This window comes from Lontra canadensis, unplaced genomic scaffold (genome assembly GCF_010015895.1).
Source record: "Lontra canadensis isolate GAN:19392208 unplaced genomic scaffold, GSC_riverotter_1.0 scaffold158, whole genome shotgun sequence".
Classification (NCBI taxonomy): domain Eukaryota; kingdom Metazoa; phylum Chordata; class Mammalia; order Carnivora; family Mustelidae; genus Lontra; species Lontra canadensis.
The window spans coordinates 1021084-1165262 of NW_022631152.1; the positions used below are offsets into that span (position 1 = coordinate 1021084).

A 144179-nucleotide genomic window follows, 5' to 3' on the forward strand; every position below is an offset into this window, starting at 1 on the left:
TGATGGATAAAGTTCCAGAGATAGATTGTGGTTATAGTTGCACAACAATGTATATGTACTTAGTGCTACTGAATTTACACTTAGAAATGGTTATAGTGGTAATTTTTATGTTGTATATATTTTACCACAATTAAAACAAACAAAAAAACCCTTTGGTTGCTCATTGGAGTCATGCTAAAGACTGCGATGCTTGACACCATCTAGAAACCTGATAGGAGTAGGCCTTTCACTCTACTCCTCCGTTACTACGCTCTTGTTATACTTGCTGCCTTTTAAACCTTCAGTGATGATACAATTCCTTCTTACTTTAAAATCTTCTCCCTTAATGTTCTCTCCCCTGGAATGAAGTGGTTTTTCTCCCTTCTCACCTGGCCAACTACTACTTAACCCTTACAAGTCTTTAGTTTATACATCACTCTCTCTTGGACATCTTCCCTGTCTCCCTCCAATGCTAGTTCCTCCTGTCCACATTCTGACAGCACCTATACTTTTTTGTAGGACTTCTCACAATCATGATTGGCATTCAATATCTGTCTCCTCCAACATATTGCAAGTTCTATGAGACCAAGGACCATCCTGACTTGTTCACCTAACACCTTTCAAAGAGCTGGTGCTTAGCAGACATATAATACATATTTGTGAATTGAATGAGTCAGTGAATGAATGAATGCATGCATCCATCTAAATGATAAAGGATAACTTACCAGTGAAAAAACATGAGAATTACCACTTAAAGGTGGTACTAAAAAGAAAACAAATAGTGGAATCTTTTTCCCCACATAGTGTAGTTTTTTCCCCCCGTCCCAAGTTTTCATTTAGATTCCAGCTAGTTAACATAGTGCAATATTAATTTAGGTGTAGCAATTATTTATAGAAATAATATAGATTCTCCATAGAAAACATGAAAAATCTATAAAGTATAAAGGGGAATATAAAAATACCCTCTCTCATAATCCAGAGGTAATCCTGTTATATATTTTGATTTTCTTCTACTTCTTTGCATGTGTGTTTCTTCTTTTTTCTTCAAAGGTTTTATTTTTAAGTAATCTCTCTATCTTTTGTGGGGCTTGAACATACAACCCTGAGATCAAGAGTTGCATGCTCTACTGACTGAGCTAGCGAGGCAACCCTTTAAAAAAAAAAACAAAACACAAAAAACTTTTTTTTTTAAAAGATTTTATTTATTTATTTGACAGAGAGAGAGAGAGCATGCACAGGGGGAGCAGCAGAGAGAGAGGGAGAAGGAGGCTCCCTGCCCAGCAGCAAGCCTGATGTGGGACTCGATCCCAGGACCCTGAGATTATGACCTAAGCCGAAGGCAGAGGCTTAATCCACTGAGCCACCCAGGCACCCCGAGTAGTATTCTTTTTATATGGATGTACCACAATTTGTTTATTGATTCATTTGCTAGGCCATTTCCAGCTTTTGGCAATATTAATTGAGCTGCGATAAACATTCATGCACAGATTACAGATTCTTTTGTGTGAACATAGGTTTTCATTTTTCTAGGATAGATAGGCAGAGATGAGATTGCTGGGTCATAAGTAAGTGTATGTTTGACTTTTTAAGAAACTACCAAAGTGCCAAAGCATTTCCCAGAGTGGCTGTACCATTTTGCATTTCCATCAGCAAGGTATGAGAGTTTCAGTTTCTCTGCATCCTCCTTAACACTTCATATTGTCAGTATTTTTTATTTTAGCCAAATTTGAACCCACCATTTTATAAAAATGAATTATCACTGAGTACTTATTAGTACTATGCTAGGAACTCTATATTCAGTATCTAAATGAATCCATACAACTGCAAAGTAGGATTTCTGACTGTGATTCTACCCTCGTTTTCACTTTGTGGAGTTAGGGAACTTTGATAACATTCATCATTCGACCCTCAGTTCTCTAGTTTATAAAATGGGATTGATTACAGTCCTTAATTCACAAGATGATCCTACTCTGTGAAGCTTTGTGCACTTCTGTGTAAATATTAGAAATCATTAACAGCAGTCCAGCATTCAGTTTTCACATGTTATTTGCCCCTGAAACTGACAACCGGGTGCCTGGCTGGCTCTCAGTTGCCAGAGCATGTGACTCTTGATCTTGAGTTCACGAGTTCAAGCCCCACATTGGGTGTGTAGCCTACTTCAAAAAACAAAACAAAACTCATACCTGTATCTACATAACACCTATATTAACACTTGAAGTCAGAGAATCAACAGCTGTATGCATCTGTCAGCCTCTCTGCTTGATCAAGATCATCAATTAACCACTGAAGGGGCATGAACAGAATATAAATTCACAGGCTAATGGTTCAGTTCTAGTTTTGGAATTAGGGAAGGGGAGCTGATTTTTTTTGAGGGCCGTTATGTTTCAGGCACCATGCTAGGTGATTTACTTACATCAGCTGATTATGATTTAATCTGTTTGGACTGGAGCCTGGGTAGTTTCAAAAGTGTCTCAGGTGATTCTACTGTGTACCCATGATTGAGAAACAGACATACACATCCCCATTAATTCTTGGCAGAAACTCTTTAAGGTAGGTTTTATGCTCATTTTATAGTAAAGAGATGGACGCCCATAGTTACTAACTTTCTCCAGGTCACACATCTTGTAAGCAGGGGAAAAAAGCCGTGGCTTTTCTACAAATGACACATTTCCTGAGCATAGCAATCACTCTCACCAAATCCAGGGGGATGCCAAACCAAAAGGAAAGAATCAATATTCCTACTCAATAATCAAGACTCTTTTGTTGACTCTCTATCCTCTATGAACTCTTTCAGTCCTTCATCTCTTCACCAAATTTCTATTACGTGAATAACTAACTGGCTTATTTTGATGATGAATTATATTACACTCAGCCTTACCTTGTATTTGTGCATATATTTATCAAGGCCTCCCTGTACATTTATTTCCTAGTTATCAAACCTGGTGACACAGGCAGGCAAATCATGGTGAAAGCCCTGGTTTTGGAGCCACACCCACCTGAGTTGGCCTCCTGTGTATACTTATCTCTCTGGCCCTGATAAGCCATTTAATTTTTTGAATCTCAGTTTTGTAAGCCTGAAATAGGGAAAAATAAATCTTGTACTTTAGCAAGGATTAGAAACATATTCAATAAGCCCTAGTTATCAGTATACCCACCCCAAGCGTGCAAGAAAAGGGTTTAGTCCATAAGTAATCACACGGAAGGTAGCAGGTCGAATTAGACCTTTGGAGTTGACTCCTTTTTCTGATACAAATACTCCAGTATTTGGAGAATATAAAGAATAAAGAGTCATGAATCTACCTAAGGCTGGCACTTCAATCCCTCACAACAGGTTTCCAGAAAGTTATTTACACATGATACTCTAGCCAAACCACAGGAAATCATTATACTCCCCAATTTTCCCACTCCTCCAATTCTTGCCCTAGGACAGAGCCCCTACCCCAGGTTCTGCCCTTCCAGTTAGGGGAGGAGCGGCGGATTTCGTTTTATAGTGGATTGGCTTACGGGGGTGGGGTGGGATGGGGAAATGAGAGAGGCTCCACCCACTGCTCTAGAGGACTGGAGGTGGGCGCTCCCTCTCCCCGGGACCTGAAAAGTGGGGCCAGCGGCGGAGGGAGGGCCCTGTCCCCTGTCCCTTTAAGGAGGAGGGCCGAGCGCAGGCGAGAGAGCTGGCGTTGCCCCTACCCCGTCCGAACCCTCGCCCCAGAGCAGCAGCAGCCACAGCTCCGGCCGCCCCACGGTTAGCAGAGTCAGCTCCGGCCCCAGGAAGCGAGTCGCCACCATGGTGAAGATTGTGACGGTTAAGACCCAGGCGTACCCGGACCAGAAGCCGGGCACGAGCGGGCTGCGGAAGCGGGTGAAGGTGTTTCAGAGCAGCACCAACTACGCGGAGAATTTCATCCAGAGTATCCTCTCCACGGTGGAGCCGGCGCAGCGGCAGGAGGCCACCCTGGTGGTGGGCGGGGACGGCAGGTTCTACATGAAGGAGGCCATCCAGCTCATCGTCCGCATCGCCGCCGCCAACGGGGTAAGGGACGCGCCGACTGCTCCGTGGCGTGCACCCGGCGCGGGGCCGTGCGCGACGTGCGGCGCGTGGCGCCCGACCGCCCCCTGCCGCGCTCGGCCCGGCCACTTCCGCGCGCGGCCGCCCCAGTCTCCACCCCCCGCCCCTCTGCGCTCGCGCTTCCCTACTGGCAGGCCCCGCGGAGGTCGCTGTGTGCAGGAAGGCGGCCACCGGGCTCCGCCGAGCTGCTAGGTCGACTCCCCGGGGGGCGGGCGAGTGGAACTTGACCTTGGGAGGACCGACCCTCCGCCACCTGCCCCGCCCTTCTTTCTCCTCCTCCCTCCTTTCTTCCCCTCCCCTTCCCTCCCCTCTCCTGCAGAGGCCTCTGACATTTACATTAACCTTTCCGGTGACTGACGATTTGGTTTCAGCTCTCGGTGCAGTCACCTTAACCGGGAAAGGTTAGAGGGCCTCTGCCCTGCTCAGAACCCCTCGCATCCCGCTCATTTGCCTGCTGTTTGCCTGCTATTCTCGTCTGGGACTGGCGCTTCCCACTGGCAGGGAACCCGACGCCTTGGGGTAGGGCTGGCGGGAGCGCCGGCCCAGTTGGTGCGTGAGGCCCTCGGGGCTGAGGAGGTTGCAGTCTCGCTCCCCACACCCTAGTTTGCTTCGAGACAGCTCCTGCCTTTGCACGGCCTGGTTGCTGGGGCAAAGGCTTTTGAAACGACTAGTATTTGCACCGGTGGTGCTTCTAGATCTGTTGCATCGAGGAGCTGGAGCCGAATTTTCAATAGAACAGAAACTGCATACCCAAGGGTACTCTTGTGCAAGCCCTAGAGGCTGGCCAGGAAATTAATGCAACACCTTGGCGCGTCCCCTCCCCACTTTCCCCACCAGCTAAGGACCGTTAACTGACTTTATGGGCAGGTCAACTCCGATAGGTGAAACTCTGAAATAGATTTTTAAGTAAACCTGATCAACGAAAAGGTGAATTTATAAAATAAGTTGGGGCTGATCATTCATTCACTTTTTAAAAAACGCTTTCTAACGAGTTTTTCTCTCTGTATTTAAAATAAGTTTTGGGGTGCCTGGGTGGCTTAGTTGTTGGGCATCTGCCTTCCGCTAGGGTCATGGTCCCAGCGTCCTGGGATCGAGCCCTGCATCGGGCTCCCAGCTCAGCGGGAAGCCTGCTTCTCCCTCTCCCACTCTCCCTGCTTGTGTTCCCTCTCTAGCTGTGTCTCTCTCTAATAAATAAATAAAATCTTAAAAAAAAATAAAAAATAAGCTTTGACTTCTACCCAACTCTTCTGTAACTCATACCCTTTAGTAATATTTTTATTCATTTTAGTAGTACTTTATCTTTAACATAAAAGCATCATTCTGCCAAGCACTATGAAAAGCTCTAAACATGCGGTGTCTGATTTATGCTTGGGCCTGAAGAGGTCGATGCTATAATGGGCATCTTCAAGTTGCCAGTGAGAAAACTGAAGCCCAGGCAGCTTAAAGAGGAACTGCCGTGGCAGTACCCTGAGTCTAACATTCACCTGCCAGTTCCAGCTTCTGGGAATAAAGGGATGCTTGAATCTTTATAGATCTATTTTTCTGGTCATCTGTAAATTCTATTCTGGGCCCGATCTACGTCTGCCTCCCCGGGTCAGAAATTTAAAAGCATCAAGGAGACAAGGCCCTCTGGGTAGAAGGTGCTCTTGAGTTTTCAGACAACCACAAATTCCCTTGAAAGAAAGTGAACTGTATTCCAGTAGAGCCCTTCAATTCCTTATCACCCGTGTGGAATATATAGTTCATTCATTCATTCCACAGAGATTGAACTTATACCATGTGCAGGGAACTGTGTGGAATAAAGAGAGGCTTCAGACACAAGACTCATCCTTAAGGAGCTTGCTGACAGCACAGTGGGGATTTTAGAGGTCTAAATGGAAAGTTGTCCATTTGGGAGGAATGTGGGGTGGAAAGGAAAAAATTAGGCTAGGACTAAAAAAATATGTTCTTAAAACCCCATCTCCCTTCAGCTACTGCCCTATTGCTTTTCCCCTCTTTGGCCAGTGGCCACACTGATTTTTTACTCATTCACTTACCACTTCACTGCAGTCTGGCTTCTGCTTCCTCCACCAGTCCGTTAAAATTGCTCTTGCCAAGGTTACGAAGGACTTTCTGGTTGCTAAATCCATTGTATACTTTTTTAGGCTTCATTTGGCCTTTTGTTGCCTTTGGCACTACTGGTTTTGCAGTTTTAAAGTCCTCCTTCCCTTGTCTTGATCACTCTCCTGATTCTACTCATACTTTTCGAGAGTTCCTTCATGGACTGCTTGCCCTGTGCACACCCTAGCTGTTCCCTAGGTTTCTGTCCTGAGCTTTCTGCTCGCAGATTTTGTTTCCTGTCTCTATATCTCTCTCTCTCCATACCAGGGATTTAAGTATGCTACTCCTCTCTTCTTTTCTTTCTTTCTTTCTTTTTTTTTTTTTAAAGATTTTACTTATTTATTTGACAGAGATCACAAGTAGGCAGAGAGGCAGGCATGGGGGGGGAGCAGGCTCCCCGCTGAGCAGAGAGCCCAACTTGGGGCTCAATCCCAGGACCCTGGGATCACGACCCGAGCTGAAGGCAGAGGCTTAACCCGCTGAGCCACCCAAGCACCCCCTACTCCTCTCTTCTGGTGTGAATCAATTCACATAGCATCTTCTGAAAATTTCCTCCCAAAACTTTTCTCTGCCATTTTCATTCCCCTATGAATTCTTCCTTTCTCATAGATACCTCTAGAATAGTTAATCAAATCCCAGTAAAACTACATTTACATGTGACACTACCCCTTAGAAAGTAAACTTCTTTAAGACAGGGTCTGGTGTTATCTGTATTTGTAGTACCTAGGATAGTGTAGCTTTCAGTGAGTCCTTGTTTAATTGCCCTGAATTGTGAAAGATGAGGAATACACTTTAAGTTAAGCAGATTCCGGGACACATGGGTGGCTCAGTCAGTTAAGAATCTGCCTTTGCTGCTTGGGTCATGATCCCAGGGTCCTGGGATTGAGTCCAGAATCAGGCTCCCTGCTTGGTGGGGATCCTGCTTCTCCCTCAGCCACTGCTCCCCCTGCTTGTGCTCTCTCTGACAAATAAATAAACAAAATCTTAAAAAATGAAATAAGCAAATTCCAGCCCTCAAAGCCAAGGTATAGTTGGTGACCAATGCTGGTATTCTCTTCAAACATTTACTATGTTGTCCTGAGTAATTGGGATACAAAATATTCCTGCCCTCGGCAAAAAGCACTGTAGAGGGAAGTAGACGAGAATAAACAGAGAAGCACAGTGCATTAGGTGTTACTGTTGGAGGTATGTGCCAGGTACTGAAAGGGGGAAGAGCATGGAGGGCTATAGAGGTATCCCCTGCTTTCTGGAAGTTTGTCTTATGCCACTTGACTTTTATGAATGACCTACGTTAAATGCCTGTTTTTGCAAATGGCAAACCAAAAGAAATCTGAAAAGGACTTTTGCTCTTATGAAAAAAAGGTGAAAGTGAAAGCAGAGGTCAGACTTCGGTGTGCAGGGAGCCATTGGAGAGGCCGCAAGGACCCACTCCCAGCAGCAAGAGTGGCCCCACCAAGCACCTTCCCAGAGCTGTACTCAGCATCTCAGCATGAAGCCGCCAGAGCTTTGAACAGTGCCTGTGAGCTTCTGTGCTGTGTCTTGACTTATTCTGTGCTGTGTCTTGACTTGTGTCCATTAGCAAGAGGTTTCCTAAGATATCAGAAAACCTTAAGAGGTTTATTTTTGGGATCTGAGAACACTGAAAGTGGTAGCTGAGCTGAGGCTTAAAGGGCTAGTTGGAATTGCAGGTGGACTTGTCAAGGGGAAGAATTCTATGCACAAAAGAATAAAAATAGAGGAGTTGGAGACTGGGGGGCAAGTTAGTTGATTTCTGATCCTTCCCCTGCCCACCTCCCCATTCCCAGTCTGTAAAGGTTGGAAATGATGAGACACCCGGAGAGGTTTTTGTGAGGATTAAGTGAAACAACATGTTTAAAAGTACCTGCAGTCTCGACTTACCTGGAAACTGACTGAATGACCCTTGTGGGGGAACCTCATGATGGACCTGGGGCAGGACTTTTGTGTTATTAGTGTTCTGCTGATAGGGGGACACCAAGTTCATCAGGCCCAACCTGATGCAGTTATTAACACTGCTTCGTAGGTATCGGCACTGTCCCCACCTTCCTCTATCCCCAGTGGCCCCAGCCAATATAGAGGGATTCCATGTTACTCAGAAGCCAATTGGGTTCAAGGCCAAAAACCTAGCTTAGATTAGCACAGTGAGAAAGGAATTTATGGGCCTCAGTTACTGAGAAGTCTAACAGATACCAGTGCGGGCAACTTAGTTCAAACCATTCCTGATCTCTAAAAATTGTTCTTGGGCCCAGTGATCTGCATGTGACCAGTCTTAGGAATTGGGAAGAGTTTGAACTCACAAGTAAATGAATGTCTGGATATTTTGAAGGATGGTTCATCATTGTCTTCGGCAAAATAAAATAAATGTTTTCATGAGAACTTGTGAGTAAACAGGTTTTCTTTCATCAATTCACAGAGATTCTTGTGCCCTGGATTCCTTTGATTAATCTATGGACCCCATCTCAGAATAATTTTATTTTAAAATAAATAAAACATAAAGGATTGCAGAGGGAATAAGAATTGTATTGGAAATAAAATTATCAAAATGTTAACCAAGTTTGTGATATAGCAAGATGTATATGCTTCTTTATTGACACATTAACAAAATTTAGTAGAAAGTCTAATACCATCTTACTTTAGAATAGTGGTAAGTATAAATGATATTTTGATATATATGCAATCTTAATATTTGAGATAACTATAACATGCTATGAAAATATCTGTGATTTTTTGAAGATTAGAGAGAGAGAGCACGAGTGGGGGGGAGGGGCAGAGGGAGAAGGAAAGGGAATCTCAAGCGGACTCCCTGCTGAGTCTGATATGAGGCTGGATCCCACGACCCTGAGATCATGACCTGGTCTGAAATCGAGAGTCGGACGCTTAATGGAGTGAGCCACCCAAGGTACCTCTGAAAAATATCTGTGATTTCTATTGATGATAAAGTCCTAGGTGGTATTAGTAATGATAATAATAATAATTCTGTGGTTTACTGCCTAGGTTCAAAATTCAAGGGAGTGTTAAATTTCATTTAGAGGTTAGTTTAAATAAAGATTTTGTTTGCTTTGCCATTCAGACTTGCAGACCCCATTGAATTCTACCCAGGGACCTCTTGCCAGTAGGGTCTAAGGATCCTGGGTTAAGGACCCCTGCATTAAACAGATGATCCCCTTTTAGTGTCAGATACTGCTTGCACTGAAATGGGCATCAAATACATGACACAGGGATTAATGGTCTCAGGTTCTCAGACTAAAGCAGTGGGGCTTGGAGAACTTAGTCTTATTCACTATCTCCCATTTGGGATGGATCACTCTTTCCTGAACGAGGCCAGCTGCAAACACAGGTGAAGGGACATATTTCTAGATAAGAGTTCTAAGAAGGGAATGAAAGAATATTGGGTAGGACGGAGAATGTTTTGGGGACTCTGAGGTCACTCGTGTTAGGTAGAGGCTCCTTGCTACCCTTACTTGAAACCTGATATCCTTGGGGCAAGCATGACTTGCCACAGGATCATCTCTGGGTTACTTTTTAATATGGTATAACTCCTATTTTTTAAAAAAAGTCCTTTAGTTATGAAGGGTTTATGAATGATTGTTCTCCCCCCCGTTTACACTTTCTGATTGGGAGTTGGTATTAAATACCAGGGTAAATAAGATACTGTCCTTTTCCATCCTGAAGTGTGCAGTCTTTGGGGGAGATAAGACACAAGAGGTACATACACGTGCAAAGAACAGAATTAGAAAAAGTGCTGAGTGCAGATAAGGGAGACAACATTCTGTTGCGGAAGGAAGGAAGCGACGGAACTTGAATTGTGTCTTGAAGCACGGAGAGCGTGGGAACAGAAAAGAGGCCCCTTTATTGGAGTGGGTACATAGCAGAAAGAGGTTAGTTGAAGGAATGGACAGGACTGTTTAGAGCCAAGCACTTAGCCACTAAGCGGCCTTTGTTATGTAAAATATTTTAACAGAATTGTAGGGGGGAGGGTGTGTGTGTGTCTCTCTCTTTCTCTCTCTCAGCTACACTGATCTAAATCTGACTCTTTTCCCCTCTCACTCCTCACAGCACTGCACAGTCCCGCTGCTACTCAGAGTTGCACCTACCAGAAGGAGAGCAATTATAAGTCAGCCAGTGTACTATGCAGCACTGGGCCCTGTGGCTTTCTCCTTGGCTCGTATCTGAAATCTCTGTTAGAGCTCCCCGGCAAGGCCCGGCATCCCACCGTAGCTCAGATTTGGAGGCTCTAGAAGATGACATTTTAAACTACCTCCCCCAAGTGAATTTGATGTACACCATGTAGCCTATATTTTAAGTCATAAGATTGTACAATTACATAAGTTCAAGACGTTGTCACTCAAAACAGCAGTGGATTAAACAAAATAGAAGTTTTTCTCTGTCTCATGCCGTCGTCTAGGTGTCGCAGGCTAGCACTAGTGCGATAGGTCCTTGGGACCCTCCTTTCCTTCAGGTCTGTGGCTCTGCTGTCTTAAAGGTGTTGCCTTTGCCCATCTGGCTGCGGTGGGGCGGGGCGGGGCGGGGCGGGGGCGGCCATAACCTCAACCTCATTGCTGCTAGTGGGCACAGGAAAAAGATGGAGCAGAGCGTTTTTTCCCCCTTTAAACAGTCTGGAAATTGCACGCCTCACTCCTCCTCACAACCCACTGATTAGATTTTCCATACTTAACCTGCAAGAAGGGCCAAAAAATGTAGACTTTATATTGGGAGGCACGTGGCCGGCTAAAAATGGGTGGTTCTGTTACCTTAAGAAAAGGAGTTGCAAAGAGAAAAATCTCTGCCACGGGCGTCTCTTTGGGTGTGCAGGTAACCGTGTCCACTCTTCTTCTCACCCATGAAATACATCACTCTGCCCCCTGGGGCAGCAGCTTAGGTTCCTTCCAATAAATATATGTACTTACATAGTTACAGAAATAGAGCAGTCAGCAGCCATAGTGTTCACACTGTGCTGCTGGTGGGGAGTGCAGACTCCTTGCCCTGACCATGGAGTAGGTCCACAGGGAGCCCTGCCCTCGGGGAGGGACTCTCTTACTCTCTGTCCTCAGGGCTCACTTAGTCCTGGGCACTGCAGAGTAGATTCTGAGACTTTTTGGGATCTGCACAGCTTTTATATCCTGCTTCCTGCTCATGAAAGTTGGTGGATGTATGAAGGCAGGGGTTACTTTTGCAGACCAAGTTTTTGGTTTGTTTCACTATGTAATTACTTTGAAAGTTTATTAGGCTTCTTCCAGCCTATTCTGATCAATTCTGCATACTGATAACCCAGGGAAAATTCTCACATAGATAAGGTTTTAAGCCTGAAAACTTTATTTTTTAAAAATATTTTATTTATTTATTTATTTTGAGACAGAGCGAGCAAGAGAGAGAGAGTGAGAGAGTGAGAGAGTGCGAGAGTCAGGGGAGGGGTAGAGGCTGAGAGAGAGAAAGAGTCCCAAGCAGACTCCATGCTGGGTGCAGAGCCCAACGAGGGGCTTGATCTCATGACCCTGATATCATGACCAGTGCCGAAATCAAGAGTCAGATGCTTAACCAACTGGGCCACCCAGGCGCCCCAAGCCTTAAAACTTTAGCTTTGGCCTCTGTGCTCTGTCCCTCCTCGGACGTCTCCATCACTGATGCCTGCCTTGAGATAGGAAAAGCTAGGCTGAGTAAGAAAGCAGTATCCTTAATCAGATCTTTGCTGATGGGTCAGTTTTCATTGTCTAGAAAAGAATCCTGGGAAAGAGTTGAGGCCACAGCCCTTTCTTCTACACCTGCTGCTTAATGGAGAGCTGCCTTAGCTTGGGGACATACAGTGGTCATCTCAACTCTACAAGGCCACAAATTACTGAACTCAGGCAACATAGTTTGCAGGCCACAGTCAAAGATACTTCCCTTAGTGGAGCTTTAACTTCATTTTTGCCTGTGGATTGGCAAGTCCTTGCCTGAGCTCCTCTCTATTGTGGCAAGAAGCAGCCAACAACTGCTCCTGTTTTGAATTTCTCCCATTTGCCCAGGTTTGGTTGACCAGTGGTCTGCCTTCCAGGGTAGCAGTGGTGACAGTTTTGCCATGGCATAAAAGGTATGCTGATGCTGCATATTTTAGGTTCTCTTCTGGTGCAGAAGATCAGATTGTATCATTAGTTAACATATACCTTTGGCTATGAAAAAAAGTCTCAAAATAAGTTACTTAAACAAAATATAAGTTCATAGTAATAGAACTCTTTCTGTAATAGACTGGGTGTGGGCAGTCCTGGGCTGGTGTGGTGGGTCTATTGTATAAGGGGTTCTGTATTTCTTTTCTTTTTTGCTTGGCCTTCCCTAGTGAGTTGCCCGTATCTGTATGAGCTAAGATGGCTGCCTACCACATAGGGTCATTCCAGGTAACAGGAAGGAAGTGGAATGAAGGCACACCTTTCTCAGAAACTGTACATCATTTATTTTACTCACATCTTCTGTGCCAAAACATAGTCTAAGGCCTCCTCTAGCAGCAAGGGAGGCTAGGTTATATCCATGTTATTCTGGGAGCTGTGTATCAGGCTAAACATTGGGGGTGTCAATGGAAAGGAATGGGATAACTGGTGTTGGGGGACACTCAGCAGTCCTCACTATCCAAACATGCTTTCCAAATCTGCTGAAAACCCCAAAGTCATTTTCAAGTGATAGAGTTACAGAAGAAGACAGAAACAATTTTATATAGGGAACTAGATTTTTGGAAGAGAACCTGACTATCATTTATTCCAACTGCCATCTTAGAAAGGAACCAAGGCACAAACATTCCTATTGTGGAGGGCTTTTTAAATAAACTACTTTATTGAGATATGATTCACATATCACACAATTCACCTATTCAAAGTGGACAATTTAGTATCTTTTAATGTGTTCACAGACTTGTGCAACTATCACCACAATCTAATTTTAGAATATTTCCATGACCCGAAGGGAAGCCTGTGTATTAGCAGTCAATCCCTCTTATTTCCTTATGCTTTTGGCGCTAAGCAACCACTTGTATACCTTAGGTCTCTGTAAATTTGTGTGGGTGGGTTTTACATGGCCCAGTTTCGGTTGCTAGGCAGAAGTTACATTTAGCAAGGGAAGTCCCAAGAGGACAAGAAGCAGAGTCAAAGCATTTGTGTCCAGAACAGTGGAATTAATGTCCCATGTGTGTGTGCTGTGCTGAGCACTGGAGACACAGAGATGAAGATGACCCCTTTCTCAAGGAGCCTTTGGTTGGTTGGGGGAGAACTGACACAAAAAATGAAAAATCACAACTAGGTTTTTCTCAGCAGATTCCCTTGTCCAAAGCAGACCAGGCTGTCAAAAAAAAGAAGGAGAAATTTCTCCAGGAGAATAGCTTCTTCATTTTCATGAGTGTAAGCAATCAGATTTCTTTTTTTACAAACATATTTGAACTTATATATCCAAATTAGTTTTGTACCCTGCCAAATCACCACTCTGGGAACCGTACACTTATTCCAGTGATGCGTCTAGTGCTCAAAGCATTCTGAAACTCCCCTATGGGAATTATTTTTCAGCCAGTCGGTTTATGGGTCACCTAGGAAAACCAGTCACATTATTTTATAGTCATGCCTCATTTTTCACCTAAAACGATGTAACAAGATTTGATCACCCACTTTATTCATTAGACATGGCTCCAACCAATTTTTGTCTCTTTCCAAAGTTCAAATCTATTCTCAGAGGATGAAATTTGTTATGACTGAAGACTTTCAAAGGAAGTGCCACAGACTGTTAAGACAGTTGCTGAGAAAGAGTTCCAGAAATGTTAGTACAGTGTGAGCACTGTTTGAATAAATATGTTGCTTCCCAAGATGATTGTTTTGAAGGAGATAGCATTAATTTAAATGAAAATACTCCAGCATAACTGTTTAAAACAAGTTGCCATATTTTGTGCTGCCCTGCCGAGAAAACGTCTTAGAAGGCGGTTCATGCTGAGGGAGGTTCTGGCATTCTGCTTTCCTTCTGCAGATGCCCATGTTGGCCTGGGGATATGGTTCTCTTCCACTCTGGTAGACATCTAAACATGCTTTGGCTAGGCATTTAGAAATCGTGCATCATGAGAAGGTTTGTTAAAACGCAAGACAAAATGGCTCCGACCTGGGATGAGAGTCTTGTCAGCGCTAAGCCACAGAAACCTAGATGTTAAACTTGTGCCCGCCTGACTCCAAGGGCTTGTTCAGGGTTGCACAGAGGCCAGAAGATGGAGCTGGGATGGCATACCTGGTTGGAGCTGGGGAAGGATCTTTTGCTTTAGTCGTAAAGCTATTATGTTACACTGCCTCATGGGGACTCTGAGAAATGCATTCTGTGGAGCAGAATGAAATGAAGTATGTTTAAAAATGAAGCAAAAGGGAAATAAATGTAGGAAACTCAAATGGAATTGGGAGTAAGGTTGGCACCTGTTCCAAAAGCCAGACTGCCTCTCTGAGCTGGGCCATGAGTTGGCACCAAGCCCTGTATAGTCAAATCCACGAGACAAACATGATCACACAGTTCCCCATATAGCCAGTTCCCCCATGTGTAGATTTGGTATAAAAAGAGTAATAATAATACCTGCCTTGAAATGTCCACGTGAGGATGGAGCAGAATTCATGAAGTGCTTACATAGTGGCTGACATTGTCTTTAGTAAATGGAAGATTTGGGTAGTTCTGATGATCATTATGTTTCTTCCAAATGCCAAGGTTATTGGAGGGTGGAGAGCGGGTCTTCTGTGTGTTGCCACCATAGCCTCCACACAGAAGTTTTACTCTATCTCTAGCCATACATTATCCCTTGAATTCTATCTGTGAGGCAGAGTTGCTGTGACTGTCGGTCACAGGCTCATTGAGTTGAGACCTTTACCTTGTTGGAGTTCTGAGGCAGTCCTTCCTTTCTCTTTGAGCGTTTGGTGGCTCCGTGTGTCCTACGTGTGTATGGCTGCATCACCCCAGTCTCAGCCCCTGCCTTCACATGTGTCTGTCTTCTCTTCCGTCTATTTTAAGGATACTTGTTACTGGATTTAGGGCCCACCCATATAATTCATGATGGTTTCAGCTCGAGATCCTTCATTAATCTCCAAGGTCGCATTCACAGGTTCCAGGTGGACATATCTTTGCGAGGAAAGGGTGGCAATGGCTACCATTCAGTCCACTTTCAGCTGTCTGAAGAGAAGTTCAGGGAATCGTTAAACACACAGGTGAGCAACCAGCTCCACCTTGAGCAGGGAGGGGAGAACAAGGATGCCTTCTCCCATGAGGGAGACCTCAGCTGAGAGTGAAGTAAGGAAGAAGTCAGGGAGCAGTCCCTGGTTTAATGTATATGGCTAATACCTTCATTGTTCGATTTAAAAGTCTGCTGCTGGGAATAATTGCTGAGAAGATTCCAGAACCCCATAATCCAAAGTGCTTCTGTAGACCTCTGACCTAATGTCAAGATGGAAGACAGGTAACATGGTGGCTCCCTGAATCTTACCAAACGACTTCAGTGCCCAGTGATGGGTTGGAATAGAAGATTTCAGTGCAAATGTCAGTTGTACAACTAACTTACAATACAATATCATGGAGTCCTGCTTAACCGATGCAAAGCTCAATTTTCTAGATTTTCTAGATTCTAGATTTTCTAGATTTTCTAGATTAATTCTAATACCTGTCCCATCAGTGAGTTTTATGAGGATTAAATAATGGGCACACAAAGGTTTTGGGAACTCTAAGATGCAACCCAGACGTGTGTTATGATGGTTGTTTTGAAATTCCACTCTTGCTTCAGGAAAGTCACCCTACTGGTCTGATGTATGCCTCCTGCCAAAACAAATCTCCACATGCAGTTTTATCCAGCATCTCTCAAAGTCCAAACCCCAGATGTGCTAACGAATAACCAGAAAGTACAGCTATCAGGCCATTTTGAGGATCTTAGTGGGATATCAAAATGACCTCTTTTGCATTTGAATTTGGTGGCAGCATAGCTTTTGATGTCAGACAGACTTTGATTCCTGGATATGCTGGTTATTAGCAGTTTAATCTGGGGCACAATTAAACTCTTTTTAAAAACTCATTTATAAAATTAATACAATATATCATAGAGGTATGTTTAGGAAATAATAAGGTACGTGTTGGAAGTCACCTGGCGTAATGCCTCACATATAGTCGTAAGCTTGTTGCTGGTGGGGATTTTGATGGGAAATACAGACACCTTAAACTTCTCTTTGCTAAGGGTCCCCCAGCTGCCTCCCACCTTCTCAGTTTTACTTCTCAGCTTTGTCAATGACCAACAATGACCAACACCCGTTGGTCTATAAATTTCAGAACAGAAATGTCTTTCTTACAGAGAGTAAGTGTTTCCTGCGCAGGGCCTGAGGGGTGGAGGGGATGGGGGACCAGTTTTACAGAACTTGAGGCTTTTGGTAATATATTACCAGTCTGATACTTAGTTATCTCATCTCAAAAGAACACAGCCACCAGCCCAAGTAACCCAAAGAACCCAGAATAACCCAAATAACCCCAGATAAGCAAAACTGTCCCCGAGTAGCTCAAGTGCCCATCACAGCGTTGGGTGTCTGCACACCACGTCTCCCCCTCAGGCATTCCGTGTAGCCGTTCTGGTGAACGGTTGGATCTGCTGGCTCCGGCAGCTTCTCCCAAATAGTACTTGAGGGGCTGCTTCCGTCCCTGAGACATTTGCTGAGCTTCCCGTCGTTGCTCAGTATTGTGCTGTGCACGGGGTGTCCACGAGCGCATCGGGACAGTCTCAGCACCCCATGGAGCTCACTGTCCAGTGGGCCTTACAACAGGTGACAGGCGCCTCCTTTAGGGTGCCATTGGGAGCCCTAGGGAGGGGGGCTTGGAGAAGCAGTCAGGGGAAGCTTCCAGGGGAGATGCATTCGAGTCACGTCTTGAAGGATGAAGAAAAGGAAGCCAGGAAATGGCGGGGATGTTCTACGTAATGGAGTATGGGGAAAACAAGGAGGCCATTGTGGAAAGGAAGCCCACAGGCTTAGACATTAAAATAGAAGTCTTCCTAACTCCTGTTGTGCAGGAAGTGAGGAGGCGGCCAGGTAGCCAGTGGTGAGTTATCACCACGTGGGTCCTTAACGCCCAATGCTTGCTTTTACACACAGGCTGGCCTAAAACGCCGCCTAAGAATTGTCTTGTGACTCTGGTAGGAAGGGAGAATCATGGATGGAGACTTAGGTTAGCAAAGCTAAAACGCTATTTATAAGGAGGACTGGGCCACAGGATTTGTCCAGTAATGCATCAAAGCTCTTGACTGACTTGTTTTTAACCAGGATATATGGCCTACAACGGTCTGTATGTGACCGGCTGTTTTCATCACGGCAAGTCTTTTCCCTTGGCTTGGTTGATCTAAATCCATATTGTAGAATGTGTGATGCACAGTCCACTCAGTTAAAGCACACACCAAAATTTATTAAAAAAAGTTAGACATGCAATGGAGCTGTGCTTCTTCCTACAGATACTAGTGGAAGGAATATTAGCGGAAGGACCATTAGTGGAAGGGCTGAGATGCTGGGTGAGCCTCTTTTTCTCTTGTTAGCTTTAGTTTCTCTCTCTCCCTGACTGTCTCTCACCTCTTTTCCCCGACCACACTGAAGTTGGCTTCTGGGAACGAGCTCCTCTCTGTCGCTTGCAGTGATACGGGGCTCCTCTTGGAAGCAGTCCAGGTGTTGGGCCTCACCCTCACAGACTAACCAGCTCTGCTCCTTTCACTACTGCAATTTCTAGCTCTGTTCCTGATTGCTTTTGCACAAGTCTGTGTGCTATAGAAATTACCTAAAATGCTAGTACTCAGCAGAGTGTGCTCTAGTGTGGATGCCTTATGGTTTGGGAAGTTGTCTGATGCTGGGAGTAATGTTATAGTTGAGGTCAATCTCAGGACAGGAGACCTACTGGGCAACTGCCTGGAAAAGCTCAACTTTGTGATCAGAAACCTTAGCCGCAGAGGTCGTAGACCGCTCTTACTTCAACAGTGCAACCATCAAATATTTAGCGACTGTCCCTTCTTCATTCCAGGTACCAAGGTTACAAAATGTGTTGTCCCCTCTTCGCTGAGCGAGGGCGGAGGCTTGTTTGTATATACCAAGCTGTGGTGCATCCTGTGTTATTTAGTGGTAAGAACCAAGCACCCTGAGGCAAAGAATAGGGGTACCTGTTCTAGGCCAAGGACCTCTCACTCAGACCAGCCACCATGCTGCGGGGGGATCAGCTGTCCCTGGAGCTGGACTTGCCTTTAAAAAAAATTATATTTATTTATATTAAAAATTTTCTAATATTAGTTTCACAGGGCTGCTACAACCAAATACAACAAACGGTGTGGCTTAAAACAACAGAAATTTATTTTCTCACAGTCCTGGAGGCTTATAGAGGGGCCATGTTCCCTCTGAAGGTTCCAGGGAATCCTCCCCTGCCTTTTCCAGCTGTGGGGGTGGCCATAGTCACCGGTGAGCAGGGCTCCTGTCTCTGCTTCTGGCCTCGCTTGCTTTTCTTCCCCCTGTGCCTCTGTCCCTGGATCTCTACACCCTATATGAAGACACCAGTCATTGGATTTAGGACCTACTCTAATCTAGTATAACCTCTTATTTTGATCACATCTGCAGAGACTCTTTTTTTCAAATAAGGTCATATTCACAGTCATCGGGGGTTAGGAATTCAACATAACTTTTTTTGGGCAGGGGGAGGCATTTTCAACCCACAATCTGTGCTCTGTCCACCAAGTGCAGGGGGTTGTGCAGACCACCAAAGCTCTTTTACTTTACACGTGGGCTGTATCCCTTTGACAGGCACCTCGTATCCATTTCCTCTTCATTTTCTTTAAATTCAAATATGCTTGGTCACCCAAAGGAGCCAGACAGCTTAAGTGGGAGCTTTGGCATTAAAACTGATGTTGAAACCTGTCTTTCCAATTGATGAGTTGCAAGTCGTGGAACAAGTCGTTCACTTCTCTCAGCCTCAGTGTCCCCTTCTGTAAATGGCAACGGAGAGATTACCTGCATCTCTAGGCTGTTATTAAGCCTGCATGAGGGGCGCCTGGGTGGCTTAGTCAGTTAAGCATCTGCCTTTGGCTCAGGTCATGATCCCAGGGTCCTGGGACTGAGACCAGCATCGGGCTCCCTGTGCAGCACGGGAGCCTGCCTCACCCTCTCCCACTCCCCCTGTTTGCGTGCTCACTCTCTCTCTTCTCTCTATCAAGTAAATAATAAAATCTTAAAACACACACACACACACACACACACACACACACACACACACAGAAAAAGCCTGCATGAGAACCTGTGTACTGCCCTGCACTGGGCTGTATTGCTTTTTATACCATTTCATTTCCTCTTTTCAACAACTCTGAAAATACTGGTATTTATACTCCTATTTCACAGTTGAGGAAAAAGAAGGTAAGTGATTTGCCCAAGATCCCTAAGATAGTAAAAATTATCCAGAGTTGGGATCAAACCCAGATTTCCACCGTGCTTCATTCCTAGAGGTAGGCTTGAGGGAGAAAGAGAGCATGCACAAGTGGGGTGAGGGGGGAGAGGTAGAGGGAGGGGGGGAGAGAGAATTTCAAGGAGACTCCCCACTGAGCGTGGAGCCAGATCCCATGACCCTGAGATCGTGACCTGAGCTGAAATCAAGAGTTGGGTACCTAACTGACTGAGCCACCCAGGTGCCCCAGGCTAGACAATTTTTTTTTTAGATTTTATTTATTTATTTGAGATAGAGAGCAAGAGAACACAACCAGGGGTGGGGGGAGAGGGAAAGGGAGAAGCAGGCTCTCTACTGATCAGGGAGCCAGCTGGATGTGGAGCTTGATCCCAGGACTCTGGATCATGACCCAAGGCGAAGGCAGGTGCTTAACCAACTGAGCCACCCAGACGCCCCATAGATTGCTGTTTTTAAAAAAGCTATTGTTGATTATTTGCCATTTACATGGCTACATACTATAGTAAGAAGCAGCACAGCATGAAGGCTGAGTGGGCTCTGGAACCAGATCGCCTGTGTTCAAACCCAGCTCCACAGTTTCCCAGCTAATTGGCCTTGGGCAGATGATAAATCAGTATCATCAGTATCCCTAGGTGTCCTTGTCCTTAAGATGGTGCTGAGAATGATAGCATTGATTTTACACTGCTGTTGTGGAGATCTAATGAGTTGATGCTTATAAAGCCCTTGGAACATTGCCCAACATACAGACCTACTGTGGTTATTTTCTGCATGCAGCAACCTTAAAAGCAGGGGTCATTGTCTCTATTTTACAAATAAGAAAACTGAGGCCAGGAAGGCCATACACAGCCAGAGGTGGCAAAGGCAGGATTCAGACCCAGGCCTATCTGACTCCAAAGCCCTCTGGTTAGAGCAGGGGCCGTAGTTCCCTTTCCCCCACCTTTCCCTTGCCCGTTGTACATTCCATGACCCAGTCCTACCTAGATAGCATCGGTTGTTTCCTGCCTGGTCTAACCTGCTCTAGAGACCAGAGGCTGGGTTAGAAGGATGTGATCAGTCCTTATCCACATGTCTTTCTGATTTTGGTAGTTTGGGTAACATTTATTGACTGCCACACTCTGGTTAGGAATTCTGATAAGCACTTTACATCCCTTTGCTCATATACTGTCAGAATTTTTATAGGAAGCTTTACTACCCTTATTTCGCAGAAACTTAGGCTCACAAAGATTCCACAGAAAAAGATAGCCCCTGTTTGTGGCCACCTTCATTCACTTCCTTTATACCTGGACATCCTAGTTTGGTCAGGCCTTGCAGTTGAAAAAATCCTTAATAATGAGACAGAGAACGACCTCATCATATCTTTCCTCTTAAAAATCCAGAAATCCCTTTGTATTTTAATTATGTGATAGAGGGCCAACCACAGTCTGCAACAAAACTCTAGGGGGCATGATTCCCATTGTATTTGGGGTGAGTGGAGCCCCCTGGTCCCTGGGTTGTGTAATGCCGCTAGCCCGCCCCCTTGTGAGGTCATGAGAAATCTTGACTGTTTTTCCATTTCCTACCACAAGAGGGAAACATACAACCACAAGTGATTTGAACATCAAATTTTTAGATCCATTTTTTAGATTATTTAATTAATTCCTTTTTCCTTTTTTTTTTTTTTTTAACCCAAGGGGTTTTCATACATATTTCTGGTGATAGCCAGAATATGGGAAAATACTCTGTTAGCACCAAATGAATATTCTTAAGGGAGTTAAATGAAAATTTTTTTGAAGATGTTCCAAAAAGGAAACGGAAGATACCTATAAAAATTCTTTGTGAACCATGTAAGTTTCTGTTTTTATAGGTCAAAATGATCGAATATTGGTAATTCCTGATAAAACAGGAGCCCTTCTCACAAGTGCGGTATGTAGGAAAAGGCCTCCTAAGCCCCTTGCATCTTCAAAGATTTCTTTTTGGTTTTAACCACATGAATTAAGAATGCATTTGTGGAGGTGAGGAATGCCTTCCTTACCTTCTCTCTCACCTCTAGGAGCTCATATCTCCCTCTTGAGTTCCCAGATTAGCACTTCTTACTCCACTTTTTCTCTTTTAAATATGTTGACTTACCTCTCTCTCTCTTTAGACCAAAAGTTCCATGACAACTTGAGTCTGTCCTCTTCCCGTGGTCCATAGCGTTTGGTGAAATGAATGCAGCAAGTCAGTCTTTGTAGTAACTGCTGGCTGCATGGGTGGATAAACAGATGGACAGCAGACGGGACAGATGCTAAAGGACGTGCACGCTCTGATGCAACTATTTTATTTTTAATTTCAAAATATGCTCCAGGAGTCTTTTTGAGCCTGAGACTCTGCACAGCTCTAAGCCTTCCAGCCCTTGGAATTCTTCAGACCTTGTACCTTCTTTATAGTTTAATGCAATTTCTCTTTTTCTTTGAGGGACATTTCCTAACTCTGTTAAAACATATACCCGTAGATAGGTATGAAACACAGCTGCATAGTTTCAGATTGATTCAGGGTAGTAATAAAAGCTAAGGCTTACGTAGGACTCACAAGGCAACAGAACCTGCAATGCTGAGTTCTTTAAATTTATTAACTCATTGTGTCTTTATAAGATAAATCATGCTGTATGTACTATTTTCTTTCTTTAACTCTCCTTAAAGGATGCATTGTTTAAATTGACGTATAATTGACATGTAACATCATATTACTTTCAGGTGAACAGCATAATGATTTGATATTTGTGTTATATATTTGTGCAAAATGATCACCATAGGTCTCAACAGGTATTATTTTCAGTCTCCATTTTAAAGATGAGAGAGTGAGGGCCCCAAGAAGTTGGGTATTTTGCCTAGGGTCACCCAACTAGTAAGTGGTACTTACTAGTGTACTAAGTGGCATTCTATACCAGCTCTGGTTTTAGAACTTTTGTGTATCACCTCATTCAACTACGACTGCAAACAGTGAGTGAGCTAGGGGGTCTGTTATTCTCCCTGTTTTTTACAGATGAGGCCACGGGTGCACAAAGAGTGAATGATTTTTCCGAGGTCATACAGCTAGTGGCCGGCAGAGCTGGGTTACCAGCCTGTCAGTAGGGCCTCACAGCCCATACCCTGAGACGTTACAGCAAACTGTCTGCATCTGATTATTTAAACTTCAAACTAAATATGGTACAAGGTTTTTATGAATGTTCCATTGTTCTCTTACCTCAGACTTAAAAGCATAAGTCCAAATAGGTTGCTCAACTACACATTAGAAATTGGAAATATAAGATTAATCTGTTAGATAAACTAATATCCCAGATTCTCCTAACATACTTAAAATATCAAATATGCTTAGATTTTCTCCTAAACTTACTGCAAAAATATTAATGCTACAAGTTTGATTTATTTTGTTATCTGTACACTATATGACTATGATTTACTTCATATCCATACTTAATTCTAAATTTTCCTATGTTTCAAAATGCCCTCTTCAGGGGGCACCTGAGTAGTGTATTGGGTTGAGCTTCCAAATCTTGGTTTCAACTCAGGTCATGATCTCATAGTCATGATCTCACGGTTGTGAGATCGAGCCCAGTGTCAGGCTCCACGCTCCACTTGGAGTCTGCTTAAGACTCTCCCTCTCTCCCGCCTCCCCCCGCCCCCACTCCCCCCATGCATGCATGTGTATGCTTTCTCTCTCACTTGTGCGCTCTCTCAGATAAATAAATAAATCCTTTAAAAAAAAATGCCCTCTTTAAAAACGAGTCTCTCACCCCAGCAGTTAGGAGTGATCTTTCCCATTGAATTGGGGTGACGGTGTCGGCTGGCCGAAGTGCATGTTGACCAGAGATCTGAACAGGAAACCACCCCAGTCCAGAACACAAGGTCAATAGGGCGTCTCATGCAGCGTGCGTCCACAGACCACATTCCCTAATTCTCACGTCTGCTGAATCTGCAGCCCCCGCCCTCTTGAGAAGATTCATGTAACCTATTTAATGCTTGATTCCATTCTGAAGTGTTTTCCAGTTCTCCCTACACTGGGCCTGCAAACCTTAGAGATGTCTAAATGAGCCACAGGTGTCTCCTGAATAGCGTTCAGGTGTTCTCACATATTGTGTGGCCGTCGGTCACCATTTATGGATATTCTCGTGACACGACTATCCCTGCCCCACAGCTCCTGAATTTACCGATCTTCCCAGTTCAGAGACTAACTAAATCGAATCTATACTTTTTTGAGTCCTAATTCTAGATTCCTGGGAGGGAAAATATGAGTGTTCTAGCTTGGGACAGACATCCACCTCTGGCGATCCTGGCCTGGCACCAGGGTCCTGTAGTAGAACATGGCTCTAGGAGTCTACTCTTATCGGGTAGCTAGAGCACAGTTCTCCAAGAAGAGAGGGGATGGGTGGAAGGCACAGTGTGGAGAAGGGGTCTGAGGAAAGAGGTTATTTGGGTGGTGTCTTCATGTTGGAGGAAAAAAAATCCCAGTAGGGCTCGAAGTAGCCCCAGGACTTAAAGTAGAAGTCTTGTGCAGGAGGCCGGCAGACGAGCAGCTTTGGTCAAGACCCCACTGACAGGATCCTCAGAGCCACTGCAGCCAAAGAAGGAATCCTTTTTTGCAACCCTGTTCATCTTTTTCCAGTCTCTCCTTCTCAGAGGTGTTTGATGCACCGCTAGCATCCAGTTAACTTTCCAAAAACCTATCAGTTTAGATTCCTTTTGCTTAAAAGCTTCCTTAGCTTCTGGTGCCTACAAAATCAACTGCCATGTGTTTCAGGAGACTCTGTAGTCTTGCCCCAGCTCTTTCTCTGGTCTCACCCCATTCCTATAATGTCTCAGGAGTTGTAGGTCTATGCATGGCACCTCTGGGACGGGGTTGAGGCCACCACACAGTGGTGGCTCCTTCGACGTGAACTTCTTCTTCTTCTTCTTTTTTTTTTTTCTTTTAACTTTATTTATTTATTTGATAGAGAGAAACACAGTGAGAAAGGGAACACAAGCAGGGGGAGTGGGAGAGGGAGAAGCAGGCTTCCTGCAGAGCAGCGAGTCCAATGCCGCCTGGATCCCAGGACTCTGAGATCATGACCTGAGCCGAAGGCAGATGCTTAATGCATGAGCCACCCAGGCGCCCCTGACGTGAACTTCTTAAGAACAAAGGTCCATGCACTTTTTTCTCACCTCTTCCACCTCCTGAAAATGAAAAAAGAATTTCACATCTTTAAATTTTTTTCTAGTTCACAAAGCCTTTCAGAGATACTTGGTAAGGTCATCCTCATAAAAACCTTGTGAGGCAGGTATGATCCCATTGTAGAGATGAGGAGACTGAGGATGGGGAGGGGGCTACCATTTACTGATCTTCTGCTAGATGCCAAGACACAGCACTACATGTTTTCACACAGGTTACCTGATTCAATTCCCAGGACAACCTTGAGAGCTTTCCCCGTTTTATAGACTCAGTGCAGTTAAGGAACTTGCTCAAGATGAAATTTCTCATGCAGTTCAAAGTCAAAGCTTTGAGCTCTGGTTGTGTCTGGCTCCTAAACGTATGGTCTTTCCATTATCCTGTGATGCCTAGCCTGGGGCTGGCATTCATGACATCATTACCTACTGTTGGTGGGAGAAATGAATAAGTGTCTTCCCGTCACTTGGGTCACACACCCCAACCACTCAGGCAGGCACCCTCAGCTGTCACAAGTGCTGGGTGTCAGACTGGGGGTCTGATAATCCCCATTGTTTTTAGCCCAATTACTAGCTTTCTTCCTAGTGCTTCCATCTAGAGACAGGGTTAGCCGTCCCACCCCCATGTCCACTACCGTGGCATAAGCTAAAGAACATGGTAGTCAGCTGTCCAGTAAGTATTTACTGATGGAAAGAAAGATAAATGATTAAAGAGTGGGCAAGTCTACAGTTTCTGTTGTGTTCTATCTACTAGGAAGGTATCCGCAGATCAGAACGGGAGCTGGAGTCTTTGTGAGGCCAGGAATGAAGGGGTTCATAACTCTGCCATCGTGAAATTGATTGGACCCAAGACCAGTATGAAAGTTCCTTGTCTGAAGGGAGTAATCCTTAAATCCCCCATATGGTTTAAATGTAATTTGTGTCATTGTGAAGGAGTACTGGCAACGCAGGCGAATTCATTAGGCCAAATTGGGTTCGCTATGCTCGACAGTAACGTTTCCGAAGATGAAGTTCAACCTTTGCTGGAGAGCTGAAACAAATGAGTTTCTTAATAGCCACCCCACTTAGTCTACACGTCGTAGGAAGCTTCATGTTCTTAATGCCCCTTCTTTTTTAACCACACTTCACAGTTCATCTAACATTGCTGCTTCTGGTAATATTTTTATATGGGGTTGACTTCTACGGTGTCCATAAAATTACGACTCAGGCCAGTTTTTAGAACAGAAGCTTTTCTAGGGCAAGGGTTATGTCTTTTTGCTTTAGTTTTGCATCCTGACCAACACCGTCCCAGACATGTCTAGTTGCTGACAATGTTACTGTCCATCCTGGGGTGTAGAACTCTTTCCTCTGGAGGTTTAGATTCAGCATGTAGTTAAATTGCTGGGTATTCGTTGACATGTGTGAGAGCCATGAGAGGGAATTTTCCCCAATCCATGCCTCGCTGGAGGGCTGGCTCACACACAGGGAGGAAAAGAGGCCATGTGTCCACCTAGATATTTCCATGCAAGAGGGATGTGCACTGGGTTCACTTAGTGACCTGATTCCACGGGTTAGACATGTCTCATCTCTTAGTGCTCAGTCACGGCCCGGTCACCCAGAAGTTTCCTTTTGTGTTAAATAATTTTTAAAATATAAAGATGGTCTACAGGGAAGGTATATATAAAAAATCTTGAAATTAAGAGGCAAATAATAATCAACCCCTAGTGGCATATCAGGTTATTGGAAGAGTACCAACATTACCAAGTTTGCAATATTTCTTTCTAAGCTTTGGAAAGTTATTATTATTTTTTTAAAATAGGATAATTTTTTTTTTAAGGTTGTTTATTTATTTAAGAGAGAGAGCACATGAGCACAAGCAGGTGCAGGGGCAGAGAGGGAGGGAGAAACAGACTCACTGTTGAGCAGGGAGCCTCATGCAGAATGCGATCTCTGTACTCCAGGATCATGACCTAAGCTGAAGGCAGATGCTTAACAGACTGAGCCACCCAGGGGCCCAGAAAGGGTTTTTTTCAACTTTTAAAAATCAGAATAGTTATATTTGGAATACTTCCTGTATCAGTTAGTTTTCAGATAGTTAGAAACTGGTGCTGTGTCCAGGAGAAGGTTTAATTAAGGAGAAGTGCTGCTTTTACAACACGGTGTAAAAAAAATTTTTTTAGAAACAAGTTATGGTTCCCATGAAAACACACTGGTAAGCTGAGGTGTTCTAGCATGTGATGTGGCCATGGTCTTCAAGGAAAAAAAAGTATTTCCTGTCCTTTGAAGCAAGAACCGTTGGATCTCATGCTGTGAAGAAAACCACTCTTATGATTGTATTTTTTTGTATTGAACATCTACTTTGAATTTGCATAATTATGCCTTGATTCTTCGTGACTTCTCGTTTAATGAAATTGATTTGCATTAATCAAACTGTAAATAAAATCAGTGCATGTGGGAAAAAAAATCAACAATATGTTAACTCTCTTGGTTCCAGCCTTAGGAACTGAGCTTCAGCAAGAGATGGCAGACCATCAGCAGAGAACATGCTGGACCGTGTGGGCAAAGACATTCCAGCTGGGGATGTTGGAGTGCCCTTTTGACCAAGTGCCCCTAGGTCTAGCCTGGGATTTCAAGAACTTGGTTTTTTGTTTTGTTTTGTTTTGTTTTGTTTTCAAGAAGTTGTTAAGAAAACTACCAAATATGTGGCCGGTTGCTCTGTTATTCCCAATGAAAAGATTATTGGGTTGATATTTCATAAATCTTGACCTATTATTAAATATGTCAAGACACATATGCTTGGCCTAATTTGCAAACTTATCTAGAACCAGAGAAAACTTGGCACCAGACTTAAAAAAAAATGCCTTTATTGTCATTGCCAGCAGTAGGCATGTAAACTATGGTTAGCATAGCAAGCTGACTTCATAAATTAATTTCTAAAGAATTTTAACTTTAAGAAGTAAATAAAAGCCCCAAATAAACTATAAAACCTGTCCTTTGGCCAACTGCTTTTCGACTTAGTAGACGTGGTCTTGCTAATTGTTTTAATGTTATGTCTCGAGGTCTTCCCTGCACTTGGACCAGCACCGTTTGTCATTTGAAGGAGACCAGGCTTCTCTGCCAGCAGCTGCTTTCAGCTCTGGGGCCCGTCCCCTCAGCTGGTCCTGCAGAGAGGGCAGTCTGCTGCTTGCAGTCCTGTTTGCTTTCGGACCTTGCTTGACAAGTTAGTAGAAAAATACTCAGATTTTGTTTATCAAGTGATTATTCATGTTTTGCTTGAAAACCTGGACTCCAGTGCATGTCGGACTCTCCAAACATGTGGTGTAACTAGCCTTGGTTTACTTTTTAAGCATCCTTGACAAGTTCACCAAAACCTTGACAATGGAGTTTCTTAATTGTCAACTTCTGCTGAACTAGATAAGGAAACATGCATTTAAATAGATCATTAATAAAATCTTAGGGACCAAATGGGGGTTGGATATTAAATTTATTCAGGTAGAATGTTTTAAAACATCTTAGGTTCTTCAAATGCAAAGGACTTAACCTGCTTCACTAAAAATGTTTTCTTAAAAGCCAAGTCTATGTAAAACTGAGAAAATGGGAGACACTTGGGTGGCTCAGTCAGTTAAGCATCTGATTTGGCTCAGGTCATAATCTCAGGGTGCTGAGATCGAGCCCCGGTGTCAGGCTTCCTGCTCAGCGGGGAGTCTGCTTCTCCCTCTCCCTCCGCCTGCCGCTCCCCCTCCTTGTGTCCTCTATTTCTCTGTCAAATAAATAAATAAAATATTTTTTAAAAACCTGAGAAAATGAAAACACAAAGTTTAATCTTACGTTCATATTATTTGTCCAGGTAATAACTTGATCAAACCTCATGCACTTAGAAAAACATACTTTTTCCCCCTCCCTGTTTCTCTTGCATTTTCAAGGATTTGGTGCATCTCCATTCCCACATTTCCCTAAGATCAAGGGAATGACCAAGGTATTGATCATTCAGGGCATATTTGTAGGTATCTACTCTTCTGGAGCTGAATACTGTCTTGTTAAATCCTTGGTGGGCAATGAATAAATTTTTTCTGTTCGGTGACTTTCTTCCTTCCAACTGGAATTGCATGTGGGAAGTAAAAAATTACTTGGGTATCAAAATGATGGTGGTGTAAGGAAACCAGAGGTAACAGATCCCTCACTTCCATTTTAAGATTGACCTTTAGCTTGCTAGGATGGCATGGGACAACTGTAGCAGCAGATGGCCTTCTCAGTGATGAGTGCCCAGAGAGGCTCTGCATTAAGAGGTGTCAGGAGCAGCGGGAGCCACACCAGGGTGTCCTGTTCAAAAGTCCCTGCTTTTTGGGACTGCACTTGCTCCATCGTTGCCTGGGCTCTGCGAGTGGAGGCTGGCAGCCATCCGGTGTTTGTGACGGAAGGCTGCCACAGGCAGTATCCTTGGACTATCTAATGGGGGAGATGCGGCAAAAATAATTGAAGGGTATTTGGTGTCGTTATGTGGGCAGAAGTATCCTCACCAAAACAACTTGGAAAATGTGTTTTTTGTGTGGGTGTGGATGGGTGTGTGGCCCTTAACTTTTCACCATGGGTGACGACAGCAAGGACTTAACAGAGCTTCCTGGTTGAGAGAGATCAACCTTTCCTTTAGTTACTCAGATGACACTGTTGCAGCTTCGGGTCGGACAGACTATTTTGAGGACCCTTGCCTGCTCCCTGAACACCCTCACTGAGCCAAGTGGTGAAAATGAAAGATGAGTAATTTTGGTGAATGGATTTCTGAGAAATACAAGAAAATGGAAGAAGGTCCTCTCCCTCTGTTGACCTTTGCTACCGCACCCTACCATGACCAAAAACCAGGAACTAGTGGATTACGGAAGAAAACCTATTGTTTTGAGGCGAAGCCATGTTATCTGGAGAATTTCATCCAGAGTCTGTTCTTTTCCATAGACCTCAAAGATCGCCAGGGATCCTCACTGGTGGTTGGTGGAGATGGGCGGTATTTTAATAAGTCGGCGATAGAAACAATAGTGCAGATGGCGGCCGCCAATGGGGTTGGTATACGATAATTATTATTATGTTTCTGGCTCTCCACATATGCTTCTTTCTTCGTTTTGCAGAAATATACAAGAGTACAAGGATTTGTATGTTGTGTACACTTCAGTTCTACTAGCATCCCTATAGCGTTTCATTGTGACTGCAGAAAACGTGTATTGTGATATTACTCCTGAAATTACAGTAGTCATGTTGGGATCTAGGAATGTAAGTTTGGCTCCTTTTGTGTTGTACTCCATGCCTTTTGCTTGAAAAAGTACCTGCTGCTTTTTAAACATTAAAGCACACCCCCCAGCCTTAAGCTGTCTTATCTACATTCTAACCTAGTTCTGAGGGGTACCCTCGCCTATGTAAGACGGCTCTAATGAGTAGAGGAGAGAGGAGGATTTTGTTTTCTTTCAATGGCTTCCTTGTTGAAGTTCAGTCACTTGTCAAACAGGAAAACAAAAGCCACGGCGTGCTGTTGTTTGTGGATCCTGGTAGTCATGCAGAAATGCCAGGAGGGGATTGGAAAATGTTAGGTATAAGCCTACCAAGAGGACCTGTTACAGAGGAGCCTGCTTATAATGACCTTGGACACAAAGAAGCCCTGTGTGCGGCGAATTTGTGCAACAGGGGAGAGTTCATAACTCCTGTAAGACTATAATATAAGGAGGCTCGGCTGAGAGCTCAGCATTGTGAAAAACTGCATTGGCCAAATTAACCAAATCAGAAGGAATCTTGTGCCAGAAGGCATTGATCTTGATAATCTAACAATTCGCACAGTCCCGATGATTTGCAGGAAGGTGGGCAGCAGGACATTGCTGTTTTTGCTCTGCAGATTCCTCTGTGGGACCAAAAATATATTTTCAGTGTTTTATATTATACTTAGCAATAATTTGGAGCACACGGTCCCTCAGAACTCACAAATTTTAAAAATCTGTTGTATTTCCTTTCCGAGAGTGATTCTGGTCCTGAGAACATAAAAATTTAGCATGGCAACCAAATGTGTTGGGCTTTGGCCGTCGGTCTCTTTTAAATAATATGCCAAGCAGGTGTGATTGCAAAACCCAAATTAAAAGCAAAAATAAAAACACACCACCAAATTAAATTTTAAAATGTTTGTAGATCCTATTGTTTATAATGCGAAGTTTCCTTCCTACCCAGTTTCAGAATCTGAATGCCTCTCATGTAAAAATTGCTGATAAAGCACTCAAATATGAAATTATTATGAAGCATACAGATTTTTAAGATAAAATGTGACATGTTGTAAATTTCACCTTTGAGGAGAGCTGCAAAGGGAAAGGTATTAAGATGCTTTTAATCTTTAGAGAAAGAACGAAAGGAACATTATTTCTCGGCATATATCTAGATCGTTGAGTGGATGTGGTACATTGTCCCCTTTGCTGTGATATATTTGGCTTCATTTCATTTTTGTGTGGAGCTGAAGGATGTTGGAAGAGGTGATAGGAATGTGTAATTCAGGCAGACCCTGTAGACTTGGTCAGATTTACGATCTGAAGGTTTGCTAAATAATACATTTAAGTGATAATAATTGACTAAATATGGTAAGTGCCTATTTGTTAGAGCTGTGGCAGCCCAAGCAGTATTTTCAAATCTTCTCAAGGGCATTCTTGATTTAAAATAGTGTTGCATTTAAAGCAGTCATGCAACCAAATTGAATTACGTAAAACATTTAGTGGACCTGTAAAGCACTTTAATCTGATAGATGGTTTGATTCCTTCCTTTTCTAACATATCCTCAGTTCTGACTCCTGTAACATCCCTTTGACTGTGGACAGAGCTCTAGGGAGGAAATGTAGAGGAAAGATGATTTATTGCCACAGGTTTGTTTCCTCCCCACCTCTATCAATATCCATTTCACCCTTAAGCTGATTCTTGGAAGCCTCTTCAGCCTAGTGAGCTAAATGAAGATCATTTCATTTTTTCCCTCTTTATTACACTTTTATCTGGTGCATTTGTGGACTGTAGAATATAATTTGCCTTTGTTAGAAGTTTCCCTTTGTTTTTATTTGCATAGAACTATCTGCATTTACAAGAAGTTTTTTTTTTTTTTTTACATGATGCTTCTGTGAGCTAAGAAGTACAGGAAATTTTAATGTACAAAATAAGACATTAGTGGGCCCCTGTTTATAATACCGATATCTCATTTGGTCTCCAGAGCTTTTAATGTAGAGATATGTTTAGAAATAAGAATATGTGTGTATGACTAGTAGGGCAAAGAACATGGAACTTGTTTCTTTGTGAAACATAAGAAAACATGAGGCCCTTTTTTTTGTTTTTAATTTTTTAATTAGCATATAATGAATGTATTATTTGCCCCAGGGGTACAGGTCTGTGAATCACCAGGTTTACACACTTCACAGCGCTCACCATAGCGCATACCCTCCCCTATGTCCATAACCCAGCCACCCTCAGTTTGTTTCCTGAGATTAAGAGTCTCTTATGGTTTGTCTCCCTACTGATCCTATCTTGTTTCATTTTTTTTTCCTTCCTTACCCCCCACAATTCCCCCCGCCTCTCAAATTCCTCATAATCAGAGAGATCATATGATAATTGTCTTTCTCTGATTGACTTATTTCGCTCAGCATAATATCCTCTAGTTCTATCCACGTTGTTGCAAATGCCAAGATTTTGGTTTTTTGATGGCTAGATAGTATTCCATTTGTGTATACATATATATACACACACCCACCACATCTTCTTTACCCATTCATCTGTTGATGGACATCTAGGTTCTTTTCATAGTTTGAGGCCCTGTTTTTTAAAAGGAAAACTAAGTTTGCTCCCTGTCATGTTGGATGATAAAATGGCACATAAACCGTGAGGTATCCTTCCTGGTAGTGTGTCATGTGGGAAGGAGTAGCGGGAGGGAGAAGGAAGGACAGGAAAGGCTGTTTGATGGGGGAACTTTCAGTACCAGGTAGAGGGAATTATCTGAAAGTTGGTAGACACTTGGGGGCCAGGGAAGGATTTTTCTTTTTAAAAAATACATTTTTTTTTTAAATAGTAAAGTACATGTAACATAAAACTTAGTGTGTCAGCCATTTTTAAGTGCATACTTCGGTGTTATTAATTATACTCACAGTATTCTACAACCATCACCATTATCCATTTCCAGAACTTTTTTCTCATCCCATCTGAAACTCTGTACCCACTAAACGATAACTTCCCATTGCTCCTCCCTCACCCCCAGCAATCTCTGTTCTACTTTCTGCCTATGAATTTGCCTTCTTCTGTGTATGTCATTTAAATGGAATCATTCAATACTTGTCCTTATGTGTCTGGCTTATTTTAACCTAGTGCAATGTTTTCAAGGTTCATCCACATTGTAGCATGTATCAGAATTTCATTCCCTTTTATGGCTGAATAACATTCCACGGTGTATATATGCCATATTTTGTTTACGCATTCATCTGCTGATGGACCTCTGGCTATTGTGAATAATTCTGCTATGAATATGGGTGTACAAGTGATCTGTTTGAGTCCCTGCTTTCTTTTGTGTCTACAGCTCGAATTAGAATTTCTGGATCGTATAGTACAGGGAAGGTATGCATAGAGGAGAGGCACAGAACTATGATTTAAAAAGATGAACGAGGTGGTCCTGAGTCGGAAGGATGAATCAGCCAGGGTAGAATAAGGGTGGTACAGGTGGGAGAGAGAAAGGGGAGATTGAGTCAGGAACTGTTGCAATTCTCCAGATATTGTCAAGGGAAGGAGGGTAATAGAGTAATATCTCCTCAATATCAGGTTGAGGATTAATATTCCCAAGGTGATTCATAGGATAGAGTCCTCTGGAAGGAGAGACTTTGATCTGCTGTTACCTCTTATTGGGCTGAAGAGGAAGAAGGAACCATGGACTTTCTTTGCTTCTGTCTCTTGACTTTCTTATTCTTACCCCCAGTATAATCCCCTCATTCTTGGACCATTGCTGACTGGTTGACCATTGCAGATCTCACCCTAAAGAATGGTAGAATAAGGGATGACTTGGGTGATGCAGCTTAATATTCATTCACCAGTCTCCCTCACCAGACCAAATACATATAAGATCTGAGTATAGGTCAGTATAACTGATGTGCAAGTATGTGCAAGTATAATTTCCAGATAACTCCATCACTACTCTGGCTGGTTAAATTGCCATCTCTAATTAAGCCACTCCTATCGAAATTATGGAACTGCTCAACCATAGACTTTCACTCTTACAAGAACCCAGAAACTGCTAGAAGGGTGAGATGTTACTGTTCTCACTGTATTGAGTTAGCTGTTAGTGGCCAGCTATGGTTACTAATTTGCCATGTAACCTTGCCCTGTCATCTCTCCCAGTGCCTCCTATACCATCTTTTCATAAACACTTTATTATTGCTTTTAGATGAATGCAAGAATGGATGAATGAGCAGCGTCATAACTTTGGACCTCAGCTTCTTCGTCTACACAGCAGTCCTAGGGAGCAGTTATGAGAATGAATCGAACATGTGATGGGTTTTAGAAAGCACTCTATGGCTCGGTGATAATCATTAATGTTGATTTTGCACCGCCTTCTGGTCCCTCTAGTTTACAGAGGAGCCTCGTTATACCGCCTACCGTGGTCATCACCACTTCCTGAGGGAGGCAAGGCAGAGCAAATGTATTGGTCTAACGAACATTGTTCTGAGATGGACAAGTGAGAGCCAAGAGGTCACTGAAATGAACCAGCTGCTTCCTGGGAGATGGTTGGCAGCCGAGGGGTTGATGACGAGGCAGGCAAGCTTTCGGTGACTTGTAGGGGGGCAGAGGTAACAGTCCCAGAAAAGTTTTCCCAGAGAATCCAGGTATCATCAGACACATCTTCTACCACAAGTCATTTCTTCAAGCATGTTTATCTTGGGTGGGGCAGAAGGAAATAACAAATGGAAACGTTTAAAACACCCCTGTCCCTTTCTTCTATCAGAAGGGAGAATGGAATGAGGGCACAAACTCCTCATTTTATAAATCTTTTGATGCAGTCATCAGGTCTTCTCCAAGTATGTTCAAGGAACTGATGGGACTTCTTCCTTCTTTTCCAACTTGGGTCATGGTGAAGCAAACATAAATTACGTTTTAGTGAAAGAAGATTTAGGAGCTGTGCTGATAGCATCTATGAGAGATATGGGAAGGTAAGTTGAGAACACAGCAAAATACCACCTGGAGTCCTTTCCTGTTGGTGGTTCTGATTGGATTAACCAATAATAAGCCCCAGCATCTTCTGCTTTAGGCCTAGCAGGTAACCCAGGTACACCCCGATATGGGTAGGTCTGTCCTGCTCGGAGGGGACCACCCGATCAGAATCCAGGCTTGACTGGAAAGATAAGTTTATGAGTCGCAGATTCTAAACTCTTCATATAAAGTTTGCCCTTTTCACTTTAAAAAAATTTTTAATTTGCAAAAAGCCTTCTCTCTGGGTAGAATTTCTCTAACCAGCTAAACTTACATCTTCTCCTGTCAGTGTGGTTTGAAAGTATGATTGAACTGGATAAAAATGTGGGTTTTCTAACAACTTTTCAGTGGAAAATTATGAACCTGGTCTGGAAAGACTATGTTTCAAATACTCTGTGTTTTCTTGCCAGAGTCTGAGCACTTCCCCAGGCCACACACTATTTTAAAACTACAAAGTCCCCAAAAACTATCTGAAGGGATGGCTTTGTGAAGGAATGGCTTTGTTCTGCAATGCGAATTCTACTTCAATAATAATATTATTCAACAGTAACATTCTACTTCATAATAAAATAATAATAACCCAAGCCGTAGGTGTTGATTAAAGAACATCTTTTCTGGTTCAGCACTATTTCTTTGTCCATCTGCCTGTTGTTTTGATGTTTCTGGGCAGTAGCTCTGGATTTATTGATATTAAGGTGCACGTTGTGGATTTCTTCTCTTAGATTGGTCGCTTGGTTATCGGGCAGAATGGAATCCTTTCCACCCCTGCCGTATCCTGCATCATTCGAAAGATCAAAGCCATTGGTGGGATCATTTTGACAGCCAGCCACAACCCAGGAGGACCCAATGGAGATTTTGGAATCAAATTTAATATTTCCAATGGAGGTGAGTTTGCTGTCATTTTGAGGGTAGTCAGTTTCTGTTCATTAGGGTAAACTAATAACCGAGGCCTTGGAAGGCCAGGGTTCTGCTTCTGATCCTTCGCAAGGGAACTCTTTCTTTCCTTTTGGTGACAGAATCAGAATGATTCTCATTCTGCTGTACCTGAATATGAGAGGCTATGCATGAATGACCATTAACGTGATATTTTCTTTTAGGAAATTTTGGTACTTTGCTTCCTAAATGATGGAATGGCACATGTGCTCATGAAGGGGAATGGATGAGCTCTGTGTTCTTTGTATTTTCATGTCAGTACCACGAAATGACCCACAGTTCATTTTCTGATTTCCAGGTCCTGCTCCAGAAGCAATAACGGATAAAATCTTCCAAATTAGCAAGACAATTGAAGAATATGCAATTTGCCCTGACCTGAAAGTAGACCTTGGAGTTCTGGGAAAGCAGCAGTTTGACCTGGAAAACAAGTTCAAACCATTCACAGGCACGTTGACTCTCCTCCTCTCCTGCCCTCTTTAGTTCCAACTTGAACAGTTTGCCTTTCAAGGTTTTAAGACAATGAGTCTTCAGTTTTGGAAAGATCGTGGTCACTAACCTTTGTATGCCTTAATTAGCAGGTCTGGAGTTGGGTCTGGGAATCCAGAGACCTGGACTCTCGGGGCCCTGCCAGGAGTCAGCCCTGTGACTTTGGATAAATCATTTCCAATTTTCTAGGCCTTGGCTTCCATGCCTATAAAATGAATAGCCTTGACTAGAAGACCTGTAGGATTACATTCAAAGCTAACTTTTATTGAGCGTTCATTATATGCCAAGCTCATAACATGGATTATCCCACTTTATTCTGACAGAGCCCTGTGAGGGCAGCACTATCTGTATTCCGTTTTTCCAGATGAGGAAACAAAGGTTGAGAGAGATTACATGACAAGCTCAAGATCCCACAGTCAGTGAGTGGTGAACCAGATTTAGACTCAGGTGTGAATGATCCCGAAGCCTGGGCTTGGATTCTTTATTTTTCCTGCCCTGATATTTAGTAAAATCCAAGTCAGCCATTTTGGGGGCTAAATGAAACTCCCCACACAGGCAGCTGTGGTAGATTTTGTGGTTGAATGCCAAGATATTAGCAGTAATTGATGGAGTCAGTGTTTATAACATTGTTCATATTAGCATAAAAAGAATGAGGTAGTTAGTAAGGTGACTTGCATTTTGGCTGTTCTAATGTGCACACTTTCCTCTGGATTGCAATTTGATGGAACGCATTTTTGTTGGAACCTACCCATTGAGAGGTCGCGGTTTCATCCTAACGAAGATAACCTGGCACCTTGGCACATCTTGAAGACATGCTTAGGGTTTAGAAAATACCAGTAGAGAATTTCTTAAACTCTTAATGTTTCAAAAATGTTCAGAACCCCGCACATCCAACAAGAACAATACTAAGTTCTTATATTTGTTTTATTTCTTTAGTGGTACATGTGGGAAGTGGTTTATTAAAAATGTTTTTCGCTGCTTTTTACCATTAAGTTCCATGGTAGTAGACCTAGAAAAAGGAAAGGAAAGTGGGCATTGCATTTCCTGTTACTTATATCATCAAAATGTGCTTCTTATGATGCTAGGCAAGGAGGGAGTGTGGCCATGTAGCTGAATTTACAGTCAGGCAACCCTGTGTCAAAAGTCCCATGTGTGGGGCACCTGGGTGGCTCAGTGGGTTAAAGCCTCTGCCTTCAGCTCAGGTCATCATCCCAGGGTCCTGGGATCAAGCCCCGCATCGGGCTCTCTGCTCAGCGGGGAGCCTGCTTCCCTTCCTCTCTCTCTGCCTGCCTCTCTGCCTACTTGTGATCTCTGTCTGTCAAATAAATAAATAAAAATCTTGGGAGAAAAAAAAAAATCCCACATGTGCCCCATCCCAGCTGTGTGGGCAAGTTACTTACCCTTTCAGGCTTGAAGCTTTCTTATCTACAGAATAGGACTAAGAACATTTCCTGTCAGGAATATTGTTAGTATTGAATAAGAGATTGTGTAACAGCCTGGGCATGCTGGAGGGGCTTGATAATTATCCTTTTAAAGTAGCTGTTGTGGGTTTACAGCAATGTAATCATTTCAGAAGATAATATTTCTTTAAAAAAATTTTTTTTGAAGGAGGTGGGAGTGGCAGAAGGAGAGAGAAAAAGAATCCTAAGCAGGCTCCATGCTCAGCTCAGCACAGGGCCTGACATGTGGCTGGATCTCACGACCCTTGAGATCATGACCTGAGCCGAACTCAGGAGTCAGATGCTTAACTGACTGAGCCACCCAGGCGGCCTGAGGGTAATATTTCTTAATGTGTTTAGTTCCCCCATCTTTTAACGTTGCTTGTTCTCACAGTGGAAATTGTGGATTCCGTGGAAGCTTATGCTGCCATGCTGAGGAACATCTTTGATTTCAGTGCACTGAAAGAACTGCTTTCTGGTCCAAACCGACTGAAGATCCGTATCGATGCCATGCATGGAGGTATGGAGCCATGTCTCTTCCCTTGCCTCCTCTTAGAGACAGCAAGCTGCTCTCTACCTTGGGTACCATGATGCTTTAACAAGCCTTTTCTCAAGACTCTTTGCTTCACGGTTTTTAAATAGTGAGTTTGCCATCATATCAGAGCGTCATTCACATAGATAAAGATCTAATTGTATATAGCCGAAAAATGGTAGAGACATTCCTTGTGGCAAGGTAGTGCAAAGGTCAGAGTTTCCACATTAAGCAACTTTTTGTGGGTGCTTCCTCCCCCTCAGAAGATACCTTACATTCTTCCCAAACGCCCCCATCTATTCCAAGGTGGGGGGAGTCATTTGCTAGAAGAGGTCAACATGTTCTGAGTCCCATACCCCACTCAGCTGCCCCCATATGTGCCATTTCTTAGAAGAGCAGAGCTTACAAGAGCAAGCGGAGGATTAAATTCAGGAACAGCAGTTGGGTGTCTCTCCCTCTTCTTCCTCTGTGGGTGTGTGGCTCGGTCAGCAGAGATAGCAGCCACCATCGTGGACTAGAACCGTGAGGCTTTCTCACATGGAGAAATACGGGAATTCCTGAGCACGGAGGTTATTTATTTGTTTTGAAATAACTTTAGAATTTTCGAATCTTTGAGCAGGAAAGAGTCTCCCTGGTTTTAGAGTCCAGCTGTGCGCCTTGTTGGGAACACTTTCTGTCTGGGATTGAACCTTTTCCATGTGCCGTTAGGGCCTCCTGTTACACTGTGAAACCACAGTTAGAAAACCTTCTGGTGGGCTGATATCTTCCATCCCTGAACCTCACCTTTGAGTCCTAAGTTGCCTCTGGAGTCCCGCAGAATGCGTCTACTTCCTTACTAAGATAATAGCCATTCTGTCATTTCACACCATTCACCTGGTATGTATTGAGTACCTGCTACATGTGTGATTGGGGGTAGGCAGGGACTTGGGGAGTTGGGATGGGTCAAAAACTGCTAACAAAATGAGGGGTAGATAGAATTTCTAGTATTCTTTTTGGCGTATGGAAGAAGGCATAGCTTGACTAGCAGTATCAAGAGAGGTTTCCTGGAAGAAGTTGGCAACCCACTTAGTTATTATGAGAGAAAGATCTAGGCTGGTCATTTCCAGCTGATGCAATGGCTGGAGCAAAGCCACGAAGGCTTAAGAGATGTTATGTTCGGGACGTGAGGAGAATGGCTTAAGAATGGGCTTTATAGGGGCGCCTGGGTGGCTCAGTGGGTTAAAGCCTCTGCCTTCGGCTCAGGTCATGATCCCAGGGTCCTGGGATCGAGCCCCGCATCGGGCTCTCTGCTCAGCAGGAAGCCTGCTTCCCTTCCTCTCTCTCTGCCTGCCTCTCTGCCTACTGTGATCTCTCTCTGTCAAATAAATAAATAAAATCTTTAAAAAAAAAAAAAAAGAATGGGCTTTATATGTTAATTAACTAGATTTTAAATAAAAACTAGAAATAAAAAAATATAAAGAATGGGTTTGTGTTGGGGTGTGGGGTAGAGGAAGCTGGTCATGAAGTACACTTTGTTCTCCAGGTCTTTCAGGGGTTCCTCTAATGCTTCAGTTTCTATTTCCTTCACAGCCCTGGCTGCCTTGACCTTATTCTGTGGTGTGTCCATAGCCTCCTTAATGTGACCCCTAACTGGAGAAACATCTTCTATCCTCTTCCAACCTCTGTGGCCTACATTGGTGTCTGTAGCTTCCTTGATGAAAACACATTCTCAGCATTTTAGAGATGAATGTTCTTGGTAGTTGTACAAAATGTCACCATAAAAGTATGTGGCTGGTTTTTCCTCTTGCTGGTAGTTCTTACTTTTTGTTTGTTTCTATTTTTAACCAGTTTGTCTGATAACCGGATATAGTAGGAGGATTAGGGCTCTGAATCCCAGCTCCCTCTCCCACTAGATATGTAAATTTGGGCAAGTGGCTTTATCTCAGACCAGTGTTCTGATCTATAAAGTAGAGGTGATCATAATGCAGATATTTATAACATATGTGCCAGGTGCTGTCATCAGGGCTTCCTATCTATTAACTTGTCAAATCCTCACACCAGCCCTATTAGGTAGCCACCATTATTATCCTCATTTTGCAGATAGGGTAGCTGGAGGCACGGAGAAATGAAATAACTTTTCCACAGTTGTACAGCCCATGGTTAATCAAGCTGGGATTTGAACCCAAACACTGATTCCAGAGTCCAAGCTCTTAAGCACTAAGCTCTACTATGTTGTGAGCTCTTTTTTTTTTTTTTTTTTTTTTTTTTTTGGAGGAGTGAGAAAATGGTTGTGAAGCCCCTGGCAAGGTGTGTAGTAGGGCCTTCATAGACACTAACTCCCCTGCTTTCCCCCATTTTCCTTCATCAACTAGCCCCACCTTTTCTAGTCGAACCCCTTATTATTCCTTTTGGCAAAACCTTCCATCCTAGTCAGACTTATCACTGCTGGCCCCTGAACGTAGGCTTTATGTTCTCATTGCCCTTCCTGCCATTCTCCTTAGAATGCCTCCACCTCCTCCCCTGATCCTGACATGCTTTAACAAATCATAGTTTCTGATTCTTCATTTCACATTTTACGTAGTTGTGGGACCATACGTGAAGAAGATCCTCTGCGAAGAACTGGGCGCCCCCGCCAACTCAGCGGTTAACTGTGTCCCTCTGGAGGACTTCGGAGGTCACCATCCTGACCCCAACCTCACCTACGCCGCTGACCTGGTAGAGACCATGAAAACAGGAGAGCACGACTTCGGGGCTGCCTTTGATGGAGATGGGGTGGGTACAAGGGCATTTCCATGAACTCTGATGCGGGCCAAGCCTGGTCCTACAAAGCGGGGAGAAGCAGGTTGCTTCTGTCAGGCCCTGTGGGCTTTGTGAGTGAGTTACTGTCGAGGAGTCCTCACTGCATATGGGGTCAGGGCTAAGTTATTAGAGGACCCTCTTGAACAGGAATGAGTCCTTGAAATGGGACCCATGTGTTTGGTTTTAGATATTCCTGTTTCCTAAGAGTGGCAGGGTGATCAGGGCGCAGTTATGGTATAACAGCTGGTGCTTCATGAGCTGGTCAGGTTCTAGAAATCCATCCTAGGTTTATTCAACCCTTTAAAAGATTTTGGCCTTATAATATACCCATTTGTCATTTGCATTAGCTGAATAATAAAACTATAATGAGAGAATTAACCTTTTATTCCTTCTCTACACTTAGTATCTTTAATAAACAGGCTGTTTTATTTACATTGGTGACTATATAACAGACAGGGAAGAAATGTATTTTCGTTGGTACTACACGTTGTGACTACACGTTTTACTTAGACAAAAATATATTTTTATTGCTCTTCTTCTTAAATTCAGCCAGAATCCATTATTTCCGAAAAAACATAAAATTTCCCATATCAAAATTTTGGACAATTAAAAGGTCCCGCAAGACATTATTTTGCAGTGCCCCTTTCTGAAGCAGGGCATGATGGGAGTTTTTTCCTCCATACACAGTGTTACTCGAGTACTTCCTTACACCAGGCACCGAGGAAGCAGTGAAGGTGGCAGTGTGTTTTGCTGAGGCCTGCATCAGATGGAGGGGCCGTGATTTAGGAGCCCTTTCTTGAAGAAATCTGCTTTATTCCTCGAAAGATGCCTAGTAGACCCACCAAACTATGCGAACAGTCATTGTTTCCTTTTCTTATGTCGATGTCTTCTCTCCTTTGGGAGAGAGGTGATTGATTCCAGAGTTTGGAAAAGGTCTGGGAAGTTCAAGTCAGCCGGCCTCTGGAGGAGGGAGCAGAGATTCTGGTTCAGAAGGAGTTTGTGCTTGCACTTTAATTGAAAACAGCTTCTGTTTTTTTGGCATGGGGGTGCCTTTGGTGTAGCAGTGTACTATGCAGAGCCATTAGAAACAAAGTTCAGTGCTTAGAACCCAGTATGAATAAAGGTACCAGTTTTAAATTTGAGAATTTAAAATTTTGATACCCCCCCACGTAAGATAGTTTTATGTTGGTGGTGGTGTTTGTTTGTTTGTTTAACAGTTTGATTAAAAGCTCTTCCTTTGAATCCCCCTTCTCCCAAAGGATCGAAACATGATTCTGGGCAAGCGTGGGTTCTTTGTGAACCCTTCGGACTCCGTGGCTGTCATTGCTGCCAACATCTTCAGCATTCCGTATTTCCAGCAAACCAGGGTCCGAGGCTTTGCCCGCAGCATGCCCACCAGTGGGGCCCTGGACCGGTAGGTCTTCATTCCCGTGGCCCTCACCGGGCTCTTCTCTGTATCCAGAACACTCTTGCTCCCCCCCGCAGCTTGGGCATCTGAGGCATAATGTGTGCTGTTTATTTAGTCAAACATTGTTTATTGAAGTACATTTAATATATAGTGTTTTATTAGTGTCAGGCCCACACCATATTGATTTGGCAATTCTGTGTATTAGTGCTCACTGCAGTAAGCGGGGTCCCCACCGGTCCCCGTATGATGTTATTGCAGTATTACTGACTGTAGTCCCTATGCTGTGCTCTGCCTTTCTGGGACTTGTATCTCTTAATCCCTGTCACCTGTTTCAACATTCCCCCACCCACCTCCCCTCTGGCAACCGCCAGTTTGTTCTCTCTATGTAAGAGTCTGTCTGTTTGTTTGTTTGTTTTGTTTTTTCTATTCCACATATAAGTTTATGAGGGAAGGGGTGGGTTTTTTTCTGGATTAGATGTCCCCTCTCTGAGCTTCCTCACGACCCTGTGCTTCTTCCATTCCAGCACTTACCACACTGTTTCCATAGCTTGTTTGCTTACCTGTCTGTCCTGCTACACTGTAAACTTCTACAGCGAAAAGACTGTCTTATTCACTAAAGTGTATGCCATGGTGTGCCTGGCATACAGTAGGACACACACACACACACACACACACACACCCTTTTTAAAAAAGAACAGTTGAATGTTACTGAAGAAATGAGTGGATGGCAGCCCCACTGTACTGAAGACATCACTCTGGAGAACCACCCCCCTCCTTTAGCAGGTGTGCACAGAGTTTGAATGAAAGAGCAGTTCGAAGGAGGGTCAGTATGTCAGAACACTTCTGAAGAAGCATTCCACGTCCATCCCTCGCTGGGTGCCCGTCCATACACAAACACAGTAAATGTTCATTTCTCCAAAATCCAAATAAACAAAAAGCTCAAATAGTTAAGGAAAATTATGTTCAGTTTTTATGAGAAAGGACCCAGTGTAATAAACATTTAGTATCTCAGATTTGCTTATTTATTTATTTGTTATATAACCCCTCATTTACAAAGGCTTTAAGGTGATTTGTGAGACCACATCTAAAACAATTAAAAAAATACAAGTAATACATAGTAAATGAGGACCAAGGAGAATGCTAATTAGAACATATTAGGTGCCCAGTAAATATTTGGTGAATGAATGGATAAGGAATGAGTGAATGAATAAAAGGTCAAGGTCAGAGAAGAAAGCAGAATCAAGGTTCTTCTAGGAATAACTGATATTTATTGAGCATTGCCTTGTGTTTTAAGTCATTTAATTCTCAAACCAATCTTTGGAGGTCAATGCTATCTATAACCCCACTTTAGAGGTGGGAAAACAAAAGGCCAAAGAAGTTAAGTAATTTGCCCAAGGTCAACCCAGCTAGTAAATGGCTGAGTCAGAATTTGAACCCAGAACCTTTGCTCCTCATTGGCCCAAGTGGGCCATGTAGTAGTTTCCTACTGTGGGGGAGAGGAGGGATATGTGTTAACACAATCAGTGCTAACTTCCCTTCTGCTAAGAAGAAGTTGATGATAATATTCATAGAGTGGTTTATAGTCTTAATTGATTGTCACAGCAATCCTCATCCTAAAGAAGAGGACCCCAAGGGTCAGAGAGGCTAGTCGTCTTGTTGAAGACCCCACAGCTAAGTCAAAGCGAGAATTAGAACCCTGTGCTTCTGGGTCCACATCCTGCAGCTGAAGTTGTGAGCTGGTTTTGGCCAAACTGTTGTAATTAGACCTAGCAGGCCCAGAAATAACTTCCGTGTCATCCAAGAGCAGTTTAATTCTAGTTTTTGGAAAAATTGATAATGCACATATAGAATCACAATGGAAATAACTCATTACCCAGGTAAAAGTTTATTGTATTTTCAGCTTTCAAGCGTATAGATTTAATTTTCTTCAGATGTTAAGAGTCTAAACGTGACATTGCTGTGCTAGCAATAAGGTCAGCTTTCTGGAAGGCATTACGTTAAAAACAGCGAATGAAATGTAGATTCGTCTTCCTTTTCAGAGGGAAAGGGACCTTAAAAAAAAAAAGAAAGGCCTGTAAGGTTCTAAATAGTCTACAGATACATAGGAAGGAGTAGATTTGTGTTGGAGAGGATAGGGGACCAAGGAGCAGCGTGGGGGAGTTGGTACAAATGGGAGATCCACAGGACACTGTCCTTTCTGGGCTTCTGGTGAAATGAAAAGAGCATTGACTGGGCGGCTAGATAGCAGGCTTTTGCTCATCCTGGCTCTGCGGACCTTAGGCTGGTCACCTACCATCCTAGACCCTGTGCCCTCTTCTGTAAAATGGTGCCCTCCTAAACCCAATAATCCATGAGTCTGTGACGTGAAGTGCATCAAAACATCCTTCCTTTGTTCTTCATGGAATGCTGATAGCCAGTCTGTGTCCAAAACACGTTGGGTGGAAAGAGCCTCAAAAACAGCCTTGCACATTTTGCTACTGTCGCTCCTTCTAAGATATTAACCTCAGTGACCTGAATTAATTCTTCTTTCTTCCTCTTTTACCCCCTCCTCCGAATCCACGTATAATAGCCCATTGTGCACAAGTTTTCTCCTACGATTTTCCATCCATCTTAGAATTATGTGTACCTCCGAGCCGTGCTAAATGGGACCCTTGATTACAATAACGGTTGCCAGTGCCCCCCCCCCCTCACGTGACTAAGCTAACAGTCCTGCTGTGATGTAACTTTGATTTCATGCCTTTGAAGGGTGGCTAATGCTACAAAGATCGCTTTGTATGAGACCCCAACGGGCTGGAAGTTTTTCGGGAATTTGATGGATGCGAGCAAACTGTCCCTCTGTGGGGAGGAGAGCTTCGGGACTGGTGAGTGCATGGCCCTGTGCTACCGTGCCCTTTCCTGTAAACACGACTCTCGGGGACGCTCTGACTGCTAAGGCGGGACCGAAATAGCACCAGTGGCTGATGTGTCCTAAATCAAGATGCAGTCTATTTATAACAACCCTGGTGAAGTGTACACATTTGAAAAGCCGTGAGCGTGCTTAGCCGAGGAGGGCTAATTTTACTTCCAGAGGATCAGATCCACTGAGACAGGAAGTTTGGGGGGCCCCCTCGACGGCATCGTCCCTGAGACTGTAGAGTTTAAACAGAGTGATAAACATGTGTTTCTTCCCTCCGTGGCCAAGGAAACCTTTATAAATGTTTTCCTTTCTGGGGAAGAAATATGGTGGAACAAGTCAGTTTTTCGTTTTTATTTAAAAGGAAGTTGCTGCATAGCATTAAATCTTTCTCTTGAACCAGCCCAAGTTTGCTGTAGCAACAAGTTTTGATTCATTAAGGTTAAATGGAAGGCGGCCATTAGGGTGGAAGGAAGTTGCTAGGTGATCAAGAGATGAGAACCATGTCCTTGTCCATGAGGAGGTCTGCAAAAATGGTTAGCGTGATGAGGGAGGGGAACGTGGTAGGCTGGGGGACCTTTCAGGACCCTTAGACCCTACTTACTGTGCTCTTCCTCCTCCTCTCTTCCTGTCCAAATGCTGACCGGAAGTCCTACTTCCATGACCTTCTCTACTGCCTCATCCTACCCATGTCAGTTTCTCACCTTTCTAACCCTCCATTCAGGCATGTGGCCCTTATCCATGTGTTGGTCTCCAGCCAGGTTGCAAGGTACATCACTGGCCATATTTCTTCTCCTCTTAGTATTTTTACCCAATACTTTGAAATAAAAGGATTGATCTTGGTCCTTTAGTACCAAAGCAAAGCAAAGATTGAAATCTAGCCTTCTGTAAGCCTTGCAACTGAGTTGCAGTTCATACCAGGTTAAATACTGATTTGAATACTGTTTTGAATAGCAGTTTGAATACTGATTTTATTTCATTTCCTGCAAGTCCTGGGGTAGGGTGGGTAGAATGAGCTGGTAAATTTAAAACACCTATATACAAAGCTCTAAGAAATGGAACGTCCTAGAGGGAGTGGTAGTGCTCCTTGGTAATGAATTGACTTGATAGAACTGGAGGATGTAAGAAAGATGGATGAGTCTTGGGACTGAACAGTGTCCACAAAGAAGACTCAATGGTTTCCCAGCGTTCTGTGTCTTCGGTCAGAGAATACAAGGCCACTGCTTAGCCTTGTCCTACTTCATAGGATGATGCCATGTTACTTTGTGGGATACCAGATGAATGCACATGAACCTGTGAGGTGGTCGTATTCCATGAAATACTCCCCCCCCACCATGTTATTAAGTGCAGGCTTGCTTTCAAGCATTCTTTTTTATGGATGAAGCTATCTTTGAAGGCAGGGACCATGTCTTAATCTTTGGTTTCCTAACCCCCTGCACCTGTATCAGTGCTGAACAGAGTGAAAGGGAGAAAAGCTTAGAACAAGGTTTCCCAGGGTGCTTGGGTGTGTGGAAGGATACTAATTCCAGGAAAGGGTTCTGAATTCAACAGAGATCGGGAAACTTGGAACACAGCTCTCTGTCTTAGATATTCATAATGATAGTAGCATTAGAAGATTCCGAAACATTCTACTGTAAGGGATCCTGTTTGTACAGTTTTACCTAAATAGTTAGCTGCATCTGTGTGTGTGTGTGTGTGTGTGTGTGTGATATAGTGACATCTTGCCCTACAGATCCATGTGGGAAGCACTGGGCAAGGTGGATGCCAAGCCTGGAGCCATTAGGAGTCCCTGAGTGGACAGGCTGGGAAACACCTGGAGAGATAGCAGAAGGGGCTCCTCTCACATGACAGGGCTTGACCTACTGGAAAGCAGCTTGCAGGTCCTCTCCTGACTAGGCTACCCATCTTTAGTCCTCCCGCTCATTCGTCATTTTTTTGTATACCCAGCACCAGCTTCTCAATGCTTCCAAGTTCTCCAGTGCCTCTCCTAGATCAGGTCCAGAGCTGAGCCCAAATCCATGTGTGATCTAAGAAGTAAAGACTAGAGTGCGATGATTATTTCTAGAGAACCGGGCCCTGTACTTTTTTGGAAATAACTTTCACTTATGTTAGCTTTTAGGACATTTCATAATACTGCTTAGCCCATATAATGTGGCTAATGAAGCCCCTTTAAGTTTTTACTCAGGAGAATTTGCCAAGAAAATTTGTCATTCATGTTGCATTTGAGGGATTGTTTTTTTTTTTTAACCCAGACATTAGACTTTAAATTATTTCTTGTTAAAGTTTGTTCCTCTTTATTTATTAACTCATTCAAATACTAAGTGCCAACTGTGATTTTATCTTCCCTTTGATATCTCTTTTATCCAAAGAGAGAATGCATCATGAGAATAATCCACAAACTCTCTTTCTCTTTGAAAAAAAGAAAATCGTTCTGTAATGTTTCTGCAACAAACGTTCAAAAACCAAGCTGCGTAGCTATGGGCCTCTACTGCTGTGAATGAGTAGCAGCTGAAGTCATTTAAGTGAACTTCTGATCTCCTTGTTTATAGAGGAGTTAATTTCCACCTTCTAGTCCCTTGCTGGTGAGTGCTTCCCGCAGTTTCTTTACAGAGTTTCTCAGGGTGGACACTAGTGACTAAACAAGCTTTGTGGTATTTCAGTTCCGTAGTTTCATTGAGTACAGAGTCATTTATTTCTGTATTTTTCCAGATGAGAGCAGGAGCAGTTTCTCAGGAAAGCCTCCCTAACCTTCCACTGTGGGTCCACTCCCCTTCTTATTGGCTCTCATGGCACACACACTTCTCCTTTGTTGCATATATTACAGCTGTAATTTAAAAATTACTTATGATTACTTGATTAACATCTAGTTAATCTAGCCAGTGCTCCACTAGACTGTGTTATGTGAAGACAGGAATCACAGCTGTCTTACTCTCCATCATATCCCCAGAGCCGCCTATAAAGGCCGGCGTGGAGTAGGAGCTCAGCAAACACTTGTTGAATAAATGAGTGAGTGACCACAGTATTCACCTGACACCCTCCAGTTAGACAAACAGAATCCTGGTGTTGGAAATGAAAAGACTTTCAAAGTCACTCGGTGTGATTTCCTGTGTGTTGTTGGAATCGTAGTTGTCAGGCAGTGCTTTTGGACTTAAACACCCACCTCTGTGGAGAATCCTTACCTTACCTCTTGTGGGGACTCAACACTGTTCCCACTCTGTAGTCCAGAGTCGGGTACCTAAGGTGTTCGTGAGAACAGATGAGCTTTTATAAAGGAAGAGGAGTTGACTTGCAAAGAGGTGCAAAGGAGACAGACTTCAGAAGAACCGGCTCAGCAAACAAACCACTAGCAAGCATTTCAGAGCACAAGCCAGAATATTACTCATGTTCCCAAGCATACATTAGTCTGTCCATGATGCAGGGACAGCCACGGCCTCTCAGGATCATCACAGCCACAAAGGCTGGGACACTTCCTCACACATCAGCATTACAAATGTCGGGGTAAAGGGACTCAGAAATGGGCTCCAGAACGAGACAGGCTAAACCTATTATTTTTGGCTGATCTCACGGTGCAGAGTTATTGCTCCCCCCTGACTGTGGATGATGATATCCATGTTTACACACAATGGCAGAGGGCGGAAGTGGTGTTCTGTCCCATCTTGAATTTGTTGGGAAATTGGGAAGGAAATAGAACATGAAGTTGCAGATAGAATAGAATGTCACTGCTTTTGAAACTTCCTCAGGAAAATGGGGGGCTTGGGAAAGGGATAGAAAACCGTTGAAGATGAACCTGGTATGTAGAAATATGCTAGTAAATTATGATCTGGCCAGGTCTAGAGGTTAGTAACAGTTTTTCCTGCTGCATCTTTAAAAGGTTTTAGCAATGATGCGTGCTATAGGAGTGATGACTTGAAGAAGTACAGCATTGTTGCTTTGCAAATTTCTCTTAATTATAATTTCTTAGGAAAAGTTTTTCATGTTTGTACATCTTTGCATTGACTCGTTCCTCAAATGTTTATTGAACTTTAACCGCATCCCAGATACTGAGTGAGGCTCTGGGGGCAGATGGGTATGGTTTCGTGCAGGGCCCTGTAGAATCCACATTTGGGGCAAGAAGTCATCAGACCCTGGCCAGGTAATTACAAGTATGCAGAGTGATCGATGGTGACTTGCAGGGAGCCCTGGGAGTTTTCCTGGCAGGGCACCTAACCTGGTTCTGTCATGTCGGGAATCCCATTTTCTGTCTGGTTCTCTGCACATTCTGATTTGTACAGCTTTTGAGTGTATTTTCCTGTAGGTGAGGTCCCCATGGGAAAGTTAGAACAACCCATCTCTGGAGATTTCCCAGACAGAATACCACACTAAAACTAGGCTGAGAACCTAATTATAACTAACTCAGTTAAAGTATTACCTGCATGTCTGTCTCCCTCCCCTGTATGTCTGTGCTGATCTGTGAGGGCAAGTAACATGTCTTACACATCTTGGTATTTTCTCATGTACTTGGAACATGGTGGACACTGATTCATAGTTGTTTAGCACATGATGGAGTTTGGGTTATGATGCGGCTTCTGCCCGTCAGGCACTTGCAATATTCCTCCAAGGACCCAGTTCCAGGGGAGTCACAAGGCAATACAGGGTTCATTGCTAAAGGGAAAGTCTGGTGGTGGCTGGGGGAGAGGCCCTGAAGGCTGGAGTGATCTGGAAGAGGCTTCCTGAGGAGCTTGCCTCTCCTTTCAGAGTAAATTCATTTGTGCCATAAAAGCCAAAGAGGACAAGACTGCAGACAGCAGGTCTGCTGGACCTCCCAGCCAGTCAGCTGGGGTCTGACCACTCCTGGGGCAATCCCTTATTGATGTTTGATGTGCAGACATCAGCCCGGGATACACCTCAGAGTCGAGGTCGAGGAAGAACAGACAGGTAGGATAGAGTAGGGGTGAGCGTGGAGGGCAACAAGAAAGCCATCCTGGATTGGGGTGAAGTGGAAAGTAATTGCAGGAGATGTTAGCCAGGCTAATAGGTGATATATGGAGTGGAAATTTTCAGGCAGAGAGAATAGCATGTTTAGAAGATCAAAAGGGAGGGGCGCCTGGGTGGTGCAGTTGGTTTGAGCATTTGACTCTTACTTTTGGCGCAGGTCTGATCTCGGGGTCATGGGATCAAGCCCTGGGTTGGGCTCCACACTCAGCACAGAGTCTGCTTGTGTTTCTCTCTCTTCCTCACCCTCTGCCTCTCCCCCTGCCCCCTTTCTCTTAAATGGGTAAAATAAATCTTTAAAAAAAAAAAAGAAGAAGACCAAAAGGGAGCTAAAGATGGGGAGAGAGAGAAAGATAGAGAGACGTGACAGCCAGATGCAAGTGTTTTCAGACAACTCCGTGTAGCTCTACTTCAGTTTCCACTGCCCCATCCTCAGACCTGTCACCTGGCAGAGGCAGGTGCCCGGCACTCCCAAGATGCCTAGACTGGTAAATGGAAACCAATCCCCAAACTGTTAGCTTTTGGCTCCCTCAGCAAGGGTTGACATTTTTCTTGGCCGAGGCCTGGAATGTGCCCTGACCGAGCTGAGGGTTTGCTTACCACAAGGTGCTGATCAGGCCCAAGTAAAGTGACAGGTGTTTGAAGACGCTGAAGGGGCAGAATTCCCAGGCGCTCAGTTAGTCCCTGAGCTGAACCGAGTATGAAGAGACCCAGTGCAAGGCCCACCACTGCCTTTGGGCTAGCTAGGGCTAGGGCTGCCTGCTGGAGGTGTTTCCCTTTCCTCACAATTATGGGAGCCTGGCTTCTTTTCCCTTTTTTAAATTAAAAGAAATGATAGCAGTAATTCACATTCATAATGGGAAAATTAGATGAGGAAGAAGAGGAAAACACTGTAATGCCGCTGCCCAGAGAAAAGAACGTACTGGGTTATATTCCATTTTTATCACCAATGTGTACAGTTAAGAGCCATTATTTTTGAAAGCTTAATAAAATAGTGGAAAGCACTCATTCCCCCCCCAAAATTTCTTGTATTTCCCTTATCCATAATGGTAATTTGCATTTATATAGTACTTAGCAGTTAATAAATATTTCTACCCTCTATCACGGTAAAGTCTTACAGTTGTGTGAGAAGGGTAACATTATTCCCATTTTACAGTCAAGGAAACGGAGGCTTGGAAAAGTTAAGCTAGTAAATAACAGAGTTTTAGATTCTGGTTTCATGACTCTTTTTTTTTTTTTAAGATTTTATTTATTTATTTGACAGAGAGAGTGAGCGAGCGAGCGAGAGAGCACAAGCCGGGGGAGTAGCAGAGGGAGAAGAAGAAGCAGGCTCCCTGCTAAGCAGGGAGCCTGATACAGGACTCCATCCCAGGACCCCGCAATCATGACCTGAGCTGAAGGCAGACGCTTAACTGACTGAGCCACCTAGGCACCCTGAGGTTTCATGACTTAAATACAAGCAACTTCCAATGAAACACAATTGCCATGACTACAATAGCAGCATCTTTAGAAACATACACACATACACCATTGCTTTTTTTTTTTTACTTGTAACTTGTCCTCATTCATCAGAATCCTAAAGAAAATGAAATGTACCCGGACTTTGGGGGCACCTGGGTGGCTCGGTCAGTTGAGCATGACTCGTGATTTCAGCTCAGGTCATGATCTCAGGGTCCTAGGATCGAGCCCCATGTTGGGCCCCACACTCAGCGAGAAGTCTGCTTGAGATTCGCTCCGCTCCCCAACTTGTTCTAGCTGTTGCTCTCTCTCTAAAATAAAAGAAGTAAATCCTAAAAAAAAAAAAAGGAAAAGAAATGTACCCAGACTTTCTGAGTAGTAGAGTTACCTAGAGTTTTGATTACATGAAGGTGGTTAGTGAGAGTAGTAAGAAGTTCCAGAGACTAGGGATCTTGCAGATGGAATAGAATATTTGTGTATGTTATCCAACACAGATATTTGGTTGATGGTATTAGATGTGTGATTCAGTTATCTCTGAGTAACTCCGTCAGAACTGGTTAAGATCTTTAGATTTTATTTTCTTTTCTGCATAAAAGAAAAAGCAGAATTCTTTACTTAGAACAGGAAAGCACAAAGGACATTGCCCCTTATGCTTTCAGTCTAGCCTAAATAAATAAATAAATACAAAATAAGAAAAAGAAAAGAAAAAGGAAGGAAGGAAGAAAAATACCCATGGGAGCACAGACAAATAATTCCAAGCTGTGTACTTCTGTCATGAATTCTCAGTATTTCAGGGAAGCTGCCAGAATCTCGCTGCTTAGGCTGAACTATCGCCAAAACATCCTTTGCAAATGCTGTAAGGGCCAGAGAGCTCATTGCTGTTCCTTGAGATAGCAATATGGGCAAACAAAAGTCCGTAGATCATGAAATTCGGTAAACCAAGAATTTGTTACATAAAGTGATATGTAAAAGTATTGCCCAACATCTCCAGGTCTGTCAGCTTCCAGGTTCTAAGAACTGTGGTTTCTGAAAGTGGTATCTTATTGAAGAGAAGGTCTTTTGGGGGGAAAAATGTGTGTTTTTTGAGCCAAAAAGAGAAAGAGAAAATGTTGTAGTAGATTAATTAACCGATAAACTCATTCATTGTACTCCTTACAGTTGTTTATGTACTCAGTGTGCTATTCTAGTCACCAGACTTTGTTATAAGGATAAGTAAAAGATGTCTCTAAGAAATAGGTGAGAGGGGCCCCTGGGTGGCTCAGTGGGTTAAAGCCTCTGCCTTCAGCTCAGGTCATGATCCCAGGGTCCTGGGATTGAGCCCCACAACGGGCTCTCTGCTTAGCGGGGAGCCTGCCTCCCCCTCATACCCCCTGCCTGCCTCTCTGCCTACTTGTGATCTCTGTCAAATAAATAAATAAAAATCTTAAAAAAAAAAAAAAAAAGAAATAGGAGAGAAACGGGGTGAAAGGCTCATAAATCGGTAGAGGGTTTGAGTGGGTCGCTGTGAGGGAAGGAAGAGAACATAGCTCGTAACTGCCTAGGGGAGCTGGGTACTAGTCCCAGACTGAAGAGGACATTTCAATTGAGTCGAAAAGGATGAAAAGAGGAAGAAAACAAACTTCACTCATGCCTACTACGTAGCCAGCATTGTGAGACACTGATGTTCTAAGAAGAATAAGACCCAGTGGGAACTCAAGAAGGGTGCACAGGCACTTGAAGAGTTCAAGGCATGATGAATGTGCAGAGCATTAGTGGGAGAGGGTTTGTACTGAGTCCTATTCAGGAGTCAGAAAGTAGTGCTCAGTACGATCCATGTGTGGAGATTTTGTTCCGTTTTGTTTGGCTTTTAGAACAAGGAAGTTAAGGGCTGAAAAGGAGAGTTGTGTCCTGTATCAGGTTCTTGGAAGAGGGTCTCCATGCACATAAGCACATCCAGATGAGCCAGTGTGGTAGCTCTGGTAAAGATTTTGGCAGGTACCTTGGAAGGGGACAGATGTGCCATAGTTGACTTAACCAAACCCCTCTTGGTTAAAGAAAGATGCCCGGGATTGGAGTTGCTGGATCCACAAGTAGGTCCGTTTTTTAAGGCTTTGATACTTTTTGCCAAATTGGTCTCTGGAAGGTTGTACCTCTCCCCGCAGTGGCATACTGGAACCCCATTTCCCTTCTACCTCTCCTGATCCTAGGTGTTCTCATTTTAAAATCTCTGGCCATTTGTCAAGCAAGTAGCAGTTTCTTATTGGGGTTTTAACTTCAGTTTGTTTTTTAAAAAATAATGCTACCTTCTTATGTAATTGGGTACCTATATGTATTCTTCAGTGATTGTTTATATCCTTGGGCTATTTTTCTATTGAAGTTTTGCTTTTTCCTTATTAACATGTAAATTTTTTCTGTATTGAGGTACATTAAACATCTACTTTATGTTGCAAATCTTTTTTTTTTTTTTAAGGTTTGCCAATGGCCTTTTACTTTTACCTATAGTAATTTTGCAGATAGAAATGATAATTTTTTTAAAAGATTTTATTTATTTATTTGACAGACAGAGATCACAATTAGGCAGAATGGTAGGCAGACAGAGAGAAAGAAGCAGGCTCCCCGCTGAGCAGAGAGCCCAAAGCGGGGCTCAATCCCAGGACCCTGGGATCATGACCTGAGCCGAAGGCAGAGGCTTTAACCCACTGAGCCACCCAGGCGCCGCAATTATTTTTTTTAGTAGGCAAATACATAGATTTTTTTTCTCTTATGAATTCTGAATTTACCTGTATTTGCCATTCCCAAGACTTAAAAAATATATTTTTATATATTTTCTATTATATTTATATTGTATGTATTATATTTATATCTATATATATATATCTTATATCTTTATATATCTTCAAGGACTTAAAGCTTTTCAAATTTTATATTTGAATGTGTAATTTACCTGGAAATCTTTTTGGTGTGGTGTTTTATAGGGGAAAAAACTGAATTTTTTTCCAACTGTCTAGCTAGATAGCTAAATACTACTTAAAAAGTAATTCCTTCTTTTCCTACAGCCTTGAAGTAACACCCTTATCATATATTCAAGTCATACACATGTTTAGGTCTCTTTCTGGTTGCCCTCTTTTGTTCCATTAGGCTGTCAAGCTTTTAATTATTGAATATTTATAATGGTCATGTTCTTCCATTGTTTTTTTTTTCTGCTCACATTTATACTTTGTAATTGATATATCCAGTTCCACCAGATTATCCCTCTGATATTTTTATTGGCATTTGCTGTAACTATCTAGATCACTTTGGGAAGCATCAGCTTCTTTCCAATATTATATTTATAGTTGCTTTGTTCCCTATGTGGTTCCTTCCATGTATTCAAGTTCCTCAATCAAGTTTTATGACTTTTTTGATTGGGTCTCCATGTTTACTGTTGAGTTTATTCCCAAATGTTTTGGAGAAATCCTGTTTCTCAAAGCTGCTTGCTGCCCCCTGGCCAGGTTCTGATCACATCCGTGAGAAAGATGGACTCTGGGCTGTCCTCGCTTGGCTCTCCATTCTAGCCACCCGCAAACAGAGTGTAGAGGACATTCTCAAAGATCACTGGCAGAAGTATGGCCGGAATTTCTTCACTAGGTAAGTCCCAGCCTGGCTGGGGTACAGAGGTAGGGTGGGGAAGTGTGCTGAGAGAGTTCTCATGTGTATAGATTTTTTTCCTGTTTCTCAAGTGATAATAAAACCCTAGTTCATTTAGCCTCTACAAATTGAGGAATTTTAAAATAATTCAATCAGGGTCGCCTTTTATGTTTGCCGTAAAGAACAAGGCTTAAAAAATTTAGTTAATGTATTCAAAAGAATAAATGTTTTGTAAGCCTTTTAAATGTATGGAGGTGGACATGATGATTGTGCTGGATTTGGACTCAGAAGAATGGATTAGAATTTTTTTTCTGCCCCTTAGTGAGTTGGGAAGTCATTTAACCTCTCTCTAACAGAAAACTGTCCTCATTTTCCTCATTTGTAGAAACGGTAATAACAGTCTGCCATTGAGTGAATTAAATGAAATATGAGTCTGAAAGTGTTTTATAAACTCTGGGACACTCAAAGTATGGAAACTTTTTTTTTTTTTCCTGAAATTATGGAAACAATTATGCTTAGTCTAAATCAACTTTTCTGACTCATTAAAATAGGTCCCCAAGGGCTGCATACTTGTCAATACTTCATTCATTGATTCAATAAATCTTGACTGTGTGCCTACTTTCTGCCAGGCACTGGGGATTGGGCAGTGAACAAAATACTTAGAGTACATAGTAATTCTTCTTTGCCATGCATACTTCTGTTTTTAAAAGGCACTAATATTTTTTTTTGAGAAGTGCTTTTCACTAATTCCAACTTGCCTTTCCCCCAGTAAGTGTAAAAATCTAACAAAATTTTTTCTAGACCTCACTATTCTAATTATTGAAAGGAACTATGAGGAAAAGGGGGTAGATGAATTGCTAATCGGTAAGAAATGCATAGATGTAATTTCTTTGGGCCTCATTTGCCTTTTCTATAAAATAGGTGAGTTAAATTAGAGAATTTAAAGACCGTGTCACAGATTGAATAGTCAGTCCACAGTCTCTGGATAGTCACGTAAGAATTAAACCTTAAGCAACTCAGCCTCCTTACTCAGAATCCTTTTATCAACTTGAGAGAAGGCCGTTGCTGTCTTCTTCTTCATTGCAAGTCATTCTTCTGAGGAAGGTCTAAGTAATAAGGTTCACGTGGTACCGCAGCAGTAGCCCTGGGAGCCATAGCAAGAATCTCTACTTCCTAAGAACCGGGAAAACCTGGTAATTCAGGACAGCAGTCATGGGCTCACTAGATTCTAGAGTGTCATGAAGGCAGGACCATGTCTGGTTCTGTGCTTCTGCTATCAGTGAACATCTCACTCCTAATGACGCCGTAAATATGCTTTGAGTGAATAAATGAACGAGTTAACAAGAGAATAGTAACTAGAATGGAATAAGGTTAGAAGGTTTGTTTAGAAAAGGGGTCACTCTTGAATCAGTTAAGAGTCTCCATTTAAAAACCATTTTAGGGGCGTCTCAGTGGCTCAGTGCATTAAGCCTCTGCCTTTGGCCCAGGTCATGGTCCCAGGGTCCTGGGATCGAGCCCCGCATCGGGCTCTCTGCTCATCAGGGAGCTTGCATCCTCCTCTCTCCCTGCCTGCCCCTCTGTCTGCTTGTGATCTCTGTCTGTCAAATAAATAAAATCTTAAAAATAAATAAAAAATAAAAACCATTTTAACGTATTTGTATTAATTTCAGATAACTGCTAACTATTGCAAATCAAGTCCCTAGAACCTGCATTTCTAGTTAGTTAAAACACCATTGTACCCTTCATCTACTTAACAGGAGTGCTAGGCATTGTTTTGTGTCAGCCTCAAAACAGTTAGTGGTGAGGCAGCTGAGATTCTGCGAGATGAAGCAACTTGCTCCTAGTTGCCCAGTTAGTAAGCGATAGAGGCTAGATTCATAGCTCGTTCCAATGCTAAAGTCCAGATTCTTTCCATCACACCCCTCTGTGCCTAGGATTCGTAGAACACTTCCCCCAAACACCCAAAGGTCACAGGCGGAAAGCACAGACACCTGGTTGTGATTTCTTGCTGTTTATCATGTTAACTAGGGGAAAGAGCTGACTTCAAGATTAAGAGGACTGCTGTCCTTGATCCGTAGAATCCTGGAGCCTGAACAGGTTGGCCTTAACTCCCCAGTATTTCTCAGGTCTCAGAGGGTGTCATCTTGCACATATCATGTTTGTTTTGCTATCGCAAATAAATACGGACTCTGCCGTCTTGAGCCTCTAAAAAATAACTCTCAAGAGGGTGTGTGCCACAAGGGTCAAGAAAAGCCACCTGTCAGAGTCTTTAACCTCATAAGAAAGAAGTCAGGAACAATTCTGGGAGTAATAATAATAATAGTCATAGAATTTCTTTTGTGATGATTTTTATTTATTTATTTATTTTTCTGCTTTGATCCTTCTGTATCTACATCAAGCCTCCTCCGACAGGGTGAACCCATAGCACTTTGGACCAGAATCCACCCTCACTGAAAGGACAGAGCTGTTTTCAGATGTACAGAGTTAGGGTTTGGCCCCTTCTCTCTGGTCAGTGAAAACTTGGCCTCACTTTAGGAAGCTCCCGTGGAGACCGGAATGCTCTTGTGCTAAAAATCTCAGCAGCCGCGGGCAGGTCCCAGACTGGGAACTGTCCCAGCTTTTATCCCGAAGAAGCTCCAGAAGTTTGAAAGAGAAGTGTTTGACTCATGTTCTTGATGCAGAGTCTTTGGGAGATAACCCTGCATTTAATTCTGCCTCCTCAGGATGCGGTGATTAGATGTTAGAATCTTTCACAAGCCTTCTAGAATTTATTCTGTAGAAAAGCCAAGATGGGAGTTTTCTGCTTACTCAGAAGTTCCTGACCCTTCCCTGAAACCCCGCAAAGCCTTCCTCCCATCCCTGATCTGCTCCCTCCCCAGAGACGGACAGGCACAGCCTTTTGCCAGCTGCTTCAGCAGCTAGGGGGTTTGGGGTGGGGGGGGAGGTCCAAACAGATGGTGAAGGAAGTGGTGCTCTATCTCGGGGTGATCCAAAGGGAATGTGTGGGCCCACCTCTGTGACTTCTTGCAGGTACGATTATGAGGAGGTGGAGGCTGAGGGTGCCAACAAAATGATGAAGGACTTGGAGGCCCTGATATCTGACCGCTCCTTCGTGGGGAAGCAGTTCTCAGTGGGTGACAAAGTTTACACTGTGGAGAAAATTGATAACTTTGAATACAGTGATCCAGTGGATGGAAGCGTTTCAAGGAATCAGGTAGGAACAGATTTATGTGTATGGGAGAGAGGCCTGAAATCTCAAGAGAAAAAAGAAAAAGGCTGCTTGAGCCTTTTTCTTATCCCTATTTTCTATTTCTATTCGCAGCCCCTCCCTTTTTTCCCCCACAGTTGCCAGCTTTCTGCTGGGTCACACATAACTTGCAAATATACTCATAGGGGAAATAGGTTTTGCCCTGGTTCTGTGTACTCCCCTGTGTTCTCATTCTGGAACTCTTAGCCCCTGCTCCAGAGGGATTTTTAACATCCTCCAGAATTCCGTGCAAGACATTGTGCTGAATGCGTGTGCAGAAAGGAACCCTAGAATCTGAAGCTGAAAAGGTGAACTACTGCCTTGCTATCAGTCCCCTCTTTTTCTCTCAGGAGATGATAGCAGAATGCCAGCGGTGAGAGTGGCATTATCATAGACCTTTCTCTGGTATGTTCTGATTTCTAAAAAAAAAAAAAGAAGAAGAAAAATTGATGAGGCATTCCGGACTTAGAAATGTTAGCTGTTACCATCTGCAGCACATGACACGCAGCCAGTCCAGCACGGTGGTGCGTATGTAGCAAGACATCACAGTTGAGAACCTGCATCATGTCTGGATGGAGACAGCTGTTAGGGTTTCCCTTGCTGGGTGCCAGGGAGCCAAGGCTGCAGCCTGGGTCAGCCTTCATCCAGGCTTCTCACAGACACCCAGGGCCCGGGGTCTTCTCTCCTCTGGTTCAGCTGTTGTCACAGGATGGACTCACCACTAATAATTTAGAAGCAGAGATAATAAAGAAGGAGATGAAAATTACTTTACAGCTTTCCAGTTTGCTTTTTCTTGATGGACACAGATTTTTGGCCCGGTCCTTCTCAAGGTAGCCGACAGCTTTGAAGGAGGGCGACCGCAGGCTTGATAAGAGTGTCTGTCTGGAGAGCAGGCAGTGGACGGGTGGTTGGAGCATGGCCACAGCGACCTGAGCACCAGGAATCTCCCATCCTCAAAATGCTGGCCCAGTGGGCTTTCTTCTCTCTGCCTGTTCACCCTCTGTGAGAACTCTGGGTCTGGTACAGATGATTGTAAGCAACGTTTGAGATAAAGAGAGACTGGGGGTAGAGTAGGAGGTGGGTATGGAAGAGGGCAGGGTGGGGTCCACAGGATGGCAGGGCAGAAGTGTTTGTAGAGAAGCCTTCAGAGAGAAAATGGGCAATTAGGGAAAGTAACCCCCAATTCTGCACTACACCCAGCATCTGTGAGGAGGGAGGGGGAGCCGAGGCATGTGTGTGAAGGGTGTTGGCATGAGCACGGGTGCTGTTTGCTGCACTCTGTGAGGAAGAACCCAACAGCTTCATGTTCTATAATCAGAAAGTCTGAAGATTTGGATGGAAGGGCAGGGAGGAGGGGGATTCCTCTGAAGGAGACATAGCCTCTGCCATCAAGTGAAAAGAATTTAGAAGCTTCAAGTTGAAGCTGTGGGAGAGGTAGACCAACCTGGTATGTTTCTAGAAGCAAGATATGGTAGATGGGAGTTAACGGTATCCTCCCCATGATGATGGAATCAGGAAGGTGCTGTGTGCATTTCCTTTCCTGTCTTCACTGCCGAATGGCATGATTAGACACGGGATGGGATTTGGTGACAAACAGCAGCTGAGGAGCAGTGTCTCTCCTGGTTGGTGTCCGACTTCGAAGTTCTTTGTATAGAAGAATGACGGGCTCACGAGGACTAGGTCTCAGACTGCTGTCTTGCTGACTCTTCCTACCTCAGGTGACAGAATATGTACCTGAGAATCTTTAGCCTCAATTCTCCTGAAGCAAGAAGATTATTGAGGATGAGAGATGCTTCCAGGGAGGAAAGGAGAAGGCAGCAGGGGGTTGGGGGCACGGGTTGGCATGGCACCCACATGGACCCCGCTTTGAGTCCTCAGGCGTCGAGAGGAGAGTGATCGCTGGCTCCTGCTTGCTGGGTTGGCAGTAGCTGGCTTCACCTGCGGTGTGTGGCCTGCTGTTCTCTGTTTGAGCCTCTCTGTTGGTATTGTGAGAGTTCTTCCTCTCCTCTGTCCGGAATCTCTTCTGCTCTGGTTTCAGCCCATTCTGTCCATGTTTTCCTCCTGATCTGGGGATCAAATTTCTGTATCTAGCGACTTATTTGTTTACTTATTTATTAGGCTTCAAACTGGAATGTTCAGGCCATAAATTACAGGGGAGTGGGGAGAGGAGGGGAGGGCCGGCCCGTGTCCTCCAGGTCCCTTGCGCCCCAGATCAGATCTCCCACCTGACGCTGGGCATGCTTCTCCCCCCGTAAGCTCAGCCCCCTTTGGCCGGATGCAGTGACGGGCTGACCACAGCCGATTCCTGGGGCTTGACTGCTGTCCTTTATCAAGGACCTGATCTTCCAGTTGATCACGTGCGGAGGAAATTCCATCTGCACACGAACCCCTTGTACTTGCCAGCCTTCAGTCTCTCTTCCAGCAGGTGGGGGACACATCTCTGCTTCACTTCTCCAGGGCCTGCGGCTCATTTTTGCAGATGGTTCCCGCATCATCTTTCGGTTGAGTGGCACGGGGAGCGCGGGGGCCACGATTCGGCTGTACATCGACAGCTACGAGAAGGACATCGCCAAGATCTACCAGGACCCTCAGGTAATGCCCAGGCCCTGTGTCCTGATGAGTTAGTGCTTTCCATTAGAGGGAACAGTAGTGGTTTCCCTGAGTCTGTGTTACCACAGCCTGTTTCTCCGGTGGTCAAACACGTGGGTTCAGTTTTCTCTGTGTCTCCTTCAGTATGTCGTAACAACAGTGACAGCTAACCATTATCTCAGTGTTTTCTCTGTGCCAAGCTCTGTTCTAAACCCATTACCCAAGTGGATATACTCATTGAAGTCTCAAATGAGGTAGCCCCCATTCTTGTCCCTACCACAGATGAAGAAACAGGCAGAGAAAGGTTAAGCAGCAGCTCATAGGGTCACATGCCTGGTGAGCAACAGAGTCAGGAAAACTAATCTTTAAATCAGCCCCTCTTCTGGCCTTCTGGTCTGTCACTGGTCATTTGCTACCCTGCTTGGTCTGACCGCCTGTTCTGGAAGCGCACACGCTGGTTCCAGATTTGGTGGTGGAGCAGACAGTCTCATGACCCAGCAACAAAGGTCGATATGGAAGAGTCTGCAGACTGGCAGCCCGGTGGTTTGGGCTCCCAGACCTACCCAGAGGGTCTCCAGAAGTATGTCAGAGTGAGGAGGGACCCCGGAGGCAGGGGTGGGGTGGAGAACTTCGAGGACAGCCACCCCAGGGGAGGAGCTGAGGGGAGACAGTGACACACAGGGGACTTTCACCTTGTTTGTTCCTCAGTGGGTTTGACAGATGTTCCCCCACCAGAGTTGCACAGCCAAAAAAGTGTAGGAGCTGTTGTGGTCCATTAACCCCTTCTTCAGGATTCATAACACACATGGCACCTTACGGACTCTGAGAAGACTCGCGGTGGAGACGCCTGTTCGAGTGGCATTTCACCATGCTTATTCTACTAAGCCTTTTTCCTTCTAACACCTAATTAAAATCCGAGGAAACTCATTCGGAAAGCCTTGGCATAGTGGTTTTGAGAATAAAGTTTAGATGTAGAAAGTTCTTGCTTTCAATTCAGTTTCTGCCACCTGAGTAGTAGCCGTGTGTCTGCGGGCAAGTAGTTTCCGTGCTCTGAGCTGTGGTTTTCTGGTAGAGTACTTCCTACCACTCCGAGGTATTATATGGATTTAAGGAGACAAGGGACGCGAAATTCCAAATGCTGCGCCTGGCACATAGGATTAGCTTTTTTTTTTTTTTTTTTTTAAAGATTTTATTTATTTATTTGACAGAGATCACAAGTAGGCAGAGAGGCAGGCAGAGAGAGAGGAAGGGAAGCAGGCTCCCTGTTGAGCAGAGAGCCCGATGCGGAACTCGATCCCAGGACCCTGAGATCATGACCTGAGCCGAAGGCAGCGGCTTAACCCACTGAGCCACCCAGGCGCCCAGGATTAGCTTTTAAGAACATGTGGCTCTTAGAGTCAAAGGAGGCTTCACTTTTACATTTTTTTTTTATCGTGTCCAGACTCTAGGTTCAATTGTTGCAAGATCTCTGTCGTACTGTAGGTGTCCCTAAAACTTAAACCAAAGGCAATGGTGTCTGCGTTGTAGACCCATAGAATAATAGAGCGGGAGAAAAAGAAGGGAATTGTGTTCTTTTGTCCTAATACCAGGCATGTTGTAGACATTTATGAATGAATGAAAGATAAGTTTCTTTGAACCATAGTTGTCAGGAGGTGGGGGGGACGTGGGGAGGGCGGTACGAGGGGTCTGAAGGGTATGAGGGACCCACAGTGCCTAGATGTATCACCATTCCAGCCACGAGATGCCTTCCCTTACTCTGGAGCTGCTGGACCTTTGCCTCAGGACTTTCTGGGACTGTTGGAACCCCCAGGGGAATGGCAAGTGCTGTGCTCAGCACGTGGAGTTGCTTTCCTGCTTTCAGCCAGGAATCCTGAGTTGGTGGAGATTAAGATGAGGGAAAGCAACAGTGGGCAGTAGGAAATGAACTGCTCTTGGCTCTGCCCTTGGGTCATTTGGTTAAATCACTTCATCTTTTTGGATCTCAGTTTTCTCATCTGTAACATGGGCAGTTTAGCTAGATAAGTAAGTGGTTTTAAAAAATGTTTTCATTTAAAAAAATTAAAAATTATTTATATTTATAAATATATCCTGCAACAGCAGAATTCTTTTCTTTTTCCCCCTGAGTGAAAAGTAGTTGGAAGGTAGTGTTGCATCTTGCACAGATCTCTTTGGGGACAATGTGGGCGGCAAATTAGAGGATGCGGAAGTAGAAGGACCATTGTTCCAGATGAGAAAGAGAAAGTTGATTTAGCGAGATTGATGGCCCAGGTTGGAGAGAAATGGTGCCCGTTGAGAGATGTATAGAAGGTAAAAACTACTTACGTTTGCTAATAAATTGGACAAGGGCAATGTGGGAGAAGAAGGGGTCAAGAGTAATTCGTAGTTGTTCATTAAGTTTAGATGTTAGGCTGTGTTGTTGAGTCACCAAGATGGGGAATGCTGGAAGCAGATTTTAGGGAAGGAACACTTCTCTGTGCTTAGACTTGAAGAGTTTGAGGAGCCTTTGGGATGTGGGAAGAGGCAGTCAGACATGTGGGTCTTGGAGGCTGTCTGAGGGCTGGAGCTCTGGATCTGTGTCCAGAGAAAGTAATGGAAAAGGTTCTCTTTGTGTCTCCCTCAGGTCATGTTGGCCCCCCTTATTTCCATCGCTCTGAAGGTGTCCCAACTCCAGGAGAGGACGGGACGCACTGCGCCCACCGTTATCACCTAAGAAGACAGCCCAGTTGCAGTACGTCCCTCTGCCTCAGGACCCTCCAAGTCATCTGATTGAAGAGCATGGACAAACAAAATGTATCCACCTAGGCTTCTTAAGATTTTTTTTCCCACTAACCAGTTGTTGATGACTGGCCCATTAGTGTGACAGTGCCAGCTGAGATGCCGTGTGGGCAAGAGGACCTAGGGGCTTTTGCTAACGTCACTCCGTGTTGTGCCCTTAAGCCCTGCTGCTGTGCAGGTGTTTGTCTCCTGAGCACCTGCTTCTGTTCACTACAATGTGGGATGGAGGCTGAGCGGGAGCCAGTGAGGCCATTTCTCACGCTTAGGTTGTCCCAGTGAAATGACAGTGCAAGCTCATTTTTCTTTGGTGAATTCCTCCCCCGTTCACTGTTTACATGTGTTCCAGCAAAATCCAGTTTCTGGTGCCTTCTCTCCAATCAGTTCTTTCCTCAGAGTGAGACGTACTTGTCTACAGATGTCTGCCTTGTTTTTGCAACATAGTCCCACACAAATATTGTGGGATATTAAAGCAAAATAAGCCACTATTTCTTGATGTCTTTTTTTTTCCTTAACTGCAAAATGCTCTTTCACTTTCAGAAAGAAAACATTTTTTTTTTTAAAGAAGATATTGTATTCTGTTTGGATGTCCTAGCTAGAAGACAAAATGTTCTCTGCACTAGGTTTAAAATCCTTGTACTCAAGAACTGTGATTTCAGATCTTAGCAGAGTCAACTGAGCCCTGGATTCATCCGAGGTAGCTTACTTTATGTAAGCTCGACTTGGTTAATTTGGAATGAGGGAAAGCTAGATGATTTTCAGGAGATTTTTTTCCCCCAGGAAATATTAAATAGCAAAGTGCGGCCATGTGCCTTGTGGTGTTGAGATACCGTAATGCATATTGAGGGGACAGAGGCAGAACTCTCAGAAGCTGAGAGCAAGATGACCAGTATTTGGCTGGATATCTTGAGTGCATTGACATTTTACTCGTCTTAGAACAATTTTATTTTATTTTAAAGATTTTTGGTTTTTTGACAGAGAGAGAGAGCATGAGCATGGGCAAAGGGAGAAGCTCCCTCTGAGCAGGGAGCCTGATGTGGGGCTCTATCCCAGGACCCTGGGATCCTGACCTGAGCCAAAGGCAGACACTTAACCAACTGAGCCACCCGGGTGCCCCAACTTAGAACATTTATATTCAATCCATGAGTGTAATGTAGTAGTTAAACACATAGGTTTGGAAGCCAACAGACATGAGTTTGAATCTAGCTTGGGCCTTTGGGTCACTTTTGAATACATTCTCAGTATCTTGAAAATCAGGATGAAGGGGTGCCTGGCTGGCTCAGTCTCTGGAGTTGTGACTCTTGATCTCAGGGTCGAGTTCAAGCCCCTCATTGGATGTGGAGCCTACTAAAAAAAATTGTAAAAAAAAAAAAAATCAGGATGAAAATAGTTCCTACTTTATGGGGTCATCAAGAACATTGAGTTGAATGGACCTGTGCACAGCAGTGGGCACTTTATCTAGCTCATGGTAGATTGTCAAGTGAGCGGGAACTAGGATTATGCTTATAATACTGTTTCTAGATTTTGAAGTATTAGGAAAACAAAACTGTAACACTAATACTTGTAATGCATTTAATGGTTTGCAGGGCATTTCCACAGAGTCCCCTCGCTGTACAGAGAGGCAGCTCAGGTCTGTACCCCTCCCCCACCCAGGTGGACAGGGTCTCTGGGGTAAGATTTCCAATGTTGCTGGTTGACAAGGGGGGTCTAGCCCAGCAAACAGAACTGAGCTCTCACAGAGATGAGATGAAGATGAGTATTTATTGAACATTAGATGCCAAACATTGTTGAGTGCTTTCCATACACTCTTTACATGCTCCCAGTCACTCTAGATACTCCCAATATTCCCATTTTACAGATGAGGTCTGGTTACTTGCCCAGTGTTGGCATCACTGGGTAGTGGTGACATATCCCCAGGCAGTGAAGCTCAGCCCTGCCTGGTTTGCCAGTACTTTGCCTGGCCCCTGCTATTGATTGGCCGCTTCTAACAAGTGAAAGAAAAGTTTTTGCATTTGCACAAATGCTTCTATATTTTATTTATTAAAGGGTCATACTTTGTGCCTTGGGTGCCAGAGAGTGTTAATTTTGGCATTGTGGTCCTCACCTCCCTCTGGCCCTGGGATCTTTTTTTTTTTTTTTTTTTGAAAGATTTTATTTATTTGACAGAGATCACAAGTAGGCAGAGAGGCAGGTGGGGGCGGGGGCGGGGAAGCAAGCTCCCCGCTGAGCAGAGAGCCCAATACAGGTCTCACTCCCAGGACCCTTAGATCATGACCTGACCTGAAGGCAGAGGCTTAACCCACTGAGCCACCCAGGCGCCACAGGAGAAAGAATCTTAAGCAGGCTCCACACTCAGCACAGAGCCTGACAGGGCGCTTGATCTCAGTACCCTGAGATCATGACGTGAGCTGAAATCAAGTTAGAAAGACACTTAACTTAACCACCTAGGTGCTCCTGGCCCTGGGATCTTTTTTTTGTTTTTAATATATAATGTATTATTTGCTTCAGGGGTACAGGTCTGTGGTCATCAGTCTTACACAGTTCACAGCACTCACCATAGCACATACCCTTCCCAATGTCCATCCACCAGCCACCCCTTCTTTCCCCTCCCAACCCCCCAGCACCCCTTAGTTTGTTTTCTTAAGAGACCTTAAGAGTCTCTTATGGTTTATCTCCCTCCCCTTATGGTCCCATCTTGTTTCATTTTTTTCCCCTCCCTACCTCCCACAACCCCCCGCCCTGCCTCTCAAATTCCTCATATCAGAAAGAGCATATGATAATGTCTTTCTCTGATTAACTTATTTTGCTCAGCATAGTACGCTTAGGTTCCATCCCCATCATTGCAAATGGCAGGATTTCAGTTTTTTGATGGCTGCATAGTATTCCAGTGTGTGTGTGTGTGTGTGTGTGTGTGTATCACATCTTCTTTATCCATTCATCTGTTGTTGGGCATCTAGGCTCTTTCCATAGTTTGGCTATTGTGGACATTGCTGCTATAAACATTTGGGTACACGCATCCCTTCAGGTCACTACATCTCTATCTTTAGGGTAAATACCCAGTAATGCGATTGCTGGGTTGTAGCTGGCCCTGGGATCTTGATACTTGGGTGTATCAGTCAGTCAGGAAATGTGTATTGACCCACATTAAGTGTGAAATGCCCTGTGAAGGGAAGGATGTGTAACACAGTTATGCCCTCCAGCTGTCCATAAGACTAGTGAAGGAAGTGAAGTCAGCACAGGTAGTAGACTGTACAGGGTAACTGCCTTCTGAATTGTGTAGGCAGCCCCTGATGCTACAATTCAGATTTTCTTTTTTTTTTTTTTAAGATTTTATTTATTTATTTTTTTTTACAGACAGAGATCTCAAATAGGCAGAGAGGAAGGCAGAGAGAGAGAGGAAGAAGCAGGCTTCCTGCTGAGCAGAGAGCCCGATTCGGGGCTTGATCCCAGGACCCCGGGACCCAGAGACCATGACCTGAGTCGAAGGCAGAGGCTTTGACCCACTGAGCCACCCAGGTGCCTCCAGAATCCAGATTTTCTAAGTACCTATTCAGTTTCAAATGTTGGGCTACAGACTTCCGAGTAACCCTCCAAGCAAGAAATTATTATTCCCATTCTAGAGCTGAGACGACTGAGGCAAAAGAGAAGCCCGAGTAATTTGCCCCAGGTGCCCAGCTACCATGTGGTGGAAGTGGAATTTTGAGTGGGGATCTCACCGACTTTCCATGACCCTTTTCCTGCCTCTCCATCTGTTGAATCAGACACAGACAAGGCTGTGGCCCCTGGAATGGCTTTAGAAATTTCCTCTTCATCCCTGATCATAATTCAGCTGCTTCCCTGACCCCACGTGGCTACAGGTTTGGAAGTTAAAAGCTCAGGGGAGGAAGATGGCTGGGGCCACGGATGTGTGGGGGTGAGGGCCACCTTTCCTCTGTCTGTGGCTTCCAGAGAGACACCCCAACACATGTGCCCGCCAGGAATGCTGGGGGATGGGGCCCCGAGAGGCTGGCCAGCAGCCTGCAGCCAAGCTTCCCCACCCGCCAGGATTGATGTGGTCTGTGAGTCAGGCCTGTTTTCGTTGGGGTGTGGTGGGGATTACAGTGAGAAAATTGGCTTGGAACTGTTGGGGCTAAACTCTGAAATTTCACATTTCCCCTCCCTCTTGACATTCAGCTTTCATTTTGGAAAAGCAGATTCCAGTTCAGGGAAGCTCCCCAGGTCCAGAAAGGGGCCAGGCTTACAAGGGAGGGGCCCTGCCTCAGAGAAGGAAAACAAAGGCCAAGCTCGCTGCATTTCAGGGGAGGCCAAGCTTTGGTGTCTTGGTCCCTTTGCTTCCTCTGCCTCCGAGTTCATGCTGAATTCAGCTGCATTTCTGGTTCACCCACTAGACAGAAAGTGGCCTCCCTGTGTAAGACTCCTTTAGAAAACATAGTACAACATGTGGGAGACACATCCCTCATGCTCTGAATGCCCAGCAAAGGGGTTGTGATAGGAGTGATCACAGCCACTGTGAGTGGAGTCACCACACCTCACCTGCATTACTGCAGAGATCCCCTCATGGCCTCGGGCCTCCATGCTCGCCCCCTCTGATCTGTTCTCCATCGCATCAGTGAGGTGCTCTTGCCAGTGCTAATGTCCAGGCGCCTGTGTGTCACCCATAAGGCCATGTGTGCTGCCTGCCTGCTACCCGCCAACTCCTCATCCTCTGCTCTCTGCCTTACCGTTCAGACACAGGGAACCACCTGGACACACTGTGCTCTGTCGTCTCCGTGTCTTTGTCGCTGCTCTTCTGTCTGTCTGCATCACTTTCCCCTTCCGTCCCGTCCTCCACCATCCCCCCCAACTCCTGCCTATTCCTTAAACACTGTTTTCTCCAAGGAGTTGTTGCTGACCCTCCAGCGTCTGGTTTGGGAATCTGGGTATTCCTATGAACCCTCCTTATGCCACTTAGCATGCTGTAATTCATAGCCTGTTTACTTTCCATTTCTCCCACTGCCCCTGTGGGCTCCTAGAAGGCAGGGACTGATTTTTCAGTTCGAAAGACAATTTTTAGAAAGAGTGAAGGAAAGCCAGTTGTGTGGCAGAGCGCACTTACGCTATGGCTCCCTGCCCCCAGCCAGCCTCTGCGGTACGAATATCTTCATTCTGGCGATAACAAGTGAGTTGACCAACTTTCACAGCTCGTGAACCCTTTAACCAAGAACTCTTTGATAAAGCTTTAGAGGTTGAAAGTGAGAAAGCACCCAGGACAGAGGATCAGGGTAGAATCTGGCAGCAGATGGGAGACATATGTGTCATGGTCACTTTGAAGAAAATTTAAATGTTAAGAAGTATTTTATCTCTGATTGCTACAAAAGTGAATTGGGGGTATAGTTGGGGAAGGGTTCTACCAAATTAGCCTGAATATAGAAAGAAGTTATTTTTGTTCAAGGAGTAGAATTAAGAAAGCCAGCTCTAAGTCCTGAAGACCGCCTCTGAGCAGATTCATGGGAGGAAAGCCGTGACGGGGCAAGGCAGGTCCACCAGCCCTGGGCCTCACGCTGTTGGGGAGCACAGCATGTACTTCCAGAAGAGGGAGAGGCTCTTCTTGGTTCCTCTCATGAGAGCAAGAGGCATTCTTACCATGTGGCTTGTCATTACACAAAAGAAGTGAGGTCGCCGCCAGTAAGAGTTATGTCTCGTGTCTGTCTGCTTGTCCTGTGGGAACTTTTGAGGGCTTTGGTTTGGTTTTCACCTGATGTGAAGACTCTACCTAGATCTATTAAGTTGGATTTGTGGGTGTGGGCTAATAACTATTTTCTGAAAAGCATGTCCTCTGTGATTCAGAATGCTGCTCTTCAGCTGACAGGAAGGCCAGTGAAGAGTAGCAATCTGTGTGCTTTTAACGACAGTGTAATTTTGTAAAACTCTGTCTCCATTGCTTTCTGACTTCATTTTTGTACTGTGTTTAGGAGGGCTGTTATTATCCTAGATAAAGAAATAGAAACTTTGAGAGCTTACGTGGCCTGCGCAGAGTCTCACAATCATGATAGAGAAAGCAGACCTGCCGCCCCCATCCCTCAGTGTTTGGGATTCTTTCTCTGGTTTACTGTTACTGTCTAATGAAGCACCCCCAAATCTAGTGGTAGTAAACTTTTACACAGTCTCATTATGCTCATGGGTTCTGTGGGTCAGGGCATCAGGCACAGTGGAAAAAGCTTGTCTGCCCTGCAGGGTCAGGGCCCTCAGGTGAGAAGACCGGAACAGGTGGGGAAGGACTCAAATGCCCAGGGGTTGGCACCATCTGGAGGCCTCCAGCCCCCAAGGCTGAGGGTTCGGGGGGGACTGACCACTGCTGCTCCTGTTCATGAGCTTTTTAGCCTTGAGTTCCTCACAGCATGGTGTTAGCTTCTAGGAGGGAGCTTCCCAAGAGCAAGGGTACTGAGAAAGCCAGGCAGAAGCTGTATTTTCCTTTCCTACCTACCTCTGTCCAACTGGTTGTGCCCAACTCACTCAGGCCAGCCCAGGTTCAAGGGCAGGGGAATTGCATTCTACCTAATCTGGGGGGAGTGGCATGGTCCCATTGTGGGAGCTCTTCTCTTTGGAAAGTACATTCTGTCACAGTTTTCAAATTTTCTCCCAGTAATGATACCATTCTGAGTCATGTGAGTATGAAAAGGAATTTAGTTTAGAAGTTATTTTCACCAGGAGCACCCGTCTGTCGCTTATCTGAATATAGATGCGTCCTATCATGTCACATTCCCATACCCATGACCGACATAACTGATCAATCGTAGCGCTATTCTACTAAGCTCAGATGGGGCTCCAGAAACCTCAAGAGGATACACCAGACAGGAAATATTCAGCAATGGCAGGGGGGGTATGAATGAAAACTTATTTGCTACTTGGGAATATTCTTACTTTCTTACTTTTACAATGTCTAACTAACACCTCATATAGGGTGTGAAAGCCTATTTGAAAATAGACCAGGGGTGCCTGGGTGGCTCAGTAGGTTAAAGCCTCTGCCTTCAGCTCAGGTCATGATCCTAGGGTTCTGAGATCAAGCCCTGCGTCGGGCTCTCCGCTCTGGGGAGCCTGCTTCCTCCTCCCTCTCTCTCTCTCTGCCTGCCACTCTGCCTATTTGTGATCTCTGACAAATAAATAAATAAAATCTTAAAAAAAAAAAAAAGAAAATAGACCATTCAGTCTGTAAACTGATGAAAAATGTGTGCACAGTATGGAGAAAATCAGTGATAACTCGTAAATAAATCACCATTGATTTCAGAAACAGCATGAAACATTAATAAAATGATTTTACTGGTATTTTTAAACTCAGAAGTGAACTGGAGGTTGATTTCACTATCTGAAGGTCACCGTCCCAGCTTTCAACACTTTGGTTCTTTCCACCTGCCACTTTTGCTTCCTTGGCTGTAACAGTCACTTATATCTCACTTCATGACTCCTAAAGCTTGTATAGCACTTTTCAGAGCCCTTCCACTCACTGTCTCATTTAATCTTCACAACTGTCCTGTGCAATAGATTTGCAGTAAACATGACATTTAGTGATCAGATTCTCTGCCCCAAAGCATACAAATTCCTACTACTGGGGCTCCTGAGTGGCTTAATCAGTTAAGCATCTGCCTTTGACTCAGGTAGTGATCCTGGGGTCCTGGGATGGAACCCCTCATCTGGCTCCCTGCTCAGTAGAAAGCTTGCCTCTCCCTCTCCCTTTGCCCTCCACCCCCACTCACGCTTGCTATCTCTCACTCTTGCTTTCTATCTCAAATAAATAAATAAAATCTTTTAAAAATTACTATTACTACTAACATATATTGATCACCTTATTAAATGACAAATTGTAGATAAATTGACTAATGGTAGGTACCAGATACCTTTAATCACTTGATATACACCTGGTCATTTAATCCATATCACAACCCTAAGGATGGGAATTATTCACTCCATCTTACAGATGAGGAAATGGAAGCTGTTCAAGAGTCAGTAATTTGCCTAAGGTTGAAATTACCAAATGGTGGAACTGAGATTTGAACCTGAGTTGGTCAGACTATAAAGTCCAAGTAAAATGCTAGAAGCAAGGCCTCTCTTACTTCCATTGGGAAATAATTTTTTTTCAGATCTAATTTTTTGGAATGATTTTGGCAAGAAAATGGATAATAAAATTTGATGTATACTTTTTTTTTTAAAGATTTTATTTATTTATTTGCCAGAGAGAGAGAGAGAGAACAGGCAGGCAGAGTGGCAGCAGAGGCAGAGGGAGAAGCAGGCTCCCCGCCGAGCAATGTCCTCCTCTTCTCCTTCTTCTTCTTCTTCTTCTTCTTCTTCTTCTTCTTCTTCTTCTTCTTCTTCTTCTTCCTCTTCTTCTTCTTCTTCTTCCTCTTCTTCTTCTTCTTCTTCCTCTTCTTCTTCCTCTTCTTTCTTCCTCTTCTTCTTCTTCTTCTTCTTCTTCTCCTTCTCCTTCTCCTTCTCCTTCTCCTTCTCCTTCTTCTTTTGGTGGGATGGGTGGGAAGAAGACCTGACAACAGTGACCAGGGATTCCCACTCCACTGCCCAGTATGACTCTGACCCAGAGTGACCCACAGTGAGCATTTGGGGGAGAGTGGCTCTGTGGGATAATGACCACCATCACTCCTGCCCTGCAGTCAAAGACTGTCCTGACTTCCAGAGCAAGGGGACAATGTTCAGCCCAGCTGGCCCCTCTCTAGCCTCCCTTTCCAGCTTTATCTCCAATCACAATCCACTTCTTCACCTTCCATCTTCATAGTTCCCCAAATACCTCATACTTTTCCACATTGGGCTGACCTTGCACATGCTGCAACATCTGTTGGAAAATGTTTCCTCCTATCAATGTGTTGTCTGTGGTGCCCTATTCCTCTTCTAAGAAAAACTAGCTTCTGCTAGGAGGGAAGATAGGGCCATGCTTTGTACTGTGAGCCACCATTACATTTCCTGGCTACAGCTGATTAGACCAAGGGTAAACCCCTGACTCAATGGCAGCCAATCCACTCGTTAGCAACCTGTCACCTATAATCTACGGCTTGGTTCAAAAGGATGAGCTGGAATAATCAGGCTTTCTGTTGGAAATGTGAGGTAAAACAGGAATAAATTTGCTGGATTTGCCTTGTCAGGAGTAAGACTTTCTCCTCTGGATACCTCCTTACAGTAGTGTTTTGGGGAGAAAAATGGATCTTGCATTATATTCCCAGCGACTGGTTTAACGCCTGGTGCATAGTAGGGAATTGGTAAATGTATAGTGAATCCATAAACTCAGGCAAGAAAAATTAACAGATTTTTTATCATTTCAATGCAATTTAAATCTGGCTCTGACCCTTATTCCAGTAGGTTGCCAGGATTTTTTTTTTTTTAATAATTGGACAGTTTCTGTGTGATTTTTATTCCCATTTTCTACATGAAAAAGCAGAGGTGCAGAGAATTTAGGTAACTTGCTCAAGGTCACAGTTATAATAAGTGACAGATCTCAGATGAAAGGCAGTAAGTCAAATCCCTGCTCTTAATCACTACCTCTCAGATTTCCTCTCCATTGTGATATACCAATGAATGAATAAAACAGTCTTCTGACCTACTACTCCTTTCCTCCATCACTTGGTTCCTCTCTTTCTCATGTTTCTTCAGCACTTATTTCATTCATATTTAATCTATCCACACCTTTTGCAGAGAACTTCCTGTAGTGTAATAATTAGGGCTAATGATGGGTACTTGCCTTATGCCAAGTACTATTCAGGGAATGCAGAGAAAAATGGACTAAATGTGGCTGAAATTTATATACTTTGAAACACTAATTTGGGGTGCTGTTGGTTTGAGAAGGGATTCTTTCTTTAAAGCCCAGATGCTTTCCTCTTTTTGAAAAATTTAACTTCAGACTACAATTTTCCAGATCATCAAGTCAAGCCTTTGCGTGCTTTCCTTTGAAAGTTGGGGCTTAAGTTACGGAGTGGTATAGGTTCCAAATACTCCTGGATATTTCCTGTAAATCACGTGAAGTGTGATGTTATGTACCTAAGCAGTATGTTTATGAAAGTCTTTTTTTTTTTTTTAATGGATCTTTCTCTTGTCATTCTCTGCTTGGCGATTTGGAATTATTTTGTAATACAGCACATTAATACCACACTAGTAAAGAGGCTTCTGGTCCAAATGGTGACGTAGGAAGACCCGGAATTCACGTTCTCCGCAGACACACCAAATCTATAGTACTGAAAAAGCAGTGCCTTCTGAAGAACCAGGGGTTGACTGAGCAGCTTTTGCCCAACAGAAGACCACACAGGAAACAGCAAGAGGGATAGAAGGAGGCATGGTAATGAAGGGAACCCCTACATCCCTACGTACCCCCCCCAAATGCCATGAACTGCCATGGGGAGGGATAATACTGAACAATTACGAGCAGATTTGTCTGCCCTGGAGAACAGGAAGAAAGCCATGGTTTAAAAGGGCAACTGGAGTAGAGGGGTGCCTGGGTGGTTCAGTAGGTTAAGGCCTATGATCTCAGGGTCTTGGGATCGAGCTCCGTATGGGGTTCCCTTCTCAGTGGGGAGCCTGCTTCTCCCTTTCCCTCTGCCCCTACCTCCCACCTCATGTTCTCTCTCTCTCAAATAAATAAATGAAGTCTTTCAAAGGGCAGCTAGAATATCAAGGTACCATCTCTAGAATCTGCCAAAAGCCAAGGGATCTGCTAGAATTCTCTCTGGGTCAGAGGGGCTGTCAAGTGCCATGGTTTACATCCCCCCCTTTACCTTGATAGGTGGGAGTAGGGACTGGGCACCGTAGCCAGCTTGCCTCCTCAGGGCACCCCTTTGGTGCTCGCTGTAGCTCTAACCATCTTGCCAAATGACACAGGTACAAAGAAACCTGAACACTCCAGACCAACACCATTTCAGTTCCAGACAGCTTTCCAGGGCCTCCTTGGAGCAGGGTGCTGTGGGACCTCCTGGCTCATGCCTGTTCCAACTGCCCTTCTAAGGCTCCCCCTGTGTAGAGCACCCTGGGAACGCCCAGCCCATACCTGCCTTGGTTCCAGCCATCTTGTTGGTGTGTCCCCTGCTTGGATCCCCTGGGGTACCTCGCTTGCACCCATTTTGGCTTCAGCTCTCCTGCCAAGACACTCTTTCCACTGAGAGCCCCGAGACCATTCAGGTTCACCCCCACTTTAGCCCCAGCTACTTCACAAGGGCAGTCCCAGCATGGAGTGCCCCAAGACTCCCAGCCCACTCCAGCCACAGTGTCAGCCACCAGGCATGCAGTCTACACTGGGGACCATGCACAAGACCAGTCCTTCAAGTTTATGAGAAGGAGCTGTTCTGCCTATCTCATAGAAACAAACACAGAAAATTAAGCAAAATGAGGAGACAGAATATACTCCAAATAAAGTACAAGACAAAATCTAGATGAAACCGAGATAAGCAATATTCCTGACAAAGACTTTTAAAGCAATGATCATAAAGATGCTCACTGGATGGGAGAGAGAAATGGAAAAACTCAAGAGTTTCAACAAAGAGAAAACATTAAAAAGCATCCATCAGAGTTAAAGAATACACTAACTGAAATGAGAAGTCCACTAGAGGAGCTCAACCATAGATTAGTGGTTGCAGAAGCACAGATCAGTGATCTGGGAGACAGGGTGATGGAAAGCACACAAGCTGAACAGCAAAAAGAGAAAAAGATTTTTTAAAAATGAGGATAGTTTGGGGATCTATCAAGTAAACATCTATTGATAGCATTGAATAAAAAAACATTCACATTATAGGGATCCCAGAAGGAAAACAGAAAGAGAAAGGGGCAGAAAATTTAAAGAAATAATAGCTGAAAACTTCCCTGAGGTGGAACCAGATGAACCCAAGGAGGTTCCTACCATGACCCCCAATAATTAAAATATTAAAACTTAAAGAATTTTAAAACCAGCGAGAGGGAAGTAGACAGTTACGTACAAGGGAATCCCCCCATAAGACTATCAGCTGATGTTTCAGCAGGAACTTTGCAGGCCAGATGGGACTGGTGTGATACATTCAAGGGTTGAAAGAATACTCCACCTGGCAATGCTATCGTTCTAAGTTGAAGGAGGGAGAAAGAGCCTTCCAGACACACAAAAGTTAAAGGAGTTCATCACCACTAAACTGGCCTTAGGAGAAATATTAAAGGGACTTCTTTAAGTGGGAAATAGAAGGCCACGATTAGAACTGAGAAAATTATGAATTAAAAGATGTAAAATCTGTCAATATACACATCAAATGTGGAGGAGGGGAGTAAAGTTCTTTTAGAATGTGTTCAAACTTAAGTGACCATCGACTTAATAGAGACTGCTGTACGCTTCGTATGTTATATTAAACTCATGATAACCACAGACCCCAAACTTATAATAGAGACACAAAAAATAAAGAGAATGAAAGCCAACCATAACACAACAGAAAGTCATCAATCACAAGGAAAGAGAGCAAGGGAAGAAGAAAGGAACACAGAATAATTACAAAATTAACCAGAAAACAATGAACAAAATGACAAGTACATAGCTGTCAATAGTTGCTTCAAATGCTCCTTAGGTCTAAATGCTCCTTAGAGACATAGAGTGGGAGAATGGATTAAAAAAACTAACACCCATCTACATGCCTTGTTTCACATGTAAAAGTACATACAGACTGGAAGGGAAAGGTTGGAGAAGGATAGATACCTCATTCCTGCAGAATGATAAAATTGCACTGATAACAAGGCAGTGTGGTGAGTGAGATCTTCTCCTCCGTGCTCCATTAGAGGATTCTTATTAATCCCTTTGCACTGATGAGGAAACTGAGGCCCAGAGAGGTTGTAAAACTTATCCAAGTTCCAGTAGCTGAAAGTGGCAGTCAGACTCCAGGGTGCTATTGTAAAAAATTGAGTGATAACTCCTATCCCATGAAAGTAGAGTGTATAACTTGTAGAGTGTATAACTCATCGGTTTCTAGTGTATTCACCAGGTTGTGCAGAGTGTGCAACCATTACCACTGTCCAATTCCAGAACACCTTCTTTACCTCCAGAAAAAACCTGGTACCTCTTAGCAATCTCTCCCCATTCCCCATTCCCTCCAGCTCCTTGCAACCACAAATCACAAATCTCCTTCCTGTTTCTGTGGATTTTTCTCATCTGAGAATTTCATATAAATAGAACTGTATGATATGTAACCTTTGTGTCCTTGAAGCTCTTAACACAAGCAAATACCCCTAGACCGGGTTAACTTAATTTGCTTAACACAAGCAAATACCCCTAGCTTCTCCAATGTGAAGGCTGTTTTGTTTGTGTTTGTCCTCACAGTGCTCTGAATCCACTGTACTTTTGAATGAATGATTGAATGCACAAATGAATTATGAAGCAAATATATGTAGACACTAAATAAACGCAGAGTCTGAATTTTGCCAAGTGCCCGCTATGGGCATGGCACGAGGCTAAGTACTTTGCAAAGGTGACCTCACCCATATAACACCCTCGTGAGATGAGTACTATAATATGCCCATTTTACAGATGGGAAACATAAAGAGGTTAAATAAATAAATAAATAAATAAATAAATAAAAAGTAACTTGCCCCAAGTCCTAGATACTGGATGGTAGAGCCAGACTTTGAACTCCTATTCCTGGTATTTGAGTCTGTATTTCTAAATTGTAAGGAAAGTCCTTTAGAAATAGTCTAACCTCCTCTGTCTGCGCAAGAAAATGGAGGTCTAGGATACATTTGCATTTACCTAGGGAGCCTATACCATGTGCCAGCCACTTCACTACATTGAAAGCCATACGGTACTCAAGAACAAAGGTAAACTCAACAATGGCAATGCCCTGCAGCAGGCACTGTGTCAGGGGTTCATGTGCAGTGAGGGCTGCAGGAATGGCGGGCTCAAGGCACCTATGCAGGGAGCACAGCCCAGGGCCTGAGCCAACCTTCCTGTCCTCTGCTGTCAGCAAAGCACATCTCCAAGTGTGAGCTCACGCAGCTCATTAACACCACCCTCGACACCCTCCTGAACACCCTCAACATGCCTAGGGAGGGTGCTTCCACTTGGTTCTTTTCCTGGCCTGTGAGGGCCCGGGTAGAGAATCCTGCCCTGGCAACAGCTGTGAAGGCCCTGCCTTTGTCTCTCAGGGAAATGGGCAGGCAGCCCTTTGCTCCCCACTGCAGGGCAGGGTGGAGCTGCCAACCAGCTCCCTTCGTGTTTCGGGCCTGCTCTATGGCTCTTCTCTCACAAAGACGGCTATGTTGGATCTGTTTTTCTAAGTCAGATAGTTATTCGATTTCCACCTCAGAACTCAGTGCCAGCATTCCACGTAGCCAGCCTCACTGCCACAGGCTGTGGTGTAAGAAGGAATTTGGGTTCCCAGAGCACGGTCAGAGATTACACTCCTCAATTCAGGTGGGTGGGGTCAGGAGAGGCTTCCCACACCCACTATCTAACGCGTGCCAGGCTTGGGCGTGACCGGGGATGGGGCTCTGGTGTCGGGAGAAGCCCAGGCTCCACCGGGCCATGCCACCTCCACGAGATGCCGCAGGCCGGGATGAAGACCAACCCAGAGCTTGCCCCTGATCCTCTTCTCTTTTTCCCCTGTTCTCTCTGTGGAGGGGCAGGGAAAATGACCCCCCCCCATGCATGTGGGGTCCCGCCAAGATGTAGCATCCCAACACTAGGCTGGGTCTAAGAGGCAGAGACAAATTGGTCCCTGGGGTCAACCAGGGGCCTTGTAACTAATGGAACCACATTCCCTTACTATGTTGAGAGGGAGGTAGAAGTTCCCAGCCAGAGAAGTGATGTAAATATCAGGGCTCTAGCCAACACAGTTCAGGACACAGGTAGAAAGAGGAATCTTGAGGACAGAGACTAGGAAGGTCAGAAGCAGTTTGGGAAGGGGTCAGGAATGCCCTTGTGGCCAGTAGCCAGTTGAAGGTCTGTGTGGACATCATGGGGGAAAAGAGATGGCTGAAAACCTTAGTGTGGGAGTGTGTGAGCATATGCTCAGTGAGACTTTCCTCTGGATGCATCCTGGATTGAGGGTCTCAAGTGAACTTCTGTGCTCTCCCAGGTACCCCCAAGGGTGTGACTAATCTAGAACCCTTTTTAAAGTTGTTGACTCTAGGGCCATGTAAGTGGAATGAATTTCAACCCCAAGCCCATGAGAAAACTCATGTCTCAAAGGGGATGGCTTTTTTTTTTTTTTTTTTTTTTTAAAGAGAGAGAGCACAAGCAGGGAGAGTGGCATCCAGAGGGAGAGGGAGAAGCAGACTCCCTGGGACTCGATCCCAGGACCCCAAGATCATGACCTGAACTGAAGTCAGATGCTTCACCGACTGAGCCATCCAGGTGCCCCTCAAAGGGGATGGCTTTTTTTCATCCACAGACTAGGCCAAGATACAAACGCTTTCTTGTTATCTCTCTGTGGCAATGGGTGCATTTTTGTCCTTGTCCATTATGTCACCATTCACTGAAGTGCCCAGCTTTATGTGTGGTGTGGGTATGGGGGAAGAAGGTTCTCAGATCTAATAGCCATCCATGTAGGCCCAAGGCCACCTTTCTTTTCCTCACATGGCTATTAAAATGTAGGTCTCTTGATTACCTGAGATCAGTAGAACTTTCCTGGGGCGCTGTAGCTTCAACTACTTACCCAACCCAGTTTTCCAGTTCTCTCTTTGTTTTTACCCCATGAGGATTTCTCATACTTTCTTGCAAGTTCTGTTGTGCATTTAAAAGGATCTTTGCTATGTTTTTTTGAGCATTTCTAGATAACTTCAAGGCAGTTGGGAAGTGTTTCAGTTTGCTTAGAATCTGAAGTCCTTTTTGCTTCTGCCCTTGTCCCTTCCATTTCAATCTAGCCAGTGTGGTCATTAAAAAATAAATAAATAAATAAATAACCATTATCTTGTTTTTCATTTGCGTACAACTCTTCAATAGTTTCTCATAGCTTTCTGCAAATTATGATGTTGTTTTGTCAATGTTTTTGTATATCCCACAGTCTTCCCCATTTCTCTTCTATAATCAAGAACCACTTTTCCATGGGGGAACTTCTTCCATATTCCATATGGCCCTGGGGCTGTCAGGCATGGTGCCTCCCCTTCTTTCTTTATCCTCCACCTCTGTTCTAGCTACAGTTTTAGGAACACAGCCCAGGTTTGGCCAATCATTGTAAGGCATCCCCATGGACATAGTGACTGGCCTAAAGGGTAGGCATGTGACCCAAGCTGGGCCAATCAGAGTCTTGTCCTGATTTTATTTTCTAAATGGAGATAGAGAAGTAACCTTCTCTTCCTTTTGGACCATAGGGTTGTGAAGAGGTAGTCCTGATGAATATCAGTTACTATTTTCCTACGAGATTTGACAGAATGTGTCAGTGCTGGAGAAAATTAGGCCCATTTAATGAGAAATGCAGAAACAAACAGAGATAATTAATTAGTTGAAAAGGAAGTCTTAATGATAATATTTGAGCTCCTTGATCCAGCCCTACCTGAAGCTTTAACTCCAGACTTCCCAATTTGATGAACCCATAAATTGACTTTTCACTTAAATTAGTTTGTGTTAGGTCTTTGTCACACATAACAAAGAGACTTGACTAATATGAGGCCAAATCCTTTACAAGGCACTCTAGGACCCTGTGTGATCAGGTTGCTGCCTATTTCTCCTCACATACTCTTTTTCTCTCTCTTAATGGCCCATCAATACAGAACTCTCAGTTTTTCAAATGTTCCAGTCTCCTTCCTGTCCCAGGGCTTTCACACATATTGTTCTCCAAGGGCACTTTTCTTGACATATTCCTACACATCCTTCAGATGTCTGCATATAGATCATGTCCTGCGGGAGGGCTTTCCTGACTGACTGACTGAATGCCTAGGCCAGAGTCCTCATCTCCCCTTCAGCATGAAATACTCCTACATCACCCTGTGCTTTTTCTTCTAGACACTCATCACAGTAATAATGAACACATTCCCTGCTTACAAGGAGACAGTTCCTTGTTTACAGTCCATCTTCTTTGCTGGAATGAAAGCTTCATGAAGTTACAGACCATTTGTCTTCATCACCATTGTGTATTTAGTGCCTAGCACAGTGTTTGGCACAAAATTGGCTCAGTAAATATTTGCCAAGTGAAAAAAATGAACAGTTTAGTGTTTGACTCGAAAGCCCATGGTTTCAGTCTCTGTGGGCTTTGGTAACTAATGAAGGAACACTGGTGGTCCTGATTCGTAAACTGACTATAGAAGGCTCCTTGGGGGAAGGATAATTTAGTCAGATATTTAAAAAAATATTTATTTATTTATTTATTATTAGAGGCAGAGAGTGAGAAAGTGTGGGGGGAGGGGCAGAGGGAGAGAATCCCCAGCACACTTCCTGCTGAATGTGGAGCTCGATCTCACGACCCCAAAAGCATGACCCTGAGATAATGACCTGAGCAGAAATCAAGAGTCAGATGCTTGACTGACCGAGCCACCCAGGTGCCCCTTAGTCAGGTATTTTGAGCTGGATTTCTACCTGGCGAGGCCAGCATGGGCCCTGCTCCCAGGAGATGGCAGTGTTGTACAATCTGACTCATTGAGCCTCCCAGACTCGCTTCTCTGAGGCCTGGGAGCTACCTTGCTGGACATTGACCCCTCATGTCCTGGAAGCCCAAGTCCATGGCCCTTTGAAATAGCTGTTTGTTCAAAGCAGCTCTGAAGCCGAGCTTTGTTTCAGAGACTGGCTGTTCCCCAATCCAAGGTAAACAAACTCCTAATGGATCGATGGAGGGATCTGGGTGGGGGTACTCTGTTCCAGAACTCCACCTTCCTCAGGATATCAACCTTTGTGCTCTGCGACCTCCTGGAGAGAAGGCTCAGGTCACAGAGTCAGTGCCCCTGAGGCTGTGGGAGAGTCTCCCTTCTCACAATTTCTCTCAAATCCAGAGGCTGCTCCTGAGGGTACAAAAGAGCCAAGCGACCAGCGTGGACCCACCAGTGGACAGTCCTCCGTTTCAGTTCTGGCCAGATCCCTTACTGGGTAGCCCAGAATAAATACCTTACCTTCTCTCAACAGAGAATAGTCATGTCTACTTCTCAGGCTTGTGCTGAGTGAGAGAGCCAGCCAAGTGAGAGAGCCAGCCACCTCCTGGAGCCCTGCCTTGGTGCATAGTAGGTGCTTAGGAAACTACAGTTCGCTTCCATCTCTGTTCCCCCCTCCCACTGCCTTCACCGCGGGGCCACATGCATTGGGTGGGAGAGTGAGCCTCCTCAGCAAGTTTTTCCTGGCAGATGTCTAAAAACAACAACCTTCTTCACTTCCCCCAAGCACTTTCCTCTCCCCGGTATGACGGGGGTAAAGCCCGGTTAAAAAGTGCCCACAGTCACTGGAACACAGGCTAGTCAGATCATGCACGTCTCTAGTCCCATCCATGGGGGCCCTGCTGCTGCTCCCACGGTGGGGAACCAGGTCTCCTGTGAATCCCGAGACCTGCCCTGGCCAAGAGGGCTCCCTTTCAGTTCAGTTCTTTCTTTTGTGGTGGAGCATCTGGGCTGGAGCGCTGGAAGTGTTTTGGCCCTGGTGCTGGGGCCCTTATCTCTGTGCTGCGTGAGCCCCATTCCTGCCGTGTCAGAGCCCATTAGAGGCCACTCTGCTGAGGCTTTTGAAGGAGTAATCGGTTTGTAGAGGGAAGGGGCTGTGCCAAGCCAGGCCAGATGGAGTAAGTAATGAAGGCCCCAGATTAATCAAACTTGTCTCTTTTTTCCAATATGAAGGCTCAACCCAAGAGCTTGGCAGTCTCAAGACAAATTATACTTGTCAGCTTCAAAGCACAAGTTCCCTTCCAAGTCAGAATGTTTGTGCTTTCTCTTTCTCGCCGCCTCCTTCCCCCTCTCTCTTTAAAAAAAAAAAAAAAAAAAAAAAAAAAACTGGAGTAAAAAATGGGGTGCACATGAAATGTAGTGACATTTTTGCATCATTATAATAATAAGAGCTTCCACTGGGCATCTACTATGTACCAGGCAACTGAGGCCTCAACACGGATTCAACTCGTTTATTTCTCATCATAACCTCATAAAACAGGAATAGACCAGAAACCCCTTTTTACAGATCAGGAAACCAAGTTTCAGAGAGGACGACTGGCTCAAGGTTAGTCAGTGCGGAGCAAGGATGGAAACCCAGGTTTGTGTTCCTCCAGCCACTGCACTTGACGCATTCTCCAGGGTTCGGAGGCATTCATCTCGCTGACTTGTCTTCGCCTAAAGAAAGAGTCTGGCTCTGAAACCAAGAACACAGTTTCCTGCCCCTTCCTGTTGTTCAAGATTCCCCCTGGATACTTGGGCCAAAGGCAAGAGGAAAGGAATGTGTTCCCAGAGAAGCATTTCCAGAGGTATACTTTATAACATCCTGGTCCCTAAGATATATGGGGACAAAAGTCCTGTGGTTCGATAGATTAGGGAACCACTATGTATACTTGATCCCTCCTAGCAGTACACGTCATGGGGGCTGGCCAGACATCCTGAAAGTAGGAAACCCGATGAGCTTCGCTTTACCCACTGGCTTCTTGAACTATTTGATCTAGTTCTGTGTTTCAAGGCACTCCAGAGGCATCCCTGGGACCGAGTTTTGAGAAACCCATCTGCCCCAGAGCCTTGCTACCTACAGCAGCAGCTGCTGGGAGCTCATGAGAAATGCAGATTCTTGGGCCCTATGCCAAACCCACTGGAGCCCTGGGTGACCTGAAGGGACTAGCATCGGGAAACCCCGATCCATGTTAAAGGAGAGTTAAGCAAAGGTCAGTGAACCCGGAAGCCCCCTAAGTAAATTCCTTCAGCCACCCAGTTTTATTTTAATGATGTCCGCACAAGTGTTGTTCATTTGGAAAACTAAATTGAAGAGAAAGATCAGTTTCTTCCTTGTCCAAAGAGCTCCCTTATCCCTATGTCCAGTGAACATAAACATGACATGAAGGAAGAATGCGTTATTTAACTAGGGCCTTGGCCCACCTCTAAGTTTTGGTAATTCCTTGTTAGGAAGAGTTAGTTTTTCGAGCAGTCATTTTCTCCTTCGTTACACACGCTCTGCCTCAGAACTGAGTTCCTATCATTTTGGTTAAAAATTTCCAGACATTTGAGCCGAGCCAGATCTGGCAACCCTGCCAATCTGCCACACTCACAATCCATAGTCCCCCATGGGGAGACAGTCCCACGTGCTTACATGACCTACTGTCTGCTCCTCCTCCATCTCTTTCGAGCCAGGGCACTTGACTGAAGGGCAGCCAACCTAATCCATGTCTGGCAAAATGATGTGCACTGGGGCAAAATGTGAACCATAAGAAGCAGTGAAAAAAGGAATGGCTGCCTAAGCCAGAAAGTTCTACCACAGACAGGAGCAGGAGAGGACATGGGTGGGCTAAGTGGAAGCCAGTGTCATGAGGGAGCAGGAATTGTGAGCAGGCAGGGGCTATGCAGTGGAGACGAGACGCAATAGGAGACGAGACGCAGCAGAAGACGAGAACAACAGTGAGCCATCAGAGCAGATGTGGGCAGAGTCACCACATGTTATTGGCCCAGCACTGGGCGATGAGTCATGCCCTGTATTATTTCCTGGGGCTGCTGTAACAAATGGCCACAAGCCTGTGGTGGTTTTGTTGTTGTTGTTGTTGTTGTTGTTGTTGTTGTTTTTAAGATTTTATTCATTCGACAGAGAGAGGAAGAGAGAAAACAAGCAGGGGGAGCAGTAGGCAAAGGGACAGGGAGAAGCAGGCTCCCTACTGAGTGGAGGACCCCCCCCCACCCTTCATTGTGGGACTCCACCCCAGGACCCTGGGATCATGACCTGAGCTGAAGGCAGATGCTTAACTGACTGAGCCACCCAGGTGCCCAAGCCTGTGCTTTAAAACAACAGAAATGTATTCTCTCACAGTCTGGTAGGGCAAAAATCTAAAATCAAGGTGTCAGCAGGGCTGCACTCCCTCTAGAGGCTCTAGGGAGGAAAGTTACCTTGCCTCTCCCGTCTTCTGGGAGCTGCCAGCTTTCCATGGCTTGTGGCCACATCACTCCAATCTCTGTCTCTGTGGTCACACTGCCTTGTTTTCCCCCTTGCAAAATATTCATTTTTCTCTGTCTTATCAAGACACATGGAATTGCATTTAGGGCTCTCTTGTATAATCCAGAAAAATCTCTCCATCCCAGATCTTTGAGTTTTCTTTGCACAGTGGAGACAGCCAAAGCTATGCCCTGCTTTGTGACAGCAGCCCTAGGAGATTAACAGACATGGAGCGTGTGGGAGGGCCCAGCGCTCTGCCGTAGACTCTTGCTCCTCTCTAACGAGGTGGCATCCTCTGGTTCCTTGGCTTCAAACTGTCCATAAACCAATAAATTCCAAATTTATATCATCTGCCCAAGCCTCTCCCTGGAACTCCAAGCTCCTATATCCCACTGTCCATTTGTCATTTACTTGAGTGTTTTTTAGGCATTTCAGATTAGTGTGTTTCAAGCCGAAATCTTGATTCTCTTGTACTACTATGACAGTATTATTTCTTCCCTGGGATGATGCTTAATTTTATGTGTCAAGTAGGGCACCGGGTGCCCAGATATTTATCAGATGTATGTCAGACAGTATATAAAAATTTTATTATTTATTAGAGAGAGAGAGAGAGAGAGAGTGAGAGCATGAGAGGGGAGAAGGTCAGAGGGAGAAGCAGACTCCCCATGTAGCTGGGAGCCTAATGCAGGACCCGATCCTAGGACTCTGGGATCATGAACTGAGCCAAAGGCCGTCACTTAACCAACTGAGCCACCCAGGCCCCTGAAACAAACATTTTAATCAGTGGACTGAATAAAGCAGATGGCCCTGTCCAATGTGGGTGGCCCTCATCCCGTCTGCTGAAGGTCTGAGTAGAATCAAAGTCTGGGTAGAAAAGAATTCCTTTTCTTTGGACTTGTCGCACCCCTGAAAGCAAGAGGCTGTCACCCATAGGTGTACTGGACTCATCTATGAGAATGTAGTGGGAGCCCTTATTGCTCATGGTCGGATGCAGAAACATGGCTTCAGTGTGTCCCGCCAGTGTTTCTGTCAGGATGAGAATGATAATCAGCTTTATCAGGTTGGACTAAGTGATCTTCCTTGAACAGATCATCTAAGACATTGACCTGATGCAAGAAACAATGCTAGCTTTCCTACATTAAGCAACAACAACCACAACGAAGATTTGAAATAGTTCGTTGGTTATAGAAATCATTTATTTATTTATTTATTTATTTATTTATTTATTTATTTTAGAAATCCCCTTTTTAAAGTTTAGTGTTATTTTCTCTGTTGATTGATCTTCAAAATATATGGCTTATTTTCCCTCAGTATATAAAAGTATTTATCCTGGAAAAAATAAGAGAGAGAGAGAATTCTTTCTTTTTGCTTGACTGTCTTCCAACAGGGACTCAGTCTTTTTTTGCCTTTGGACTTGGACTCAGACTAGTACTCCACCATCAGCATTCCTGGGTCCCCAGCTAGATAACAGCAGACATTGGACCTCTCAGCCTCCATAATCATGTGAACCAATTCCTTATAATAAATTGCTTTATCTCTCTCTCTATATATATATTTTTTATATATCTGTATCTATATGTATTCACTGTCTATCTACCTGTCATTTATTGCCCTGTCTCTCTCTCTCTATCTGTATGTATCTCCTATTGGTTCTCTTTCTCTGGAGAACCCAAACTAGTACATTTCGTTTTTCCCATCTCAATAAATAATTTCTGGGCATCCATATGCCCAAGCCAAAAAAATAATTATCCTTCACTTCTTTCTTTCTTTTTTTTAAAAGATTTTATTTATTTATTTGACAGAGAGAGGTCACAAGTAGGCAGAGAGGCAAGCAGAGAGAGAGAGAGGAGGAAGCAGGCTCCCTGCCAAGCAGAGAACCCGATGCGGGACTCGATCCCAGGACCCTGAGATCATGACCTGAGCTGAAGTCAGAAGCTTAACCTCCTGAGCCACCCAGGCACCCCCTTTACTTCTTTCTATCCACTGCATCTAAGAGTACTATCAACTTGGTCTCAGAAACACTTTCTGAATGCTCCATTTTTCTCTTCTCTACAAGTTCCAGCACAACCTGAGTCCTCTCCCCTCCCCCCCAGATTACAGCAATAGCTTCCATTTAATGATGCTGCTGATGCCTCAGCCTGTTTCCTCTTTCCAGAATTCCCTCCATCCCCAACAACCCCCTCCCACCAATATTCTCTTGAGGCAAATGCTGTGCCACCTCAGAGAAGATTTCTGTGGCCTGTTGTTCTGAAGTAGCCAGTCACTATCCCATTAGCATATTACAATTGTCAGCATGGATAGCATTTGTTACTTGCAAAGAATTCTACTGTCTTTTTGTTTACTCATTTATTTCTTTATTGCCTTCCCCTCATCAGGGAATAAACTTCATGAGAAAGAGATAAGATCTGTCTTGGTCACTACTCTATATCCAGTTCCCAAAACAATACCAGGGCCATGGTGGGATGGGACAAACATTTATTAAGTAACTGGCTCATGGTTTTGAGAGGCATGGTATGTTCATGCCTCTTTAGAGCATGTGGGTAGATCAGCTTGGTTAAAAACAAATACTGGTTTAGACAGACATGGGCTCCTGGGTCATAGTTGATATGCGTAGAAACACTTCTAGTGTCGCATGTCACATCTCCTTAACTTGCTTCTGATTTCAGCTGTAGCTATGGGGGACAGTTCTGTAGTGGGCAAAGCTGATTACTGAGCTTTTCTTAGCCCTTTTGCAAAGGACAGAAATGAGAAGGGAAGGGAAAGGAAAGAAAGGGAAGGGAAAAGAAAGGGGAAGAGAGGAGAAGAAAAAGAAAAAAGCATAGGCAGAGCCCAGAAGAGCTAGGAAGGTCATGCTTCTGGGGAAAACTTCAGCACAGGGAGTGGAAATTGAGGGATAAGAGGGCTTTGATCTTCCGGGGTGCCTGACTGACTCAGTCTGTAGAGCATGCTACTCTTAATCTCGGGGTTATAAATTCAAGCTCCATGTAGAGGCTTAAGAGATAACTTACAAAAAATAGAATAAAAGAAAAAAAAAAAAGGCCTTGCATCCTCCAGTGGGACTATCCTGAGGTGTGTTCTTCACAGTTCCTCAGGCAGTTCCCAGCAGAACTGGACCACAGCTGCCCACAGCAGAGACTAGCTCACACCCTCTATTAATGTTTCCTCCTTCTCCGTCTTCCTCCCCACTTCCCCCCACAGCCTCCTGCTCTCTTTCTTACCTCCCAAATACACTTCCTGCATCAAAATCCTTGTCCTGGACTCTCTTTCAGGGGCTCCCAAACTAAGGTGGTGCTTCATAGTTCTTGAGCACATGAATGGTTCAATTGTGGTAGACAATTTCAAAGCAATTAAGAAGCATTCCCTGCCACACTCTTGAAAAATATTGTTGGAAGCTATTCTCAACTGCCCAGTTACCCTGTAGATTATATATTTTTATGTCTCTCCCTTTTGTGAAAAAAAAAAAAATAGGTACTCATCTATGTGGAAAATATCCATTTATAAAAGGATAACAGATCAGCATTCTTAATTTTCCAAGGAACTCATTTAGCTGTTAGATTCTAATTATTCTGGTCCAAAACACTACTTTTGTCACTCTGTATGTAAAATGAATGAGCTAGATACTTTCTGAGGTGTATTGCAGTTGTGAGGTTCTAGACGTCTATATGCAAACTAGGTAATACTTGCTGAGGTCAGGCATGGTCCCTCTTAGAGGCAGGTACACTTCCTACTGCCAGAGGCAGAGGCCCCACAAGGCTCACAGGGCTTAAGCTTCAGACTCCCTCCCTTGCACGCTCCCCACAAGGCCCTGAGAAGGACCCTTGCCATGTGCTCACAGGGTCATGTGCTTTTGTAAAAGGCGCAGTAGTAATAGAGTTTCTTCTTCTTTTTCTTGAAGAAGTCCCCCCCGTGCCCCCTCCCCCAGGTTTTACAAGCTTCAAGCTGTACAAGCCTGTATCTGTCCATGGCCACGTCCTGTGCTTTGGGTAAATCTGTTGTGGCTCCACACTGTGACCTCCCTCTAGCTGCCACGGCCGCTGGGCTATGTGGGGAGATGTGATTCTTTCCCACTTGTAAGCCACAGATTTACCATGAAAATAAACAATGGACGCCTTCAGGTTTCAAAATGGCTGTACCTTTAAAGTCTCTGAGTGTAAAGTTCCCTGCACTGCTGAGAGCTGTGTTTTGGATTTCAGGAGCTAGGTGGTTTGAAATTTTGTTTTTCGGGCCTGTCATGTATTTGTTTAGAAGCCTTAATGAGCATACTTAAATCTAGACTACTTCTGTCTCCCTGAAAATGGTTTCAACGAATGATGGGTTTTGCGTATTAGGTAGGCTCCTGGCCACAAGGAGTTCCCGTATGGATGAGCCTTATGGTATTTATTTATTTTTAAAGTTTACTTCTCATTTATTAAATTCTAGGCATGGAATTTCCATGTTAAGAGCTATATATGCATTTATTCCTCTGGAAAATGCTATAAGGTATTATCCTCCTTATACAGTTGAAGAAACCAAGGCCCAGAGAGGTTAAGAAAATTGCCCCAAGTCACACAGGTAGGAAATGGTGAAATGCAAATTCAAACCAAAGTCTTTAATCTTAACTACTGCACCATCTTAACTCTAAAGGCAGGTGAAACCCTCCAGGAAATATGTCCACAGACTCTTTGAGGTGATACACTTGAGGGACATTGGTTTTCAAGTTGAGATATATTGATATGCTTGTTAACAATCACTCCCATTTTTGTATTCATGGTTTATAGTGGCTATCATGCCATATACGCAGTGGCATCTATCCATCTGTTCCTTCACTTACCTGTCTGCCCATCCCTCCCACTGTCCTTTCCTTTATCCATCCACCTGCCCACCTGTTCATCCCCTCATCCATCTACCTACCTACCTAACCACTCACCCATCCATCCATCCATCCACGCACTCACTCATCTGTCCATCCAGCCATCCTTCAGTCCTCCATGTACCAGGACCTCTTCCAGGTGCTGGCTCCCCATGACACATTACCTTTCATATTGTTTCCCACATTCAGAAGGACTTCACTCTTCCTTTCTGCCCATCCAGATTCTCTTCAGCTCTCACATTCAGTTCAAGTCCCTCATCATCGTTGAAGTCTTCTCTCACTACATTAAACCAAACGAGCTCAGGGTAACTCTGTATTGGATGTAATAATAAAGGACAGAAGACTCAGAATCCGACAGACATGGGCTCCAATCCCAGCTCTGCCCCCTCTGCAACAAAGTGAGCAAAGTGCTTCTGAGTCTCTGGCTTCCTCATTTGTAAATCAGAAATAATAATATTGAGAAGAGTAGTAATGATAATACCTACCTCCTAAGGTGGTTGGGAGATTAAATGAGGAGCCAAATGTAAGTTATATGGCAGGCAGTAGATGCTTAATACAGATTATTTCCTCTCGCCTCCCCATTGCCCTTTCCTCTCTAAAAGATTGGATGCCAGGTCTGTACTATGCCTGACTCAGATTCAGGCTGTTACTCGTTTAATGTGTATAAATCATTTCTCTGGTAAGAAGCCTATTCATTCCTCAAAAGTATAGGACACATGTCATGCATCTTTGACATCATTCCCCCTGTGCCGGGTTTCAATATGGTGCTAAGGGCATAGTGAACATGCTGTAGTTGTCTGGCCAAATTCGAGTCAGTGTTTGGCCCAGTTCTCTCAGTTGTCAAGAAAGAAAAGTGAGAAAGCTGCCCAGAAGTTTCTAGAGACCCCCACCTCTGACCAGAGCTCCCACGTGAATGCTTACTCTGAATCCCCATGTTCATGTCCTGGGGTTCTCGCCATCACTGTAGCTCTTGCCAGATTGTCCTGACAGCGGTATAGCTTCCACCCAGGGTCTGGAGAAGGGTTAAGATTGGGGTGGAGAGAAGGGCAGATGCTGAAGCCATGTCCTATGTCTCCCTGATGTACAAGACTCACCTTGGCATCTGGCCCTGGAGCCCCAAAGCTCCTGCCAACCAGGGTCTGTTCATGCCAGAACTAAGGACACCAAAGGGGAAGGCAGAGCTCTATGCAGACAAATGGAGCTGATTCAAAGAACAGTCCAGGAAATGGTCAGCCAGGACGCTGATCTACACATGGGACTAAATTAGCAAAATAGAAATTGCATCTGCTTCTACTAAGGGAGATGGCATCTATCACTGGGAATGAAAAATACTCCTTGCTATCCCCTGCCAATCACTATGGAGTTTTTGTGAAACTCACCATTACTCATAATCTGATGCGGTTCTGAAAACCTTTGAATGCGTAGTGCTATTAACTGGGAACTTAGGACTTATTTTATCATCTAAATTTAAAAATCCTTTAAAGTGCCTCCTTAAGAAGTTGACTTCAGGAAGTCAGCAAAGAAAACCAAAGAGAGAATCAGAAATTCTGAAAGGGGGAAACTTATGACAAATCTTCCTGAATATTGATTCTGCTTCAGACCTAGTCATTAAGTTGTTTCTGTAAATATTATTTATTCATAGGAAATCCGTATGTGTTCATAATATTTATCCATAGGAACTCGCAAACCCTACTTAACGACTGTTAATCAGAGAATGAAGATTGGAAAGCACAAGTGAGTGCTGCCTGAGTGTGCCCCTGAGGGCAAGGACATGAGCTGCTTGCAATTTGTCTTGACTGGTGTTTTCCCAGAGGCCAACTCCAATACCTGGAAAATGTAGACAGTTCATTTAGGAGGTGATCCCAGCACCAGGAGATGAGTGGGAAGACCAGACAGGAAACGGAAGGCAGTTTTATCATCTACTAGCTGTTGGCCTTGGACACTTGTTAAACTCTCAGCTGTAGTTCTCATTCATACCTTAGCTAATTCCCAACCCATGGTTACGTGAGAATGAAACGAGAGGATGTATATAAGTGACTTTCCACTGTTACCTTTCCCAGGACCTTGGCTGGTGGGCTCTCCTCAGTGTGCCGAGCTGATGGTGGAGTGGCTGGTACTGAGCGGGTGCACAAGAAAGTATGTTGAATTAACATAATCGTTTGCTTTCTCCATATGTCAATTAACTCCTCACCTTATCTCCTTCTTCTTATATTTTTAAAATTATTTTTATTAACATATAATGTATTATTTGCCTCAGGGGTATAAGTCTGTGAATCATCAAGCTTACACATTTCACAGCACTCACCATAACACATACCCTCCGCAATGTCCATAACCCAGCCACCCTATCCCTACCTTCCCACCCCCCAGCAACATTCAGTTTGTTTTGTGAGGTTAAGAGTCTTTTAAGGTTTGCCTCCCTCCCAATTCCATCTTGTTTCATTTTTTCCTTCCCTACCCCCCACAACCTCCCACCCTGCCTCTCAAATTCTTCATATCACAGAGAGCATATGATAATTGTCTTTCTCTGAGACTTTATTCACTCAGCATGATACCCTCTAGTCCATCCACATTGTCGCAAATAGCAAGATTTCATTTCTTTTGATGGCTGCATAGTGCTCCATTGTGTTTATATACCACTTCTTCTTTGTCCATTCATCTGTTGATGGACATCTAGGTTCTTTCCATAGTTTGCTATTGTGGACATTGCCGCTATAAACATCTGGGTGCACGTGCCCCTTTAGATCACTACATTTGTATCTTTAGGGTAAGTACCCAGTAGTGCGATTGCTGGGTCATAGGGTAGCTCTATTTTCAACTTCTTGAGGAACCTCCATACTGTTTTCCAGAGCGGCTGTACCAGCTTGTATTCCCACCAACAGTGTAGGAGGGTTCCCCTTTCTCTACATCCTTGCCAGCGTCTGTCATTTCCTGACTTATTAATATGAGCCATTCTGACTGGTGTGAGGTGATATCTCATGGTGGTTTTGATTTGTATTTCCCTGATGACAAGTGACGTGGAGCACTTTTTCATGTGTCTGTTGGCCATCTGGATGTCTTCTTTGCAGAAATGTCTGTTCATGTCTTCTGCCCATTTCTTGATTGGATTATTTGTTCTTTGGGTGTTGAGTTGGATAAGTTCTTTATAGATTTTGGATACTAGCTCTTTATCTGATATGTCATTTGTGAATATCTTCTCCCATTCTCTCAGTTGTCTTTTGGTTTCGTTGACTGTATTCTTTCTTGTGCAAAAGCTTTTGATCTTGATGACGTCCAAATAGTTCATTTTTGCCCTTGCTTCCCTTGCCTTTGGCAATGTTTCTAGGGAGAAGTTGCTGTGGCTGAGGCCAAAGACGTTGATGCCTGTGTTTTTCTCAAGAATTTTGATGGATTCCTGTATCACATTGAGGTCTTTCATCCATTTTGAGTCTATTTTTGTGTGTGGTGTAAGGAAATGGTCCAGTTTCATTTTTCTGCATGTGACTGTCCAATTTTCCCAACACCATTTGTTGAAGAGACTATATTTTTTCCATTGGACATTCTTTCTTGCTTTGGCAAAGATTAGTTGACCATAGAGTTGAGTGTCTATTTCTGGGGTCTCTATTCTGTTCCATTGATCTATGTGTTTTTGTGCCAGTACCATACTGTCTTGATGATGACAGCTTTGTAATAGAGCTTGAAGTCTGGAATTGTGATGCCACCAACTTTGGCTTTCTTTTTCAACATTCCTCAGGCTATTTGAGGTCTTTTCTGGTTCCATATACATTTTAGGATTATTTGTTCCATTTCTTTGAAAAAAATGTATGGTATTTTGATAGGGGTTGCATTAAACCTGTAGATTGCTATAGGTAGCATAGACATTTTCACAATATTTGTTCTTCCAATCCAGGAGCATGGAACATTTTTCCATTTCTTTGTGTCTTCCTCAATTTCTTTCATGAGTACTTTATAGTTTTCTGAGTATAGATTCTTTGGCTCTTTGGTGAGGTTTATTCCTAGGTATCTTATGGTTTGGGGTGCAATTGTAATTGGGATTGAATCCTTAATTTTTTTCCTTCTGTCTGGTTGTTGGTGTATAGAAATGCCACTGATTTCTGTGCATTGATTTACTGAATTCCTGTACAGGTTCTAGCTGTTTTCAAGTGACCTCTTTTGGGTTTCCCACCTAAAGTATCATGTCATCTGCAAAGAGTGATAGCTTGACTTCTTCTTTGCCGATTTGGATGCCTTTAATTTCTTTTTGTTGTCTGATTGCTGCAGGTAGGACTTCTAGTACTATGTTGAAGAGCAGTAGTGATAATGGACATCCCTGCCGTGTTCCTGACCTTAGGGCAAAACTTCTCAGTTTTTCCCCATTGAGAATGATATTCACTATGGGTTTTTCATAGATGGCTTTGATGATGTTGAGGTCTGTACCCTCTATGAGTACACTTTGAAGAGTTTTGATCAAGAAAGGATGCTATACGTTGTCAAATGCTTTATCAACATCTATTGAGAGTATCACATGGTTCTTGTTTTTTCTTTTATTAATGTATCATATCACATTGATTGATTTGTGGATGTTGAACGAACCTTGCAGCCCTGGAATAAATCCCACTTGGTTGTGGTGAATAATCCTCTTAATGTACTGTTGGATCCTATTGCCTAGTATTTTGGTGAGAATTTTCGCATCTGTGTTCCTCAAGGATATACTGGTCTGTGATTCTCTTTTTCGATGGGGTCTTTGTCTGGTTTTGGGATCAAGGTAATGCTGGCCTCATAAAATGAGTTTGGAAGTTTTCCTTCCATTTCTATTTTTTTTTTTTTTTTTTTGGTAACAGTTTCAGAATAGATATTAATTCTTCTTTAAATGTTTGGTAGAATTCCCTGGGCAGCTGTCTGGCCCTGGGCTCTTGTTTGTTGGGAGATTTTTGATGACTGCTTCAATCTCCCTACTGGTTATGGGTCTGTTCAGGTTTTCTGTTTCTTCCTGGTTTATATGTCTCTAAGAATGCATCCATTTCTCCCAGATTGTCCAATTTGCTGGCATATAGTTACTCATAATATGTTCTTGTAATTGTTTGTATTTCTTTGGTGTTGGTTGTGATCTCTCCTCTTTCATTCATGATTTTATTGATTTGGGTCCTTTCTCTTTTCTTTTTGATAAGTCTGGCCTGGGGTTTATCGATCTTGTTGATTCTTTCAAAGAACCAGCTCCTAGTTTCGTTGATTTGTTCTACTGTTTTTGTTTTTGGTCTCTATTTCATTGATTTCTGCTCTGCTGTTTATTATTTCTCTTCTCCTGCTGGGTTTAGGCTTTCTTTGCTGTTCTTTCTCCAGCTCCTTTAGGTGTAGGGTTAGGTTGTGTACTTGAGACCTTTCTTGTTTCTTGAGAAAGCCTTGTATTGCTATATACTTTCCTCTCAGGACCGCCTTTGCTGTGTCCCACAGATTTTGAACAGTTGTGTTTTCATTTCCATTTGTTTCCATGAATTTTTTCAATTCTTCTTTCATTTCCTGGTTGGCCCATTCATTCTTTAGTAGGATGCTCTTGAGCCTCCATGTAGTTGAGTTCTTTGCAACTTTCCTCTTGTGAATGAGTTCTAACTTCGGAGCATTGTGGTCTGAAAATGTGCAGGGAATGATCCTAATCTTTTGGTACCAGTTGAGACCTGATTTGTGACCCAGCTTGTGATCTATTCTGGAGAATGTTCCATGTGCACTAGAGAAGAATGTGTATTCTGTTGCTTTGGGATGGAATGTTCTGAATAGATCTGTGATGTCCATCTGGTCCAGTGTGTCTTTCAAAGCCTTTATTTCCTTGTTGATCTTTTGCATGGATGATCTGTCCATTTCAGTGAGGGGGGTGTTAAAGTCCCCTGCTATTATTGTATTATTGTCAATGTGTTTCTTTGATTTTGCTATTAATTGGTTTATATAGTTGGGAGCTCCCATGTTAGGGACATAGATATTTAAAATTGTTAGATCTTCTTGTGGGACAGACCCTTTGAGTATGATATAGTGTCCTTCCTCATCTCTTTTTATAGTCCTTGGCTTAAAATCTGATTTATCTGATATAAGGATTGCCACCCCAACCTTCTTTTGATGTCGATTAGTATGGTAAATTGTTTTCTACCCCCCCCACTTTAAATCTGGAGGTGTCTTTGGGTCTAAAATGAGTTTCTTGTAGGCAGCATGTCAATGGGTCTTGTTTCTTTATCCATTCCGATGCCCTGTGTCTTTTGATTGGGGCATTTAGTCCATTTACATTCAGGGTAACTATTGAAAGATATGAATTTAGTGCCTTGTATTGCCTGTAAGGTGATTGTTACTGTATATTGTCTCTTTTCCTTTCCAGTCTGTTTGTTTTAGGCTCTCTGTTTGCCTTGAGGACCCCTTTCAGTATTTCCTGTAGGGCTGGTTTGGTGTTTGCGAATTCTTTTATTTTTTGTTTGTCCTGGAAGCTTTTTATCTCTCCTTCTATTTTCAATGACAGCCTAGCTGGATATAGTATTCTTGGCTGCATGTTTTCTTGTTTAGTGCTCTGAATATATCATGCCAGTCCTTTCTGGTGTGCCAGGTCTCTGTGTATAAGGCTGCTCCCAGTCTAGTATTTCTACCATTGTATGTTACAGACTTCTTGTCCTGAGCTGCTTTCAGGATTTTCTCTTTGTCACTAAGACTTTTAAGTTTTACTATTTGACGACAGGGTGTGGACCTCTTTTTATTGATTTTGAAGGGGGTTCTCTGTGCCTCCTGGATTTTTTTTTTAAAGATTTTGTTTATTTATTTGACAGAGAGAGATCACAAGTAGGCAGAGAGGCAGTCAGAGAGAGAAAGAGGGAAGCAGGCTCCCCGCTGAGCAGAGAACCCAACACGGTACTCGATCCCGGGACCCCAAGATCATGACCTGATCTGAAGGCAGTGGCTTAACCCACTGAGCCACCCAGGCACCTGCCTCCTGGATTTTGATGCTTGTTCCCTTTGCCATATTGGGGAAATTCTCTACTATAATATGCTCCAATATACATTTTGCCAATCTCTTTCTTTTTCTTCTGGGATCTCAATTATTCTAATATCATTTCATCTTATGGTATCACTTATCTCTCAAGTTCTCCCCTTGTGGTCCAGTAGCTATTTGTCTCTCTTCTGCCCAGCTTCTTTATTCTGCACCATTTGTTCTTCTATATTACTAATTCTCTCTTCTGCCTCATTTATACTAGCAGTAAGAGCCTCCATTTTTTTTTAAAGATTTTATTTATTTATTTGACAGAGAGAGATCACAAGTATGCAGAGAGGCAGGCAGAGAGAGAAAGAAGGAAGCAGGCTCTCCATGGAGCAGAGAGCCCAATGCGGGGCTCGATCCCAGGACCCTGGGATCATGACCTGAGCCGAAGGCAGAGGCTTTAACCCACTGAGCCACCCAGGTGCCCCAGAGCCTCCATTTTTTATTGTACCTTCCTCATTAATAGTTTTTTTTTTTTTTAATTTCAACTTGTTTAGAATTTAGTTCTTTTATTTCTCCAGAAAGGGCTTTTATTTCTCCAGACAGGGTTTCTCTAATATCTTCCATGCCTTTTTTGAGCCCAGCTAGTACCTTGAGAATCTTCATTCCAAAATCTAGTTCTGACATATTACCAATGTCTGTATTAATTAGGTCCCTAGCTGTCAGTACTGCCTCTTGTTCTTTTTTTTGTGGTGAGTTTTTCTGCCTTGTCATTTTCTCCAGATACGAGTATATGAATGAGAGAATAAAATACTAAAAGGTTGTCAAAGACCCCAGAAAAATATATGTTAACCAAATCAGAAAAGACTCGAAACCAGGAGGAGAAGAAAGGGGGGGAAATTAAAAAATTAAAAAATACATATATTAGACTGGTAAATAGGACAGAGCCAGCCACCCACTTGATTTTGGGTGTATTCTGGTCTCTTAGAAGAAACTACCTCCCAAAATTTTAAAGAAAGAAAACTTCCATATATACAAAAATGAGGGTAAACACAATAAAGAGATGGAATATGACTTTAAAGATGAAATTAAAAAGTATTCTTAAAAAGGGAATTGATAAGATAAGTTGGTTGGAAAAGGAAAAAGAAAAAGAGGAGAGATGTGATTAGGCTAGAGACTACAACAAAGCCATGTGCTAGATTTAGGGTATATTTTGATCTATTAGAAGAAATTGTATCCCCAAATTTTATTTTTTTATCCCAAAATTTTAAAGAAAAAAAACCTATACAAAAAATAAGGTTAATTTATAATACATACAGTGTATTTATAATTAATAATTATATTTATAATTATTAATGTAATTAATAATTACAGTTAATTTATAATTAATACAGTGAAGGGATAAAATATGACTATAACAATGAAAATTTAAAAAGATTTTTTAAAAAGTATTGGTAAGATAAAATAGTTAAAAAACGTTAAAAGAGGAAAAGTTAAAAAATAGAGAAAAAAATTTAAAAAATTAACTTTGCAAGACTAAAGGATCATGGGGGAAAAGCTATGAATTCTATGTGTTGTTTTCCCATAGTTTTGGAGTTCCGTAGTTCTCGTTGATCAGTGAACTTGGTCTTGGCTGGATGTTCTTGCTGATCTTCTGAGGGGCCTGTTGCAGTGATTCTCAAATGTTTTTGCCACAGGCAGAATTGCACTGCCCTTGCCAGGGGCTGGGCTAAGTAATCTGCTCAGGTTTGCATTTGGTAGCTTTTGTTCCCTGAAAGCTTTCCATACAGCTTTGGAGGACGGGAATGAAAATGGTGGCCTCCCAATCTCCGGCCCCTAGGAGCAGAGAGCTCCGGGCCCCACTCCTCAGTGCGCCCTCAGAGAAAAGCAGTAAATCCCTCCCATCTCCCAGGTCTCTGGCCGCACTTCCTGCTCACCTGGCCTGTGACCCAGCATTTCTATGTCTGGCGTACAGCCCCCTTTGGAGTCTCCAAACCCAGCAGATTGCTGCTGTGCGAAGGTGAGTCTCTCCGGATCTGCCCTTTGTGGATTTTAATGACCATTCACTTTTCCACCATTCTTTCAGGAGTCCCAAGTCAAGGGCAAGAGAGATCAGTTGGCTGATCTTGAGCTATATACTAGGACAATGGCTGCCAGGGGACCAGGAGAAGGCAGGGCTCTGCCCCTCGCAGGCTGCTCTTGCAGCCAGTCCCCTGATGGACAGAGGACTGGTGCTGGACAGCCGGACCTACAAATGTCCACTACAGCCATGCAGGGCTAGTCTCCTTCAGTCTTTCTCTGGAACAGAGAAAACGCTTCAGCTGCTGTGCAAGTACTGAAAACCTCAAGGAAAAAAGGGCAAAGTATAGCCTGTGATCCCGAGAGCCTAATGACCACAACTTAAACAACATCCAGCTTTTAATTCTGCTCAGCTACAAGAAAAAGGGAGACAGGAAAAACAAGGATTTCACCCTAACATTAGAATCTGCTGATGAAAATTCTGAAGCGCTTGTTGATGACTGAATGATTCTGCAAACCAAATGTGGCTCTCTGCAACTCACGAGGAGCTGAGAAGCACAGACCGGGCCCTTTCCTCCCTCCACCCCTCCCTCCTCCCTCCCTCCCTTCCTTTCGTGGTTTCATTCGCTTATGCACACATGTATGTAATAAGCTTTTATTGAGGACTTTCCACGTGTCAGGTGCTGCGCTAGGCACAGAGAAAACAAAGATGAACAAAATGGATTCCTTGGAAGGACCTCTGAGCAGTAAGAATTGAGGGTTTGATCACGATACACTGAAAATAGGAGTTACTGTACAGCTAGTGCTGGAGAGCTCTGAGAATAGGGGAAGCTTCTTGTTTAGGTGAGAGAAACCCTTTTGCCTCTGGTCAGCAGATTTGCTATTAAAAGCGAAATATTTTTAGCTGCAAAGTCATCCAGCCATTTTTAAGGCAAGAAGTTCCCAGCTCTAACCTTAGAGAGCAAGTCACCCTCCATCTGTCACCAGTAGGGGGCGACAACACGATGGATTAAAGCTGGTCCTGGAGAAGGAACCCTATGGGAAACATCAAATCTCCTCATGTAGGAGCTGGAGATATAAAGTCTGGCAATTATATATATATATATATATTCTTTTTTTTTTCTCTCATAGAGAGCTGATTCAAAACTTTACAGTCTGTTTTCAGGGAGCAGGTCTTTCTGTTAGGGAGGAAATTCACATAAAGACATCAGGTCCCATGTAAAATCAGTGGGATTTAGGCTATAAGAACAAGAGTCCAGGGGACCAAAAACCTAACAAAAATATATTCCTCAGTGTTAAAATATAATCTGTCCTTATGTACCAATTGATCAGCAACATTTAGGGAGCAACTACTTGGTGGTGTTCTAGGGACTGGGGTGGCAGTCAAAGAAGGCCACCCACCTTCAAAGAAAGATCAAGATTTTTAAAAATTGAGCACATAACAATAAGCTGAACATTTGTGTTCTGGGATCTCCTTTATAGGGTGTGAGAAGTAAATGGGACCTGCCACGACTCCTGCTGCAGTGTAACTTTGGGTTGCTGCCTTCCACAAACTTCCATACTAAAGAGGATGCAAGATTGCATTCCGTCACTGAGGGGTCTCGTTCATCAATCAATTAGCCAATAGTACATAAACACCCAGTTGTTGGCGGCAGTTTTTTGGGGCTCCGAGATCTCCAAGGCATTTTCTCTATCCAGCTAGAAGCCACTTGCAATCCAGCTAGAGTAAAACGTGGGAGCAGACAGGCCATTAATTAATCACGGAAAGAGCCCAACGAGTGCTTGGGTGGACGTTCAGGATGGCAGGAGACCGGTTAGCGCAGGGAAGGAAGTGTGAGCTCACTGCCTCTGCCGTCCTGGGGGCTGATCTGATGGGAGTCCTCACTCACCTCACTGGGAGGCCAGGGGGGCTCCAGAGACAGAATACTAGGTCTGATCCTGGAACCAGCTCCTCTTCTCTGTGGGAACTTGGACGAGTTCATCTCTCAGAGCCTCAGTGTTCTTATCAGTTAAGTGAGAATGATAATAACAGTGCCGACTTCTTGGGGTTGTGGTGTGGATAATTCAGGCAATCCATGAAAGGTGTTTAGTCTGGCTTTTGGTACATGATTAGCTTTTATTATCTTGATGGTGCCTCAGTTTCCTTTTCTGTAAATTGCCGATAACAATGATCCACATTTCATTGGGCCTCTGTAAGGATTAAGTATAATAAAGGATGTAAATTGCTAAGCCTGCTTCTTGGCACATAATAAGTATTCAAGAACTACTGCTAGTGGAAGAGAAAGGTCACTTTGTGCCAGAAGAGTCAAGGAAGGCTTCCTGGAGGAAAAGAGATTTGAAGGATAGTTTCTGGAAAGACTAGAGGAGGAGGGATTCTAGGAAGGGCACAGATATCTAAGCAAGGCTTGGAAGTGGGAATATGCAAGGTGTGCTCATTAGAGGGTAAGGTCCCTGAATGGAGCACCAGATCAAATCAGAAACCTAGAAAGACCATTCAACTCAGCAATGGCCACACTGTGGCAACCCAAATTGTGGCTGGCTTACAGACAAGTCACTTTGACAAAGCCACTTCCCTGTCAGGGTCTCAGCTTCTGGGCTGGAAAGATTGGACAGGAGTAATTCCTCATCAGGGACTCTTCCAGTGCTAACATTCTCCATCTGAGTCCAAGTTTGTTCTACAGTGGATTAAAATAAATATGTGAGCATGCATGTTTACACAATCCCAGAGGACATTGAAATTCACGTGGAATGTCTGTGCTTGCACCAGGAGGCAAAGTTTCCTAAGAGTCTCTTGTTCATTCTTTCATCCCTCCCTCCATCTAGTCATCCATCAAATGCTTAGTGAGCACCTACTATGTGCAAAACAACGTTCTAGGTTCTAGGATCCAAAACCAGATCCAAAACCAGGATCTGACCTTGTCACAGCCCTGCTCAGATACTTTCAATGACTTCCCACTGCCAAGTGCAAATTCCAGGTCACACACACCGGGTACTTGCCCACCTGCATGCTTTCCTTGAAGCAGTTTCCCCTCTCTGGATTACTCCACCTCGTTATGTAGATGCTTTTGAGATGTCTGTCCTCTCTCCTCTCTGAAGTTGTCAGCAAGGCTGCCTCAGTTCCCATCCCTACCCCCAGGCTGGCATCGTGCCCTCTCCTCTGTGCTCACATGGTACTTTGTATCACCTGTTACTGTACTTGTTGCCTTTTGCTTTAATTCATTGTTTGTGTGGCTTTCTTTCCGGGATTTTTAATTCCAGGAGGCAGAAACAATGTTTTGTTCCTTTGTAACCTCAGCTCCTAGCATCCTGCTTGGCACAGGGGACATCATGAAATCTTTGAGGAATTTGCTGATTGAGACTTCGGAAGTGGTGGAGAAGGGTGAGAGGAAGAGTACTGACAATAATAGTAATTCTCTTATATCATGTGTTTCTCACATGCCAGCTCTGAACCAAGAGCTTTAGAGCCATGATCTGTCTGGTTTTGGTCCCCACAATGCCCTGTGAGGTTGGGGGGTGAACTGGTGAGGGGTACAGTGTCACTGTCTGAGTTTTACCTCCATGAGAGCCTGGGACAGCCCTGCACTTTGTGCCAGGCGTAAGGGGGCCTGGCTCGGGAGGCAAGAGGGGCTAAATGCCCTCTCTGTTTGCCGAGCCAAGCTCTCTGGATCAGGGCTACATCTGCCCAGAGGAAAGGGGCTCCTTTTCCAAATGTGAAGAAAAGACACCCAATGGGTGTGCACTGGCCTCACCTGGCTCCGCCTCCTGCCAACGGTGGCCTTGTGCACTTTCCTTAACCCAGTTTTTGCCTTGATTCTCTACCTGTAGAATGGGCTAATAGCACCCCAGCCTCAGAGGGTCTGTGTTAGGGTGAAGTGGGATAATGCATGGGATATGCAGGCACCTGTCTGACATTTGTATTCCATAAATGTTAGTTATTGCTGTTATTATTAGTGGCAATAGCCCTATTTTCCAAACAAGAAAATTTCAAGAGAAAAGGCTTGGCAGAGAGAAGAACGTAAGGCATTCCTCCATTAAGGGGCATTAGAGGGAACCAGGAAAGAGAAGGGTTGAAAAAGCGTTGAGGAAGAATGAGTTAGAAGAGAGGCTGGTCAGGTGTCAAGTGCTTCTGAGAGATTAAGTGGGAAGAGGCTGAGAAAAATCCCCTGGACTTGACCATTAGAGGTCATTAGTGACCTTTGTGTGAAAGTATCAGGACAGCGGTGGCAGATTGCTGTGGGTTAAGAAATCAGTGACTGATAAGGTAGAAATAGTAACTCCGGCCTATTCACCAGAAGTCGAGTCATGAAGGGTCAGACACATAGGTCGGTTGTCTCAGTGAGATACAGGATGGGTAAACAGTCCTTTCTTACATACTTTATTTAGGGAGAGAAGCATTCCCTTCAAAGGGCCAGATCCATGGAGCTCTCAAAGAGCATGGGCCAACCGCTCCTTCTCCCCTGAACCCTAAATCTGTTTGGAGCATCTGGCAATCTGTCCAGACTTCTGGGATGACAAACAGGATGACTGGCCTCAACTCCCCAGCTTCTAGATGGGACCCTCTTTTCTTTAAGGAGAGAGGAGAGTTAAATGTATATTTTGGGGCAGAAGACAGTCCACAAAATGCAGGTGCAAAACAGATGACAGGACGGGTGATCCCGCATCGATGGAACCATCCTCTGGGTGGTGCGGGTGGGGAAAGCAGGGGCGAAGACACATACACAAGTCAGGGGTATAGCAGAAGGAAGTTGAGATGGGTGCCTGGGTGGCTCAGTGGGTTAAGCCGCTGCCTTCGGCTCAGGTCATGATCTCAGGGTCCTGGGATCGAGCCCCGCATTGGGCTTCTTGCTCAGTGGGGAGCCTGCTTCTCTCTCTGCAGCCTGCTTCTCTCTCTGCCTCTGCCTGCCTCTCTGCCTGCTTATGATCTCTGTCTCTCTCTCTCTCTCTGTCAAATAAATAAATAAATAAATAAAATCTTAAAAAAAAAAAAAAGAAGAAGGAAGTTGAGAAACTCCCAGGTTGGCCTGTCTTTCTGGGAACAAAAAGAGGCAAAGTCCCTGAGAAAGTGAAGGGTATAAGGCGAAGGGCTGTACTTGCATCTGGATAGATTAAGTGCTGTAACAGGCCATCCCTGAGTTTTGGTGGCTTAGGAGAGACCTTTGTTTTGTGCAGTGATGAGGGACTCAGCCTCCATTTTATGGCTTTCCCCATTTTGTGGCTCCTGTAGGATCCCAGAGTCCTGTCCTGGACTTTCTGCATCACTGGCCGACACAAGAAGAGAGAAAGACCATGGAGGATTGTGTAGGAAACTCTGTAGGCCACTCTGGGAAGCGTACACACCTCTTTGCTCGCAAATGCATTCCATCAGCCAAACCTCAATCACATGGCCACCCCTAACGGCCAGGGGGACTGGGAAATAGTAAATGGTGTACACGATATAGTCTGTACTTTCATGCCTAGCACATCGCCTAGAATAGAGTGGGTGCTCAGCACCACAAATCCATGCCAGAAGAACATGATCTCGTTTGCTCATCATCACTATTCTACTGGTGTCTTGCTTTGGCTTCGGAGACAATATAGACCCACTTTCCTAAGTATGAGCTGAAGGTCGGGGTTGTACTTTATGTACATTAAATTCTGAGTTGGTGTGAGTTTTTCCTCCTGTGATGCTGATAGGCTGCAAGGATCCATTCATAATTAGTACCGGGATGTTTGTACCTGTGTTAGGCCTGAAGCATGTGGTTAATGAAGCTGGTAGAGGGATGCTGGCTTGTTTTCAGAGAGATACAGATCAGGGTCTTTCTTCCAAAGCCCAGTGTTATAGCAAGTTGAGTTAATCAGCCAGAACAATACATTACTTACCCCTGAGCTATAATTTCCAACCCAAATATGAGCTAACCTGACCAAGGTTTTGCTAACCAGGTTTCCTCTGAGCTATCCGGCGCCCTGATAAACTAGCCGGTCCCAAGATGAATAGACTGGTCACTGAGATAACCATCCTCCAGTTAAGCTAACTGGTTCTAAATCAAACTATTTGTCCTGAAGTTACCACTGAATCAACTATATCCTACAGAAAACATTTAAAACCCAAGACTGGGATTAATCTTCTCCATGACCTTTATAATGGCCCCTTTTATGGATAACATGAGCTCTAGAAAGGGAAGGAAGGCTGGTGATATGAGTCATAACTTCCCTAAAGGGCAAATAAAGGGCTCCTTATCAGGCTGGCAAAGCTTGGCTGCAAGGAGAGCATGACGCGGAACCGTGTCGGGCAGCGAATGCCAGGGATATTTTTATAAATGACTCCAGAGATATCAACAATGTGGGGCTGGTGCAGAGATTCCCATATTTGCAGATGAAATTCCATTAACAAGGGTGCCCGCAAATGAGAGTGAGTGCCAATGAGCCCAAGAAGGAAGAGGGATGCGGAGGAAGAGGGTCATAAAACAAGTCAGGGTTTCAGACTTAGGGAGACACAGAAGTGGGGGCTGACATCTCTGAGTCAGCCAGCCTAGCTGGCTGGGTAGCTGGGTGCTGGGTCCATGTGAATAGGTACCCAGAGCCAGAAGCCCTGCCTGGATTGAAGGGACACCAAGGATGAGGGTTCTGATGGTGAGGAGATGGGCATCCCCTTCAAAGGGCCAGATCAACAGAGCCCTTAGGGAACATAGATCCTTCTCCCCTACCCGAACCCCAGATCTATCTAGACAATATGGCCATCTCCAGATCCCTGGGATGGTAAGAAGGATGATTTGCCTCACCTACCCACCTCCAGGCAGGACTTCGTTGAACTGCTCATGTTAAAGTAACTCATTTCAAAGCAACAGTTGTGGTGTCCTGCTTAGAAAGAGGCTAAGATTTGGAATCAGTGGGTTCTAATCCCCCCACCCCCAATTACCTCATAATAACTCTGTGGCCTTGGGCAATTCATTCAGAATCTCTGGGTCTCACTTTTCTCTTCCCTAAAACAGTAATGTCATTTTAGTTTGCAGTTTAGTGAGCATTTAATGAGATTGTGCATGGGAACAGCCTGACCCGCTGCCCAGCAGCAGTAGGTACTTAATATAAATGTTCCTTTCCCTTACCTTTAAGCCCCATTTTTGGTCCTTGGGCTAGGCCCCGTCCTTCCCTCATCACAGTGGAGCCCTGCGCTGACCTGTTTCCTCGCTCCTGCAGTGCCCACCCTGACCGGCCTGCCTGGGCCACGCGGCCTGCTGATGGCTCCTGTCTGCCTGCCAGGGATTCCAATTGCTCCCTGGTTATGATTAAGACTCAGGCCCAGTCTCCTTCTCTGGCTCTTGGAAAGTACAGGCAGGCAAGATACTGGCAGGCAAGCAATTGAGACTGGGAACCTCGGCCAGATTTCACATAAAGAACCAGAGCCCATCTTGTGAATAAAGGCAGAAGTGACTCAGTCCCCCATGCCTCTATCTAACGATGTCCAAGTTAATGTCCAGTTCTGCAAATAAACTACAGATTCTAAAACACAGTGTCATTACCTGAAGATGGACTAAAATTTAGACTGTGTAATTTCTACGAGCTGAGTTGGTGTGAACGGGAATACATTCATAGGTCACTAGGAAGTGTTTTGCATTCTTGAGTTAGGTTGGGGTGGTGTTGATTGTGGTCTAGGGAATCTTTAGCACATGGAAGATTCTGGGCGGCTGTTTATTACAAGGTAGGGGGAGTCTCTGGATAACCTTTCCCAGCACCCCCAGGGATGTTTATGTACATTAAATTCTGTAACCCCATCCTTCCTCCTTGACCCCGTCTGCTGTCCATCTTCACTCTCTCACTCCGCTGTAGCACCTTTGTCTTCCCACTTGAACACTCCAAGCATTGCCAGCACAGATTTGTTTCTGCTCTTCCTGCTGTCTGGGATTCTCTTCCCTCACCTCCTTCAGGACTCACCTTCTCGGGGCCTCTTACTGACCCCTTTATAAAACGTCAACCCATCCCATCATCCTCTCTTTCCTTATCATGATGATTTTCCTCTTGGAGATTAGTGTTGGACCTATCACTTGTGTTTATCATCTGTCTGCCCCACACTGAGTGCAAGCTCCATGAGAGAGAATTCCATTTTGTTTGCTGCTGTCTTCTCAGTTCCTAGAGCTGCCAAGCCCCTGGTAGGCTGTTGATAAATACTTGGTGGATGGATATTGAACTTCACCTTCAATTTGGCCTCCCCCCGCCAGATTTATTTAGAGAGAGAGTAAGTGGAGAGAGAAGTAGAGGGAGAGAATGTCAAGTAACTCCCTTCAGAGCATGGAGCTTGACATAGGGCTCGATCCAACAGCCCTGAGATCATGACCTGAGCCAAAACTGAGAGTTGGGCACTTACCTGACTAAGCCACCCAGGCGCCCCTGGTCTTTTGTCAATATTGTGAATTAGGTAGAACATCATAAGTCACATTATACAGATGAAGAAACTGAAGTTCAGAGAGGTTAAGTGACTTGCTCTGTGTCACCAACTAGTTAGAGACAGGGTCAGAACCAGAACCCAGATAACCCAAGTCTCAATCTGACGTGTGTGCCAAAAGCCACTCGTGTCTCCTTCATTCCTCAGCATGTTGCATTGCCCTCAAGACCACCCTCAAGTGGAGCACTGACACCATTTAAACTTGATTGGATTTGCTCATGGGCTTGTCAGAAACCAGAATTTAGAGGTAATAGGCAGGGCCTAGGGTTTTTTTGTAAAAACCACTTTTCAGTTCTCCCAGCCTCTGCTCTGAACTCTGTTTATTCCAGGTCTAATGCAGAAAATATACACACTAAAAAACAAATTAAAAATAAACGATAAGTGAGTTAGAAATTGCCCAAGGCTTTCAGGAATTTATGCTCCGTGCTATGTGGGTTTTGAGTAAATATTTGCTTTGCAAGTCAAGGAGCAATACATATTTACTGAGGCAGCCTCCGGCTGAAGGGCACATATGCTACTTTTGGGAGTTGGCACAATTTCTCCAGGAAAGTGTGCACACAGGCCTAAGCACCATGGCCTTTTTCAAAGAGGAGGCAACTTGGCATCAGGAGGCTGGGTTCTCCTTTAAGCTCTGCCCCCTCTCTTGTTTGGTCATGTGGGGCAACTTATTGCCCCCTCTTGAACCTTTTGTTTTTAGTAGCATCTATGACTTCAAGAGAGAATATCAATTTTTTGATCAGTGAGTGACTCAGAAGAGAGAGAAAGAGAAAGAACCCCCCCTTTTTTTGTCTGTTCCACTGAGTCAACTCTTTTCTCTCTTAATGTTGTCCCCAATTCAAGCATCTCTTTTTCGAAGAGCTTGTAACCAATGCCAAAACCTTCTGAGGACTTTTGCTGTATTCTTCAACAACAGCTCATACCTGTGCCCAAGACCCCCTGGGCTTGTGGAGTAAGTGGTTGGCTCTGTGGGGTGACATGAGGGACCTAAGAGAGGAAATACATTTATTCTGCAACTATTTATTGACCTTTTGCCACAGGGAACAGAACTCAGACCTCACCCTCGTGAAGCTTAAGGTCTTGTGGTGGAGTAAGAGTTAAGAAATCAGGCACATTTCAGGATCCCATGGCACAACTACATAGGGACATATATCTATAGGAGGGCTACCTGACTTGGACCCGTTAACCTTAGAAAATAAAATTGCCAGTTATTTATGCACAAAAAAGGTTTTATTCCAGAGTAGCAGAGAATTATGTGGGACACGCCAGCTGTGACAAAACCATAGACAAATCTACAAAAGTGAGGATCTACAAAGGCAAGGATCCTTCTTTTATAGAGGAAGGGGGTGGGGGGAGGTTACAAAGACTGCTAAAAACAAAAAATCCATTGGAGTAAACAGGGAGTTTGAAGTATAGCGGTTTTTCATTGGCTGAGCAGTGACAGGCTCTCATTGGCTGGACTGTTGCAGAGGGAGAAGGAAAAACTTTCTTCCTCCTGCTGGGATAGTAAAGTGCTAACTACCTGGCAGGTGGTATCCTCTCTTCCTATTGGGTCTCCAAATAAGGACAGGTGATAGGGCGTGAGGGCTCCCCCCTGCTGGCCTCCTGAATCCCCTCTAAATGAGTTTCCTTTTGGTAGACCTGTTTTGGGAGGGAAGCTTCTGGCAAACCTTACCGAAGTGGATGACATCTAAACTAGGAGACATTAGGAGAGGAGAAGTTATTCAGGCAAAGGTGAGGAGGGGGCAAGGATTCAAGGATGAAGGTATTTAAGTGTGTGTAACTGAAGGAGCCAAGGTGGGGATATGTGTCTAGGGGGGCTGAGTGGCTAAGTAGAGAGTATGAGTCACGGAGGGATAGGCAATGAGATCTGAGAGGGAGGAAGACACTCTTGCTGCAGGGTGTGTTGCTCCCTCTGCAACGAGGTTAGGCTGGAGGACCAGCTATGGCCTCAGACGAAGAATAGTGCGAAAGAATCTTTTGATTTCAAGAGCAGGTCCAGTCTTTGCAATTTCAAGAACAAAGTTTGGCTCCTGTCCTTTCGCAGACCCCCATTGTTCCTTTTTTCCATGGGCCACAGCATTTTCAAAATTTGATTTCAGTACATTCTGGAGCTTTTATCACATAAAAGCAATGGGATCCAACCCTTTCGAGGATGACAACCCTTGGTTAATGTAAGACTTCCCCCCTGCGCCCCCACGTCACAGTCTTGTGGGTTTCCTATCTGTTCGTTGAGAAAATACCCAAAGAACAAAGTCCTCAGTAGGTGCATGCACCCTTGAAAATTATGCCTGTGTATAAGTGGGAGCCAGTATTTAGCTAGTCGACTGACATGGCTCTTGCAACATATGGGTCCCCAGAGCTAGCTGAAAGAAGTCTGCATCCCCCTGAGGGAGTGGGAGCCACTGCTCTGGAACATGGGCCTTAAGAAGCCACATAGACATCTGTCCCCCGAGTGCTGTGCATGGCTGCCTTCTCTGTAAACCGAGGGGTGCATAAACTCAGCTGGTTCTAATTGCACGGGGCATGCCATATTGTTGCCCGATGTAATGTCAATTTTTATTTATTTGTGTTTGTGAAAAGCAGGGCTGATTAGACCACTTAAAACTACACAGGCCAGCTAGAGCCAGGCTGGCGTTAGTGATTTCAGCTGCCCTCTCCAAAGTCCTCAGCGCTCCCAGCCCTCAGCCTCCCTCTGAGAATGTAAACTTGGGGCCTTGTGCTATCATGATTTCTATTTCATCCTGACTCTTATAAACTACCATATAAAAAGCAGCCGCTGAAGGTTTTGTGTGTTTTTTTTTTTTTTCCAATTTCATTTTGAGGCTTGGAAAATCACAAAATAAAAATAGCCCTGAGAGTGGAAAGTTTGGGGGAGTTTGTTTAGCTTTCTTTGAAATGCACTTTGTGAAGGAATAAGTAAGTCATAAGATCCCTCTTTGTGGAGTCCTTTACAGTTTAAATAATTTTTTCACATCCTTTTCTTCCTGTTTGATTCGCATGGAGACTCTGTGAGGTGTGGATTATTACTATCCTCCATTTTGCAAATGAGACAGAAACTCCAGGAGATGAAAAATCCAGCCTGGGCCAGGATTATGTGACCGGGTAATGGCAACATCAGTCCAGGTAGACCGTTGCCCCAAATCCAGACCTCCCCCTGCACTCCTTAGTCTCTCCAGAAGTCCCCTCACCCAGGCCTGGCTTGTGTCTTCCTCCTTCCTCAGAGCCATTCTCGTGAAGGATGGTCTAGACAAGCAAGCCTCCGTGCTGGATCTGGGGTTTCTCTTCCCATCAAGGGGCTTACTTCTTAGTATAACATTTACTTAGAGACCATCTGAGTCCCCTCACAGGTGGCCAACTCCTGGAACTCAGAGCCTTTTTGCCTTTGTCAACTCTGTGTCCTTTGGGCCCAGAGCAGGGTCGAGATATAGTAGGCACTCTGTAAATGTCTTCCCAGTTGAAACACAGTTGAATAAGAAATCTTTATTTAAATTTTTTTTAAGATTTATTTATTTATTTGAGAGAGAGAGAGAGCGAGCGAGGACAGAGGGAAAGGGAGAGAGAGAATCTTAATTAGACTCTGTGCCGAGCACAGAGCCCAACACGGGGCTCGATCCCATGATCCTGAGATCATGACCTGAGCCAAAATAGAGTCAGATGCTTAACAAACTGAGCCACCCAGGTGCTCTGAAAGTTTGCTTTTTTTTTTTAAATCATTCTTCTATTTCATTTGATCTATGTCCTGATTTATGAATTGGCCATTGGAAGACAGTAAAACCTTGAGGTGGTTACTTGGCTCATTATTTCCCAAACTGTATTTTGAGGAAAGTTATGAGACACATCAACAGATATATTCCAGAAAAATTAAAAGTTTTGTGGTCAAATAAGTTTGGGAAATAGTGATTCAGTAAGTTCAACAGGTTTTTTAAATTGTAAATTTCCTGAAAGCAGAGATTCTCTTCTAGGTCTGGCTCCCTTCAAGATCTCCCCATCTGTGTGAGTTTCAGGCGTACCTCACCATTCTCACGATTGTAAATGAGTAACTCTTAAACATGAACATCTGCACTCATACACAGAGCTGTTTTCCCAAATGGACCAGAGTTTTCAAGGCTGCTTCTCTCACAGCGCCATAGTTCTCAACAAAGGCCATCCCACCCACTGCCAGGCCATAGCCTTCCTGATAGCTGGAAAACTCCCTTTCCTCTAGTTCCTTCCCCTTAGCCTAACATCTCTTTCATTTAAAGAAATCTTTCCCTGACCATACCACCTCAAGCTGTGGCTCCATTTCTCTGCTTCTCCTTGACTTCAAACTTATGTGAACAGTTGCTCTCATCCAAGGTTGCACCCCCTTCCTGAGGGGTCCTGAGTTCCATCTAAGGGATCTGAAGTTCCATCTAAGCTCCAGAAAGCCACCTGGGATTAGCTGAGATCTTTGCTATGAGATCTTTTGTTGTGCTTCAACACCCTAACTTCTCCGCCTGGCTTCAGTTCTGCTTTTTCATGCCCTTCAGTGTGTTTATTCTGAGAGTATTCCCCCAGTAAGTTTATTAGATGCTAATGTCCATCCCAGAATCTGCTTTTCAGGAAATCTGACCTGCAGCAGTCAGTTCCTGAAGTGTCCAAGAAACCAGATGTTAATATGAAATTTTTGAGCTGACTGCTGGCAGTAAGAATGCCATCACTGGTGGAAGATAAAATACATATGTTCCTGGCACGAGGTAGCAGTGCAATTGTTAGAATTTTCACCATGGTAAACTGGGAATATATACGAATGTATTTCTACTCAATGGTGGGTCAAGTATTTGGGTAATAAAGAGGAAACAAGCTATAAAGAGAATGGAACTGAATGGGCATGATTGGGAGCTGTTGATGTTTTTGAAGAAAGGTGCGGTGAGTCAAGATTTTGGTTGATTTGGAGACAAAACTAAAAAAACATTTAATTTACAAAATAATGATAATGTCTAATGTCTGTTTGGGGCAGAGAGACTAGAATTATAATACAGACAAAAATAGTATGCAATGGGGTGCCTGGGTGGCTCAGTGGGTTAAAGCCTCTGCCTTCACCTGAGGTAGTCATGATCCCAGGGTCCTGGGATCAAGCCCCACATCAGGCTCTCTGCTCAGCAGGGAGCCTTCTTCCTCCTTTCTCTCTGCCTGCCTCTCTGCCTACTTGTGATCTCTGTCAAATAAATAAATAAATAAAATCTTTTAAAAAAATAGTATGTAGGATTGGAGGAGTGGGTAATTAGATTTAAGGTCTGGCCCTGCCAACTTTGAAACTTACAGTATTTTTTTGAGAAAAAGGCAATGACACCATTTAGACTTTGTTGAAAAAGATAGAATGGGGCATTTAATGTCCAAACAAGTAGAAGAAGTAGGATGGGTGAGAGAAAAAATTGCAGTCATGTCAAAGAAGGTCAGAAGGGTTGTGTGAGAACATAAAAGTGGCATGAAGAGAAAAGATAAATAGAAATGAGAGAGTAGAAATAAAATCCAAATCCATCAGTAATCCAAATAAATGTAAATGGATTAAACTCTACTGTTAAAACATAAAGACTCTCAGACTATATAAAAACAAAAGTTAGCTACATGCTTTCTATAAGAGACTCAATTATAATGTATGAACACAGAAAACTTTTAAGTAGGAGACCAGAAAAAAATATACCAGGAAAATACTAACCAAAAGAAAGCAGGTTTAGTCAAATCAATGCAAATCAAAATAGACTTTGAGAGAAAAAGTTTTAAGGAAAATAGCATTGTGCTTTGAGCTTCAATTTATCAGGAAGGTAACAGTTGAAAACATATTCACCAAATAGCATAGTTTCAAAATACATAAAGTCTTTGTTAGATCTACAAAGAGATATTAACAAATCCTTCACTATTTTAATACAGCTTTCTTGGTTATCAATAGATCAAGCAGAAAATAATATTGGCAAGGATATTCGATTGGACTTTTTTTTAAAAGAAGATTTTTGTATTTATTTGTGAGAGAGAGCATGAGCAAGGTGAGGGGCAGAGGGAGAAGCAGACTCCCTTCAGAGCAGAGAGCCTGACAGGGGGCTCAATCCCAAGACTCCAGGATCATGACCTGAGCCAAAGGCAGATGCTTAACTGACTGAGCCACCCAGGTGCCCCAGGATATTAGATTTGAATAGCACAATCAACAAAGCTTTGGAAATTGCATTGGTTTACCATTGTCATAACCCATTCCCCTGCCCCCATCCAGTTTCCTCCTTTACTCGAAGTATGCTCCCATCACTCTTGCTTCTAACACTTCCATTTGCTTGTCCCAGGGAAGCTCTTCCTTGTGTTCCGTGCCTCAGTTTTACTTTTTGTCTCTGATTTGAGGCTCTACTCATGCCCTCAATGTGGCTTCCTCTGCTTCTTAAGCAAGATTTTTCTCTTCCAGTGTCTTAGTGGAGAGAAGCCCCTAGTAGACAGGGCCAGACTTTAACCCTTCATGGTCCTTGCATTTCAAAGTCAGTGGGAAGACAGGTTCCAACACTACATAAATGTTAGTGGTGAAACATGTTAGATGAGTGCTCATGAATGTATGTAGAATAAAAACAGTAAACATGAACTTATTTGAGGAGTTGTCTCCCAGCATCCTTTACTTCCAGACAAAAGGGCTTGGTCATGTCATATCCAAGAGAGCCTGATCAACCTTCACACTCCCAGGCCTGCTTCCTTACACACTCCAGGTCTCTACTTTCTTCTCTATTTATTCCCCATTTCCTACCACCTAGTGCCCATTGCAAGATTTGAGAGTCTGGGAATGGTTTCTTCTGTAGGTCTTGTGACAGGAACAGCAGTGACAGATGGAAACCATCCATAATATCTACCACATATGCTGGGCTCTCCCAGCTGACAGCCTTCTCAGAAAATGAAAATTCATCTGGCAATAAACAGCAAGGACTACAAAGCTGTTCCTACTCTTCGATCCAGTAATTCTACTTCTGGGAATTCACCCCAAGGAAATGAGGGGGAAAAATGTTGATAGCGGTCCAATTCATAAGAAAGGAAAACTGGAAACAATCCAAATTGCCACCACTGGAGAAATGGCAGGGAAAATTATGACATTATCGCAATGGAATACTCTATAGCTATTAAAAGTGACAAATACAGACAGCAGGCCAGTTCTTGGCAATGTATTTTGGAGGTAACGTCCAGTGAGGGGCAGCAGACCAGAAAACAGTTACTGAGTGTCTCTTGCATAGAAGACACTTCAAATCCTGAAAGGTGATGGATGATCTAGGTGTAAGGATGAGGGAACTGAGGTGCAAGGGTCTAGTGGCCTCCTCGAGAGGAACCAGAATTCAAGCCTGTGTCTCTCAGATTCCAAAGTCCACATCTTCTTGCAAATGCAGCTCCTGGCTGCTCTGATTTTCCAGCAAAGATCTAAAGAAAACAAAGAGTGAGCCAAAGAGATTCAAGTTTATTTTTAACTATCTTACTAATAAAAATTTGTTTAAATTTAAGTTAGAAAAAAAGAAATAAAATGAGTTCTGTCTGGTCTCCAAAGCTTGGCTAGGCGGTCCCCGATTAGGATCCGTGTCGTGCAGAAGCCCACACTGTCCTCCGTTGCGCACCCAGATCACGTGAGGGGCTTGTTCAGTTCACACATGCGCAGTCTTCACCCCACGCTCTCACCGTGCAGTAAAACTCTATGTCTGGGCCTTGGTGAGTCGCTGCTCCTGGTGGAAACATGAATATTTATTTTTTGTTTGGAGCCAAAAGTGAAGACTGAAAATCACTGATTACAGATTTTCCTCAAAAGGTCCCTATGAAATCCCAAGAGCTTGTATTTCAGATGCAGAGAATAAACATTTCTTACACGAAACGTGTCACCTGTGCAGGTGACGTTGGATGACATGGAGGATGCATGGTGTTTGTGTGGATTTTGGAGTAAGGGTTATTTAGGTTCTTTACAGTCTTGGCTCAACTGTAATTGTGGGCAAGAACTATTTTATTTTATTTATTTTTTTAAAGATTTTTTAATTTATTCATTTGACAGAGATCACAAGTAGGCAGAGAGGCAGGCAGAGAGAGAGAGAGAGAGGAGAAAGCAGGCTCCCCACTGAGTAGAGAGCCTGATGTGGGGCTCAATCCCAGGACCCTGGGATCATGACCTGAGCCGAAGGCAGAGGCTTTAACCCACTGAGCCACCCAGGTGCCCCTATTTTATAATTTTTTTAAATTTAATTTTATTTTTTCAGTGTGGTAAGAACTGTTTTAAACACACACACACACACACACACACATACATACAGGGCTTGTCCTAAGAATCTCATGTTTATCTTGCCCTTTACCCTAATGAAGTTCAATTTTATAACCAAGGAAGTGTCCTTATTCTTGGGCTAATGGTTTCTCAGCAAAACATAAGGATTAGAAATATTTTGTTCCTAATGATTTTGTGCTCCTTGGCTGCTATAGACTGAATATTTGTGTCCCCTAATATCACATGTTCAAACCCACTCCAAATGGACCTTTGGGAAATTGGGCTTTTGCCAAAGCCCTCATGAATTGGGGATAGTATCCTTAAAGGAGAGGTATCAGAGAGGTCTGTCCTCCCCTTTAACCGGGTCACAGCAAGAAGATAGCCATCTACGATCCAGAACAGGGGCTCAACAGACAAACAACTAGTCAACCAGCATCTTGATCTTGAACCTTCTAGTCTCCAGAACTCTTGAGAAATATACTTTTGTTGTTCTAAGCCACCTTTGCATTTTCTGTTACAGCAACCTGAACAGATGAAGACATTGGCTTATGCTTGTGTTTTGACTCCTTGTCCTCCCCCTCGTGCCCCCAGAGGTACAATGGCAGCAGTCCTGCTGACTTTTCCTGGTGAGACCCCCTGCACCTGCCCTCCAGCTGGCAAACTTCCCCACCTCTGCCTTAACTGCTTGTGATTGGAGAAGCAACGGGATCACATGCTTGAAGTGACCATTGAATAAAGGGTAAGGAGACATTTTGAAGTGGCAGCCTCCTGGTCCCAAAGAATTTATAAAACCAACCTAGGCAGGAAAATGGTAGAGGTCTCCAAGCTCGAGAGCAACAGACCAGAAGGCAGCTTGTCACCAAAGGACCAGCCTCTGAATTGTCTTCCTTGGGTGCCCTTCAGAGCCAGAGTTGTTCCCTTAATGACTTTGCGGAAGTAACAAGGTGAGGTTCCTGGGAGAAGTAAGGAAACACAGGTTCCTGAAACTCTTGCCATTAGCCCATCTCCCTGCCCCCACTGTCTTCCTGTTGCCATGACGATTACTTTAGTTAAAAGTAATACTTTTCTTCTTATTAGGTGGCCGGTAGTTGGGATTTTTTACTTTGTTATTACGAACGCATAGGAGGGAAACTAACCATAGGGCTTCAGAGCAGGCAGAATGAATACTAAAGTCAGGATCTTGGCCACAGGGCAGGAATTCAAAGAAGCATGTATTGTACAACCTTGAAGAGCCACTAGCAGATACAATGACTTATTGGTAGTGTCATTTGGGGCTAGTACTTAACATCTCTGAACTTGAGGTTCCTTATCTGGAGAACAGGGCTCATTCTTCCCATGTTGCAGAGTTGTTACGAAGATTAGAGAATATGTGTCTCACCTGCCTGGCTACCAGTAGCCACGAAATGAGTGAGATTTACTTTCATTGCCGTTGTGCATTGATTTATTGGATTCTCTTTCTCCCCTTTTTGCTTCCAAAAGCGAACTGGCTGTGAATCAATGGGAATACAGGCAGGACAGGTGTCACCAGCTGTGATGGTTAACTTTATGTGTCACCCTGACTGGACGTGGGGTGCCAAGGTATCTAGTTAAACATTATTCTGGATTTGTCTGTGACGCTGTTTCTGGAGGAGATTAATATTTTAATCCGTAGACTGAGTAAAGCTGATTGTACTCTCTAATATGGGTGGGCCTTATTCAGTCAACTGAAGGTCTGAACAGAACAAAAAAGGCTGAGTAAGAAGAAACTCCTTCCGCTTGACTGCTTTGTAATGGGACATTGGTCTTTTCCTCTCCTTGGACTTGAACTGGAACATCGGCTCTTCTTGGGTCTTGAGCCTGCGGATTTTTAGACTGTAAGTCACGCTGTTGGCTCTCTTGATTCTCAAGCCTGTGGATTTGGACTAGAACTACAACATCGGCTCTCCTGGGTTTCCAGCTTCTTGATTACAGATCTTGGGACTTTTCAGCCTCACAGGTGCAGGAGCCAACAACAGGTGTGATAGGGAAGGAAGGAAAACTTTGCCCCATATCCTTGTTTGTCCACTTTAACTGTCGCAGATAGTCTGACCTGGTCTGGCTCGTGTGAGTATTCTAGGAATGGTGTTTGTTTGGCTGAGCCCAGAGGGAGCTTAATATGGAAAGAGGCAGAATGAGTTGTCCCACCTTCCGTGTGCCCTGAGCATTTTGTACATGGTAGAACTATAACCACGCAATATTCCACCATATTTCAGTAACATACCTGTCTTTCTTTTAAAAAAATTATTTTATTTTATTCACTTTAAAGAGAGAGCATGTGCGGATAAGGGGAGGGGTAGAGGGAGAGAATGTTCAGCAGACTCTGCTCTGCCCCCTGTCACAGGGCTTGGTCTCACGGCCCTGGGATCACAACATGAGCTGAAATCAAGAGTCAGATGCTTAACCAACTGAGCCACCCAGGTGCCCCAACATGCCTGTCTTTCTTACTGGTCTGTGATCTGTGTGAGAAGAGAGATAAAGTCAGATTCATCCCTATTTTCTCAGCGCCTAGCTCAGGTCCTGGCACCATGCCTGGCTCAGAGTGGACACTTTTGTACTTGGAAATTGTAGATTAGTATTTGGGTGTTGGAAACCCAACCCAACCCAAATTCTTTCCCTCTTTCCCACACATGTGCCTCATCTCTTTCTCAGATCTAAAGGAATTTGAACCAAATAGACTTTTTTCCTTTTTTTCATTTTTTAAATCAGGTTGGGCTAGGTTGTTGTACTAACAGCCTACTCTTCAAATCTCAGGGACTTCATGCAAGTTTATTTCTGACTCATGAAAAGTCCCCTGTGGTTACGGGCAACTCTCCAGGGCAGCTGTTCTCCATACAGCGTCGCAGCAATCCCACAATCCTTTGATTTGGTGTCCCCATCATCTCAGCATCAAGTGGGCAAGAACTTGCGGAGAAGACATGTCCTCTCAGCTGTGCCTCAGCCCAGGAGTGATAGCTGTCACTTCCCCTCAGAGCCCGTTGGTCAGATCTGCTCACATGGCCACACCCGCTGGCAAGATTGCTGGTATGACTCGTTTTCTATATGCCTAGGCAGGCGGAGAGAACTGGATGCTGGTGTGTACTAGCCATGCCAACCTCAGGAAGGCTCAAGGTGAAATGTAGGGCAGCCCAAATCAAAAGTGAGAAAACTGCCCAAATTTGTCGTTCTTGTTATGATACATATATTTATTTATTTACCCAACAAATATTTATCGAACACCTACTAGAGGTAAAGTAATGTTCCTGGTACTGAATAAAACAAGTCTCAGACATCATGAGCTTATTTTCTAAAATGGGGAGAGACAAGCAGTAAGTAGTATATAAACTCTCAGAGGGTTATATGGGCTATGAAGGAAAATAAAAGTGAGTAAAAGACTACAGAGGGATAGAGGAAGTTGCTCTTTTGGATCTGGTAGTAGAGGGAGTCCTTGGTATTAAGAGATTTGGTGAAGTGAGGGAGACATGCCAATGCATGGAGGGGAGGGGAGACAGTGTTGCAGGCAGAGAGGACACAGGGCAGTGGTCAATTTATTAATATGGTTCATTCGTTCATTAAACATTTACTGAGCTCTTATCATTATGCCCTCTCTTATATAGCTGATGATACAAATATGAATGAAACACAGACAGTGGTCTCCAGCAGTCCACAATCCAGTAGAGAAGACAGATAAGGAGTCAGAAGAGACACAAAAGAGAGAGTTGTGATTTCCATTTGAGTGGAGAAGAGTCAAGGAAGATGTCATGTAGGAGGGGACGTGATGGTCTAAAGTGGAAATTAGGAAAATCTGCTATTAAAACAATGCATGCGCTATCTACTGCTGTGTAATAGAACCCCCACCACCACCAATTGTGGCTAAAACCCACAATATATTGTATTATTTCTCATGATTCTGTGATTGGCTGGGTATTGCTAGGAAATTCTTCTGGTGCATGTGGTACTAACCAGGTCACTCAAGTGGATGCATTCAGCTAGGAGCCTGGTGTGGGCTGTGTATCCAGGATGGCTTCATTCCCATGCCTGGTGCTGCACTGAGGTGGCTGGAAAAGCTGGGACCAACTGGGCTTCTCTCTCTCTCTCTCTGTGGGATCTCTCATCTAGTCTAACTTGAATTTCTTTATGTGGTGGCTGGATCCCAAGAGCGTACACAGAGGCTTCAAGACCTCAAAGGGCTGGAAGGCAACAGTGTCATTTTCACTGTATTCTATTGGTCAAAACTGGTCAAAAAGCCAGCCAGGATTCAAGGGGGACATAGACTCAACCTCCACGCCCCCAGAGATAGGAGGAATTGGTAGAAGTGATGTTATCAGACAATCTGCAGCAGACATAGACAGTGTAGTGAAGCGGACATGTCAGTGACAGCAACTACTAATTGTTGCAGCACGCTTACCTGCCAAGTCGAAGAATTTTTTCAAGTCAGCTCCCCAGGTGGACCGGCCAAATTGAGGGTAAGAGATGAGGCTCATTTGCTGTCATAGCCAGGAAGGAATATAGCAGCTGCCAAAATTGTATCTGTGATCTAATTATGCTAACTCTATAGCTATTGTGTCTGCAAATGAACTAGGAACAGGACAAGTGGCAGGATGTGGGTGATGCTTTTGGGTCCTGTTTTTGTGATAAGTAGGCAGTTTTAAATACCTAAGAGATACAGAGATTTTAAAAATGATGATTCTATGGGACAAGGATAGGAAGAGGAAAAGAAAACTCTATGAGAGGAGGTTTTGGTAAAAAGCTTGCTAGAGAGAGGGGAATTCAAGGGGGCTCAGAGGAGGCAGGTGACCTAGGCATGTCAAGGGCTCCTGGAAAAAACAATTTTGGCCTAAGCTCTGGAGACTGTACTTGGTTTCCAGCCAGAATGAGCTTGGCACTCCCCAGCATTGGGGCTTGGGGAAATCGTCTAGCTGGGCTTAGAGGTATAACAGGTTGGAATGCAAACGTAGCTTTATGGGTCCGACTCAGCGAGCCGAATTCTACAGCAGATTCGGTACCTGCGTTTGACCTGCTTCCAAGAGGTTTGAATCCCCAGATGTACCATAATGTGTTAAAGTCAGTTTTGTGCTCTAAACTGCGGAGAGTGTTATATTTCAGGCATCTCATCGTAAAAGAAGGTTACAGAACAACTGTTAATGCTGCGCTCATAAGGCAAGAGGCAAGAAAGGAGAAAGGCAGGCTCTTGCCTTCGGTGGTGATGGCAGTTGAATTAACTAGGCACCAAAGTGAGGGTCCAAGGGGTTTCCTGAGAGATCACATATTTATGGTATCTCCTGACCCTTCAAGTTATAGGTATTTTAGCTCTGTCCCTTCAGCAAAGCCAAATCCCGAGGTGGAGCCATTGTGTGTGATTTAAGGCAGGAATGCCTTTCCCTTTGCCCCAGGCAGCGGCGATGTGGTGGGAAACCTGTTGCATCTGCAGTCAGGAGGGTACCGCCTAAGGGGCATCTGCCCAGTAGGTTTTAGTAGCATCCTCTAGATTTGGACTTGAAGCCAGACGCTGCCACTTCCCAGCTGGATGGCTGGTGTGCCTCAGGTGGGTGAGTTCGTAAGGTGGTAGTAGGATACCCACTTTTCAGAGTTATTGTGAAGGTAAATATCTTCAAAGTTCCCACGGTAAAGGAGTTGTATCCGCAGGGTACTCACTGTCCAGCACGGGCTTGTCTCAACTCCACCGTGTTTATCAGCCCGCAGGCCTTCCAATGAATGAATTTCTCTCTTAGTAATCAGTTGACTTCTGCTGCAGCTTGGTTGGAGGGACCCTAGTCCAGCTGCTGACTGGTCCCAGATGTAGGGGCCCAGGACCCCCTCCTGAACAAATACAAAGAGATCCTTTTGTGTTGAGGCTTCAAGTTGACTCTCTATGAGGCCAGATCACTGTAGATTCTGGAGTTCAGGGGAAATTTTTTTCCCCAGATAAAACAGAAAATTTTATTTCCTGACATCTCAGCCACCATCTGGGTTTCCTTCCACATTAAGTATCATATTTTGGCTACTGTACCCTGTTAAAACATTTACCATAAGCTTTCCCCCAGGGTATGTCAAGGGCCTCCCCATTCAACTTCCTAAGCAGAAAAATCTTCTGGGGATACGAGGGCTGGTCATGGATTAGGACAAGGATTGCAGCATTTCCATTTATGCCACAGGAAACCTCCCCTGGTGGGACCGTCACAAGGGTATTTTATTGAGGGATTTCTTCTTTTGTTTTACTCTAAGTGTAATGTCACTTAAGTCCAAAATATTTCCGTATTGCTATCTGTTGTCATGTTCATCCGGCCTGTCTTGTGGAGAGAGGCTCAAAGCTTAGTTAAAATTCTTTCCTGGATGTTCTAGAAATACTCCCTTTGTTTCTGGTTCCAAGATATTTGGTTCCAAGATATTCTGGTTCAGTCTTGCATCCATTTACTATGTTCTGGTGGTGAGGAGGATCTGGGAAGTTATGTGTTCATCGAGCACATGTTGGATGTGTGCTGGGAAGCAGGCCCTGTGCAAGTCCCAGATGCAGAGAACAGTGAGACAGCTCCCGTCCGTGAGCATCTTCCTGCCTAGTGAAGGTTGTCCTTCTGACCAAGGGTCTTTCCTGTCTTTAGAAAGGCCAATTAACCTATATGTACCGGTGATTCGAAGCAGGTACATATAGGTTGATTTATTGACTACCTATAGGGTAAAATGAATTCTATTCCATTATAACTCAGAGCCTGGCACTTTGGCCTCATCTACCATATTTAGTTAAGGTCATGCCAGAAGCTGTAACAGGTAACACTACCCACCTCCCTCAGCACGCGCGCGCGCGCACACACACACACACACACGTATAATGGACCAACAGAATGGAAGTTCTTTTCTTGTTCACATCAAGTCCAAATGTGTGTTTCTGTTTACCAAGCTGCTCTTCTCCCAGCAGGGTTGCAGGAAACCTAGTGTCCACAGGATCATCTGCTTTCTGCTAGTTGTAGGTAGAAATGGGAGTAGAGAAGGCATACCCATTTCTTCAACACTCTAACCCAAAAATGATATATATTGCTTCTGTCCACATTCTTTTGGAGAGAGCTAGTCACATGGCCATAGCAAGATGCAGGGGGGGATGGAGACCCTGGCTTGGCAGTCACATTCCTGCAACATCTCTCTGCTATGAAAAAGGAATATGTCACATTGTTGGGAAATTAACTGTCTTAGTCACACTGCTTTTCACTGGTAGGTTAAAAAACAACAACAACAAACAAACAAACAAAAAAACTTTAACTAGTTTCTCATTGATTTGCCTCTTTCACTCTTTTTTGTGTGTTGGCTTTGCTGTTGCATCTCCAGGATTTTATAATTCCCTTTCTGGTATGATGGGATTAGAAGAACTCTGATAGAGGGCACCTGGCAGGCTTAGTTGGTAGAGCATATGACTCTTGATCTCAGGATCATGAGTTCAAGCCCCACATTCAGCATAGAGCTTACTTTAAAAAAATAAATAAAATAAAAGAATTCTGAGCTGGAAGTCAGATCTGGGTTCTAGAATTATTAACACTGTCTCACAGGATAATCCTGAGGAAGTAATTTTCCCTGCAGGTGCCTCAGTTTTCTTATCTGTAAAATAAAGATAATAATACCTCCCATACAGGGGTGTTATGAAGATTAAATGTGATTCATATCCAAAGCACCTAGCAAAGTGCCTGACAAATAAGAGAAACTCAACATATATTTACTTACTATTGATGAAATTCATCACTGATGAATGATGAAAGAAATTTTTATTTGCTATTTCCCCCTACTAACTTCCCCTGGTTCCTGTGATGGTGTTTCTTGACATTAGGTATGTGGTAGGGGTGGAGAGGAGGAGAGAGAACTAGAGTTTTCCAGATCTTCAGTAAATTCACTGAAGGCAGGAACTATGTGTGAGCTCCCTTATGTTTGTCTGTATGGAGGGGATGCCTAGTAAGTCCATGCTGGGTGAATGAGTTTTGTTGAACTATGAATAAGTGACTTCACCATTACCTCCAATGGGCCAAACACTGAGGTGACCATGGTATTGACCATAGACCAGAGTTGGGTTTGTTTAACCTCCAAGAATCAGACTATTTTTGTTCTTCTGGTTCCAGGATGTGAGGTATCATTTCCAAGTTGGGGAAATTAGTGTTGGTACTTTGCTGACTGAAAGTGTGAGAGGACCCTTCTGCTCACCAGGTAGTTGGCTTTTGGCCTCCAGTCGGACATTGACTAATGAATTTCCCATGTGGGTATTCAAAGCAATGAGTCTTTCTAGCAAATCATAAGGAACTGTGGTTGGGCTTGAGTTAGACACTGAAAGACTTGGTTTCGAGTCTTGAATGTGCCAGTTAACAGGGCTGAGTGACAGAGTGGAAAGAGCATGGGCTTTGTAGTCCCCCAACTCTGGCTTCAAATCTGGGCTTTCCAGGAAGAATTTAGATACTTTAGTCAACCATCACAAGCCTTGGTTTCCTCATCTGCAAAATGGGAACCATGGTCCTGCCACTTTCTCTTCCAGTCTCCTTCTCTCACAGGGTTGTTGGGGAGTCAGGGTAAAGGTTGGGAGGTTAGACTCTGGAGGCAGACTCCATGGCCTCTTGTGATTGTGGGGTAGTTATTTAAACTGTCTGTGCCTCCATTTCCCCATCTGTAAAATGGGGACAATAATATGTCCTACTGTATATGCTTATTGTGAGGAATAACTGGGTTAATTAAAGGGAAATGCTTAGAAGAGTGTCTGGCATAAAATAAGCAATCAACTACAGCAAGTAAGGATAGCTGTTGTGGTGATGATGATGATGAACTGAATGTAGAGTTGCTTGCTAACTCCAGAGCTGCAAATCTCAGATTTCATTACCAAAGCAATAGGCCTTTCCCCATGCCCACCCAGCTCTATTTTCTGACCTCCCTGGAATCGTGGGAAGTTTCACAGCATGGAGGGAGCACTTGCTTGACTTGTGTGTCAAGCCTGTGTTCTGGTGCTTTTGCCCCATTGTTTTTGGAGTCCATGTTCCCATCTGTGCATGTCCTCATTGCACTAACCAAAGTTCTGCCAACCATGTGTTTACACTGTCCCTGGGAGTGGGAGGGAGCTGGCCCCAGACCAGCACCACAGGCTACAGAGGAGAAACTGGGGTGCCAGGACCTCTCTTACTGTGAGCCACATTCTGATACTTTGCCCTGGGAAACGGGGCAGGCATGGAGTTAGTGGCAAGAAAGACCAAACACCCGGAAGCTGAGTGTGGGGCTTGAGGTCCGACCAGCCTGTGTCTAAGTCTCAGCTATCCCTTTCTGCAGCTGTGTTACGTTGGTTTGTTGACTTCTGTTTGAGCCTCAGCATGTTCATCTATAAATGGGCATGATAATTTCAATGCCATAGAGTTGCGGTGAGCATTGGATGTGATGGTTCAGAGTCTGCCACACAGCAAGGGTTCAAAAAATATGAACTAAAGCCAGTTGGCATGGGGTTAGCTGCTACCATTGTCCTGCAAGGCCATGGGCAATTCCGTTGATTTCTCTGGGTGGTAATTGTCTTCATTTGTCAGGTCGGTGTGGTGGCTTGCTACTGTGTCAACTCAGCTAAGCTGGAATTCTGGTTCTCAGAATTCCCTTCCTGATGGGTCCGCCTTAGAGTTGGCCCCAGGGCACCTGTGTGCCAGCTTTGGAAGGTGAAAGTGAAGCAGGAACTGTTTTCCAGCTGTGTTTAGGCACTGTGGCGGCACTCACATGTTGCTGCTGACCTGCTAGCTTGGCCAGTTGGTGAAGCTGGGCCCACAGTGCCTTCAGCTCCTGCTAGATCCTTCTGTCGCTTTGGCAAGTCCTGGTCCAAGTGTGTGCAGTTACGTGCAAAGGGCACAGCTTCTCCGTCAGGTCATCTGTGACACTGAGGTTGGAGGTGGTGGAAGACCAATGTGGGTTCCAGTTGATCTCCATGGGCTCTAGATCTTCCACATGGGATCCAGTTTTGTCCTGGCTCATGTTATTTCATGTCCAGCTTTCCTTCCCAACTTCCAGCCCACTGACCTGTATCAACTTGAGGCCCAGCAGCCGATGTACCCTTCTCTGGCAGTTCACACACTGCAGAAAGGCTTATTTCTACAACAGATGCCTTATTCTCTATCGGCCACAGTGACCACTTCTCTGCTCCAATTCTCACTGACCCAATGGAGCACAATGGCAGCCCCTTCATGAGGCTGCTTTAAGGATCAAATGAGGTCATGGAGGAGAAATTGTTTTGAAAAGTATAATGTGTATTATGCAAATATGAGCCTTTTCTTTAAAAAATCACATATGGAAAAATTTCTTAGTAAAACTCAAAAGTATAATTCTTTCAAATACTTTTAAAAAGCAGAACTCCTCATCTCCCAGGACTTGCAACACTGTGCTCTTTCCAGTTGTTCAGGCCAAAATTGGAGCTCATCCTTGATATAATTCTCTCCTACACATCCTTTCTTCTATTCAGACTCCTGTCACTTCTCACCACCTCCACCACTGACCCCACTCCAAGCCACCTGTCTCTTGTAGAGATTATGTTCTCCTCACTGGCCTCCCTGCTTCCACAAGGACAGTTCTAGTCAGAACTTAGCTGGATCACAAGATGCTCTGCTCACAGCCCTCCGGTGGGTTTCCCCCTCCATGATGCCACAGGCCCTTGTTACTTACTGCTTCTCTGAGCTCATTCCCTCCCACCATGCTTGCTCTGCTCTGGCCATACTGGCTTCTTGGCTACTCTTCAAATATCCCAAGTGTGTGCCATTACTTATAACAGGACAACATTTTTCAGAGAGGAGGAATCAGACATAATGATGGCTATCTTATGTTCCTATTGGCTTAGACACATCTGGGGACATTGCTTGCCACCCATACCAGTAAACTATATGACACAGACCAAAGCTGGATGTCATTCTGAAAAGTACTTTTTACCAGGAATTCAATGCAACTTGAATTTACTGTAAGTATTATGGTTATCAACGACAATTTAGAATTTAATAATTATAATCCACAATAAATAACATCTCCTGTCTTGTGGCTATCTGGGATTTTCAAAGCGCTTTTGTGTCTGTTATCTTATTTAAATTCCACAACCATGCTCCAGTGAGGCATTTTTTCCATTTTATAGATAGGGAAACTGAGGCACTCGGGAGTCAGTTGACTTACCTAGAATCAAAGAACTAGTGGTTGAGAAGACTAAATCTAAAAAGCAGGTGTCCTGATACCACGTTCAGCATCCTTGTAAGGAGCTACTTGTAAGGCCAAACTGAGTTACAAGTAGGGTTGGATGGAATGAAAAAATTTTGCTTTCTTCATTGCCACCATCCACAACTGAAAGTATTCCCTAGATGCCTGGCTGGCTCAGTCAGCAGTGCATATATGACTTTTGATCTCAGGGATGTGAGTTCGAGCCCGATGTTGGGTGTAGAGATTACTTAAAAATAAAATCCAAAAAAAAAAAAAAGTTTCCACTATGCCTAAGCCCAAAGCTAACTGGATAGCTGTTAGCTATCCAGCTAACAGCTGGATAACTGGATAGGCCAGTTAGCTTACTTTCCTCCTGAGAGTTTCTCCACAGAGAAAATAACCTTTTGTTTCGTGGAAAAGAGGAAGAGTGAGAATGGAGAAGTGTGTGGGGAAGCCTATGGTTCAGATGAGTAAGTATGTTATCCTTGTTTTATGAATGGCTAGTATGACTCAGCGTGCTCAAACAAGCAAGTTGACAAGGAAGAAAGCCATCATATCATGTTTCCCATGTAAATGAGGTATGCTTGGAAGTGAGACTGCCTGGGTTCAATCTCCCCTTCTCCATTTACTAGTTGTGTGACCTTGGGCAAGTCACAGAACCTCTCTGAGCTTAAATTTCCTCATGTTTAAAATGGGGATATTAGGGACACCTGGGTGGCTCATTTGGTCAAGAGTCTGTCTTTGGCCCAGGTCATGATCCCAGGCTCCTGGGATCGAGTCCTGCATCAGGCTCCCTGCACAGTGGTCAGTCTGCTTCTCCCTCACTCTCTCACTCTCTCAAATAAACAAATAAAATCTTTTAGAAAAAATAAAATGGAGGTGATAACTAATCTTTTCCAAGTATTAAGTGAAGTGATCTACATAATAAAGGACAACATAAAAGACCTGGCTAGTTGTCATCATCAAGAAATTTTGACTGCTCTTATTATCATATGAATATTTTTTTCTGTCCTCACATGTGTTGCTTTCATACAAAGAGTGTGATGGAAGTTGGGGTGAGTGATCCACAGGGAAGTAGGTGAATGCCCCCATTTCCTTAGGGCCCCTCACATTGAGTATGCCCCTCTGCATTAGGAGGAGGCCTCCAAGAAGCCTGCTGGACCCACTGTCTCCCTATTTTCTGTCAGTTCCATTTCCCTCCTGTGCTGATGAATACAGGAGGAGAACAGCTTTGGGTCCTGAAGTGAGGGGGGAGAGGGGAGGAGAAGGGTGAGAGGAGAGTACTGAGTTCCTGTCAGGTGGGATGGAGACACATGCACCCTGGGCTGGCTGTTGGAACCCAGGAAGACTGGTGGTTTCTGCATTCACATTCCAGTGTGGGTGGGACAGGGGGCCAGGAATTCCAGGCTGACTGTCACGGAGGGCAAGATGGGAAGTGGAGAGGCTGCTATCTTGTTTGTTCCAAGGGCCTGAGGAGCAGAACAGTTTGTCTAGAGGTTTTGTGTTCTTTCCGTGGAACAAAGTATCGAAGGCCTCCAGGTTGTCCAAGCTCCAGGTCAGTGGAGATGAGAAGGTGCGGGAGGTATGGAGTAGAAAGGCCTGCTCCTTTCAGGGAGGACATCTCTCCTCCTGTCGAGGGTGCACACGCTCGGTCACGCACATCGCTGGGTCTGATGGACTTGCCTGGAAACGAGTGACCGGACAGGCTCTCCAACCAGTTGAGGCGACCCCCTCTCCTGGACACAAATGAATAAGAAACAACCAGATTTGAGGCCCCCAGTCATTTCCCACCCTCAGCATCGCCCAAGGCGCTCCTGGGACATCAACTTGGGCTTTGAGGATAGAGTGTAATTTTGAGGGTTTTTATGTTGTCTTTTTCTTTTGTAATGCTAGAAATATAAGCTGTTTATACTATTCAGTGAGACTGAGGGGAAAGATTGTGTTTGGCACAATGGGTACAACAATGGAGACCTCAGGATCTGACACGTAGCAGTTGTTCAATAAATATTTGTTGGATGGTTGAGTGAAGTTCATACTTCACTCAAGGGAAAGACTTGCAGGGAAAAAAAACACACATACAACAAAACCCTAAAATGTTGTTATGGGCTGGTGATAGGATTAGTGGTGATTTTTGTATTTTCCCTATCCTCTAGAGCTTTGTATTGTGGTAATAAGATTATTATAATAACAGGTAATTATGACCAAAAGGAAATTAGAGCCAAAATTAAGGGGGTCATTTTCTTATGAAGCAGAAGCCTGCTTATAGAATCAGCAGCTCAGCTGTGGGAACCAAGGCCTGTGGGGGAGGGTTACATTTTTATACCTCTTTCACCTTTGTTCCTTCTCTTCAAAAAGACCTAAATCTCTCCCTACCCTGAGTGAGTGCGTGCCAATCCCCTTTCCCCCAAATTAATCAGTGCCCAATCGAACATCCCAACAAGATTCTCAAAAGGGAAGATTTTGTAGTAGGTAAGACAGGAGGCTCTAGAATAGACAAATTTGAAGGTCATAAAATATTCTATTAATTTTGAAGAGATCTCCTCAGGACATGTATTTTTTTTTTTTCTCCAAAAAGCATTTTCTCCTGGGTTCAGAACTTGATAAAGTTTGCACTCAACAGCCCTCTTACCGTCTGCTGGCTTGGTCCTTTAAGATTGACTGTTGTCCCGCCAGGGACAGATTAGATTTAGGGAAATCCTCTCCCAGGCCTCCCTGTTCTTTTATGAGGAGTTGGTCCTAAAATATTTGCCCATTATCTTCTAGCCCCATCACCCTCCAGGCTCAAATAAAGCCTGCCAAGGGAATGGTGGCCACTTGGGGATCAGGGCTGGAAGAGCCTGGCTCCCATGCTATCTGGTGACACGATTCAGACACTAGATGGGATCACCCTCTTTATCTCCTGAGAGCTGCTTGCAGACTCTGTGGAAGTTACCGTTGCTATGGTGACATAGGCACACCAGGAACAAAGGTGTTAATTTTTTTTTTAAGATTTTATTTATTTATTTGACAGAGAGAGAGATCACAAGGAGGCAGAACAGCAGGCAGAGAGAGAGTGGGAAGCAGGCTCCCTGCTGAGCAGAGAGCCTGATGCAGGGCTCCATCCCAGGACCCTGAGAACATGACCTGAGCCAAAGGCAGAGGCTTAACCCACTGAGCCACCCAGGCGCCCACAAAGGTGTTAATTTAAAAAGAACCTCTCCTTTCCTTTAAACCACTCAGAAACCCACTTAGATGCAAGGTCAGGTTGAGGTATTGAACTTTTGGGTGTGACAATTCCTAAAGTAGGCGATTCCGGGCTATGTCCTCCATCCCAGGGAGTTCCCAGCCCATCTTTATAAGGGCAACTGCTAGGGGATCTGGGTTTTACTCTAGGATCTGCCAAGAACTTCTTGGGTGACTCTCCTCAAGTTACTTCGCTTCTTTGGTGCCTCAGTTTCATCATTTTGTTCCTGCAAAATGGGAACAATGATCCTCACGTCGTAGGGTCATTGTAGAGATGAACCAAATATAAGGTAGGTGAGGGGACCTGACGGGGGTGGGGGGTGCTCGACCACTGATCGTTTGGACCCCTTTCTGCACCACAAAGAAGCAGGACCGTGCCCAGAGCACTCAAGGTTGACAACTGCCGCACCAGCCTATGCTAAAACCCTCCACACACAGCACCTGAGTCAGGGCTTTTACTGAATGCCAGGTGAACCCCAGCTAGGCTTGAACCGTCCAGGAGCTCTGAGGCACATTTCCTGCAGGGTTTCTCAAAGGAGCATTTTGGGAAGGACTCACGCTGCTGCTCCGGGTGAGTGGGGCCACACCCTGGTGCTTGGGATTTGGTGGCAGTGGCTGCATTTTGTTGTTGGTTTGTTTGTTTTATAATATCCACATCCTGTCCCACAGCTGGGGCAGAAAATCAAGCTTTAGTTGTGGGATTTTTGTTTACTTTATTCACTGACTGGGCTGGTCAGGAGTTTACCGGAGGTCAATGCCTTTATGTTGCTTGGATTCTGCGAAGAGACTCCAGCAGTTTCTAGCTGCTAAATCTGCTGGTGTGAAAAAAGGAACTTTAAAAAAAAAAAAAAAAAAAGGTTGACTCACATGGTCTGGCTGCTTTTAGGATAAATTCATTTTTGTTTTGCTTAAAAAACAGTAACAACACCCTCGTAAATGCTTATGTGTTTTTGTTTTGCGCTGGCAGCTTTGGCAGTGGGATTTTTTGGTAGAAAAAAAGTAATTAGAGAAACAAATGCAGCAGCCCTCACAGCTGCAAATTATTGATTCTGCTCCACTTGGGGAGAGAGGGAGAAGAAAAAGAAAGGAGAAAGCAAAAAGGAAAAAGAAAGACAAAGAGAAAAAGAGGAAAAGCGATTAGCTTTCTTGCCAGAGGATATCTCCCTGTCAGTTCCCAAGAAGTCTTCCTCACATCCTTTCTCTCAGGACACTTCAGAGGTCCTGAGAGTGTTTTATTTGTAAAGGCTGAGAGCAGACAAAAGAGAGCAGCTCAAAAGTCTCTCTCAAAATTTTGTAACTAACATTGTATTCTATCCATGATAAACCCAATACATGTTCATTAAAGAGAAGGGAGAACATACCGAAAAGGAGAAAGGAAGGGGTACCTGGATGGCTCAGTGGGTTAAGTGTCTGACTTTCAGCTCAGGTGGGCTGGGGGTTGGGTCTGGAATGGAGCCCTGAATCAGGCTCCCTGCTAAGCTGGGAGTCGGCCTCTCCCTCTTCCATTCATGCTTTCTCTCAAATAAATAAATAAACAAATAAATCTTAAAAAAAAAAAAAAAAGAAAGAAAAGAATTCCCGTCCATCCAAACACAACGATTGTTGACATTTTCATGTACTTTCTAGCAATCTTTTTGCTTTTCATATGTTTCTTCATTTGTTTCTCATGGATATAATGACAAGGTGTAGACGCTTCTGCACTCTGCATCTCTCACATAGCAGATAATAGCATTTCTGGAAGCCTTGCTACGTGCCAGGTAATGTCCACCACTACTCAGTATCCCTCAACCCGCCTGACATCCTCACCTGTCCATCATCAGCCCCAGCCACATAAATGTGGTTAAGTTCCCACCTGTTTCTTTGGCATCACCTCGTGTGAAAACAGCTGGATGAAGTTTCACCCAGTTTGACGGGCATTTGGTGATGATGTTACTTCAAATGAGCTATAGGACATGGAATTTTCATCATGGGAAGCCTCAGGTATGGGGCTGGGGGCTGGAGGGGTGTAGCTCAGATTTTTATTTCTACCCAGAGGGAGTACTGTGACTCTTCTTTCTGAAGATTTTACTAAGTTGAGTTCAGACATTTACGGTTTTAAAAGTTTGCTATAATTTTATGGATGGGTTCAGTATATTTCAAAATAATCATAATTTTCCCCCAGGAGTACATGTAAGAAATTATACCTGGCCTAATGCCCTCTGAAGACATTGATTCAATGTCAGGAAGAATTTTTTAAAAAGAGAACTTTAGAAGAATCTAATATGTCAAAATGGGATCTTGTTTGAAATCCAAAGAGGAGATATGCAGTAAGACTTTTCATGGCAGTTGGCCAGGAGAGGCACTTTTCCAAGGGCACCCAGGCAGGTGTCCAGCCTAAGAATGTTGAAAACACCCAACGTGAGAGGGTTTCAGCTTTCAGAGCAATGAAACTGAGGTACGAATAGAGGCATCTCTGATGCCAAATAGAAGAGACAGGCATTGGACTAAGTTGAAGTGGAAGTAGAAGACAACAGTGATGTCCAACAGGCTTTACCCCAAATTCCTGTGAACAGATGCTCCAAGGTATAATAATGTGAATCTGCTTCTCATATGACAACTATACTTAATAATGATTCAGAATAAGACATGAAGATGTATTCATATGTATTCCAACTCATAGGACAACAAATGTGTGTATAAAAACATTATTTTCCACCAAGTTGAAAATTTTTAGAAGTCTGTTTGAACCATTACAACTCTAAACATTAATTTTCAAATAGCTTCTATTACATTTGATGATTTTCCTGAGCAATTTCATACAAAGCAGTTCGAAATGATAATAAAGACTGCACTTAAAACACTTTACTAAAATTTGGTAAGAAATGCTAGTGGCTTATGACATGGATACCATTATTACCCTACTTTATAGAGCTGGGTCAGGACTAGGGTGAGGCAAGTGAGTTTCCCAGAGCACAAAATTTTGTCAAGCCTACAAGTGAGCACTTCTTTAAATTTTGAGCCCTGAGTGCCTTGTTTACCTCATTCTAGTCCTGATGCTTTTATAGATGGAGGAACTGGGGTTCTAAGAGACTAATTGTCTGAAGTCCTCACCTAATAAGTGGCAGAGTGAAAATTTGAGCCTGGTCTTGGTTAGCCCCAAGTGATTTCAGTTCTTCATTTACCAAATATTGGCTGAAAGTCTAAGATGGGCACCATGGAAACACAGCTTCTACCCTTCAAGAATTAATAAACACGGAGGGAAACACGTACGTGTAATACTATGAACCGTGCATTATCTTAACTGTAGATATCAACTAGCATCTTTAAGGCAATGAACGTTCTTCATTTGCAAAAACATCTTGATAAATTCCTGAGGTAAAGGAGAAAGTCTATGTTGGCTGAAAAATAAAGAACAAATAGAGTAGTTAAGTTGCTCATGGGAAAATGAGAAATTGAAGAAGGAGAAGGAGAGGAAGAAGGATAGAGAGGAGGAGAAGAGGAAGAGGAAGAAGGGAAGGAGGGAGGGGAGAGGGAGGAGTAGGAAGAGATGGGGGAGGAGGAGGGAAGGGAAGGGAAGGGAAAAGAAGGGGAGTAGGCAGAGTTGGGTGGGGCGAGAGGATCCAATGAGCTGGTGTGAGGTTGGGGATTATAGGAAGAAATGGCACTAGAATTTCCCTGGTAAAGAAGAAACTTAAAATAATATTTTAAGAATAGAAATGCCACTGCCTGCATTTCCCCTTGCTCCCTCCCCCAACCCCAGGTGTTCAAATAGTCTTCTGTATCACAAATGCTTACTCTAGGGAAGGGTTTGTATTGAAAATTTAGGAAGGGCACGGAACCACTGCCAGCCCATGTCGCACATTTGTGCAAATTGATGAAAGGAGCCCCTTCTGGGTAGGTGCAGAAGGTGAGCAGGGCACAAGCTGGTTTTTCCGACCTCCTTGCCCCCTTAGCTTGGTGGTACCCTTGAGCAGAACACAATCTGTATAGCCTTATATAATGGCTCTGGTCATATTGGGGTCAACATTGTGCAGATCAGAGGTGACATGCCCAGATGCAGGAGGTGCAGCTGGGGGCCAAGGAAAATACAGATCCCTGGGAATTCACAGAGGCCATAGGAAAGGCTTCAGACTTCCACAAGGTGCAGAATTAGAATTCAATGAACCTTATGCAGCTCTATGGGGCTATGATCTGGATTGCCCATATAGACACACAAGTACACCATAGCATGGTCCTGCTTGGGAGAACTGGGAGGTTTCCTAGTGGAGGTGACATTTAAGATGCTATTCAAAGGCTGAGCTTGCTGAGAAGATGCTGTGTTAGGCTTAGGGAGAAATCCAATTTAGTAGTAGCAAGGCTTGTATATGGGGAAGTGACATGGCATGGGAATGGAGGAAAGCCACAGCTGAACTCTTAAGGGTGATAAGTGCAAAGTTTTGCACTTTCCATTCCTACAGGAGCAGAGGAACCACTGGAAAATGGCTAAGTAATTAGCAAGTTTTTTTGGCATGGAGGAAGAGGATGGAGCAGGGTGGGAATCTTTGCCATATTCCGCGTGGCTCAGGATGAGACCAGAACTAAGGTAATAGCAGTAGGGATGAAGAAAAATGTACTCCTTTAAGCAAAGGGGTGCCAGGACTCAGGAGTCCTATTGGTCATAGCTGAATGGAATTTTCTAGTTTGGACCACTGGGCACATTTTTGTTTTCCAGTCCCCAAACCAAAGTGCTCATTGTTCTATGTTGAGGGTCTCACCTGCCTCCATGCCTTGTGCTGAGGACAACAGAGAAGTTGTTTCTATCCTGGACCCAGGGTCAAGGAAAGGGGGACATCCAAGGGCATGGAAGCTCTGCACAACTTGGCTTTTTCTTACACATTCAGGACAGAGTAGCATCAGGTCAATCTGGAAAGAGCTTTCCAGATGGTGGCTGATGGAGCAGGGAGTAGGCAGAGAGTGAGAAGGAGGCCTTCTATGTGCCTCCACAAAATTCCTGAGAGCAGAGCAAGTGAGCTGAGCTAGCACTTGGCATGAACGTGGAAAAATGTCACTAGCACTGAATCAGTTGACAAACGTCCTGATAATAGAAGAATGACTGAACTCCTCTCCCCCTCTCAAGAACCCTATCTTTGTGGGTCAGCCTGAGCCAAGACTTTGTTCCAAGGGGCTCTCAGGAGCAGGAGAGGCCATCTGAGCTTTGAAGTTGAAGGATCCTCTAAGGTGAGTGCTGTAGGTTTGACAGGTAATATTTCTCCCATTTTACAGATGATGGTATTCAGGCCCAGGGAGACTAAGTGACTTGTTCAAGGTCTTCCAGGCAAAAAGGCCCAAAGCCAATAATGGCAGGTCCATCTCTGGTAGTGGGTACCCTGGGTAGGCATTTTTCTCAGCATGGTGTTTTTTCTTTCCAGTTTGATTGAGATATGATTGATATATAAATTGTATTAATCTAAGGTATACCAAATAATAATTTGATATCTCTATATATTATGAGATGATTACTACAGTAAGTTCAGTTAACATCCATCACCTCACATAGTTACTATTTCTTTTCCTTTGTGATAAGAACTTTTAAGATATATTCTCTTAGCAACTTTCAAATGTATAATACAGTATTATTTATTATAGTCACCATGCTGTAAATTACATCCCAGGACTTATTTATCTTTTTTTAATAAAGATTTTATTTATTTATTTGACAGACAGAGATCACAAGTAGGCAGAGAGGCAGGCAGAGAGAGAGAGAGAGAGGGCGAAGCAGGCTCCCTGCTGAGCAGAGAGCCTGATGTAGGGCTCGATCCCAGGACCCTGGGGTCATGACCTGAGCTGAAGGCAGAGGCTTTAACCCACTGAGCCATCCAGGTGTCCCAGGACTTATTTATCTTATAACTGGAAGTATATACCTTTTTTTTTTTTTTTTTAAGTATAATTGGAAGTGTATACCTTTTTTTTTTTTTTTTTTTTTTTTAATGTGGGACTCAAACTCACAACCCAGGGACCAAGACCTGAACTGAAATCAAGAATCGGATGCTTAACGACGGAGTCACCCAGGTGCCCCAGAAGTTTATATCTTCCGACCACCTTCACCCATTTCATCAGTCCACCACCCCTGCTTCTGGCAACCACCAGTCTGTTCTCCGTACCAATGAATTTGGCTTCTTAGAGTCCACAGACAAGGGAGATCACACTGTATTTATCTTTCTCTGATTTATTTCATTTAGCGTAATGCCCTCAGGGTCCACCCATGTTGTCACAAATGACAGGATTTCTTTACTTTTTATGTTTGAATAATATTCATATTTTCTGACAGCCATTCGTCTGTCAATGGATGCTTAGGTTGTTTCCGTGGCTTGGTTCTTGTAAATAATGCAGCTCTGACCATGAGGGTGCAGATATTTTTGAGATGGTGAGTTTGTGGACTGGTTTTTAACATCTTTTTTGAATCACATTATCCCTGTGACATTGGCACTTTTTGAAGCCGCATTTTACAGATGGGGAAACCAGGATACAGAGAGCTTAAGTAACCTGCTCAGCATTACAAATCATATGTATGGAGCTGAATTTCAAATCCAGGCAGTCTGACATCAGAGTGGGCCCCATCTTGCTCCTTTGACTTCAGCACCAGCAAAGTCTGGTCTTTTCAATACATTAACAATCAGTTCTTGGCATACAGATGCCAAATGTGATGGCAATAATTTCATATATAAGGGATTTCAAAGGCATACCTTTGGGAAGCTCACTTCAGCTGTATTGTAGGAAATTGCTGGAGTTTAGAGTCTTCAGTTCAGATCACAAGCACAGTATTAGCAGTGGGGTGGAAATATTAGTAGTATTCATCTTATTAAATAATAGAACTTCTTTTTACTGGAATTTGATGGCATTCCCATATACATACAGACAGGCTGGGATGCTTCATGGAGAAAGTGTAAGTATATTTCATAATGCAACTTTCTCAGTTATAGAAATTATAGAGATGGAATCAGTGGGTAAGCAATCTGAATTTTAGTACCCCTAAAAACAAGGCATTCTTTTATTTGCCCAACTATAGAGTCATTATATCACTCCCTTCCTGATCTGGTGCCAATAAGACACACAAAGATTGGACAAAGATATGGCATTTAGTGGACAAAAGGTTTTTGGCAGGGAAGTGGGTGTGGCCCAGGATATTGGAAAATGACACTGCTTTTCATCTACTTTTGGGATTGAGATTGAATCCTGTGGTAGACTGACTAAAAAGAAAAAAATAAAAAGCCTGCCGTTCTCCAAGTACTTTGTCATAGGACTTTGTCAGCATTAAGAGATGGCATCTTTTACCATACCTGTTGAATCTGGGTTGTCTTCTGAATTGGATTGGCTGGTAGAATGGGGCAGAAGAGATGGATGTCAGTTCCAAACCCAAAGTCCGGCCCACTTCTGCTCCTCTCTTGCTCTTCTGCCTTCAGTATGAGAACAATACTGAGCTCGCCTGCTGGGAGATGGGACACTATGTGGAGCAGAGCTGAGTCATCCTCCCAGCTGAGGTTGTCCTAGATCAGCCACTTCTAGCAAAATTACTAGCTGGTGGCAGACACGGAAGCAAGCCCAGCTGACATCATGTGAGCCCATTTTAGATAAGCATAGATGTTCAGCCAGCCCCTAAAATGCATGAGAAACAATAAGTGGTTGTGATTTTTAAACCACTCATTGTTGGGGTGGTTTGTTAGGCAGTAGATAAGTGATAAATGGCAGTAGATAAATGATAAAAGTACCAAAGGCAAATCTCATCAGTGTTACAGGACGTCTGTTCCCCTCCAACATGCCCTCTTTCCTATGTCCCCGCTTTCTTCTTTTGCATTTGCTTCTAGTAATGGCTGCAGCTCCTTCCCCGCCCAGACCCACAGAAGTCAGGCCACGAGTTACCTATTTGGAAAAAGTGGCCAAGTCTTATATTACAAATATACTGAGGAAACCACACTCATGCTCCCCTAGCCCAGAAAAACAAGTCACTGACATGGAAGGAATCCAGACCTTTCTCCCTTACTCCCACACTTATATTTTAATCCATTTCCGCTCAATTCTCAACCCTGGCTTCACTTCCGGTTTAGAGAGGGCTATGGCAGAGAGTTTAGAATCCGGAAACCTGAAGTTGCCCAGATCTGGATTTAAACTCTGGCTGTCTTGCTTACTAGTTGTGTGTTCCTAGAAATGTCCCTTAAATTACCGAGCCTCAGTTTCTTTGTACTAAAAATGGGGATGATACTCTCTATCTCTAGGGTTATTGTGAAGATTCAGTGAAGTATGTATTTAGGACATATTCAGTGCTCCATAAATAGTAGTTTTGACTAACTGGTTGATTACCCAACCCATTCTAACTCTGGGGCTCCCTTTCAGAACTCAGTTTGGATTCATACTGCCCACTCTCCCCACACAGTATTCCCAGGGAATCTGGTTCCTTAGGATGTGAGCCCAATCTCCAGTGCCTGTGAGCCCCGGGCTGATGTATTAGTGGGCCCTGGTACAGATTCACTCTGGAATGGCACAAAATGCAGTCAAGGCCCTTTTGCAAGTGGGTCAGTGGGCAAGCCCACCTCCCCAAACCCCCAAGCTCTGCTGACCGCTTGCTATTATTTTCATATGATGCAATGTTCCCTCTCCCCTTTGGAGCAGTATTAAGTTTCCTTCCATTCCCATACACTTCAGAGACTTGCTGCCCCTCTCACATTTCAGACGCTGACCCGCTCCTTTGCACTTTTCCCCTCTGCTTGTCTGGAGACCTGCATAATGAAATTCAGACAGCGGTGACTGCTGGGCTCTGTCTAACTTCCCCTCAGTGTGGGTGATGAGGGCTGGGCTGCTGGGCCTTGCAGGGAGCGGGCTCCTCCGATGGCCTAGACGTAAACTGGGGCCACAGCAAGCCTGGTGACTTCATTTCTTTTTGTCAGATCAGAGCTTCCCCGCTCTGAGGAGAAAGGCAAACACTTTTGATCTGACTGTGGGGGGAGGGGCGGGGTGGAGGATACATGAGATATATAAAATGAAACAAGCTTTCCAAAAACAACAAGGCTGAATCATAATAACTTACATTTGTGGAGCACTGTAACTTGGAAAGCGCCTTTCACACGCGGTGTCTCCTTGGATTCTCACAGCAGCCCTGGGAGGCAGGCGGGACAGGGATTAATATCCCTGTTTAACCATGAGGTCACACGGCGAGTTGGGCGACAGAGTCCCAGCCCACACGCACGTCTCTGGACCCCACACCCAGCGCTGCATCCTCTGTTGAATGCTGTCTTCTCTCTTGCATTTCACGCCATGACTTAGGCCCAGCATTTGTAAAACTTTCCCATAGAAACATCCCCTATGCCAGAGGGGAATGAACATCCTAGAAATGCAAAATTACTACCAGATTCTGTGTTTTATTTAAAAAAAAAGTTCACGCAAGCTATGAATTCTAATTCAATAGTTATGTCATATTTATATTAAATATAGCTTTATCGTCTTAATATACAAGTATGGTTTTATGGTAGCTTCTCCCAGATACCATATTCCAGGAACATGGTTTTGCTTAACCCCTGGTAACTCCTGGGGTTTGTGGCCGCAGGTTCTAGATGCTTTCAACCAGTGGGCAAGATGAGTGTGCAACACGCACTTCTATAACCACAGCAACCACCTGAAGAAACCACCCTGACCCTGGTGAGGATGTTCTTTTTTAATTGGCATTGTTGGATGGCTTTCCTTTAAACCATCTGCCGCAGGCATTCCATCGTGTGTCGACAATGGAAAGACACATGTTCCTAAGGTATGTTCAGCATCTGAGAGGCTGAAGGAAGGAGCTTTCAGGCATTGCCAGATGCACCAAGTGCCTGGGCAGAGCAGAACACGTGCACTGTCAGCAGGAACCAAAACCGGGGAGCAAGCCCAGCTGTGCGGTGTCCCATCCAAGGGGTGGAACGCGAGATTTAGGACCTTGGAGTAGTCATAAGCTCTACGTAGTACCTTACATCACCCTTTGAGCAACTTTCTTTCGGCAGAGCCTTGAAGAGGGATCCCACTGTCACCCAGGGATCACTATCCTCTCCACTCCCTACAAGTGACTGAGGATCTCTAAATCCTCACTTGGACTCCAAAGGGCCCCACTGGCTCCAGCTAGCCTGCCAACCTTGCTCATGGGCTGTTTGCTTCACAGAGGCTTCCTGGTGCCAGCAATCTACGCAGGTGGTAGGGACAGTTGCAGCGTGCTCTTCAGAACAGATGAGATGTAGCCCCGAGTCAGACATAGGGAGACTCTCGTGAGAGCTGATTCCTTTGGTGTGGCTTAAGCAAATGGGAATATATTCCAAAGTGCTCTTTGATTAATTTGTTGCAACCATGGACTTGAGATTTGCTGAAGGAAAGAAAGAGGGATGATCTCAATAGCTAGCATGTACACAAGCTTCTTCTGTGCCAAGAGCTCATCTAAGCATCTTAAATGCATTAGCTCATTGTCTTCTCACCATGATCCTATAAGCTAAGTGCTATTGTGATCATCCCCTTTTCACTAGTAAGGACACTATAGCACAGAGAGGGTAAGCAGCGGGTCCAAAGTAAACGGTTAATATGTATGTAGCAGGGCTGGGATTTCAACCCAGGGACTCCACACTTTTAATCATACCATGCTGCCTCTTACTGCCTGCACAATGCACCCAAGGATAATAGTAACAGCACCTTCTGTGCTCAGTGCTTGACACGCTCTATCTCCCACAATCCCTAAAACAGTCTTGGAGAGAAACTCGTGTCATTACTTCCATTTTCTAAATGAGGAATCTGAGGCTTGGAGATGTTAACTTGCCAGACGTGACATAGTTAGTAAGTGACTCCAAAGCCCATGCTGTTAATCATCTTCATTTACTGCCCTTCCATGTAAACTGCACACTGCAAATAGCACAGAACAAATAAAACAGTTTTGCAAAGAAGTTCCTTTGTATTTGGGACACTGAATAGGTACAAATTCATTTCCAAGGACACGTTGTGGGATTTGAGATCTGGGAGGCAGGCAGTGGGATGAAAAGCAAAGGACCCCAAACTCATGGTCAGATTATCTGGGTTCACATTCTACCTTTGGTGCTTGCCTTCCAGCCTCAGTTTCCTCATTTGTAAGGTGGTGATGATGGCGAAACCTAGCTGTGGGGATTACATGGTAAGGTGTATGTGGTGTTGTTATTATTTAATGTGTATAAGGTGGGGCTTTTTGTTTTTGTTTCTGCATTACAGTTCACTCTTGGTGCTGTACCTTCTAAGGATTCTGACAAGTATGTAATGATATGTATCTACCATTCTAGTATCATAAAGAATAATTTTAGTGCTCTAAAATCCTCTGTGCTCCACCTGTTTACCCCTCCCAACCCCTAGCAATCACTGATCTTTTTAATGTCTCCATAGTTTTACCTTCTCCAGAGTGTCGTGTAGTAGGAATCATACAGTACGTAGCCTTTTCAGATTGGCTGCTTTCACTTACAATATACACTTCAGTTCCCTCTGTCATTTCCCTGCTTGATAGTTGATTTCTTTTCAGTGCTGAGTATTGATCCACTATCAGGATAATTATAGTTTATGTATTTATTTTTCTTTCCCAAATCAGTGCAGCTTGTGTTCCATCTTTAAAATATCACTGATAAATCTGAGATTTCATCTGGCATCTTGCCATTTCCGTAGCTGGACACCTTAGATCTGATTCATCAGTCTGCTGAACCAATCCTTTTTCAGAAACATAGATACCTAATCATCCAGAAGTTTTCTGCTCTCCTTGTTTTCAACTTTTGAGGTGTGCTGCATCACAGCAGCTGACTTTGATGTGAGTTCAATGTCATTTCCTTCAAGAACTAATTCAGCTTTTTGGGCCTGAGATACTGAACAAACAACACCTGTCCTCATCTGAACTCCGCAGATGTATTTTTCATCCAGGAAATTTTGGATTTCAACAAGAGAGTCCTTCTCCTGAATAACAGCATGGATGGGGAAGTGAGCACATACAGACCTCATCTGGTAACAGGAGCCCAGGGCGACGCCCTTGATCATGTTCTGTATGTGACTACAGATAGGGCGAACAGTAGTCAGTTCTTTCCAAGTTTCCCACCATTTGTCAACCCAGAGCGTCATCTTTTTCTTTCCAAGGAGACTGAACTCTACGTTGATGTGATTGAGGTCCCTTCGCAGGGCTCCTCTGGGGCCCTTCACAACGATAGTGGGTCCTTTCCGAGTGTTGTCCACATCCTTTGGAATGTTGACAGTCTGATTGATGAGAATGGTCTTCATTCTTGCAGTAGGTGTGGCAAAGAGTAATAATTTATTAAGGTTTATTTTTTTTTAAAGCCCAACTCTTCTTTTCATAGTTGAGAAAACTGAATCCTAAGGAAGTTAGAAAAACTTGCTCAAGTCCCGTAGCTAGTTGGTGACAGTCATGACTCGAAAGTAACTCTTCAACCTCCAGGCCAGCACTTTTGGCTCCTTTAGTGCACTAAGTTTCTGACATTTTCTGGAGTTTTTGTTTTAGGATCTCCTCTTGTTACTTGCATCCATTTGCTAATTCTCTTGTATTTGTGGAATTAGAGGTCAAAAAGAGTTTGCATAAGGCAAATGCACATTCTCCACAACCGTCTGGTGGTTTAAGGGCTTCTGCTTCCTCCTTCATGTAGAATGCATAGTAGGGATTCCTGAGGTAGTCTCATGTGTTGTAATGGCAGGGGTGGTGTAGTGAGAAGAAAGAATAACTAAAAAAGAAATCCAATCGGAATCAAAAGAAAGCCCTACACTTTGGTTCAAAAAAACAGCTGTACCAGAGGTAGCATGTGGTAGAATATTCCACACAAATAAGGCCTTGGGATTTTAATTGTATAAGCTCAATAGGAAACACTATTGCTACGGGGTTGTCTAAAAAGCTGTCACACTCTCAGAGTGCATTAATAGGGCTGCTTACTGGTGCTGAGCCTGTCACAAACTGACGGAGAGACTCGAGTTTTTTAAATGTTGACAAGTGAGGAATGTTGTAATCCCTCTGTATTCTGTATTTAAGTACAGATGTACAAGAAGGCCCATTTGTGGATGTCATATCCAAACTGTGTACTGGGACACTGGGGGGCTCAGTCAGTTAAGTGTCTGCCTTCAACTTGGTCGTGATCCCAGGGTCCTGGGATGGAGCCCCACATCAGGTTCCCTGCTCAGCCGAGAATCTGCTTCTCCCTCTCCCTCTGACCCTCCTCCCTTCTTGTGCTCGCTCTCTCTGTCTCAAATAAATGGATAAAATCTTAAAAAAGAAAGAAAGAAAGAAGGAAAGAAGGAAAGAAAGAAAGAAAGAAAAGAAAAGAAAAGAAACGAAACGAAACGAAACGAAACGAAACGAAACGAAACGAAACGATCCACCGACAAGCTGGAGCATGACCAGAGGCTGCTGATGGGGCTGTGGGCGCTGGAAAGGAACCCACTTTGTGTGGGGGGGGGGGCTTCTAAGTACTAGGTGCTGGGCTAGGGGGGCTTTAGCTACATGGTTTCAGTGCATCTTCACACCAAATCTGAAATAAAGTTCTTATTAATCTTGTCTACATATTTTGAGAGGAAGACACTTATCCAAGATCACTCCCCTTGAAAGTGATGGGGCTGGAACTTAGCACCATTTTCTTCCCACTACCGGGAAATGAAAGCTGTTAAAAACCATATCATAAGAGGAGAGATGAAGAAACCAGGCACACACAGCTATCCAAATATATTTGAAATATTGTCAAGTGGAACCAAGAGCTAGATTTATTCCTCTTTGGTCCCAGAGAAAATTAGAGCCTGAAGATAAGTGTTACAGGGAAGCACATAAGAAGTTAATGTCAGGAAGAACTTTCTATCAGGATGGTTCTGTAAATGATCCAGCTGCCTTCATTCATCCCATGTCAAGGAGAAGCAGACTGGCCAATTGTCAGGGGTGTACTTCATTCACTCAACCGGTATTTAATAAGTAGCTGTGGTGGGTTATCCCTGCTTTAGAACTTGAAGATTTAGCAATGAACAAAACAGGAAAAAAAAAAACCCTATAAATATTTGTATTCTTGCCTTAATAGGGTTTACATTGCAATGGAATATAGTGGTAGAGGTCATTGCAGGATTGTCTGGTATATTAAACTAGTAGTTTGAAGTGACACTAAGACACCAGTCATACATGGTCATTTGTGCCTACCAGTGTCCCCTCAGCTTGTACCACTGCTGGGCATGCTGGCTTAACCTCTAATTCCCAAATCCTGTGAATCTTTGCTGAGGGCACTCTGTGGTCACTGGAGCCCATTCTAGCCCATATGCTAGAAGTGATGAAGGGATTGGCATTCCCCCAGCAGCTGTCACCCAATGACTGATGAAAATAAAACTG

The 144179-nt window shown here is 44.1% G+C and overlaps 2 protein-coding genes across 3 annotated transcripts; one reads left to right on the forward strand and one right to left on the reverse strand.

The window, feature by feature from the left end:
* The first annotated feature begins 3537 nt into the window (after positions 1-3537).
* PGM1 (phosphoglucomutase 1) lies at positions 3538-64545 on the forward strand. 2 transcript variants are annotated; one of them, XM_032844899.1, is made up of 11 exons: positions 3538-4006; positions 35666-35828; positions 36175-36321; positions 38196-38321; positions 40894-41084; positions 42371-42525; positions 45265-45380; positions 55312-55447; positions 58478-58661; positions 61152-61286; positions 63904-64545. In XM_032844899.1, exons 1-11 carry the CDS (start codon positions 3761-3763, stop codon positions 63991-63993), a joined length of 1689 nt encoding a protein of 562 aa, XP_032700790.1. In that variant the 5' UTR covers positions 3538-3760; the 3' UTR covers positions 63994-64545. The 2 variants fall into 2 exon arrangements, with proteins under 2 accessions (XP_032700790.1, XP_032700788.1); XM_032844897.1 differs by lacking the exon at positions 3538-4006 and adding an exon at positions 29392-29771.
* A 77008-nt stretch (positions 64546-141553) lies between these two features.
* LOC116859530 (60S ribosomal protein L9-like) lies at positions 141554-142090 on the reverse strand. The gene has a single exon (XM_032844876.1). It carries the CDS (start codon positions 142088-142090, stop codon positions 141554-141556), a length of 537 nt encoding a protein of 178 aa, XP_032700767.1.
* Positions 142091-144179: the final 2089 nt, after the last annotated feature.

What these genes read in the sequence shown, in the direction of transcription:
- LOC116859530 (XM_032844876.1), bottom strand. Translation starts at nt 142,090, where the DNA reads ATGAAGACCATTCTCATCAATCAGACTGTCAACATTCCAAAGGATGTG.
- PGM1 (XM_032844897.1), top strand. Translation starts at nt 29,472, where the DNA reads ATGAGTAATTTTGGTGAATGGATTTCTGAGAAATACAAGAAAATGGAA. An exon ending in TATCGATGCCATGCATGGAG is followed by an intron (nt 38,322 to 40,893) that starts GTATGGAGCCAT and finishes CATTTTACGTAG; the next exon opens with TTGTGGGACCATACGTGAAG. An exon ending in ACCAGTGGGGCCCTGGACCG is followed by an intron (nt 42,526 to 45,264) that starts GTAGGTCTTCAT and finishes ATGCCTTTGAAG; the next exon opens with GGTGGCTAATGCTACAAAGA.